General features: G+C 41.6%; 2 protein-coding genes across 13 annotated transcripts; both read right to left on the reverse strand.

Moving 5' to 3' along the window:
• Positions 1–37,347: 37,347 nt before the first annotated feature.
• Positions 37,348–53,080, reverse strand: TESMIN (testis expressed metallothionein like protein). Its single transcript, XM_009473906.2, has 12 exons — positions 52,607–53,080; positions 50,471–50,588; positions 49,672–49,730; positions 48,239–48,397; positions 47,466–47,586; positions 45,641–45,711; positions 44,107–44,198; positions 43,372–43,443; positions 42,110–42,212; positions 40,487–40,624; positions 39,755–39,930; positions 37,348–38,305 (listed from the first exon to the last, which is right to left on the reverse strand). Exons 1-12 carry the CDS (start codon positions 53,078–53,080, stop codon positions 38,143–38,145), a joined length of 1,746 nt encoding a protein of 581 aa, XP_009472181.1. The 3' UTR covers positions 37,348–38,142.
• A 4,103-nt stretch (positions 53,081–57,183) lies between these two features.
• Positions 57,184–103,621, reverse strand: CPT1A (carnitine palmitoyltransferase 1A). Of its 12 annotated transcripts, XM_087745924.1 has the most exons (22): positions 103,485–103,621; positions 99,336–99,522; positions 94,118–94,297; positions 93,689–93,893; positions 89,699–89,853; positions 88,442–88,581; positions 87,870–88,041; positions 84,468–84,569; positions 83,604–83,741; positions 82,639–82,716; positions 81,874–81,981; positions 80,717–80,804; positions 76,608–76,803; positions 75,281–75,469; positions 74,132–74,237; positions 72,172–72,288; positions 71,159–71,323; positions 69,790–69,924; positions 64,982–65,134; positions 63,781–63,885; positions 61,678–61,770; positions 57,184–60,175 (listed from the first exon to the last, which is right to left on the reverse strand). In XM_087745924.1, exons 5-22 carry the CDS (start codon positions 89,837–89,839, stop codon positions 60,089–60,091), a joined length of 2,313 nt encoding a protein of 770 aa, XP_087602050.1. In that variant the 5' UTR covers positions 89,840–89,853; positions 93,689–93,893; positions 94,118–94,297; positions 99,336–99,522; positions 103,485–103,621; the 3' UTR covers positions 57,184–60,088. The 12 variants fall into 12 exon arrangements, with proteins under 12 accessions (XP_087602050.1, XP_087602051.1, XP_087602049.1 ...); XM_087745925.1 differs by lacking the exon at positions 94,118–94,297 and having other exon boundaries at positions 93,742–93,893; XM_087745923.1 differs by lacking the exon at positions 94,118–94,297.
• Positions 103,622–144,179: the final 40,558 nt, after the last annotated feature.

Raw genomic sequence — 144,179 nt, forward strand, 5'->3', positions numbered from 1 at the left:
TTGGTCAACTAGACAGTTGACCTTGTCATAAAAGGAGTTAAACAGGACTTTCCCCTCGTGAACCCATGTTGGCTATGACCGATGTCTACATAGTCTCTCAATTGTTTTTCAATAACTCCCAGAATAACGTTCTCTGTGATTTTACCAGGCACTGAATTGAGACTGACAGGCCTGTAATTACCAGGGCCTTCCTTCTTACCCTTCTTGAAAATTGGGACAACATTTGCCAGCTTCCAGTTGGCTGGGACCTCTCCACATTCCCAAGATCATTGAAAAATAATGGAGAGAGGTCCCACGATAACATCGGCCAGCTCTTTTAGTACCCTGGGATGAATGCCACCAGGCCTCGTAGATTTATGTGCTCCCAGCTGGAGCAGCAAGTCTCAACCAAGTTCAGAGTCGTCTGGGAGTTTATCATCCCCCCAGTCAGTCTTCCAACACAGGGCTCCAGGGGTCCCAGGGTCCACCATTGCTGTTAAAGACAGACGTGAAGAAGGCATTGAATGTCTCTGCTTTGTCTACGTCCCTATTTCTGTGGTGACCAACCTCATCAAGTAACAGATCAATGTTATCATCTCTGATCCTCTTCCTTTTGCTGTTAACATTTTTTAAAAAGCCCTTTTTGTTGTCCTTCACAGTACTGGCCAGCTTGAACTCTAATCAAGCTTTGGCCACACTAATTTTCTCCCTACAACGGCAAACAGCATCTCTGTAGTCCTGCTGTATCGCCTGTCCTTGCTTACAATGTCCATACACTTTCCTTTTCCACCAAAGATCTAGAAGATCCCTGCTCAGACAAGTCAGTCTTCTGCCCCTGCTTGCTTGGTAGCTTACTGCTGCTGATCTAGAATGCCAAAGGCTGGAATGGTACCAACTGAAATAATTTGTTGACTTCTGGGACGCAACATTGATTTGTACCAGTTGAAAAGCCAGTCTTAAGAGTAAGAGCAGATGTTTGAACAAACAACTGTTAAACAAGATGACTTCATGTTGCTACCTGGATTATTTCTCTCTTTGGGGTTTTATTCTCAACAGAGGTAAGCCACTATACCTGAAATTGGAAGCTACACTATGCTGCCAGGATTTTGGGAATCAACAGCAGTAGGTGTCCATGCATGCGGTTTCTGGATATTTTTTTTTCAATGAGAAAGCTACATATAGTCTTTAAACTGCAGCATTTGGAAGTAAGTATATATCAGCAGGGACTTAATTTTGTGCTGGCCTTGGGGCTGAAATTTTTTTTTAAGTGAGCAAAGGAGAAATCTTGAAGACTCAAGATTCAAGACTTTCAGGAGAAATCTTGAAGACTCTCAAGGCTGGTGTTGGAGAGAGATATGCAGTGCAGCTACTAAAGTTGTGTCAAGAGATGATTTCTATGGCTCTAACACAAACAAGAAGATGGCCTCTGGTAACTCTTTCTCATAGTTTTGGTAGCTGTAGCTTTATTAATTTATACAAGAAAAGAAGACAGAAGAAATCTATGGAGAAATTCTAGACAAAACGTTTTTTTTTATTCAGAAGCCACTTCTTACTTTACAAGAAATTATTCTGTCATGGTATCCTTTCCTAACATAAATAAATAAACAATCAAGCCAGCCAGTCTACCAAGGAAATGCCAGGAATTCCTCACAGAGGCACTTTTCCCACTTGCAAGTCCAATAATTCTTCAGCTTGTAAAGTTGTTGGACAGGAAAGAAATGCAAGAGGTCATCTAAATTATTTTCTAGTTCACAGCAAGATCAGCCAGTCATAAACCATATCTGAAGAGTCCTTGTTTTTAAGACCTCCAGTGTTAAAGTCTCCACAATCCCTCCAACAAACTAGTCAGTGAGCGCTTCACTGTCCTTTACTATTAGAAAGCATTTCCTGATATAGAACTGAAATTTTCTTCTGCCTTTTCTATCAAGCACTTATTTTATTCACCCTGGACATGGGAATGATTTTTCTCTTTGCTATTACTAAACCGGTATAGAATCATAGAATCATTAAGGTTGGAAAAGACCTCTGAGATCATTAAGTCCAACCATTAACCTAACTGCCAGGTCCACCTCTAAACCATGTCCCTGAGCACCACAACCACACGTTTTTTGAACACTTCCAGGGACTGTGATTGCACCACTTCCCTGGGCAGTCTGTTCCAATGCCTAACCACTCTCTCCATGAAGAAATTTTTCCTAATATCTAATCTAAATCTCCCCTGACTCAACTTGAGGCCATTTCCTCTTGTCCTGATGCTTACTACCTGGGAGAAGAGACCAACCCCCACCTCACTACAACCTCCTTTCAGGTAGTTGTAGAGAATGATAAGGTCTCCCCTCAGCCTCCTCTTCTCCAGGCTAAACAACCCCAGTTCCCTCAGCTGCTCCTCGTATGACTTGTTCTCTGGACCCTTAACCAGTGTCGTTGCCCTTCTTTGGACACACTCTAGCATGTCAATGTCCTTCTTGTAGCAAGGGGCCCAAAACTGAACACAGTATTCAAGGTGCGGCCTCACCACTGCCAAGTACAGGGGCACTATCACCTCCCTAGTCCTGCTGGCCACACTATTTCTGATACAAGCCAGGATGCCTTTGGCCCTCTTGGCCACCCAGACACACTGTTGGCTCATGTTCCGCTGGCTCTCAACCAGCATCCCCAGGTCCTTTTCCGCCAAGCAGCTCCTCAGCCACTCTTCCCCAAGCCTGTAGTGTTGCATGGGGTTGTTGTGATCCAAGTGCAGGATCTGGCGCTTAGCCTTGCTGAACCTCAGTTGGCCTTGGCCCAACGATCCAGCCTGTCCAAGTCCCTCTGCAGGGCCTTTCTACCCTCAAGCAGATCAACGCTTGCACCCAACTTGGTGTTGTCTGCAGTCTTACTGAGGGTGCACTCGATCCTTTTGTCCTGATCATAGATAAAGTTATTGAACAGGACCGGACCCAATACTGAGCCCTAGGGAACACCACTCGTGACCGGTCCGCCAACTGGATTTGACTCGATTCACCACCACTCTCTGGGCTTGGCCATTCAGCCAGTTCTTTGCCCAGCAAGAGTGCACTTACTTATACAAGCCATAAGCAGCCATTTTCTCCAGGAGAATGCTGTGGGAAACCATGTCAAAGGCTTTACTAAAGTCCAGGTAGACAACATCCACAGCCTTTACATCATCCACCAAGCGCGTCATCTTGTCATAGAAGGAGATCAGGTTGGTCAAGCAGGACCTGCCTTTCATGAACCCATGCTGACTGGGCCTGATCCCCGATTGTCCTGCACATGCTGCGTGATGGCACTGAAGATGATCTGCTCCATGACCTTCCCTGGCACCGAGGTCAAGCTGACAGGCCTGTAGTTCCCTGGATCCTCCTTCTGACCCTTCTTGTAGATGGGTGTCAGATTAGCTAACTTCCAGTCAGCTGGGACCTCCTTGGTTAACCAGCACTGCTGATAGATGATGGAAAGTGGCTTGGCGAGCTCCTCTGCCAGCTCCCTCAGTATCCTCAGATGGATCCCATCTGGCCCCATAGACCTGTGGGCATCTAGGTGGAGTAGCAGGTCATTAACTGTTATCTCTTGGATTATTGGGGCCTGCTTGGATTATTCTGCTTCCCATCTCCGTCTCCCAGCTCAGGGGGCTGGATACCCTGAGGATAATTAGTCTGACTATTAAAGACTGAGGCAAAGAAGGCACTAAGTACCTCAGCCTTCTCCTCATTCTTTGTGGCGATGTTTCCCTCTGCATCCAATAAAGGATGGGGATTCTCCTTGGCCTTCCTTTTGTTGCCGATATATTTGTAAAAACTTTTTTTGTTATCTTTAACTGCAGTGGCCGGTTTAAGTTCTAGCTGGGCTTTTGCCTTTCTAATTTTCTCTCTGCATAACCTAACAATATCCTTGTAGTCTTCCTGAGTTGCCTGCCCCTTCTTCCAAAGATAGTAAACTTTTTTTTTTTTTTCCTGAGTCCCAGCAAAAGCTCCCTGTTCAGCCAGGCCAGTCTTCTTCTTCGTCAGCTCGTCTTTCAGCACATGGGGACAGCCTGCTCCTGCGCTTTTGAGACTTCTTTCTTGAAAAATGTCCAGCCTTCCTGGACTCCTTTGCCTTTCAGGACTGCCTCCCAAGGACGCTCTCAACCAGACTCCTAAACAGGACAAAGTCTGCCTTTCTGAAGTCCAGGATAGTGGTTTTGCTGACCCCCCTTGTTACTTCTCCAAGAATCGAAAACTCTATCATTTCGGGGTCGCTGTGCCCAAGATGGTCTCCGACCACCACATCACCCACCAGTCCTTCTCTGTTCGTAAACAGCAGGTCCAGTGGGGCACCTCCCCTGGTTGGCTCGCTTACCAGCTGCATCAGGAAGTTGTATCTCCCACACACTCCAGGAACCTCCTAGACTGTTTCCTCTCTGCTTTGTTGTACTTCCAGCAGGTATCTGGTAAGTTGAAGTCTCCCACAAGAACAAGGGCTAGCGATCGTGAGACTTCAGCCAGCTGCTTGTAGAATGCTTCATCTGTTTCTTCATCTTGGTTGCGTGGTCTATAACAGACTCCCACCAGGATATCTGCCTTGTTGGCCTTCCCCCTGATCTTAACCTGATCTTATCATTACTGTCGTTGAGCTCTAGACAGTCAAAACACTCCCTAACATACAGGGCTACCCCACTTCTCCTTCCTTGCCTATCCCTTCTGAAGAGCTTATAGCCATCCATTGTGGCATTCCAGTCATGAGAGTTATCCCACCGTGTTTCCATGATGGCGACCACATCATAGTTTTCCCGCCATGCAATGGCTTCCAGCTCCTCCCATTTATTGCCCACACTGTGGTCATTGGTGTAAATGCACTTCAGTTGGGCTATTGATCTTATCTCCAACACAGGGATGCCACCCCTAGGCTCATCCCTAGCAAGCCTGGTTTTATCCCCTTCCCCGTTCGCATCTAGTTTAAAGCTCTCTCGATGAGGTCTGCTAACTCCTGAGCTAGAATCCTTTTCACCCTTTAAGACAGGTGAACCCCATCTGTCTCCAGCAGGCCTGGTGCCATGTAAACTGCCCCATGATTAAAAAACCCAAAATTCCACCGCTGGCATCAGCCTCTGAGCCATGTGTTAATGTCGTGGGTCTTCCTGTTCCTTTCCGTATTCCTCTCTGCTACTGAAGGGATGGAGGAAAACACTACCTGCGCTCCCAATACTTCAGGAAATCGCCCCAGTTCTCTGAAATCCCTTTTGATCATCTTTGGACTTCTCTCAGCTACGTCATCACTGCCAACCTGAACAACCAAGAATGGGTAATAATCAGTTGTACCAGTCTAGGGAGCTTCCTAGTAATGTCTCTGACCCGGGCCCCAGGGAGGCAGCAGATTTCCCTATGGGATGGGTTCAGTTGGCATACCGGGCCCTCTGTTCCCCTCAGAAGGGAGTCACCTATGACAATTACCCTTCTTTTTTTCTTACCAGCAGCAGTTGTAATGTGTGGGGTCGACTGGCTCACCCTAGTCAACCCCCTGGATGCATCTTCGTCCGCATCATCATCGTCCTGGCCCTCAAGTTCCAGAGGCTCATACCTATTGTGTAAGAGCACCTGGGAAGGTGAGGTAGGCCAGGAGAGGATTTGCCTGCTGTGCTGAGCAGGGATCTGTTTGCATCCCCCTTCGTCTCTTAGGTTCCCTCCTTCTGCCTGGTGGCAAGAGGGTAGGAGAGCCTCTGCTTCTCTTGATGTTTCCATCTGAAATAAGTATGTTTCAAGACAGTTACTACGACCTGTCTCACAACCCTTTTGGATTCTTTTCCTAAAGGTAAACAACCCCAACTTGCTAAACTTTGAGGGAAACATGGTAAGGGTTTCCAGAAGAAAAGGTTAAAATATTTGCAGGATCAAGGTTTATAGCTTTTTTTTTTTCTTTTAAAGAAATGTTTTTGATTTTAAAATAATAAGCAGAACATGTTAGGGTTGTTTGTTCTTAATGCTTTAGTTCTCTATTTTTTGTACATCCAGGTGAAAGCAAAGGACAACTATAAAGCAGAGAAGGCTGCCGATTTAGAAGGCTGCAGTATACACAAGTCCTATTCTTCTGAGTGTAGTAACAGATGGCCTAAATGGCCACAAGGTGGTAATAGTGCTCTACATGAAAAAGCTCAAGCATGTTTAACAGAACAGGTTTGAATCTATACAAATGTCTGCTTTACCTAGAATTGTAATTACAAAGAACAGTAGTGCCTTTAGAAACGAGGAAGTGAAAACAACTAATAAAACACCGCATGCTGACTAACAGAGAGAAATGCAGTGGCTTAGTGATACATACCTACTGTAAATTGTTATTTAAAAAAAGTCCTTGCATTAGCATGACAAAAATTAAGAAGATCATTGGAGTAAAGTCAGGTAAGAAAACCCATAGGTCTTGTGCAGTGGTTATCTGGATGCTTTACCAATGTTTTAGTGAGAAATAATGAGGAAAAAACACTCATAAGTTTTACACTATGAATAGGGAAGATTACAGTATAGTCCCCTCTTTGGAAAACAATCACCTGCCAAGTGAAAGGGCAAAGGAAAGCAAAGCCTGAACAGTCATTTCATTCTGAAAAAATAGTCATTCTTTGGAATTGTATTGCTGTATCTTGAGGGGGACAACAGTTTTTCCAAATCTTTGGGATGCTACCATTAATTTTGCTGTCTCTGGAGTTCTGTTTAAAGTTCTAGGTCCTGAAGCCATATGACAATGTGAGAATTTCATCCTCTAGTAATACAAAATGCTAAACTTGTGTAATCTTAGTGGTCACAAAGAAAAACAAAGCATACTTTCAGTGTTCAGAAGCGCCAGAAAAAATTCCAATATATATATATTCTTTATTTTAAGGCAAATGTATTAATTTAGAGAATCATAAATTTGGATACTTGGGTTTGGAGACAGTGTGTCAGTCCCAGAAATAAGTCAATTGTCTGATCATTCAGATCAATCAGCAGAAATGTGTTTTTAAAACATTATGTATGTCTGTGGTCTGTGGACTCCAAAGAACACATTGGCTGTTCCCTGTGAAACAAAAGGAAAATTAAGAATTTAAATTTTACCAGAGTGAATAATTCATCGCTTCTGAGTCCAGGCTTGGAAATCATCCCCCGTAAAGTCAAGGCACCATTTGCACAATTAGAGAGTATCAGAATCAGGCCTTTTATCCTTGACCAAATGAAGCAGAATGATTGCATCAATTGTCTGTGATAATTAGATGACTGAATTATGTGAGTAATAGTTCACTCATCTTCTAGCTGTCTAATTCATGGTTAATGAGTGCTCTTCACACATTCTTCACCATAAGGAGTCAACTGATAAATCACTCCCTATTCATGTGAGAGTTCACTTCAGTCTGAAGAAACAGACTATGTAATGATGTGATTTTGATGCTTGTCATCTCTTCAGAAGGTAGCAGGTCAGTGGGGAAAAAAAAATCACACTACCTTGCCCCACAGCAATTTCCTTTTGTCTTGGTACAAAGAGATTCTCACTTAAGCATGTAACAAGAGAGCAGCTAGTCTACTTTTTCACAAGGCTTTCTTTTTTTTTTCCTCTTGTCCTTAAAAAGAGCTCACATACGCTGTTTCTCCTCAGTCATATTTTTCTCTCTTAAGATTTAATTATCATTCTGTAACTTTGTTGCTTCCCTTCTCCTGACCTCATTGACCCATTTAAAGATCTTGGTTTTAACCACTCTAAGGTTTACAGTACCTCTTCCTGTAAAAGAGGTAACAATGTGGTGGCCTTTAAGCCCATGAACAGGGAGAAACTAGATTACTTATAGGTTGCCTAACACTTGGATTTGAATTCCATGACTAATTCTCAGAACAACAGCCTCTAGTTCTCACCAGAGCCAGTTCAGGCAAGCATAAACAGCTTTTAGGTAGGCCAAAGCAGAGTCAGACATTGACTTTGGGCATAGTACTGGGCAATGAGCATGCAGAATTGCACAGCAAGGTTAAAGGATTTACTTTCAGGGATGGCAGAAAACACAAACCTCTTGGCCCACCAATTTCAGTCCTTTGCCACTGTTGGCAACCAGTTTATATAAACCCTTTCGTACATAGCAAAGTATCAGATGCTTGTTAATATCATGGATTTTTTTTCCTAGCATATGGAGACACAGTCAGTCAGGGTAGGTAAAATCTTCAGCCTTGTCATGTTGCAAAATTATTCACTTTCCAACAGCTCTGTGACAGGGAGTAGCAAGAGCAGGCTAAGCCTCAGCGGAAACCAATTGGGATCTGAGGGTGACAAGAAGGCAGGCAGAGGCAGTGTCCACACTGAAAAGGGCCCAGTCCCCTGTACCTGAGCAAGAAGGGCAGAGCAGGTACAGTGATGGTAACCAGGTTCAGCCAACAGTCCACATTTCCAGACAAGCTCAGAGCAATGAAGCAGATCTGAGATCAAGCCAGGGAGTCAAGATCATGTGTCAGACAGGATCTGTATCAGCCAGGCACAGGAATGGCTCAAACACAGATTGGGAAAGACGCATGTATGAGAGCCTCAGCTGAAAAGCTACTCCTGAGCAAAGAGTACCTGCACCGTATTTAAGCTGCCTTCAGCCCAAACAGCCAAATCCACAGGAGGGGTGGGGGGTTTGCACTCTGAGCCCTGACACTCTGAAAGGGTCTTCACCCCAGCCAGCAAGTAAGCACCACACAGCCACTCGCTCACTCCCCCCCACGGTGGGATGGGGAATTGGAAGAGCAAAATTGAAAAAACTCATAGGTTGAGATAAAGACAGTTTAATAGGTAAAGCAAAAGCTGCGTGCACAAGCAAAGCCAAATAAGGAATTCATTCACTACTTCCCATCGGCAGACAGGTATTCAACCATCTCCAGGAAAGCAGGGCTCCATCACACTTAACCGTTACTTCGGAAGATAAATGCCATCACTATGAACATTGCCCCCTTCCATCTTCTTCCCCCAGCTTTACATGCTGAGCATGACATCATATGATACGGAATATCCCTTTGGTCAGCTGGGATCAGCTGTCCCAGCTGTGTCGCCTCCCAACTTCTCGTGTATCTCCAGCCTTCTCAGTCAGTAGAGCACAAGAAGCTGAAAAGTCCTTGACTTAGTGTAAGCACTACTTAGCAACAACTAAAACATCAGTGTGTTGTCAACGTTATTCTCATACTAAATCCAAAACATAGCCTCATACTAGCTTCTATGAAGAAAATTAACTCTATTGCAGCCAAAACCAGCACACCTTATAAAAGCATATGCTTCATAGGCAAATGCCACATCTCTCTTCTGTGCAGTGAATACATTTGGTATTGTGTTACTTTATGCTATTAGAGTTCTTACTGTCCTGAATGGTCATCACAATACAGATGTTCTGAAACAGCTAGTTCACAGAAACCAATCTAAAAAGTTACATCTTCCTTTGTCGTAACTCATTTGATGTTCCTTTTTTATTCATCATAGAAAGATAATCAAAATATGTTCAATCCAGCATTAAGGGTATCAAAAGACGACTAAACTGAACAAGGCAGAAAAGAATTTATGAGTGGCTATCAGGGAAAATCCTGCCAATTCCCTTTAACAAATAGGCTAGAATTAGTGCATGGGGTGGATGTGAATGGGATTAAATTTTTAATAAATTATCAAAGCTATGACTGAAATGACATTACAGGAGCTTGCTTGGGCAAATTGTTACAGATCGATACAGTTTGCTTAGGAAAAGATAGGAAATTAAAAAAAGGGGGAGTTTTAGGACTGTTTGTAACAACAGTATATCTATTCTGTCCTGAAACTCAGGAGGAGGTGAGTGGAAAACTTGTTTAAAACATGCACAGGAAGACAAAAGGAGTGGTGATATAATAGGATACCTATTCAAAAACTCTTGGTCAGGGAGAGGGGGCTTTCTGCAGTACCACAGTGTGGTGGGTTGACCTTGGATGTCTGCCAGCTGCTCACCGAGCTGCTCTATCCTCCCCCGTTCTCATAGGACAGGGGGAGAAAAACAGGACAAAAAGCTTGTGAGTTGAGGTAAGGACAGGGATATCACTTGCCAGTTACCATCACAGGTAAAACAGACTTGACTAAGGGAAATTAATGTCATTTATTGCCAATTAATCAGAGTAGGATAATGAGAAGTAAGAACAAATCTAAAAACACCTTCCCCCCACCCCTTCCTTCTTCTCAGACTCTACTTCACTCTCAACTCTTCTACCTCCTCCCCCCACCAGCAGTGCAGGGGAATGGGGAGTGGGGACTGCAGACAGTTCATAATGCTTTGTCTCTGCTGCTCCTTCCTCCTCACGCCCTTCAGCATGGGGCTTTTCCACAGAGTGCAGTCCTTCAGGAATGGCCTGCTCCAGCAAGGATCCCCTCATGGGGGGACAGTTCCTGCCAGGAGCCTTCTCCAGTGTGGGCTCTCCACAGGCTGCAGCTTTCTTCAGGGCACAGCTGCCTGCTCTGGCACGGGGTCCTCCATGGGCTGCAGGGTGGATATGCGCTCCACCATGGACCTCCATGGGGTGCAGGGGACAACCTGCATGACCATAGTCTTCACCACAGGCTGCAGGGGAATCTCTGCTCCAGCAACTGGAGCACATTTGCCTTCTTCTTCAGTGACTTTGGTGTCTGCAGGGTTGTTTCTCTCACATTTTCTCACTCCTCTCTCCCAGCTGCTGTTGTGCAGCATTTTTTACCCTTTCTTAAATATGTTATCACAGTACATTAAGTAAGTTTGCTGATGATACTAAATTAGGAGGAGCTGTGGACTCCCTTAAGGGTAGAGAGGCCTTACAGAGAGATCTAGATAGACTAGAGAGCTGGGCAATCACCAACCATATGAAATTTAACAAGAGCAAGTGCCAGATTCTGCACCTGGGATGGGGTAATCCTGGTTATATGTACAAACTGGTGGATGAGAGGCTGGAGAGCAGCCCCACAGAAAGAGATCTGGGGGTTTGGGTCAATGGCAAGTTGAATATGAGTCAACAGTGTGCCCTGGCAGCCAAAAGGGCCAACTGTGTCCTGGGGTGCATCCTAGCACCTAGCAGCACACCTAGCCGGTCGAGGGAGCTGATTGTCCCACTCTACACTGCACTGGTGTGGCCCCACCTCGAGTACTGTGTGTGGTTTTGGGTGCCTCAATATAAGAACATCACACTATTAGAGTGTGTCCGGAGGAGGGCAACCAAGATGGTGAAAGGTCTCAAGGGCAAGACTTATAAGGAGCATCTGAGGTCACTTGGTTTGTTCAGCTTAGAGAAGAGAAGGCTGAGGGGTGACCTCATTGCAGTCTACAACTTCCTCAAGAGGGGCAGTGGAGGGGGAGGTGCTGATCTCCTCTCTCTTGTGACCAGCAACAGGACATGAGGAAACGGAATGAAGCTGCATTATGGGAGGTTCAGACTGGACATTAGGAAAAGGTTCTTCACTGAGAGGGTGGTTGGTCACTGGAACAGGTCCCCAGGGAAGTGGTCAGGGCACCAAGCCTGTCAGAGTTCAAGGAGCATCTGGATGATGCTCCTAGTCATACGGTTTAGGTTTAGGTAGTCCTGCAAGGAGCAGGGAGTTGGACTTGATGATCCTTATGGATCCCTTCCAACCTGAGATATTCTATGGTTCTATGATTCTAGAAGTGCTACCAATGTTGCTGATTGGCTTAGCTTTGGCCAGCAACGAGTCCCTCTTGGAGCCAGCTGGAACTGGCTCTGTCTGACTTGGGGGCATCTTCTGGTGTCTTGTCACAGAAGCCACCTCTGCAGCTGCCCCTGCCCACAAAAAAATTTGCCATGGAAATGCAATGCACACACTGAAGCATTTAAAGAATTGAACACTATAGTAGCAAGGCCTTTACCCGTCCATACATAGGAAAACAGGATGACAATCCATCAAATGGCTAGAGTGCACTGAAGACATCTTTAATTTCAAAAGGGGAGAAAAATTATTTGGGGAACAGATGGTTTAGATTTGTACAGCTAGAGAGGAACTGTTAGAATGTAATAAGGCTAAAAACAACCACAGAGTCCACTCTTCCAATGAAAGGAAGCTGAAGACCAAGGAAAATAACGATACTGGGCTTCAGCAATCCCTGGGATCTGGCAAGTGGAGTTAATCATGAATGTTATCTAAGGCAAAAAGGGCATAAGGTAACAAGCAAGCAGTAATAGACACTGCATTAAATACTCAAGGGCAAATTAGCCCAAGACAAGAGAAAGTTATTCATACAGCAAAAGACCATTCTTGCTATTTCAGTAGTTCCTTAAATGCTGAAAATTTTAAAGAGAATTGTTCAAGAAACAAGGAAAATGCCATGTAATTGAAGTGAAGTACAGATAAATTACACCAGCATGCAGAGATAATTATTACAGCAGCTGCAGTGAAAAAGAGTTCACAACTAGCAAGAACCACAAGGGACAAAAAGAGAAGGTACTTCTGTGTTTACAGATAAGGACAAAGAAAAGTATAGTCCATGGCTAACTGGAAGAGACAGCTAAAGCAGAGTGAGCCATGAGCTATCCTACCTTCCAGGATTTGGCAGCCTAGAAATAAAAAAAAAAACAAAAAACCGAAAAAAAACCCAAAAAAACCAAACTACAAAACAGATTTGTTGCCAATCCTAATCAAAAGTTATTGTTGAGAGAACACACTGAGTTACATTTTTTGTCATCTTCTCCGCAACCATGAAAGTTAAAAGCTTACTTTAAAAACATATATCAAAAGATTTTCCCCAATCAGATGCTTCCAGTAGACAGGACTTCAAGGGAAATTATGAAAGCTGGCAAAACCATACTGTTTGCAGATCAGATCAAAACCGAGGCCAGTGAAAAACTTACCAAATTCAGTGGGGTCTGAGTCTAGCCAGGATGAAGAGCAAAGCTGATTTTGCCTAGCTTTGGTTCAACTTTTAGCAAAGGAGAACAAAGAAGAACATGGACAGTTGAAGTATTTCATTGATTTGAGAAAGCTACTTGAGTTGATAGAGAGTTAAAAATCTCCATAGCTGTAAATTGACTGTAGTTTTAACAATCTAAATCACAGTGGATTTATGCAAAATACCTTCCTGTGTTTCTGCCTATCACATCACCTTATAACACAAGTAACAGCTGATTCCAAACTGGCATTATTTCTCCCAGCTGAGTGCTTGACAAGCCACCTGCAAATCTTATTTTTATCACCCATACTACACAAAAGACTTGTCAGAGGCAAGACTTCATCTATTCAAGGAGTGGTTCATGAAATATCATTCTAAGTTTGTTCAGTAAAGAACGAACTACTCAGCAGCCACAATTATCTTCTGCACAATAGAACTGGGCCAGTCCGTTTATGTTTATTGTCCATACTCCAGCTCCTGGAACTCTGTAAATCATTCTAGTTACTTAAAATGAACAAAAGTTTCCCTCAGGGATATAATTTTTCTCTTAAAAATTTTCTAAATTCATATTGCCACTAGGCACAGGCAAACAAGCTTTGGCAAAAATAAGTTCTTTTCTTCATTTTCAGAACTTCAGCTAGACAACACTTTTATGGCATTTTTGGGAGGAAGATATTCCTGTATTCCCCTCATCTTATCTTTGTTACCTTTTCTCTGTTAGTAGGTCTGCTGGCAGAGAAATAAAAATGTAAGCTATACTGGATTTCACATGCAGCAGTTAAGACACAGGAAGTGGTCCAGTTTTCATTCTTTACAAGTTTTGTATCACTGCACACAGTGACACTTTGTACATCAGAGTACATCGTCCCTGAAACACATGGGAGAACAAGTAATTACACTGCATTGTCAGTATGATTCACATTAGTGCAGCACAGGTTTCTGTAAATAAAACAAATGGATACTTTAAGCTAACCGCTTCAGGGAGAGGTACCCCTCTTAATCTCCATAACAAGTGCAATATTTAGTAGTCTATGAGCAGCATGCTTACATGTGGTTTCCCATATCTCTTGCAATGAGTTACCTCAGCTATGCCCTAAACCAAAACTTTTAACTTACCCCCTCAAACAAAGAGTAAACATTTGAATAAAATATTAAACATAGTGTGCATGATCTGACCCTCAGTGAACAATACTGTCCTAGTTTCAACTGGAATAGAGTTAATTTTCTTCACAGTAGCTGGTATAGTGCTGTGTTTTGGGTTTAGGATGAGAATGATGTTGGTAACACACTGACATTTTGGTTGTTGCTGAGTAGTGTTTACACTAGTCAAGGACTTTTCAGCTGCCCATGGTCTGCCGGGTGCACAAGAAGCTGGGTGAGAGCATAGCCAGGACAGCTGACCCAGACTGGCCAAAGGGCTATTCCATACCATATGACATCATGCTCAGTATATAAACCAGGAAAGTTGGCTGGGAGGCATTGATCGCTGCTTGGGGCAGGCTGGGCATTGGTCAGTGGGTGGTGAACAATTGCATTGTGCATCACTTGTTTTGTATATTCTTTTATCATTATTATTATTTTCTCTTCCTCTGCTGTCCTATTAAACTGTCTTTATCTCAACCCATGGGTTTTACTTTTTTTTCCTATTCTCTCCTCCGTCCCACTGGGGGAGGGGACTGGGGGGAGGGTGAGTGAGCAGCTGTGTGGTGCTTAGTTGCTGGCTGGGGTTCAACCACAACAAATACAAATTTGTGCAAAGAACTAATGAACATTAAAACCACTGTGTGTTTTTTTTGTCTTACAACATATGTCACATAAATCAACAGAGTGAAACAGACAAGTCATTAAAAGGATTGCCTCTCAAAGTCTGTTATAACTGAAGAAAACATAGCTAATGCAGACAGTCCAGACAAGGAACAGGAGAGATCTCATAGCTTGAGCAGATTGGCTGATAAGGAAAGAAAAAAAAAAAAAAAAAAAAAAAAAAAAAAAAAAAAAAGCTTGATTTTCAAAGGGCTTACTTACTTCTAGTTAGAAGCTGTGGACAAAACAAAGGTGGTTAAATGTGAAAAATCAGACCTCAAATTTTCTTCAGTGATGATCTTCAGATTCCAATACTTTTCTCTGTCTAAAAGCTGAAAATAAAGCAAAATGAAACAATTCCCTTGTCTGCTTTTTTTTAAAAGCTGAGAGAATCCCTTGCTTTGCTAATATACACATAACAAACATCCACCAATAAACTTAACTTTCAAAAAGAAGTTTGTGAAGCCCTAAAGGAGTGAATTTCTCAATTTGATGAGCATTTGTCCTCTGAAAGCAAGATCCTTTAATCTGTATTTACCTACTCAAATCAATAGTGTTCCTTGAAATGTGAGCTTTGCCTTTCCCTGGCAATTGATGCTCTAAGAACATATTAATATGTGGATTTAAGCTGTTTTGTTTTAAGACCTTTGGGAGTTATTATCTGGAAAAGAGTGGAGGGGGAAGAGACAAAAAAATATCTCTGTGGCATTGTGGTCATCTCTGATGTGCTTATCATTGTTTAACACTATGCAGGTCTGGTCACCTCATCTAACAATGAAAACAGTGGAGGTAGAACAGGTACTGAGAAGGCCAAGTATGGAATAGATTCCATTAGAAGGAGAAATGAAATGGAATATATGTCTTCCATTTAGAAGAAAAAAAGATTATTAGAATTTGGCATAGGTCCACAAAATCACAAATGGGGATGGAAACAGTTGAATAGGAAATAGTACTTATACGTTTCTCATAATGCAAAACTTAGGAAGGGCATGTTAGAATCAAGCTAATGCAAAAAAAAATTATCATGCAGCACATCACAGAACTCATTACTGCAAAAGACTGCAACAAATGTATAAGCAGATTAAAATGTAATTAGACAGACTCGATCAAGGATTAGTAAATGTGCTTACCTAGATGCATTGTTCAACTCTGATGATCTCCTGAGGCTTAGAGGATAGAGGGAAGTCTCGTTCCATAAATGTTTTTTCCTTGCACAGTTTTCCATAAATATCTGCAACTAGCCATTGTAAAACAGAGGATAGTGTGCAAGATGACTCAGAATTGCTGCCCTGAGAAGATAAGAGTCAAAGTTTTGCATGAAATAAGAGCAGCTTAGAGTTCAGCAATTTGCATATATGTAAAGTAGTACTCATAATTGCAAAAAAAAAAAAACCCCAAAAACACCTTAATCTACATATCTTTAAAATTTTAAGACAAGAGGTGAAGTCATAAAGCATTTATATCTTTCCAAATGAAATCATTGCTTTGAAGTGGTAAATAGTTGTAAAACTCTACACATTTGTCTTGGAACAGTTTCAGTAAGTTATTTATCACACAGGGGACACTGTAATTGAACACATGTAATACAGAAAATAATTTGGTTAAAGCCTAAAAAGCACTGTAATCACTTGTACACAAAAATAACATCAGCTACAATTTGTTAAAATATTACCAGTTTGACAACGAAAGAACACATATATTGATACATTTAGTCTTTTAACAGATACAGATTTGAAAATAACACTCCCCTGCCTCACCATGAGAAACTATGTTTAAACCAGATTTCTGCTGCATAAGGATGCATCTGCCTGTGTTTTCTGGACTTGGAGAATAGATGAGGAAGCCAGGAAAAGAAGAGGAACAGACAGCTAGCTCAACTCCACATTACAAGAGAGTCTATGCAGGGGTTCAAGAATGCTGTTGGTTGCTGAACACAAACTCTGGGGTAGTTTTCTGAATTCTACCCAGGTCATGTGAACACAAAAGCCACTGACCCAGCTGCAGACTAGGGGCACAGGTGCTACTGGAGCTTTTGGGTTGTCACATCTCTGCATGCAACTGCAGTGGAATTCTACTTCCTGAACATGCTCATCTCATCTCTCTCTCCCTCATTGTCTTGAATAATGGGATCCAATACAAGCAAAAGGCAGGTCCGAGCAGAGCAATGCCTAAATACTATGCACATTGAGACTTCATGTAATTTCTCTCTGTATCTAGTCACAAACACAGTGTATCTCTGAGTTTACTGGTTGATGAGCCACTGCTTGGTAACATAGCTTCTGAGATCCTAGGGCTTTATTTCAGTTTTGTGTTCCACAAGGTATAAAACTGGTTACTTCAGTACTGTGCAAGTTAAAATTTAGACCAAAAATTAGCCTGTCTTCCCTTTACTCTTTCAGACCTTTCCTAAATTCTATTTAACTACAACAGGAACTTTCAACTGAGAAAAGAAACACAAAATCAGATTCTATCATCTTCTTCATCTTATAATAAAAACAGGTCTTCAAACCATTGTGGCACCACAAAAAGTTAAAAAGAGGGAACAGAAACATCCATTGGGAAGCCCTTTGTAAGGTCAGAAAAGTAAAAAGTGGCCTTCCTGCAAATGAGGCATAGGCAATGGTGTTTAACAACTGGAGAACTGGAGAGAAAGACATGTTCATGCAGTCATTCTTTCATGCTGTGCTTCTAAGTATACCAAACAGCAAAGCAGGAATCTTGGGGATACAACTTCCTTGTCTCTTAGTTTTGTTTTATTCTGGACAAAATATTTTGCTATAACCCTTAGCTTCATTTTCATATATGGGTGTATAAAGAAGCAACCTTTCTGTTGTGGTTGAAACACATTGTAATTTTGGAGAGTTCTGTAAGGGTAAGATGTTAATAACTTTTTGCTTTTTTTCATCTCATCATTATTAAATCTAGAAACCATAATAACAGTACAGTTACCATTATTGATCCTATGTGACCAATGGGGCCACTCTTAACAGGAACAAGCTACTTTCTTAATGAATCCTACCATTATAATCGTCACTAAAATGCATACAGTCATTGCTTTTGCAATCAAATTATCAAAGGCCTGAAATACACTTATCAAATAAGTGAATAAGGATGTATTTTTATATAACAAGCCAGGGAGCAATATAAACATAAATAATGGCTGCAATGAATGCATTAAAAAATACTAGAAAGTAAAATAAAATCTTTACAGGTACATGAATGCTATGACACTGCATAGCTGTCGTGGTTTAACCCCAGCCAGCAACTAAGCACCACGCAGCCGCTCACTCACTCCCCCACCGGTGGGACGGGGGAGAGGATCAGAAGGGTAAAAGGGAGAAAACTCGTGGGTTGAGATAAGAACAGTTTAATAATTGAAGTAAAATAAATTAGAACAGTTAAATAGGCAAAGCAAAAACCGTGCACGCAAACAAAGCAAAACAAGGAATTCATTCACTACTTCCCATCGGCAGGCAGGTGTTCAGCCATCTCCAGGAAAGCAGGGCTCCATCACTCATAATGGTTACTTGGGAAGACAAACGCCACCATGCTGAACGTCCCCCTTCCTTCTTCTTCCCCCAGCTTATGTACTGAGCATGATGTCCTATGGTATGGAATAGCCCTTTGGCCGGTCTGGGTCAGCTGTCCTGGCTATGCTCTCACCCAGCTTCTTGTGCACCCGGCAGACCATGGGAAGCTGAAAAGTCCTTGACCAGTGTGAGCGCCACTTAGCACCTATTTAGCAACAGCTTAGCACTACTTAGCAAGAACCAAAGCATCAGTGTATCATCATCGACATTGTTCTCATCCTAAACCCAAAACACAGCCCCATACCGGCTACCAAGACGAAAATTAACTCTATCCCAGCTGAAACCAGGACAATAACTTATAAAAACAAGAATGTGGCAGAAGAATGCACACATAATAAAAGGTGCCAGTTAAGAAAGGGGACTTTTAAAAAAAATCTTTTTATAGTCAGTTTTTTGTTGTAGTAGAAGACAGGACTGAAGATGAAGGTTACATGTATGCACCACCTACGGAGAATGCTTGACATTTAGTCAACTTCAGTGTTGTGTTTTTTTTCTTTCAGGTACAGGTTGTTTCCAGATCTCCTGGGGCCAGCTATCACTGATTACCCGATATAAAAGAGCCTAACATAATTTTCTAGCTTTAATCACAAAAGAAAGTAAATACCTAATATATACATTGTGTATATATATATTATATACACACACCTATACCTAATTCTCACAAACTAATCTGCATGCATTGTTGCCTGTAAGACAGATAGCTCGAAAGGACCATAACCAACTGAACTGAGATTTGTATATTTTATGATCTTCAGCTACTTTAGCTCTTTACAGGTGAAAGAGTTGCAAAGCAAATCTTTGAGAGTATTTGGATGATAGAAGGGAGTGACAGCAGACACGACAGAATGGTAAGATTACAATGTATTCATGCGGCTGTTTGTCATACTTACTGCTCCTTTTTGCTAACTGCATCAGGAAAAAAAATAGAATTATTATTATTTTCTTTCAGAAAACTAAAGCTGCTGTGCTTTGTGTCTGTGCAATCTTCATGGTTTTTCTTATAGTTGAAACCGGTAAGGTAAACATTATGTTAAAAATGTCTGTCTTTATCATATGAGAGGGTTCATTTCTGGCGAAATAAGACCTACCTTCTTTCTGTAACTTGCAGAGTAAAGCCATACTGAGAAGCTGAGGCCCATAATCAATGCCATACCTCAAAGGACGCTCTAAGGTATATTTAAAAAATTGTCCTGTAAACAATGAAGGTATATGCTTATTTGGACTAAGATGTGAAAAACATTAACAGACATTTAAACTACCACAGAAAATCAAAGCATGTTAATCAAATTGTTTATGATATGACAGCTGTGCTAAATGAAATTATGCAAATCAATATATTCTATTAGGAAATGGCTATAAGAAAGTTCTTGTAAGCATATTTGTATTATGTATAAATTGTTTTTAGCAGAATTTTTTTTATATTTATGCCGTAATACTTTATTCAGATACATATTTATTTTACATGTGCCTCTCATGGAGAAACTGTCCAGCAGTATTTGCAGAATTACAAGATCCTTAATTCATGTGGTATTTTGTGGTATTAGCACATGGCTAAAACATACCTTTTATATTTCTGCTTGCATTCAGGCTTTCAAAAATAAACAAACCTGTCCTCCCTGCAAACTGAACTATGCATTTATTGCAGGGTTTTAAACTCCAGTTCTGATGATTTTTAAGGCTAGCTAGTGTCACAGAGGTACACTAATCCAAACGAAGTACAAGCTCAAACAACTTTTATTTCCCAGAAGAACCAAAACCACACAACAGAAACCAACGAGAAACAGGGGTGAACTGAAATCCATCAACACTCCGATAACATTTAACACATAACGGGTTCGAGGCGTCAGTCTGGGTATTGTTACTAAACGTCAATACACGCAAGCATGATGATCCAAAGCGCGTGCACACACTCACGAGGGGGGAAACTCTCCCTCTCGTGGGCACCCAGAAGATGTAATCGCTCACACAGGGGAGGCGAGGGCTCACTCAAGGATATCCAGAAGAAATCACTCACCAGAAGGGGGTGAGGACACTCCATTTCGGGAGGTTTCATCAGGCGCCGTCCCAACCCAAAGGGAGAGGTTTCCAACACAAACCCACTGCTCTGAGGAGACGGCTCCAAGGGGGTCTCCGGCGGCGCCCCATTTGTACTCTGGGTCGGATCTGAGCTGTGGTCATCACTGGTCGTAATCCAGAAGCTCCTCGCTCCTTCTGCTCCCCCTGCCGAGGGATGCACGGGCCTGGGGGCACGGCAGAGCACAAAAGGCGTGAAATGAGGCGCGAAAAGCCGGTGATCGCCATGTTGAAAGCCCCGATCTTCGGGGGGTGGGGGGAGGAAAGGGCGGAGTGTACCTGTCACAGCTAGTAAATAGGAATCTACCTGGTATGCAATCATCTTAATATACTAAATAACTGGAAAAAGACAAGCGCTTGTGAGTAATGATTGAGTGGAATGTGAAGTTTGCTTGTGTTTGACAACAGAATGTCACAGAATAGGCAGCCCCTTTACAAATATCTTTGAAAACAAGACATTTGAATTAATAAGGTACTTAAAGAACAGAGAATAGTACACCTACTCAGTAGCTTCAGATATTATTCAGGTGGCATTTGCTCTAGGGATTGTGGACTACATCTGACCTACTCTTGACTTTAAGGATTTATGTACAGTATTTCAGGAACAATTTAAAAGAGTGATTGATGACCCAGGAGTCATTGCTATAATACTATATGTCCTCTGGTATCTAATTTCTGAAGTCAGCCTTGCCTAAGAAGTTTTATTCTAGGTTGAGACATAACTAGAATGATCTTGGAGGGGTTCAACTTGAAATCAAAATATTTTGGAGGTGCAGACACAATAGGCACAAGGTGAATTTAACCAGTCACAGGATTATTCTTCAAAGTTTTATATGAAATATCCTCCTTTGACCTGTGCTATGCACTTTTCACCCTCCAAGCAATCCACATACATGGCTTAAGTAATTCCATCACAAAGCCTAGTACAGGTGTTATTTAACTGTATTTCTGAGATGGCAGAGTTGACGCAGGGCTGGAATTCATCTTGCCTAAGTTTAGCTAAATAGAAGTCAGTTATCTAGTCCAAGCCACTTGTCCAATTTTCCTCTCCAGGCAGAGGAAAAGAAGCATCTCCAGAGGATCATGTATCCCATCCTAAGATGAGACCAAATCATCAATGAAGAGAGAGATACATGTCCAGAAATCAGTTAATTGTCTTTGGAGGCCTCTCTCTCTTGCTTTTGCTCTCCTTCTTCATTGATGGTGGAAAGAGACTGTACAACTACCTTAATGTAAATGTCCAACTGTAGACATGTCTAAAGTCAGCCAGGCTGAATCTCAATCTACAAGCACAAAAAGCTGTACAGGACTACAGTATCTTCTGCCCCATAGTGATAAGCAGAACCCAGCGGCCATATAATTTCTTTGTTAAAAACACTACATGAGGAATTTGAACTATTTAATCTAAGTAATTGCCCGGAAAATGCGAATCTCAACTCAGGGTTACTGCAATAACCTGCAGGTTAGCTGAGCCAGGGCCAGAGCCTTGCCTTTTAAAGTCAGCGTTGACATTCTGTTGGAAGCAGCTGCACAATTATTCCTCTGCCCAGATCCAGTCTCCCTCTTATACACACAGTACACTAATACCTGTTGCCTTGAACTGGATGCTGTGCTGATGGAATTCCTGAATTGTTTGTTTCTCTTTCTCATTTTTACTAGATGGCAGGAGATATACCTCTGCCAATGACAGACAGTATTACAAGCTTAATCTGGAGGACTTCAGTGCGTTTTTTAAAAGTAATTTTTAAAGAAAAAATATACATAATTTACCAGTATACTAGCTACAGATAAATATCTATTGCTTTTTATCATATTAAAAGCAAAATCCTTTTTTGGTGGTGTAAGTAGTTCTAACTCCATAGGATTATTTACACCACAGAGGATCCATTCCTTGGTTTGGTACACCAACTGAAATCTAAATTCAAATCCAGATAATCTGTTTTGATGGGTGGCCGGATTTTTCAAAGTGGTCAAAATTATTCTGTCTCTGCTGCCTATGACAATTTGTATTCTCTAAGAGCAAAATTAACCAAGGACACAGCACTGCCCCCCCTCCAAAACCAGTGGTATTCTAAGAATTCAATTATTTCTTGGAAAAAAAACCACATCAGAAGTTTGGTCATCTTTCTGTATACCCAGAGTTGAGAAAAGGCCAGCAGCAGTTTAGTGCATTTCCCACACCCAAAAGAACTGTGACTGCATCCTGGTTTCAGCTGGAATAGAGTTAGTTTTCTTCATAGTAGCTGGTATAGTGCTGTGTTCTGGATTTAGGATGAGAATAATGTTGATAACACAATGATGTTTTGGTTGTGGCTGAGTAGTGTTTACACTAGTCAAGGACTTTTCAGCTTCCCATGGTCTGCCGGGTGCACAAGAAGCTGGGTGAGAGCATAGCCAGGACAGCTGACCCAGACTGGCCAAAGGGCTATTCCATACCATAGGACGTCATGCTCAGTACATAAGCTGGGGGAAGAAGAAGGAAGGGGGACATTCAGCATGGTGGTGTTTGTCTTCCCAAGTAACCATTATGAGTGATGGAGCCCTGCTTTCCTGGAGATGGCTGAACACCTGCCTGCTGATGGGAAGTAGTGAATGAATTCCTTGCTTTGCTTTGCTTGCGTGCGCACGGCTTTTGCTTTACCTATTAAACTGTCTTTATCTCAACCCATGAGTTTTCTCACTTTTACTCTTCCGATTCTCTCCCCCATCCCACGGGGAGGGGGGAGTGAGTGAGCGGCTGGGTGGGGCTTAGTTGCTGACTGGGGTTAAACCACGGCAGACTGCAACAAGATCACAGCAGGGAACGGGAGCAGCTCTGACAAGGGAAGGATGCAGTGAAGTAGTGCAAGTACCACATACAGACAGCATGAGATGATGCCAGGCTGCAGAAAGAAAGAGCAATTTCAGTGTTACGGCAAGCAGAATTTCTTCAGTGCTTATGACACTACAGTCCCTCTCCGTGAGTACAAAACAAAGTTATACTGTTCAGAAGTGATTGTTTGGAGATACAGCACCACTGTCTCGAAATACAACAGCACAATCTGGAGATACCACTTTTTCTGGAGTGGGGCCACACAGATTACATTCCCACTATTTTAATGGGTGCAAAAATGAATTTGGGGTAGTCCTAAGAAAGAGACCTGGGAGTCTTCAGCATGGTTCTTCAGTTGCTTCTGAGAAACTTCAGAAATTGACAGCATTACGAGATCAGTTTGCAGACTGGGTCAACAGTTATGGGAAAACATTCTTGTGCAAGAAAGGTGATTAAGCACATATGTAGCAGAGATGGACTTTAAATACATGTTCCAGAATCTTCCTAGAATAGTGCCTGTAGAAGTAATAATTACCAGAAGATTAACGGCAGAAACTAACTTTAAATGTAAAGGATGTTCACAATGCCAGTTCAGCCAGCCCTAGAAAATGAACACTTAGTTTTGGTTTCATTGACAAAGCCCATAGGGATGCTGCTGGAAGGTTAAAGGAATATAGACCAAAGTAATGTAAAAGCAATTCTCTTGCATGGGCAACCTCTCCCTAACACTTGGGTTGCTGTTGTGGAAAGAAAATGCCACAGTTCAGTTGGGCCTATGCAGAACATTCAAGGTTAAGCTTTCAACTTGTAGTATGGGACTACCTAAGTACGTGCTTTCAAGGCTGGATCAGCAAGAACAATATTTGAGCCTTGTAAGACAGACAGACATATATATGCAGCAGCTGCTGTACAGATATAAGACCCAAATCCAACACCTGCTTATGTCAGAGAAAAGATCTTGTCCTCACTGCAGCTAGAATAGGTTATGAAAATTAATCATAGATATGATTATCATGCACTGTTTTCTACAGAATGTCCAGAGAATACACACATTTTTGTTTTTTTCTTTAACTTTAGTCCGAGTTCAACATCAATGAACTTTCTGAACATCAAAAGAAGATTTACAGCCCAAAACACAGACATCAGCTGCTTTAAATAAAACAAAGATTTCCTGCTGCTTGCTGCAAACATCTCCTCACACTGAAAAACAATAATAAAAAAAATGTTAACTGAATGTAACTACTGTAAATCATAGAATCATAGAATGGCTTGGGCTGGAAGGGACCTTAAAGATCATCTAACTCCAATCCCCCTGCCATAGGCAGGGACACCACCCACTAGATCAGCTTCCTCAGGGCCCTCTCCAACCTGGCCTTGAACACTGCCAGGGATGGGGCAACCACAACCTCTCTGGGCAACCTGTTCCAGTGCCTCACCACCCTCTGAGTAAAGAATTTTTTCCTAACATCTAATCTAAATCTCCCCTCTTTCAGTCTGAAACCGTCCCCCTTGTCCTATCGCTATCTGCCCTTGTAAAGAGTCTCTCCCCCTGTTTTATATAAGCCCCCTCTAAGTACTGGAAGGCCACTATAAGGTCTCCCTGGAGCCTTCTCTTCTCCAGGCTGAACCACCTCAACTCTCTCAACCTGTCTTCACAGCAGAGGTGCTCCAGCTCCCTGATCATCTTTGTGGCCCTCCTCTGGATCTGTTCTAAAAGGTCCACATCTTTCTTGTGCTGAGGGCTCCAGAGCTGGATGCAGTACTCCAGGTGGGGTCTCACAAGGGCAGAGTAGAGGGGGAGAATCACCTTCCTCGACCTGCTGGCCATGCCTCTTCCGATGCAGCCCAGGATATGGTCGGCTTTCTGGGCTGCTAGTGCACATTGCTGGCTCATATCCAGCTTTTCATCCACCAGGACCCCCAAGTCCTTCTCTGCGTGGCTGCTCTCTATGCGTTCTTCTCCCAGTCTGTACTCATGTCTGGGATGGCCTTGACTCAGGTGCAGGACCTTACACTTGGACTTGTTGAACCTCATTTGGTTCATATAGGCCCACTTCTCAAGCTTGTCCAGGTCCCCCTGGATGGCATCCCGTCCTTCAGGTGTGTCAACTGCACCACTCAGCTTTGTGTCATCTGCAAACTTGCTGAGGGTACACTCTATCCCACTGTCTATGTCATTGATAAAGATATTGAAAAGCACCAGTCCCAAGACAGAGCCCTGAGGGACACCACTTGTCACGGGTCTCCACCTGGACATAGAGCCATTGACTGCAACTCTCTGGATGTGTCCATCCAGCCAATTTCTTATCCATCGAATAGTCCACCCTTCCAATCCATATCTCTCTATTTTAGAAATAAGGATGTCGTGTGGGACTGTGTCAAAGGCTTTACGGAAGTCTAGGTAGATGACATTGATCGGTCTTCCCTTATCGACTGTTGCAGTCACTCCATCATAGAAGGCCACTAGATTGGCCAGGCATGATTTGCCCTTAGTGAATCTGTACTGGTTTAGTCAGATCACCTCCTTGTCTTGCATGTGCCTTAACACTGCTTCCATGAGGATCCATTCCATGATCTTCCCAGGCACAGAGGTGAGGCTCACCGGTCTGTAATTCCCCGGGTCCTCCTTCCTACCATTTTTAGATGCTACCCTTTTTCCAGTCACTGGGGACCTCACCTGACTACCATGACTTTTCAAATATGATGGAGAGTGGTCTTGCAACTACATCAGCCAGTTCCCTTAGGACCCTGGGATGTATGTCATCAGGTCCCATAGACTTCTGTTTGTTTAGTTTTAGCAGGTAGTCTCGAACTTGCTCTTCGCTTACAGTGGGAGGGCCTTCACTTCCCCAGCCCTCTCCTAGAGGTTCCAGTACTTGGTAGGTGCAGTAAGCCTGGCTGCCAGTGAAGACTGAACGTCACAGTGTAAATGTCACAGTGTAAGTCTTTCTAAAGACCAGAAAGTGTTAAATCAGCTTGTTCCATAATGAATCTTCATTTTATCTCACTAAAGTTACATCTGAAAGCTATGAAAGCTAAAGGCTTACTAATATGGCTCATGGGTTTTTTTTCCCCTTACATTCTGCACAAGAGACAATGTAAGTAAATGAAAAGCTTATAAATTCCCTTATAATTTTCATAATTGTCTGTGGGAAGCAATAGTATTCAAAACATCAGATAAACATTTCTTCGCTGTCTTCAAAGAGCTTCTTTCTAAACCCTGTCTTATGTGATGCTACAATATTCATTCAACTCCACAAATTATATTCAGCTTCTCTCTGTGCCTGGGCCTATCACTCTCACAAGCTATGTTGCTAAACAGAACGAGGTGTCTCCACGTAGACACAGTCTTTGTGATTTTCACAACACAGAAGGTGACAAATATCTTCTACAATATCACATTATCTTTAAAAAGATGTTAAACAACATAGTGTGCCTATCCCTCATTCAGGTAATTGCCAGAAACATTAATAAGCAGATATGTCTCTTCTGTTACTATTTCATATCTTTTAATTCAATGAAACTTATACTGTTTGCTTTCTTCTTCAACTTCAGATTTCTGAGCTCTGTTGTAGTTAACAGATATTTAATGGATATTATTGCTGCCAATTTCACGAATCTTCCTAAAAAATATGCTAGATTCTTGCATAAGATCTAGAAAAAATAACAGCGTCTTACAAGCAAGCTGTTTCTGATCTTTTCTGTGCAAATGTTAAACTTTGTTAATTACCCACTGAAAAGCTGCCTCAGCTGCTCACCCATCATACTGACACAGGACAGCTGCTACATTCACTTCCAGAAAACAGATCAAATTATTTATATTGCTATGAACTGACAAACAGTTGTGGTCTGTGTTTGCTTATGAAGATGATATAAGTTTCGAACACTGACCTGAGTTCTGCTCTCTCTCTGTGACATCTTACCATTTCTCTACTGCAGTGCTGACACCAGTTTACAATGTTCTTTAATCATCTCTGTTTGGTTTAGTTTTTAATTTACCATGGTGGGATTTTGATGGAATTTCTGCCATTGAAGAGGGTCCTAGGTCCTACTCCACTACAAGGGTCCTAGGCACAATGGTTAATATACATGAATAGAAGTGAAATCCAGGTGCCCTAGTCTAAGTTTAATATATTATAATTGTAACAAATTGTGATAATTTTCACCATCTCTGCATAGTTTATAGTTGAAAGAATCATCTAGGATTGCATAGCCTGCTGTTGCTTCCTGGTTAATACCAAAAAGTGCCTCGGCTCTCAGTTCTGCATTTAGTGAAGTTTGTTGCCACTCTTACCATACACCTGTTCTATCTTCTATGCTCTAGCAAAGCAGGAAAAATTACTGGACTTGATTTTTCACTATTTCTTTTAGCAGAGCTAAAGGAAACAGCAAATGACACTGCACAAATACAAGATTTTCATCTCCAAAAGACACAGAGCTATGTGTGGGTGAGATGTAAATCAGGGTATAGGCAAGTCCACGTATAAGACCACTGCCGTTCATAACTGACTGAAGTCAAGGGAAAGACTACTTCTGATTTCACTGACTGGTCAATCCTGCCCCTGCATCAGAAAGGAAAATCTTTCCTTATTGCCTGTCCCAGTACTATAATGCAGAAAATAACATATACAAGATGGCCCATTTGGCTATGAAAATCCCACTAGCAACTTCAATTGCAAGGACAGTTCCCAAGGAATAAATTTTTTCAATGCTCCATCTCTTGTTCCAATAAGGAACACAGCTGTTACATGTGCTTATATCCACTTGGAGCAAAGAAGAGGGATTTGTATGTTGTAAAACCAAAGAAAGCGATTCTACAAGACAGATTCTTAGTAAAACAGTGTGAAGCTCCAAAAAAATCCTATCTTAAATGAAGCAAAAATGTTAAAACATAGAAGTGACCAAAAAAAAAGATGAATGCCTACTCATTTCTACTGAAGAAAAAAAAAAAAAGTGATGTGTGTATACACACATATTCACTTCCAGTGAAGAAGTATTCTGTATTCACCTGCCTATCTCCAATTTTCTCAGTACTTAGTAAGTGCATAATCAGAAAACTGCAAAACTGGGTTTCTCAGGGTCAGTCTGTGAAGCAGCACACAGTCTGATATTTACAGCTCTAAACTGAAAAGTTGCTTGAAACTTCAAAACTTCCCAGACTGAAAAAATAGATCTCATAACATTTGTTTTCACTTACTTCCCATATACTTCCCATTTACACCAGTGAGCTAGACCGTGCTCTTTACAGGGAGATTTTCTCTTGTTGCATTAGTGCAATGGTCCCAATTTTGATGTGTGCTGTTACTTAAACACTACTGTGACGGGACCAAACAACAGAAATGATCAATAACACAAACTTACTCCCAGAGACAGAGGAGCAGTACTGCATTCCACTTGATTAAAAACAAATAACCAACTAACAAAACAGATAAACTTAAATACCAATGTTTTTATTGCTAGTTTTCTAAGTTTTTAAACTTTTTTACTGCCTAACCAATCTCTATTAACAATTCAGATATGATTATTAGACTCTGACAATGTATCACTTATACCTTTTCCATAATTATATCTGCACTAGTATTGACAGCTTCCAAATCATGGCAGACCTGCAGTAATCTCTGACGATTATTATTACTGTTATCATACTCACTGCAGCCAGAATCTCTCTTGAGGATTGCCTGTTACTGCTTTTGACGGTATGTACATCTTCATAGGCTTCTTAAGAAGACAGAAGAGAAAAAATATGCAATGAAATGAGGTTGGATTAATTATATAAAAATGTGAAAAAACTGTCAATTTGGACAGCTTCCCACTGAAGTTGCTTTCCATTGTTCCTGGTCCTGTTGGTATGAAATGGAAAAAGACAACATTTTCTTCCATAATTTCTCTTCTTGCAAAAAAGATGTTTTTAAAGTTGTTACTCTGATGCCATAAGATTTCTCATTTCTAGACATTTTAAAGGAGACACTTCATTCACCATGAATATTATTAATAAATAGCAACTATATACAATATTTGCTAAGATCCTTACATCAAAGGAATTTAGTTTAACCTGACACTTGATTTTCTCATATTCTGCTACATTAATCGAACAATCCATACTCAGTTGCTGGGCTTTACCTTCATAATCAAAGCAATTTGGAGCACCATGTTATTCTTATCAGTTTTATATATCATATATTGCAGAAATATTTCACAAATGAACATTTCTTTTCTACTCCAGGGCCATCAGCTTGCACTCAGCAATTCAAACATGGCACATTAATTCAATACAAAGTACAACCTGCAAGGAGGTTATATCATGCAATACACTTTCATCAGCCCACACCCAAACACAAACTGCCACTCTCAAATGACCTAGTAGCACTATCTATCTATGAATTTTGACACTGCATAATACCTGTGAAGAGATTGGCTTTTCAGTATCAGTTCTAGACTATTTAGGATTTAATTACTTAGCTAAGTTTACAGGGAATGGCCTGTCTGTTCTTCCTCAGCTGTTACATTAAACATCTAATATTGAATTAAAGAAAATGTGAAATGTCAGGTTTCCTTCAAAGACACAAAGAAAGGTGAAAGTTAAAACACAAACTAAATTCTATAGCATGTAGACTAATTAGAAGCTGACACTAGTATTCAGGAGGTTTGCCATATGAACAAATTAATACCTATTCACTTCAGTATAAAAACATACCAGCTTCTCTGGACAATCCAGTTCAAAGAAAAATGTAGCTTTTATGTAATGAATCTACTTCAAAGACAGACATCTACTACTTTCAAAGTACAGAACACAAACTCATTCACTTATTTCAAATACATTTCCTCTATACTTGTTACGGAACCTAAATGCAAAAGATCTTTTTTTCCCCTTTATGAACTAGGAATTTGTATCTTCAAACTATGATTTTGTTTCCATGCTCCTTTCAGACAGGAAAACTTCTCCTACGCCACATCAATAATATAATTATACCTTAATGTTTCTCTTGTTACAAAGAATTGCAGCATTACATTGCCTTTTACCAGCTTCCTTGCTAGGACAGAATACAGAGGGATATGTTTCTAGCTACAGTAATTACCTTAATTTTGTAGGAACATAAGATTGCTGTGTAATCGGCTATTACTAATGCAATTACTCTGAAGAAATGGCTCACAAAGAGATGTGTCAGGGGTGCTTCTACATCAGCACAGATTGAAGTAATTTAATAATGAGTCACATTTGGTCTCTGAAGTGGGTAATACTGAATGGCAAATATCCACACTGTAATGAAGATTTATGAAAGCATTATTTTGGGGTACGCTTATAGGATAGCTACTGGGTTTTGCAAACTCACTATACACCTCTTCTTTTCCCAAACATATTAGCAGTATTTCTATAATTTATGTTATAGTAGAGGCCCCAGCTGGGATCAGGGCCCTGTTCCATTAGGTACCTGCTCAGGGTCTGATATTCCTTATTCTTTCTAAAGGTCTGACTTGCTGAAGTAAATGGAGAGACTTTGGATGGGTTATGGACTGAGCCCTAAATAACTGGCAGACTAAAGGAAAACAAGGGGGAGGGAGGGGCCTGTCATCCCGCTTCTGACAGTCCTGATTCAAGAAGGTCCTTGACAACATGCTTGACTTTATTATTCAGTATTCATGCAAACATTTTCCTGAATCAAGGCCATGGAAATTCAGTGAATCTCTCAAGACCAGCCAGGAAGCATGTAGCAGAGCTGAGAAATGAACTCAGGTCTCTGAAGTCCCTCTTTAGCTCCTTAGCCACAAACCACATCATTTCTATAAACAGAGCTCTGTGGTGTGCAATTAATTAGTAAATTTGTTAACTATTAGCACCTCTCAGAAGGCCTGTCTGACATAGCTTAGTTAGTTATTGACTATGATTGTAAAAAAGAACTATAATGAATAAGCAACATAAAGTATGCCACAGCAGGTTGCCACACTGCAACAGTTGGAATGAAGAGCATTTGTGTATGCCATGCTCTCTATTGATTACAAGTAGCTCTACAGAATGAGCTGACATACCACTCCTTTACCTCAGAAGCAGAAATACAGACATGCCTGAAGTATCAAACATACATAGAACAGTCACAACATCAGGTATAGTCATTCTTTTTTCTCTTTTTTTTTATTCCTGCAACTGAAAAATGTAAACAAAAATCACCTAAACACAGGGATTAAGTTATGACACTAGAGTTTTATCATCCAATAAGAAATGACTGCTACCACTATCAATGCAGTAAAATAGAATGCAATGAATATAATAATTTTATATCAGTACAAAGTTCATCACTTTCAGTAATACTTATTAATTGTTAAGGTATGCATACAGAAGGCCAGACCTGGCCAGGGTTAACCCAACAGGGTGAGAGAAATTGCCAGATACTGCAGACAATGGAAGGGGAAAAAAATCAGCTGGCCAAACTTAACCTGGGGCTAAATTAATAGGACAGTAACAGGAGAAATTTTTCTAGATATAAAATACTGAAAAGGGAGTATCCGGAACTCCCTCTGGGTGAAGACTGAAAAGATAGTGAAAAGGCATGTGTTGACTTACTGGGGTCACTGACAAAAGCTGAAAGTACCGAGCAAGGATGTACCCCCCTGCTCCCCAAACAAAAAGAAAAACTCAAAACAAAACCCAAACCCTAATACAACTGAGAACAATGGTAAAAGTGTAAAACGGGGACGAGCTGTTCATTTGAGAGGGAGAAAAAGGGGTACCTGCTTCATAGGTCTCTGCCTACTCAACAGAACCTGGAGCAACACAATAAACCTGTTGTCCTGACCATACCTCAGGACCCCAATACACAACTGCAACCTCTTCCCCTGCTTCTAGGGGTTTGGCTGCCTGTGCTGGAGGCCAGCTCTGATATGGCACAGCTGTAGCCTTGGATCAGACTTATGTGAGAAAGAGCTGTGAGAAGCCTTGTTGGGGACCTCCCCACTTCACTCAGGAGCTGCATTTAAGCTCAGGCCTTGCTCCTCCCTGAGCTATTTCATGGATATATCTGTGCCTGGTTATATAACCTGCTGATCCTCACTCACTGATTTGAATTCCTGGTTTAACATCGTATTTACCTCATCACTATGGACTTGTCTGGCAACAAGTAGACTGTAGGCTGATCTTATTACAATCATCAGAGCTCTTCTGCTCTTCTTGCTCAGGTACCATGCACTTCGTTGGTGTGGAATTTAGGCACACAGGGTTGGATCTTCAAACCCAGTCCCTCGTTGACAATAAGCAACATCTGTGTACAGTTTAGAAGGGACCACAGAACATCTACTTCACATTCCCCAAACACTTCCCAGCACTTTCTTGTGCTTCATTTTACACATGAATCCAGAGATTCAAAACAATACCATGCTACAGAAAGAATCAGAAACTGAGAGCATCAACATCAAGTAAATCTTTGAATTGGCAGAACATTAAAAAACATAAATGATCCTCATAGAGGATCCTAAAAAAATTCCCTATCTCATGTGGTTGAAAATTCTTTCATGATCCTAAAGTAAGTTTGATCAATTCAAGCCTGAGTATTTAAAAGGGGAATTTAATATCTCTAGGAAGGTGAACACACACTGCCTGCATTTTGCCTCAGCATTTGTTAGTGCTCAGTACTTAGGGGTTCCAAGAATGACATATCAAGAAGAAGAAATATTTTTCTGGGTGCCATAGGTGACTAGCAAAAGCCCTGAAGTATGAGATTCATGCAAGGGAAATATGGCATAATCTACTGTCTCTCCTTTCAAAATGCCTTGAATATGCCAATATATAGACACCAAAAGCCTTGTATCGCAGACATAATTTATTGTCTTCCAGGAACTCCGTTTTAATTTTGCAATTTTGAAGTTCCATTTTTAAATAGTTCAGGTTCCTGGCTCACACTATCCTATCATAGAATCATAGAATTGTTAAGGTTGGAAAAGACCCTTAAGATCATCGACTCCAACCGTTAACCTAGCACTGCCAAGTCCACCACTAAACCATGTCCTCAAGCACCACGTCTACCAGTCTTTTAAATATCTCCAGGGATGGAGACTCAACCACTTCCCTGGGCAGCCTGTTCCAATGCCTGACTACCCTTTCGCTGAAGAAGTTTTTCCTAATTTCCAACCTAAACTTCCCCTGGTGCAGCTTGAGGCTATTTCCTCTTGTCCTATTGGTTGTTACTGGGAGAAGAGACTGACCCCCACCTCGCTACAACCTCCTTTCAGGTAGTTGTAGAGAGCAATAAGGTCTCCCCTCAGCCTTCTCGTCTCCAGACCAAACAACCCCAGCTCCCTCAGCCTCTCCTCGTAAGCCTTGTTCTCTAGACCCTTCACCAACTTTGTTGCCCTTCTTTGGACACACTCCAGCACCTCGATGTCCTTCTTGTAGTGAGGGGCCCTATCTGGAAGACCATTTCAGAACGTTACTCTTTGAATGATTAGGAAAACTTACTTTCCATTCCAAATTTAAGTGATAAGTATCCTTTATCTTTAACAGTTTCTATCCCTCTTTGATAGTTATCCCCTGAATTTATTTATAACAAGGAATCATATCTCTGCTCAGCCTTTATTTGCCTAGACTAAATCAAACTCCTTTGTTCTCTCCACCTAAAGACAGATATTCCATTCTCATTCATCCCAGGAGCCTGAGAACTGCATCTGTTCCAAATTAAGTTTACTAAATGAAGATTTAACAGCATTTTATAAAACAATACAAACATTTTCCTCTCTCTACTAAAAATATCTTTTCTAATATTCCCTAGAACAGTATTAAGTTTTTTCATAGCTGTAAGAAATGAATAAATGATTCACCATATAATTCACATCTTTCTTTTTTTCTCCCCTTGCCTCAAACTGATGCAAAACAAATATAGAAGCTATTTCTTACACCTTGCTACTTTGCTCCAGCTGACATTCTTTTCCAGGCGTGTCTCTCATACCTCCATCTGCTTTCATGTTCCTCTGCATCCTGCTCTCTATTAAAATTGGAGCTCTTTTGACATTCACCCTTTTCTTCTTCTGTACATATATGTCAGCTTCTCAAATGAACCAAGTAGTCTAAAAAGAGAAGGGGTCTCCTGTCAGAACATGTTACAAGTTTTTTAATCTGTAGATTGAAAGGAAAACATTTAAGCCCTAGGATTTTTAAGAACAGTTGACTAAATTTGATGACACCTGCCCTAATCACACAAGGACAAACTCCAAACCTAACTAATAGGGAAGGCATCAGATAGCAACTTTCAATTTTTATGTAAAGATCTCATTGAGAGGATTGTACTGCGTTTCGCTTCTTTCCTCCAATATGAGACATTCAGTTCCCCACGTAATTTTTATTCTGTACCAATCCATATCTCTAAATAAGATCTCACATACCACATTACAACATTCTTCAGCTGAACTGCATGTTATGAGCCAAGAGAGACCCCTTAGAAGTGTCTGAGACCTCTCTGAAATAATTTTAATGTGTTGACCCCTGCTCTCTCCACTGAAGATCTTAACAACAGCTTACCAAGCCTTTAGAGTACTGTCTGATACACCCGTAGGTAAAAAATGAAATAGAAAAATGACATTTGATGAGAAAATTTGCTTTAAGTAGCTTTGCGATTGTATCCATCACAATAATATCTATCCTTACCTATTTTTAAAAGATGAATATTTCTTATTTTCAGATGGGACTGACACAGCCAGTTTCAAAAAGGTCTTTGTGTTTTATCTGCAAGGTTAAAATATGAGTAGTTCATGGAGTTAGGAATCCATGGGCTTGCTTGTTTTTTAATTCCTGCGTGTCTCCTTAGAAACATGAATATGGTATATTTCTGATATATCATAATGTCACATTCAGAAATTGAATAAATTATAAAATACTTTAAAAAGGAAGAAAGATCCATTACCAAGAACAGCACAATAGCTGCTATAAAGATAGCTATCCATGCTTCATCTCTTAGCTATCCTTTTCCTTTTTATTTATTTATTTGCTGGGGCCAAGGTTTCTTTTGCTAGCTGAAGTAGCAGTGACTGAAGGCAATTCTGGTTAGCTCTTTTTGTTCATGTAAAGCCATTTTGAAGAAGTTCCATTAATTAGGCAAATTAGCAAGTTATTTGAAAAGCTATTTTCCTCCTAATATAGTACCCACATGTTCGGATTCTATTCAGTTGAAGTTTCTCTTCTCAATCTTTTCTGTACAGCTGCCAACCCCTTGACTTACTCAGGACTGGATTTCTGGTGCACTTTTCCCCAAGACAGTTTTCACATTTCTTATGAAACCAAACCTTTCTTTAGTACAAAATGGCTACACTTAGTTAAGAAAACTGATACATATTTCCTACCTGATTCCTGTTTCAGGAAGAAATCTCTGGCTGTGTCAATGTTGTTCTCAAATAATTTCACCACTGACCACAAAAAGTATTACTTCTAAGAGCACAAAGCTAGGTCTAGCTTTCTTTATTGAAAATATAAGCCTCTTTGACAGAGTTTTTCAGTTTGTTAATTATAGAAATTGCTTCTGCTAGGCTTGTCTATTACATTATATATTACCAACAACTGCTTTGTATTTATTTTTTGTTTTCAGAATATAATTACAACCCTAGTCACCACAGAGCCTGGTAGTGTTTTTACAGACTGAGTTTATACCATCTGTAATACAAAAAATATTAAATCAAGCTGGTTTTACCTCTCTATAATGAAAAAGATAATTAATTTCAGCTTTTTACATCTAGTAGTTGGGTTTTTGTTGCTTCAGTGTAAACTATTACACATACTAGTGCCTTGTATTTTTTATTATCAAATTGATATTAATTTCATTTATGTCCATCTCATTTATACAGTGACTTCAAAATTTATGCAGAAAATGCAGAAGCCTTCCCTCAAGGCTTCTTAGCTGGCACCCTGGGTGAAAGTCTCAGCATTATATATATCATGTTTATTAGAGATGAAATCCTAGGGATGTTGCTTAAAGCTGTAGCTCATGTCTTCTTCATTCATTTCCCTTACTATGCTCTTTGTGTCTCTGCCCTACATTCCTACCCTTTACTTCTGGTGGTAGAATTTTCTTAACTTTCCCACTCTAATTCCATTTTAATTCTCTATATTATTTCTTTTAAATTTTCCCTGTGATTTTTTCCTCTTTCTTTATTATTTTCCAACCTCTTGACTTGTCAAAATCTCATGATTTTTCTTCCTAATTGTTTTTTCCTCGTCATTTGAGCTCATCTCTCTTTTGGGTTTAATAACTTGCCATTTTATATTATGGCATTTTCTCCTGCTGTGTGTATTCAAATTAAGATGCATCTGAAGATAAGACTGTATTACACTAAAATCAGTTTTTCAAGGATTCTAACAGTTCCTCTTAAAATGTATTTATCTTTTTCTACTCCTCCCAATAATTTTTAACTTTATTTTGCATTTCTATTCCTAATTGCTATTTTTAATCCATACTTACGTCACTAGTCCTAAACCTAGTTTCTTGTTTACTAGTGTTAATCCTACTGAACCTCACCTCCACTGGGAATTTTGGTGAGTTGATTTCTGAGATTTGATTTCAAGACATGATTTAGCAATACAGGCTGGTTTCTTCTTCATGGTTTGCTTCCTTATGGAGTGTCTATTGAACCTTCAGCCCTTGTGTGCTCTTCTGATTTATGATCTTATAGTAACTCTCTCTGGGGACAAATACTTTTTAAGATGATGCCTTTAGGCAGGTATTAATTCCAAAACCAAGAGAAATCATCTTAGGAATTGAAGGGCCCAGGAAGGGGTGAAGCGTCCAGATGATGCCATATCACTTATGGAGCACTTTGAGAATCCATTTTCTCCTGTGACCTTCAGCAATCTCCAGCAGCAGTTGTTAAAAACAAATATATAAAATGCAATCCATTCACTTATCAACTACCACTAATAAAAAAAAACCTTACCTCTTGTTAAACAAAATTTTAAAATAGCATGCAGTCTCACCTGCTGTCCTGGCAAGAACTTTCCATGAATCAACATGACATGGAGAATATCTTTATTCTTTTAAGCATAAATGTAAAAAATATCTAAGCATATATCAATAACTTAGCATAAAATGTCTAAACCCAAAGAACACTAATTTTTATACAATCTGTCAATTCATTTAGATGACAATTTTTAATTTTTTTTTCTTTTCCAGAAACAAGGTAGCAAATAGCTTACTCCTGTTAGATAAAATAAAATCTACTATTATCCCAACAGTAAGAATGGGAAGAAGAAGAAATGTAGCACAGAAAAATGTCCACGTAAGAAAAATTAATAATTAAACAAAAGCTATTCCAAACTTTAAGGGAAACTGGATTGCAAATGTAGGATTCAGCAAATTTCAATTCTAAATGCTAGGTACATAAAAGATTTTCCTACCACAAACTCTTGTACTTTACAGTAGGAGTAAAAAGGAGGTCATCTTCCTCCTATTCTTTATGAAGCTCCTCTGTCTAACCAATCGAATGTTGAACAAAGTCTGGTGTGGGGTTTTTTCCCAACAGTAAATACTAAACCTACTGACAACATTGCTCCGTTTTCCAAAAATAGTACATCTGCAGACAGCAGAAATAAGTTGCCAAAATAGAGAAGATCCAAAGCTAAACTTAGGAGATTTGCCTACTACCACTGGAAATGGAATTGTTTCACAATTCATAAAATAACCAAACTAAGACAGCAAATGCTTACTCAGTTTTTACTGCATCTCCACTCATATAAACATCCAATAAAGTCATTTTAAGTTAAACTTACTTTTAATAAGAGTTGAGGTAAAGACCGAAGAATCAGCTCAGAAAGTCCTAACTACAGAGAAAATCTGTTTTAGTAGAAAATATCATAAGCTTTCTACATTATTAAGTTACTCAGAAAAATGCTGGATGTGGTGCTGTTTCACTTTCACCAGCATAATTCAGAAAGAATTCAGCTGAAGTCAATGAAATTATTCCTATGAAAGATCAAAGTAAGATCATTAAGTAGCAAAATTGTGGAGACTATGGCAACGTATCAACAGCAACTTATTGGCTTTATAATACATTGAACGTTATTCAACTTTCAGTGCTTTAGAGTTTAATTATGCACGTAGGATCTGGGATAAACATGTCCCAAATTCCTCCATAATCATCCGCTCAGCTAGACAGACAGAGTAACCTCTTTTTTCTGCCTCTTCAGCTTGCACCAGGAGACAAGCACATACTGCTTTCACTTCTTCCCAAGATACACATACAGCTGGTTGCCTGACAGGGGAAAAGAAACTAGTATGAAATATCTCCATTTTAAATACACAAAATAATTTAAAATACAAACTGCGAAACTCTGTTAAGAGTTGGAATGCACAGAGCTGAATCAGAGTAGCTGCACTGTTACTGTAAGATACATCCTTGTAGGAATTTCACTCTTCTACACTGAATAGCTTCTGCTTCTAACAGATTGCTTCTGAGTTTTTTCTAATTTATCACATGGAAGACTGTGTTCACACTACATAATTAATCTATGCAAATGCTGCCCAACAGGTGCAGACAGACAAATGTTATACAACAAGCCTCTTCCTCCATCTACATGCAGTAGTCAGATCCTGCCTCACGTACAAGAAGATGTGTTAAAAAGGCTTAGTCAGGGTCTAGGAGGTACTCAATGTAAATTCAGTCTATTGCTGTTAAAGGAAACAGCAACAAGCTCCTCAGGGATTCCCTGAATGGCACCTTAGCAGCCTTGCTTTGAATAAACTCTTGAAATGTTACTCGAGTTGTTACTTATTCTACTATATTAATAACATAACTCATCCTACTGTGCGATTCAAGCAAAGGCATAACTTGGCACCATCTACCCCATCAATACACTACCAACAGCAGAAATTATTAAAAATATTTTAAAAATAGATCATCAGAAAGTATTTTAAAAATGGAATTAAGATAAGAATTTCAAGGTAATTGTTGATGCAAAGAAGCAAAGAAAATGATGTATGCAAACAGAAAATTTTGGAGCTGGGAGTAAAGCTCCCTAAAATCAATTAAGAGGTGGTTTAATTAATTTTAATTGTTATTCATAGGTGTTTCTATTTACTAGGCAAATGACTATAAACCAACCAAAAATAGAGATTAGGCTACAACTATGTTAGAAAGCATAACAACATCAGGATAGTACGGCCTTCTTAGAATATTTTACAATCCAAATTGCCAACAAAAATAAAATTGACCGGAGGTGGACAAAAGGAAGCAGAGATGGGAAAGAAGCAGTGATATAAATATGCTTATTAATTTAACATTGTGAACATATTAATAACATAATTTTCTTAGTACTTCTTTGGTCAAGGTTTTGTTAGAAATGAATGCTTGAACACAGAAAAATTTAAAAACAGAGAAACTGAAGGAAAAACATCAGGCTAAGGGGGGAAAAATTGATAGAAGGAAATATGTGATCAATACATAAATAACTGCTGTTTTGTAAGCAGAACCAATACATATATCCCTGAACTCTGTATACTATACTCTTAAAGGATAGTTATAGCCTCTCCTTTAGGTATTTTTTTATTTGTAGAAGCAAAATGGCAAATGCTATGTGAAGCAATTGTTTGTATATAAGCCATCTGTCATTTTAGTAACTCTTAGATAATTATGATAATGATTACATGAAAAATTAATGAAGTCAGACCAATGGATTATCCATTGCTATTTCCAAATATTCACCTGTCTGTCTTCAATTTTGGTAACGTTTCGAATGTTGATGTTAAAACTGGGCTATTTCCTTCATTATTTCCAATGTCCGTGTAGTTTAGCACATTCAACTGTTTTTTTTCATCTGGACTTTCTTCATAATTTTTGCAACCAATGCATTTGCAAATAGAGGAACACATAATTTTAGCCTGGCAAATATAGAATACTTACAATAAAAATTGTATAAATCTTAAATTAAACATACATTTGAGCAACCATTGGACCTATACCACCAGGGACTTATTCTAGACATGCTGATCTTGGATACTCCCAGAGCAAGGCCATCAGTATCAATACAGTAAGGAAGCAAGACAGGTTTTTTTCCCATGGATTCTCTGTGGAGACCGATGTTCTGTACATGGACAAATCACCTCCCCTCAATTTGTGGATAACTTTGCAAGATAACAAAATACCATGGATGCAAAGAAACTACCAGGATTAGCAGAAAACCATTCCTTGTTTCTTCTGGAGCAAGGCATTGGCTGAGAGCTCCTGATACTGAAAATTTTAGCTGATCAACTTCAGCCAGATTCAGTTCTTTAAAGACATGACAAGAAAGAGACTCTGCCTCCTATGTTCAAAAAGTTTTATGATGAAAAATCCAAAGAAAGAAGAGAATTGATTATTTTTAGCAACTACTAGTTACAGAATATAGTCAATATAGTCAAGGTAGTAACTGATGAGAGGAAAGTTCACCTGACTCACCTCAAAGCACTCACAATAATTCTTGAGGCATCCTGAGCGCTTGCAATTACATCCTTTGTTATGGTGAGGTTTAATTTCTCCTAGTTTCCTTTTCCCAATCTTTGGTAAAAAAGCTTCTGGGTTTCTATCAAGACAGGCCTAAAACAAAAATTTCTAGATTATGAGAAATTTGAAGAAATGTTTTTTAAACACTGGAATGACTGTGATCCAATGTTTAACAAAGAAGTTCTTACTTTCCACTCTGGTGGTATGAAGCCCATGGATAAAGGAGTCTTCCATGGAATTCAAAGATTCCAGAACACTAAGCCGACTTGGCTCTTCCACGGGAAGCAACTTACATTGTTGTTATGGAATAACCTGAATGACCCATCTACTATTCTCTTGGGGCTGGTTTTCTTTCACTGCTGATGCTACTTTCACCAGAAATAAAAAGTTCTCAGTGAAGAAAGAACCCTTGCATACATAGTAACATACATCTCAGAAGTTTTAAACATATCTTCTTTTATTAATGGCCCAATACAAAGACCATTCACTGAAATCAGCATTGGATTGGAACAGCAGGTTTTAATTAGGTCCCAAGACCTTGCAATGCCATGGATTACTAAAAGGTAGGTTAAAGAGGTTATATGCCCTTTATGTACAATATTTATGGATGGCACAGGCATGCTTTCATCAGTGACAAACAACATATCTTATGCTTTACAAGATGCCATCTATAGCAGTGAAAGGAGTACTCAGACACCAACGACCCCATCAGCTGAACTACAGACGAGCATCTGATTTGAAAACTAGTTGCATATTGACAGCAAAAATTGCTGAGGCTTTGACTGGTTGGATGTGACAAAGCTTTAACTCTAATTAGATCAATGTCTTGTACAATCCCGAAATGATGTGAATGATATAAAAAGAGTTCTGGAAAGCTGCATATAAGGACAAAGCCATTAATATATCCTTAAAGCATCAGCAGTAGAATAAGACTTTTCATTATCACTTTAAAACTTACAAAGCACAACATACATATTAGATTAAATTATTGCCCAGATTATGCAGTTTGATATATACACAAAAATTAGCCCACATATTATTCTTTATTCCACTAATAAAATCAGTCTCCACATGTAGAAGCAACCTGCTTCTCACTAATGCAGGGTTCAGTGTCACTGCCAGGAGAGACAACTTTGCATTGCTGCATGGGTCAAACAGAAAGACTAACACAGCCAACTGCAGAAGATGTGTCAATGAGAATAATAATTTTGATAGTAATAATTTGTTTTCCTTTAACTACTCTCCAACTTTGGGATACAATACATTTTCCTTCAAGTGAAAAAATTTTCTGAAATTAAATTTGGGTTTGAATACTTCCTTCCAAGAATAAAAATTATCATTCAGTTAACACATCACTAGTTTTAATCCAAAGTATCAGAAGTTCTATAAAAGGAAGGAAAGAAATCCCTGAATTTCTTTATGTAAGAATAATACAGAGGCAACACTTTGCTTTATTTAGGTTAAAAATAACATATTTCAAATACCATAACTAATAGAAAAACCAATACTGCTATATTTTTCATACATGAAGTTGACACCAACGTGTATTGTACTTTTTTTTCTTTCTTTTTTTTTTACCTTAATGGCTTTAAATCGCTCCGTTTCATGAAGCTGATTGTTGTAACAATTATTGCAGTTGCAGTTGTTGCAAAAGTCACCATTGGCAAAGCAATCACAATATCTATGATTAACATGTAAAATAACATAAGAAATGAAAAGATTAACTGGTTTAAGTGTAAATTTGTAAATTTAAATTCTACTTCTAGGCAAATTATTCAGTTTCTACTCATAAAAAATGTCCCTTCCTCTGTAATTTAATCATATCCAGACCTAGACAAAGAGCTTCTCTCTCTCTTTCAATTTTACATTTTGTAAAATACACCCAGTGCACCAACGAATCAAACTTTAATTATCATGTATACATCTCATATTTACGTATGAGAGCAGCAACAAGACAGAGAAATTGTATTTTAGTATACTGCATTTACATTTGTCGTGGTTTAACCCCAGGCGGCAACTAAGCACCACACAGCTGCTTGCTCACTCCCCCCTGGTGGGATGGGGGACAAAACTGGAAAAATAAAAGTGAGAAAACTCATAGGCTGGGATAAAGACAGTTTAACAGGTAAAGCAAAAGCCGTATGCACTCAAGCAAAGCAAAGCAAGGAATTCATTCACTACTTCCCATCAGCAGGCAGGTGTTCAGCCATCCCCAGGAAAGCAGGGCTCCATCACGCGTAGCAGTTACTCGGGAAGACAAACGCCATCACTATTAATGTCCCCCCCTTCCTTCTTCTTCCCCCCAACTTTATATACTGGTATGGAATAGCCCTTTGGCCAGTCTGGGTCAGCTGTCCTGGCTATGCTCCCTCCCAACTTCTTGTGCACCTGGCAGAGCATAGGAAGCTGAAAAGTCCTTAACTTAGTATAAGCACTGCTTAGCAACAACTAAAACATCAGTGTTTTACCAACATTATTCTCATACTAAATCCAAAACACAGCACTATACCAGCTATTAAGAAGAAAATTAACTCTATCCCAGCTGAAACTAGGACAACATTCTACATAGGATTTTCCAGGTATGCTGTGAACAATTCTTCTAGCTTTTTTTTTTATTTTTCATACTTTGGATTATATGCAGTCATCTACACCTCTGCACCAAATTCTGAGTTTGTGTGACACCAGTTTACATCAACTGTGGATCTTTGTAACTCAGTATCAGATGAGTAATTATGACACATACGTACTATTCATTTTAAAGCACACGTTTCTGGTATGTTTGTCCTTTCATCTATACACTGTTATTAGCATTTATTAAATGTTGATATACTATTACTTACAATTTGAGACACTGAGATTTTGTGCAGTTACACGGTTTCTTAGACTTTTTAACCTCTGAACCAAAAGGTAAGCTACACAGGTTGAAAAAGGAAAAAAAAAAAGAAAAAATATACAAGTACAATGAAATCTAATTATTCTATAGTTTTCAAACAATAAACACTGATTTTATGTTTTTATATCAATATAGTTGCTACTTAACAACTGTGGCCTCACAGAGTGCATGAGAAAAAGAGAATAAGCAACCTGTAATCTCCCTCTATCCACCAGCTGTCACTACTTGGGACAGGTCTGCCCTTAGTCGTACAATGTGTTAATGGTTGTGCAACTGCAAAGTTCTCTCACCTTTCCCACTGGGGTTGCATCTGCCTCTTATTTAAAAATGATTAGCAATTAAATATTATTAAAAGAATTCCATTAGTGTTAGATATACAGGCTAAACACATGCTAAATAGATTTGGAAACATATCTATTAATTAACTTAGAAAATTCAATGTTTTTCAGGCAAATGGACAGCACAATTGCACTGATCATAAGAAAACCTGAAACCATGCTACATTGTCTTGACCGCCAGCAACTGGCATCATGACTACCAAGATATATACACAAAGCATTCTTACAGAACTGCATTTTTGTTACAAGAGAGAAGCAGCTATGCAACGTGAAAATGTCTAGAAGTCATTGCCAGTTTAAAATTCAAAAGTCATCATGGATGTAAGATGTTTCACGCATCTTACCCGTCTGAGGTCATTTTCACTGGCCCATGCAGATTTGATTCTAGATGGAATGTGGCAGTGCTAGCTACTGGTTGTAAGGGTCCATTTTCAAACTGTTCAAGACAAAATGTATATATCCTGTTTATCTTAACTTTTAAAAAAATACTCTTGTAAGTTAACAGAGAAAAAGTAACACAAAGAAAATGCTTCAGGGATAATTTGATTGCCAAGGTTACTGATAAAGACTCATGGAAGTCAAGAGTCATGAAAACGGCATGCATCTCCTCTTGGAAACAATTCAGTATGTCAGGAAACCCATTTCTTCCAATGCAAAGAGCCAAAAGCAGCTTTCAGTGCTGCAGTGTTGGTACACTATTTTCAATTTACTGATAATTTTAGGTTCAGTTGCTTTTAATTCCAGTATTCAATTGAAACTGGCTAGTGACTTGATGATTTACATTATGTTCAGCTGCAATATGACATCTAATTGGTTGAAGACTTATCAAAATTAAAAAAAAAATCAGCTCACAGGCCAAGAAAACACACTGCAGATCTGTTGTCTCTTCAGACATATGATTAATAAAGGCCTGGTTATGGAGAGAGACAAGGGAAGAACAATAGGATTACGCTGATATTACCAGTAATGGAGGGACAGTGAATGATTGTGATTCACTGTTATTTTAATACGTGATTAGTCTAGCTGACCATAAAGAAGAGGAAAATTAATATATTTAAAGCAAGAGAAGAAATCTAGGAAATTACTAATTTGCGAAAAAGTTAGAGAAGAATTACAAGCCTGTCTACATCACTGCTCCAGAATGTTTAGGCACAAATTTTCAGATATACCGCCTTTATAGATGAAAGACTCCCTAGGGCATTGTTTGATCTGACCCTTGGGTTTTTTCTTCCTTCTTTTATGATAGTGGCTGCTATCCACAAACCATTTGCTGTGTTTGTACTGACATTGCATATTCACTTCACACAAATAAAAAGTTAACAATTAAAAATTTGCAGTGATTTTTGCTACTAGCTCTGTTGGAAGTAACACATGAGAAACCAAACATCTGCAAAGATTTTTAGTCTTCTGTTCAGTTTTCATCAACAAAAAAAAAAAAATCAACAAAAATGATAAAGACTTAATGACTGTTAAATCCTAGTCAAGGGAGTGTAAAAAATCCTACTGGAAGGAAATATTCCCCTTCTTCTGGTAAAAGTCAATGTGCTTTCCTTCACCCCCACAAAGTCTTAAAATGGTTCTCAGAAATAACATAATCTATATAATACCAAATTCAAGGTTTCAAAACTGGAACAAACTTATTTTTCTTATGGAAAACTGTATTTTTAATTCTGGTATTACTTCTAGAAAGTGTTGAAATCAGAAACCTTTATATGCAGAAAGTATACTGAGTGCAGAACTAATCTGTCCAAACTCGCTAAACTCTTTAGAAAATGCATACAATTATTACTTCCCAACAAAGACTTAACAACACATTTTAAGAAAAGGAAAAAGAGTGCATATTGTACTTAACAAGTTTAAAAGATAAAGCTTCTTTACCTCTTGTTCATTCAGACCACCCAGAACAGGCAAAAACTGCCCCAGTACAGCTGTTACAGGGCTGTCCACATCTGAAAAGAAGACATTTACCTGAAGACAGCAGAACTGCTCACAGTGTATAAAGTTTCATTTATGCATAAATATTTTTTGAATTAAGTATACAGGCAAATTGGTATCTTCAACTTCTTTTGTTAATAAAAAAAAAATTACCTGAGGCTGTCTGTCCTTTGTTAGCACATTCTCCTACAATTTAGTTTTGAAGCCAAACTTACTCTACAATAAATAGTGTCAATGTTTTTCTCATTGCAAAAAAAACAAAAATAAAAACCTGACCACGCAAAAATAACCCTGACAGAAGAACCCACCACTAATTTGTCAGCTAGGAATTTGAGCATAGGATGTTTTTACTCTATGACATCAAGTACATTTAAATTCAAATGCCGTAGACTTAAAATATTTTGATAAAATAAGAAAAATGTCATAAACAATAGAATATATTAATCTTGAGTTCTTATTTTACAAATTTCCAGAGTTCTGAGGCAGCATCTGGAACAGAGGTCTTTAGCTTTTGAAGTAAATTACTAAAGACTCATGGTGAAGCTCATAGCTTTAAGATTAAGTCTTTGTGCAAGTCCTGGTGAAGAAAAGCATGTAAGTACATGAGCATCCCAGCCTATGCAGAAAAAAGCAAACATCAATCATAGTAAGATTACAAGATGGATCTTATACCTGTACTTACTTCCCTTCCCATCTGAAGAAAGAAAAAAAAAAAAAAAAAAAAAGGAAGCCAAAGGACAGCTTAATCCAAAAGTTGAACAGATTAGTCCCTAGAAACGTTTAGATATAATTTCTGGACCTAATTCTTTTACTTGCTGTGAAGATGAGTAAAACAGAAGAAAGCTCAAGCAAATAAAATCTAAAAAACCTATGCCAGTGCACTCCTCAGCTTTTTCTTCCCTAACATTACAGCAAATGAAAGACAGTTTGAATTTTATAAAGGAATGACCTTTAACTTGAATGTGCCTGGTTTACTTTTATGATGGCTTCTGACAAATATAAGTAAACAGGCTCCATACCTGGAGCATCTGCTAAGAGGCGCTCACACTCAGCAACTATCGATATTGAGAGCAATATCTGTGCTTGTATGGTGCCTAATATTAAAAGGCTTTGTTTTCACATTGCCATCAAAATGCAGCACTGTAATAAAATTATAATAGTAAATAATGAAATAAAACATGTTCATAATGTTTTTGAGGACGATATGTTTAGGTAAAGAAATATTTATTTGAATTAAAACTAAACTACACTCAAATACTTTGTTGCTGCTGAGATGAAAATGTGTTACTCCATCTAAATAGCATTAACTTTAGAACCTCAGAAATCACATTCTTTAAAAACTGATGGCATTTCAAGTTCACATAATTATGTAAATATTAGTGAGACATTCTGAATTCCAAGACTAAAGTATACCCATAGCCCTCAACGCTGCTCTTCATTTATAGAGAAACAGTGACACTTGGTGGTAGACTAGGGTAAATGCAAATGTATGCAGGTGCTTATGCTAAATGTGTTTTATATGGAAAGTCATATGTATATTAAAAACTTTCAATAAATTCAACATCTCATTACATCATTCTTATTACACTGAAGCACCTAGCGATTTTTCAGTTATAAAATAAAGTAAAATAATAACTGGTGATAGCTACATTAGCTTTGGCTCATCTCCCACTGTTGCTGCTTAAGAACGAAAACACATGCAGTTGCATATTAACAATCTATGATATGCTATCTGACAGGCTAGAAATAATTTTCATTTTTATTGTACCTGATTGAAGATAATTATGTTGGTCATGATACTCAGGAATTAGATGAACTGGTTTTAGTTCTTGTGTGCCACAACTGTTTATACAGAGTATTTGAGTACCTCCTTCCAACTGGCAGATAACCTGGAATGAATAACTAATGATTAGCTTTCATCTAAGAAACTGTAATTCTAAACATATAGATATAAAGGTTTTCATAAAAGTACCACTTGTCTTATAAAACTTCATAATCACAGACTGGAATCTCTCAAACAAATGGATCATTATGCATTAAGATATTTGCTTTTTGACCCTTAATTTTAATATATTTTTGGAAGCAGCTATTGAGATCTAACACTATAGCTCCTCAACCGCGGTGATATGGATTCCTGGTTCTCTAAAGTGCTCCATGGGGCTTTGTAGAGCATATTCTAGCTATTTACTAGTGTGCTGGCTTCAGATTCAGTTCCCTAACCAGAACATGCCATTATAATTTTTCATGTTTCATTTATTTAGCTGTGATTTTAAATCAAGACTTTTCTGTCAGATGAAGTAATCGTCACATTGGTTTTTTTCCTTTTGTTTCCAGCTGTTAAATAGAAAATAATGGTTTTTAAATATATATATATAAAGTAGCACTATAACTAGATAAAACAGACTGTGAGTCCAAGGAAGGAACTACCTTATTATTCTTGATCCAGGACTTACTAAGTGGGACTTCTTGATGATAGTGTGGTACAAAGAAGTTAATTTTCTCTAGTATATAATTTTATTATCAATTACAGGATATAATTACCACAGGGTTGGAATCATTTCTGTGTGAACATCTGGATTCCTCTGCTACACTGTGCAATGCTAATAACTTGCAGCCAGACTCGTCAACATTTGAGTTCTGAAAAATTGCTCTGTCTCGGTGATTCTCAATAACATTACTACCTGCCTCTCTTACCTCAGCCTGAAATACAAAATTTTAAATCTTAACAGGCATGCTTTAAAATCTACTTTAAATTCCAAGCAAATACAATAAATTTTAAAATTTATCTGCATAAATCATATATTTTAAAGCAAAGATTGTGTTCAAATGTAATACTGAGAATAGTTAATTTACTTGACAATGGCAGAATGATTTTTGCTTATATTTCAAGTAAAAATATTCCTGAAGAATAACAATGAACAGTAACGTACTTCACAGTAACAATGGAGTTCAATGCCTCCAAAATCATGAAGCAGCAACTAATTTCTTCTGCCTTGGAGAAGTTAGGCAATAGTCACAGCAAATTATGCAAAACAAGAATTAATCTTTAATTATATAACTTAACTGGGGATCATTGGGATTTAGTCTAAGTAAGTAGTCAACAGAGACTGGACTGCAAATTCAGATTCACCTATAAATCAGATAATTGTTCCAAAATGAACTTTCGTTATGATGATCAGCTACTGTGTGTCATGGCATTCCATCATAGATGTGGTGCTACTTTCATTTGTTGAAAACCAATTTATCACCTCTCTTGCTGATCCATTAACTTATTACAATGTCATCTTCACAAAAGTCACACTTCCAGATGAAGCCTTGCCCCTCTCAGTGCACACTTTAAAACACCAAATGGACAACCTTGGAAAACCTGGCTACAAAATTCTAGTAATTTTCAGAAATCTCCCTTTCAAGAAATGCCTGGATTTCTATAGTTTGTCTTGCATGTATCTAGGAAATTATATTTGGAAAATTCAAGCATTTTAAGAGAAGTTGCAAAGAACATCTCTCCATAGGCAGGGAATGCTAATGTTAAAGCCAGATTTTCATCCGCAACTCTGTTCCTTTATACACACTGCACATGTGATAAAGGCTCAAATACTAATCAGCTGCCCAAGGGTATATGGTGGAGTCCCACTAGGCAGTTTGTGTTCAGGTGGCCTTAGGAGAAGCCCCCTCCCTAACTGGTCTGAACTGGAACCAGAATGTGCAAGTGGCAGACAGGAGCAAACTAGACTTGAGTCAATAAGAATGGAAACAGGCGAAAAATCCAAATGCTATTCTTCCTTCCTCCACAATGTAGCAGTGTAGGAAATCTACGGAACAACATTTTTCTTTCCCTCTCTTTTATGATCAGATCAGATAGGACAGTGTTTGAAAGAACCTTTTACCCTCTGGCACTTAGAATAAATCCCATTTTAGACATTCAACATGGACAGATTCTTCCAATAATAAAAAAATCTTGCATGCATACTTACTATTTCATCATAGACAGAAGCACTAGTCTCGAGTAAGCCACAGATATCACTGGAAGATTCTAGTACATAAAATACAGCATGTTTCGTTTACAAAAAGATCAGTATTTTTTACGAAGAACTCCTTTACAGCATCAATAAAAGAGATTTTGATGTCACTACAGCATTACATTCTTGTGAAAGAAATATTTATCATTCTTTTGTAACAGACTTTCTGGAAAAAACAGACTTCAGTTTGGGTCTTTTTGATGTCTTTTAAAGGTTTATTGTGCCCATTTGGTAAAATTCATTTAGCTTCAGGATAAACTACCTTGTAAGATCAAATCTTGTGGTCAGTTTAACCCTGAGCAGGATTGTGAACAGGTTATGGGCAGAACACATCAAACAACTGCTCACGAGCTTACTGTCAGCAGCAGCATCGGTGCAAACCACCTAACTTTCATAACTGGTGGTCAAACTTCAAAGTGAAATAAAAACATTGTTCAACTAAATAAAAAAAAAAATTATGCTGCAAGAAGGAATATCTTTTTCACAGTCCCCTGAAGGAATGGGGAGCTGGTATGAGAGGAAGGGAAAGTCAAAATTAAGACTGAACTACATGGTGGAAGCAACATGAACATACATGAACAAAGTGGTCCATTCTCCTTTCAAACATTCTTAGTTTATATTAATGTTATCAGAAAATGCTCATATTGCAATTTAACAAATCCAGAAATTAATTTATTTAGCTATTTAAATCCTTTCCTAAGCTTCTAAGAGGAGAAGAAAAAAAAAATCCACCTCAGTCACTTGGTGCACTTACCATTTAAGCAATTGGTCAAGTTTTGTAATTGCGTAGTACTGTTTTGGATTCCTTTAAATTCATCATAACAAATACATTTATTCTCACCTGCAACTGGAGGTATGAATGATCTGAACACCTGAAGAAAAGAATGTTTTATTTATAACTACTTTATGCATTACACGATTCACTTCCAGAAAGCCAAATGAATAAACAAAAAAACTGACTTAGTGACCTTGAAAATTGGAAGTTATTTACATTTTCATTACATAATTAAGCACATAAATGCTGCAGCCTATTCAGCATTACCAGATACCGTTATATACCTTGAATATTATTTCTTTTTCTGCTCAACATATAGTTATGGTTCAGATCTAATGCATTTACAACTATAATAGCATCATACTTAATACCTACATTTGTATTTTCAAAAACAAACAAAATGAACCAAAAAATGGAACAAAGACAGAAACCAACTATTTTCCAGTTTCAAATTAGAATTAAGATTGTTCAAACTAGACAGTTTGCGCTCTGTGTGTGCTGTGCTTCCTCTTAATATAGACAGCAGTTTAGAAGGGTAAGCAAGCAGCGTAGAAACAACCCATCAGCTTTCTTTATTTCAATAAAATGATCTATAACCTGGTTAGAATTTTGTTCTAATACCTTCAAGAAACAGGGCAGATTAAAGAAACATGCAGATCTAGTGTGATAAACTGAAAGGATACTAGGAAGAGGGCTGGTCAGAAAGATTTTTTCTATATCATTTTTAGCTCCTCAAACAGAAGCTAACAAATTTTCATTATCTTCAGCTTGACTTTGAAAAAAGCAACTGTTATGCCTTAATCACATCTTTATTTTCTAGAGGCTTCCATCAGTCTTTTGAATCTTATTAACAGTTCAAAAGATTGACGGTCTCAGTTATTAAAGAACTACTGATAATATTGAGCATGTGTGTAAAAAAACCTTCCAAGCCAGAGATATTTTTAAATTATAACTGTAACCTGAAATCAGAAAGAAAATCAAAACGTGTAAGGTAACTGTCACAGTAGACCTCAAGCATCTCAGGATGAAATGCCACTGGGAAACATGCTGGGCTGGGTAGTGTCAGCAATGATTTCTATTATAGGAGGTTTCCTGCACGGACAGCCCTGCAGCTGCCACCTGGCTTCAGCCTGGCACCTCGGTGGGATACTGCAAGGGAAAATCAGACCTCATTTTCGACCAAGTGATTTTTGTGAGTTTGGGGGGGGAGCAGTTAATGCTTTTGATTTTTGAATCTGAGAACAGCACTGTTTGTCAAAATATTTACATGGAAAAAAATGTGAACTTGGTATGCTTACTTATTTCAAGATACCTTCTCAGAAACCTCAGTGCCCCTCTAGAAGCAGCCACAGTGCAAACTTAAAATTTCGAGATTTCTTCAGATGATATTCTACAGCAAAAAACAAAGATGCAAGGACACATATGTGTTCTACATATGAATAGCCTGCATTAAGCAGATGGATTTGGTCCTGTGAGCATCACAAGAAGTTTTATGCTGTGTACCTTTCTAGATAGTAATTGATGCAACATAGAAAATGTAACTTCAAATTATACGGAAAAAAATGCCAAACGTGGTAGGCAATGGGAAACCCGTCTCTCTTGCTAAACTACTTTCCCCGTGGAGATTTAACAATACAGATATGGTTTACTGCTGCAAATAAATTACTTTTTAACTCATTTGGACTATAAATTTTAAGATGACAAGTGTGTCACCTGTGGAACTAAAGAACAAAAGTTAATATCCTATTTGTACTTTGTACAATGATCTAATAGTTGCTAATACAGGCAGTAACATATAAAACCAAAGTGGGTATATTGTGACATGGTAAGATTTTTTTAATGAGCAAAGTAACTACCCAGCCATTTAAAAAGATGGCTCATTACATGGACAAAAAAGAACAGCAGTCAGAACCATATGTTCACACTGCATGATATTTCTGGCAATATAAAACAATTTTCTTTCTGTATTTATTACTAAGTTTGTTCTAGTATAAAATTTATGCCATAACTTTAAACATTATGTGGATCCCATATAAGTTTTAATGTGGCAATTCCCCACATTTCAGTCACAAATAATCATGAATATATAAAAATTCCTATTTCACTTAATCTTACTGGTATCATTCTGACATTTTGATTGACTGTTTCTTCTGGAGAGAAAATGCTTGAAGTTGAAACACTGCAATTTTTATGCTGCATTGCTACAGAAGAAAGAAAGTGGACACCATTTGAAGGCAGATAAGGTGAATGCATATGTTCAGCTTCTTCTGGAAGGTTCAATTCTGTGTATTTTTCAAGATCTTCATCATCACAGCTGTTGTTTCCATGTGGATGTACTTCGACTTTTACTATTGTATTTTGATTTTCAATGGTAAGTGGATACTTGAAGTGATCTAACAAAGTCTCTCCCACATTTACAGTGCATAAATTATTGTCTTGACTAGACAGGAAACTTTCTTCAATGGGATTATTTACTGCAGTTTCCAGATTACAGTTTTCAGAACTAACAGGACTACTTTGACTAAATATTTCCGTTACAAGTCCACTGTCTATTACTGATCTTATATCAAGCAATATCTGATTCTCCATAGTCATGGACAGAGTGTCAACTGGTTCATATTTATTTTTTTCATTGAAGATAATTAAATTTTCTATTTCAGTATTCTTCTGAATAGTTTTCTATCTAGAAGAGAATGAAATATTCTTAACCAAACAACACTATAGATAACACTGAAGATTAACCCAATTAACATGTAACTGTGAAACTTAAAAACGTAACGCTAGAAGAGGTTGTAGGGGTTCTGAATCTAGCTTTCAGAAAATACAGGCCACCATGCCAACACAAACAAGCTGCTTTTAACATAAGAACACATTCTTTCAAACTTTTAAACGCATTAACAGCATTCAGACTTAAATCAGAATTTTGCTACTTGGCTTTAGTGTTGTGAAGGAGGCACTCGACCTCTTAACCAAACTAGCAGTAGTTTGGTAAAGGCTCCAAAGGAGGTAAAGGCCTGAGCCATGGCTGGGCCAAGAACTCTGGTTCTGATCTGTTCTCTGAGAACCCACAAAGGAGCCAACTGGCACGGAGAGCATCAGTGCATGTGAGCTTGGAACACTGATCATGACATGAATAGCGGGTGGCTTTTCCAAGACTCATTTATCAAGGAACAAAGAAAGCTGTGGGTACAAGGAGCCTCATGCACAGGAAAGGTTTCCTATCACATGTAATTTGACTACAAGTCAACCACTTTATCCTATAAATGTGACAGCCTAAGTGAGCCTTCTTTGAGCTCTCCCTGCTAGGCAGTGTGGCTGCATGGTGGTGATCTCCCCTTGAGCTGGGACACCTTTGAAGGTTGCTCCTCAAGGCAGAGAGACCTTTTACCAATGACAGATCTTTGGTAAGTGACCGATATTGCACATAACCTTGTAGTATGGTAACTTTGATTTTGTCTTGGTAACTTTGATTGCATGCTGAATTGATAAATTTTGCATATATAATCCCTTAGACATAAACCGTTGTCCAAGTCTGAGACTAAGATTGGACGTAGCCACACCTAAGCTCCATCAGGAGTTTAGAAAGCAAGAGGGTCTACTCTGAACCTCATGACTCAACAGGAAGGTCCTCCTTACCCTTTTGCATCGCCGGTCTCTCTATGAATCATTCTAACTCTAGTGTAATTCAATTTTCCTTTGTATGTTTCTTCCATGCACTAATTAATAGAATGAACCTTGCCATCGAACTTTGTTAAGTTGCACTTTTACAACATCATATTAAACCCACTTTTGCTAATACTTTTGATGGTGATTCCTTAAGTGAAATCACTCATTTCACAACAAATGGGGATAGCTGGCAGGATCCTAAATCAGGATTCAAAACAGTAGTAAAAAAAAAAAAAAATCAAATTTGACATAGTACACTTAGACAGCTATAATTACACTGTTTTAAGTTTGTATCAGTAAGTAGCACATTAAGACAAAACCTTATCTGTACTCTCCGTGTCACTATTGCCAGTTATAGACAACACAAGCCAAAGCACCTCTACACAGAGTATCACAAGGCCATCATTAAAAAGACATAGGCCAAGATCCACCTGCACTGTCATCACTACTATTTCTGGATTTAGACTAAGGCAAGATAGGTAAATAGTCCCCTTGACTGGACTGGGATATGGCAGCCCTCTGAAGGCTCAAGTCTTTCTGACCCATATGCATCAACCACTACCAGCTCTGGGACGTCTGTGGGGCAGGGCAGGGTAGGGAGACCAGACCTGCCCAGAAGCTCCGGCTGCCTTCCCCACTCACCCCACATCACCGCGCCGGTTTACAGGGCAGAATGGAAAGGGACAGGCCCCACCTCCACCCCGGGCCCTCAGCGGAGGGCATGTCTCTGCCCCTTCCCCCAGGCAATTCACCTTCCCCCATAGCCGGCGCCCGCCCTTCTGTGAGTAGGGAGTGACGATCGCGCGCCAGACGGTTAAGGGAGGCTGGGCATGCGCCTGAGCGTCGCTGCCAGCCTGCTCCCCCGCGCAGTGCGAGGAAGTCTCGCGCTCCGCAGCGGCAAGGGGGAGCGCGCGCACAGCCTGCAACTTGGATAGGGTGTTTCAGAGGATTTTTTGTTTCGTTTGTATTTAAAGTATAATTCCCCCTGGAAATTCTCTCGCATTACAAGGAGTCAAAGATAAACCAGGACTCTGGTACTGAGCAAGAGGTTATTTGTTATAATCCGTGTAGAAGAGTGCTACTCAGCACTGGAGTACTGTGTCCAGTTCTGTGCTCCCCAGTACAAGAGACACATCGACATACAGGTGAGGGTCCAACAAAGGGCCATGAAAATGATTAAGGGACTGGAGCATCTCCTATGAGGAAAGGCTGAGAGAACAAGGACACTTTAGCCTAGAGGTAAAGTGGAAGGGAGGGTGCAAAGAAGATGGAGCCAGGCACTTTTCTGTTCTGCCCAGTAACAGGACCAGAGGCAACAGGCACAAACTGAAACACAGGGGTTTCCCCTATGAACATCAGAAAACACTTTTTCACTGTGTGGGTAACCAAGCACCGGCACAGGTTGCCCACAGAGGTTATAGAGTCTCCATCCTTGGAGATACTCAAAAAGCCCTCTGGATGTGGTCCTGGGCAATCATCCGGTTGGACCAGATTACCTCCAGAGGTCCTTTACCAACCTCAACCATTCTGTGGATCTGTGAAATAGCTGGCTGCCCTTTCTACAACCCCCTATGTAAATCTTGGAATTTTCACCCTGGTGCCATAAAGATTTCAAGGTTTAGAAAACACTCCAAACCTACCAGGCCACTACCTATGGCCATTTAAGATAAAAGATGGTTTCCTTGAAAGAAGAAATTGAACCTAGGCTTTTCATTTTATATGTGAATGTCTTCATTTTTAGGAAATTTTGTGTATTAAAAAAAAAACAAAAAACAAAAAACAACCCAAACAAACACAGCAACTAAGAACACCCAAAACAATTTCAAGCTACCTTTCATCATAAGGCGCCATACAATTAATCCAAAAAGAAACTGGAATCAATTTTTTCTTATGCTTTTTGTTACAGACTTCCACCCCGCTAGCCCCAGGTCTGCAGCCATGAGAGTCAGAGAAAAACAGAACAAAACAAAACAAAGAAACCCCATGCTTTCTCCTCCCCTCTCAAAGGTTTCATCTAACAGCTAAGTTTTTCATTCTAGTACTTTCGAACAGGAGTTCATTAATCTCAACCAGAGCTGATTAATCCCATGCATCATGTACAACTACAGCAACATTTTCTGAGTATAAGATGAATCTTATACTTGCCACCCTTAAAAACAGGCAAAGGGAAGAGGGAAAAAAAAACCAAAATAAATCAGTATTTTCTGTGGCTAGAAAGTTTCCATACAGCATTTCTCTTCAGATTGAATATATTAATTTACAACTTCAGTATCCAGCCTTGGTGGGAGAGGTTTGAAATACAACCAGGAACTAACAGCATCTAAGAGATTAAGTGTGAAATTGAAATCACTGTGTTCTTTCATGTAGCAAAGGCTGCTAAAAGCATCCAGAAAAGCAGCAAGCTAAATGACTGTGAAAATGGTGTATCACACAAAACTATTTGGTGCATTTTGTGTGGGTTTTTTGTTGTTGTTTGGTGGCTGTTTTTGTTATTAAACAACAATTCAAAAAACATGACCTTTAAAGGGTAAAAAAAATCCTCTTCAACTGTCTCAAAGTAGCCCCCAGTTTTAATGCAATTTCAAAGGATTTTTCAGGTACTGGGAATCTTCAGATAAAGCAAGTAACATTTTAATAATGTTAACTTTCTGTGCCTGAACTAATTCACCACTGCCATACCGTTCATATTCTATGGATTATTCACTGTAAAGATCAAACCAGTGCTATCCACTAGCTTGCAGACAGTTTCACAGAAACATTCCAGCAGTTATTTGAGTCTCAGAAAAAAGCTCATCTAAAGTAAGACCTATGTTGTTTCTTCTTTCTACTGAACCTGAAAAAGAAAAATTGTTCATTAACACATTCCCTATTAACTAGCAAGACATGTACAAATCACTGCTAAAATAAACCGAATAGTCTGCTACTACCATTCCTAACTGGATTTAATAGCAATGATTTCAGAAGTCCAGAAACAGCAGCAAGGGAGCTGGGAAGAAGATACAAAAGATATTAAACATTGTACTAAGTAGTGATAATTGTGAAATTTTATTTTATTTTTTGAAGTCACAGAAGAGGGTAGAAAATAGAGACAAAGCGTTGGATGTAAATAACCAACCATAGATGCAGAGTAATTGAACAAGATAAAAAAATCCTAACTTAAATTAATATATTTTACATGAGAAAACAATTGGTACAAAGGCTGAATTAGAACCGTGATTCTCAAGGTCAGGCAAACGCTTCCTTAGTCCCTCAAAAGACGCAACCCTTAAAAGAATATTTAGTTTGGAATGGTGTTAATCCTTGACAACAGTAGCCTCTAAATGCACTTAATGCTCTCCTAATTTCTGGCATGAAATAGCTGAAATAAATTTGGAAAAAGCACATTCGAGGTATTCCACCAGTTCCACACTGCTATTTAATAAACAGGTCAATTTAATTGTCATCCAACCTGACTTTTAGCACCTACTCAACCCTAACTTTAGCTCTTAAATCACTACTTGAGAATAAGTGATTCAAGGTTTTAATAACAAATTGATAGTTTATCTGGAATATGAACATTTTTATTATAAAGTACACTGTACTAGAAGGTTCATTCAAATTTAGGTAATTTCAGTTACATTCCTATGGCTTTTGAGCAAAAAAGCAAGCAGTTTTACTGTATGTACACAATATTGAACATCAAGATTTAAATTAATTATTTATTAATAACCTACATTCACTGTGGATTTTTAAGATTTACATCCAAAAAGCATATTTTATTTACATGCTGTTGACATTTTAAAGAAAATGAAATAAAAATCTTATCTTTTTAGGAATTATGATCTATCCCAAATTAAAAAAAAAAAAAAACCAAAAAACAAACAAAAAAACCCCCAAAACATTTAACAGCACAAAATGTTTAAAACATTTACAATAAAAAAGTTTTCTGTGCCAATTATACTTACTCTCTAAGAATGTAAAATTGCATTGATAACTGCACTAACTACAATTAGACTTGAAATATTTAAAACCTGAGAGTCAAATCTAAATTTTTTTTTTTAAAGAAAATCATACAAGCTAATATGTCTAACTGTTAATTTAAGCATAGATTGGTCAATAAAAAAAATAAACAAGCAGTGCATTATTTCTGCAGGTCCAAAAGAACAGATCATTATACAATTGTTGCAGTAGTTTGATAAATTCCAGGCCTGCCAGTGTCCTTTCCCACACACTGTACCTAATCAAATCATGAGTGTCTTTGGCCAATTCCTGTGAGGGTTCCTACATTTATGTAAGCATGCATCTGGGATCTTTGAGATTTCCCACCTCAAACATACATATACAGGTGTTTTTATAGCTAGATCAGAGTGAAAATGAAGAGGCATAGAAAGTTAGAAATACTGGTCAGAAAACATTCAAAGTCTAATGAGAAGTTACATATCAACCCCAAAGGCCTTTTAAAATCAGCATAGCTCTGGAGCAGCATTCACTGTATTAGTAAACTCCGTGTACCTTACATTAAAAAAAAAAAAATGTTGCACTAACAGGTACACTTTACTGCACTGCAGGATGTAAAAAGTAACCACACCTATAAAGCCTGGGGAAGAGAAGCATCACACACACAGTTACTCCATTTTGTAGAGGCCATTTTATTTCTGCACTTGGAAATATTATGCTCCTTTTTGAGTGAAATAGCTTTCCCCTCCCTCCTTGTATCCTTCAGAAACTGTGCTTGACCAAGAGCATCTCCCAGGAGGGGTTTGAGAAGGCCAGGATTTTCCAATTCTGGAGCTATTTTCCACAGCTTTAGTAGTTTGCCCTTCTCATACAGATGGTTGGCAATGTAGTAGTGGTCCTTCCAACAGGTTGGATTTGACTAAACTGGCATTCCCAGAAACTCTTATCTCAAATGACCACCAATACCATTCACCAAAATAAACACATGAGTATCTCTAGCTCTGAAACAAAGTTTGCCATTTAAGATGGGAGCATTTCATTAGAGCTTTAAACCCAACTGCACCATATGGCAACATATTCAAGTCTACTTACGCCACATCAACCTAACTTGTAATTCGAAGACTAGATCTGCATTACTACTACTTCACCTCCTTCACCACTAAGACAATGTAAAACCAACTTCCAGCATAAGCTTTTCTTCCTCAGTTTTGGATCTTTTTTTTTCTAAGGCACTTGCATGAACAAGCACACAGGTCCATTTATTTATACAGAAATAAAATGAACAATGTGCCAAACATGCTTTAAGTAATAAGAAAAATGTGATATCTGCTAATTAAGTGACACATTTTACTACCCAATGTAACACTACTCAATGTTTTGCCTTTTCTTTCCCCCCCCCAAAAATAAAAAAAAAAATTTCTCCAACTTGGTATGTCACAGTGGGTTATATCAGGGAATTTTTTTTATGCTTTACAGAAATTACCTTTAAGAAAAGCCCAAGAAAACAATGAAGGTAAACAGCCACAAGTTTCATCATTCACTGACATAAAGCAGCAGATACATTGAAGAACATTCTGCTATTAATACATAGCAAATGGAACTTTTACTAGTATTTGAGTTTAAGATGGTGTGTTTTATCCTTTTGATTCTGGAATACAAGTAGACTAATTTTAAGTAAAAAAAGAGCAAGTGTATACAAATTAAGAGAAAACTGCAGGAGTTAGAATATACATGACTTCATGCAATGATACTATACTTCATCCCTAGAAACATACAAGATTTCAAAAGTCATCCTTTGTGGAAATAAACTCTTCCAAACTACTGAAAAAAAAAAAAAAGAAACATTCGATACAGTGCTAAGGTTTTCATAGGTGATCAAGATGACGTTGACTCAGTTTCTTCACCAGCTACTGTTTGACAAACCTTGCTCTCATTCACTGTTCAGAAGAGTTCTTATCCCAACAACAGGAGCTTGCTTGGCACCAATAAGGCAAATCACTTGGTACAGTTTTTACTATGGGTAAATAAACCCATGATGTCAACCATTGCTTTTTGGATGTTTTTTCCAAAACGATGAGAATCCTTTAAAAACAAACAAAAAACAAAACCAAAGACTTGTACTGTCAGTCAACCGTTATCTTTTAGGCAAAAGAAGGCATCTTTTAAGATGTCATAATTTTGGAGCTTACAGAATTAGGGCTTGTATTTTACCATAAAATGGGGAATTTAGACCACAAAAATGTTAATGGTATACAAATTAATCCAGGTTTATGGTATTACTGAGTTCTTCATTTTGCATTTACTTTCCTATGGACAGAACTGACATCATCTCCTTTTGAAATCAGATGCAGCTAGAGCTTTCTGGTACTTTAAAATAGTTGTGTTTTGTTTTTTATACAAGATTTTGCAAAAGCTAATTTTTAGAAAACAAAAGAATGTTCAGAAAGTGTATGACTAATGACCTAGAAGTACTGAAGGAGCAGTAAAACATTTTGTATTTGAGTTCCTATCAGAATCCTGAATCATTTGCCAGTGAAAAATTACTTAAGTACTCAAAATGAAAATAATTATCTAAGTGTAAACAAACTATGAACTTGTTCTGTTTATTCTAAGTGTCAGATGAATGGTACAAGGAAGAAATTAAGATTACAAATATAAATTATTAGCTACATTACGGGACCTACTGCAAAGACCCTACTAATATCAAGGCCACGCACATGAAACGCTGCCTTTTCTGTATGGACCTTTGACTTGACTAATAAGTAAAAAATACAGGGAAATTTAAAGTACAAGCTATCAGGCATCTGAAGAACTATTTGAAGTATGAAAAAACAAAGTTGTATTTCCTAATCTTTAATGTTTAACCAGAGGCACCAATATGTCTCAGACAAGTTAAGGTCAAAAGAGGAAAACTAGTTCAGCTATGTAATCCTGAACAAACTCAGCATGTTTATTAAAGTCAAAAATCTAAAGGGGAAGGATGAATTGAAGCTCACTCAAAAGCAGGCCTCTGCAACAGCAGGGTATGGAATAGATGACATCTACTACATTCAAATAACGGGTGTTACTCTAATAAATTTTTTATTAATTGTGTTTCTCAAGCACAGATTACAACTTATGGGCCAGCTTCTTTCAGTATTATGTAAACCAAGAAGATTTAAAGAATAGGGAGCACACATTTTATCTGCCTTTACAACTGCAGCCAGAGACCAATCAAAGCAAAACTGTAATAACAAAAAACAGGAGACACTAATCTTACTATTTATGGGACATATATGAGTCATTTTACATGAGTTCCAGGGAACTACACATGTGTAAAGATGACCTTGGGCCACATGCTTTCTTTATGCTTGAAAGCATAAGTGAAATAGAATATTGTTTCCCTGGTTCATAAAGCTATTAAATTGGAGAAATGGAGACAAAAAAAACCCACCTCAATAAAACAGCATATGTTGAGAAAGAAAAAACACGTTATAACTGTATGTTGGAAGTCCTACTAAATTTTTTTAGACAACGAGTAGAACAGCTTTATACGCAGACATCAGAACAGATTTATTAAACCATAAGAAAAGACTGACCCTTACCGTCTCAGAACAAGATATTTTGCTGGAGACATGGAAATGGATGGAATTTTCACCCAAGATAATGTAAGAAACACCATAACCATCATCAGCCACCTAGGAGAAGAAAGAAGAGAAAAACAAGTCAACCTTTTTCTTTTTCCTTCCATTCCTAAATTATCTTATACATAATTACACAATTCTTACTGTGCAGTTTTTAAAATCAGTTGCAGTTTCTCCAGAAGCAAAAATTAAGCTTCCACATTTTAATGCATCATTTCTGAAGAGTGATTCCACTTAAGGAATCAGTTCTAGTCTCATCTGAAGTGCATGGAATTAACATTTTATGAATATATGTCTGCAATATTTCCCAGCTTTAGTATTTTGATATAGAATACTTGTCTGGTCCTAAGCAGCTACATAGCTTCAGTCCTTAAGTAGAAAGGAATAAAATAGTTCAGTTGTATACCTAAACATCCTGTTTTATGGGATCATTCTGCAGATGTAAACAAATACAGTATATAAATATGGAGTATACAAGCCTTGTATTATGAAAACTTGCCCAAAGGCAAAGTCATGCAACTCTACAGGAATGATATGATTCTGAACACCCGTATCATGAGCAGAGTTCTGGTCCGATTTCAACATTAGCAGCATTAACTGTCCTAAGTTTCAGTCTGATGTTATATTTAAAGTATACCTAGTAAACACAGACTATTCTGCTGCCACCCTCCTTCCTCTCTTTCCTAACTCAAAGGATCACAACCTTCAAGCTCTTCAAGCTGCCCACTGCTGCTAAGCAGCCTGATAGTCTCCTCTCCATTCTCTACAGGGCTATATTCTACAGAACACTTAAAAAAAAAAAAAAAAAACAACAAAAAAACCACCCCAAAACCAACAAACACCACACACACACAAAGCCTGATGTACTGAATCTCTGGGCAACTTCAGCAAATCAAAGCACAGTTTTTTTAAGGATACAAGAAATGACGAAGGGAAATATAAGCAGGGTTATTTGGAAAGGCAGGCAACTGAAGGAAGGAAATTGAAGGAATGAAGAAGTAGTAAGAAGGGAGCAGTTAATGTAGCATTAGCAAAAATAAAAGGAAAAAAAGTGTTACAAATTCCTGCAGCCAAAAACCTACTTTATTGTCAGACTACACCTTTTTGGGGATTCTAAATACTGACTTTATAATCTGCTGGAGCAAGCCAGTTTCTCATGAACGAGCAGCATTGCAATAGCTAGTCTTACTTGATACAACTTTCAGTAGTTCTTGAAGTTGGAATGAGTTTAAATTGCAGTATCAGACGCATGAATAAATAAAGAAAAAAAAACAACAACAAAAAAAACCAACTTCCAGCATGACAAACCAGCCAAAATACACCATACTTGTCATCCTAATTTCTGTGTGGCAAAGAGCAGTCCTATGATCCCTCTCATTGTTCTTTCAATAGAAATGCTTTTTGAAAACAGATTAATCTAGTCTACAGCCCCACACAGTCTGCTTAACAGATCTTGTTAACAACATCATCATCATCAATGGCCATATTCAAAACCCGATAAAATACTACAGCAAGTCAGAAGCTCGTAAAATCTCTAACAATACACTTGTATCTTGAAAGTCTAGAGAAGCTGTAGAATGTGGTTTTATTTTGTCTTAGCCACCATTCACACTTAGGAGGGCAAGCAGAACAATGTGAGTTGCATGAACATATTTTTTAATTAATCAGGAAATATAAAGAACAAGTCAAGTATAATTACTTTTACAAATCCCAACCTTAAAATCTAGTTTAAATAATAAGGCATTTGTCACTCTAATAATAGCCTGATGTACAGAAGCTCTGGGCGTAGGTAACATGATAAAAATCTCTCTGCCATGGAGCCCTGTGCCGCATTTGATAACTGGTATTTCCTTAAGAATAATCCATTCTTGTAGTGGGATACAAGAAAAAGGTGCAGATTTTTCTGAGCACATCCATATCATGGGAAAGCATTAAACAGTGTATTTAAAAGCACGTGTTGCACCTTTGATGTGCAACATTAAGGTATTACAGATCTGAAATTTTTAGACTGGCATATTCAAAATACACTATTTCAAAAGGGGTACTCGTATTTAGCAAACATACCGGTCCAAATCCTCCACCACAGGATAACATCTCAGGGTTCTTCTTTAGATCAATGTGTTGCTGTGGTGTCTGACTCGTTGACAGCCTCCAAGGCTCTGACAAAACCTTTATTAGATATGACAGAGATGCAAACAAGTATAACACAGTGTTTAAGAACATGCAACTTTCTTAAAAGCTAATCAAGATAATATTACTTTATTGAGTGCCTTCTAACTTAAGGATAACTCCAGTTCCCATTTCAATGGAATGAACAACTAAGAAGGCTGAAAGAAACAGCTAAACTTGTCCTGATATGCAAACCACTAACATATGAGGCTGTGATGTCAATTCCTCAAAGAGAATAAAACTTCTTTCAACAGAAATGCTATTTCAAAACAGATTAAATCTGGTCTATAGCCTGGTGAATTCTGAATAACAGGTCTTGTTAACAACCAGATCATTATGGTTGTTAATCATATTCAAATCCCTGTAAGATACTACAGCAAGTCAGCAGCTTGTAAAATCTCTAACAATACACTTGTATTTTGAGAGTCTGCAGAAGCTGTAGAAAGTTGTTTTATTCTTGACTTAGCCACTACTCACATTTAGGAAGGCAAGCAGACAAATGTGAGTAGCTTAATTTGGAGGCAAGCTAGAACACATTTTTTACTAATCAGAAAACATGAACAAGTGCAATATAATTACTTTTATAAAACCCAACCATAAAATCTAGTTTAAGTAATAAAGCATTTGTCACGGTAACAAACAGTGACATTAATGCTGCACATTAAAAAAAAAAAAAAAATAAAAAATCACAATATACAGCTCCTTTAACTCACAGTAACTAAAATAAAGTGATTTTGTCACAGTTCCAAAAGAACATTCTTGAGAGAAAACACACAGCCTGTTATGCTGCCTTGAACATATGTAAAAACCACAAGCAACCAATACTTTTTTTGTAATATTGACTACATCTTTCTTGCAATCTTTAATAACATGTATCACAGAAAGTATTACTATAAGACTATTAATAAATGTATACATAAAGCAAAATTAAACTAACTTGTAATCTACCAGCAGATGTTAACCAATGCTAGCTAAACTCTTACCATTTTTCTAAGGAAAACCAGAGTTCTACAAGTATGTAAGCAGATATCACAAAACACTAAGTAAACAAAGGATTATTTACTGTCGTTACTAGTTATCGATAAAAGTCACTTACTTCCTTAAGGAAAGGAGAATCTACAGCAAGGTACTTGGACACGACATAAAGGCAGAACAGATGGCGGTCAACACCAGCACCAGTCATGGCGAGACGATATAAGTGCTGATGTTTGGCAGCAGCAAGCCGAAAGGACTTAAGCTTGTTTTCATTCTAACAATGAAAAAAAGACAAAGAAAAATCAGTTAAGTGAACTGGTTTGTGGATGGAGGTGCAGAAACTAAGTTACAGCAATGGCTTTCAAGGCTAGAGCACTTAAGGGTCAAGTACAAGACAATGCATGCAACTAATACCAAATAATAGCATCCTCTGGCTTTTCAACCTCAGGTATTCAATTTCAGGTATTAGCAACTGTCAACTATTACCTGCTGTAAATGGCATATAATGAAAACAAATTTGTATTTTAAGTGTGATCTAACCCCAGAATCAAACATGATTACAACTCAAGTTCACTACATCTTTGTATATTTAGTTACTGGAGACACTGGTCTTAAAAAGTTACAGAAGAGCAAATCTCAGCATGATTTAAGAAAAGCTGGAACTGCAACAGCCATTTTAGAAGGCAAACTGACAACACTGAAGTTATTGGGGTCCATGAATGCTGGTCATTTTTAAAAAGCCTTCTCTTAAGAGCTCAAGAGCATGCAATTCCGAAGTGTCAGAAGTCAAGTAAGCAGGGTAGAAGGCTGACTTGGCTGAGCAGTTCTTCTAGAACTTAGGTGGAAAAGAAAAGGGTATGGACATTGGAAGCAAGGACAGGCAACATGGGAGGACTACAGAGATGCTGTTTGCTGCTGTAGGAAGAAAATTTGTGTGGCCAAAGCTTGATTAGAGTTCAAGCTGGCCAGTACTGTGAAGGACAGCAAAAAGGGCTCCTCACAAATGGGATGTAGAAAAAACAAAGATGTTTAATGCCTTCTTCGCTTCTGTCTTTAACACTGATGAATGGCCCTGGGACCCCTGGAGTCCTGTGTTGGAAGACTGACTGGGGGGATGATAAACTCCCAGACGACTCTGAACTTGGTTGAGACTTGCTGCTCCAGCCGGGGGCACATAAGTCTATGAGGCCTGGTGGGATTCATCCCAGGGTACTAAAAGAGCTGGCCGATGTTACCATGGGACCTCTCTCCATTATTTTTCAATGATCTTGGGAATGTGGAGAGGTCCCAGCCAACTGGAAGCTGGCAAATGTTGTCCCAATTTTCAAGAAGGGTAAGAAGGAAGGCCCTGGTAATTACAGGCCTGTCAGTCTCAATTCAGTGCCTGGTAAAAATCATGGAGAATGAATATAGTCATTGGTCACAGCCAACATGGGTTCATGAGGGGAAAGTGCTGTTTAACTAACTTAGTTTCCTTTATGACAAGGTCAGCCATCTAGTTGACCAAGGGAAGCCAGTAGATGTGGGGTTTTTGGGATTTTAGCAAAGCTTTTGATAACTGTCTCTCACAGTATCCTTCTGGACAAAGTGTCCAGCATACAGCTAGGCAAGTCCATAATATGTTGGGTGAACAACTGGCTGATGGGCCGGGCTCAAAGGGTTACATCAGGCTGGAAAACCAGTCACCAGTGGGGCTCCCCAGGGCTCAATTTTAGGGCCATTGCTCTTTAATGTTTTTATAAAGGATCTGGATGCAGGAGTTGAATGTACGTTAAATAAGTTTGCTGATGATACTAAATTAGGAGGAGCTGTGGACTCCCTTAAGGGTAGAGAGGCCTTACAGAGAGATCTAGATAGACTAGAGAGCTGGGCAATCACCAACCATATGAAATTTAACAAGAGCAAGTGCCAGATTCTGCACCTGGGATGGGGTAATCCTGGTTATATGTACAAACTGGTGGATGAGAGGCTGGAGAGCAGCCCCACAGAAAGAGATCTGGGGGTTTGGGTCAATGGCAAGTTGAATATGAGTCAACAGTGTGCCCTGGCAGCCAAAAGGGCCAACTGTGTCCTGGGGTGCATCCTAGCACCTAGCAGCACACCTAGCCGGTCGAGGGAGCTGATTGTCCCACTCTACACTGCACTGGTGTGGCCCCACCTCGAGTACTGTGTGTGGTTTTGGGTGCCTCAATATAAGAACATCACACTATTAGAGTGTGTCCGGAGGAGGGCAACCAAGATGGTGAAAGGTCTCAAGGGCAAGACTTATAAGGAGCATCTGAGGTCACTTGGTTTGTTCAGCTTAGAGAAGAGAAGGCTGAGGGGTGACCTCATTGCAGTCTACAGCTTCCTCAAGAGGGGCAGTGGAGGGGGAGGTGCTGATCTCCTCTCTCTTGTGACCAGCAACAGGACATGAGGAAACGGAATGAAGCTGCATTATGGGAGGTTCAGACTGGACATTAGGAAAAGGTTCTTCACTGAGAAGGTGGTTGGTCACTGGAACAGGTCCCCAGGGAAGTGGTCAGGGCACCAAGCCTGTCAGAGTTCAAGGAGCATCTGGATGATGCTCCTAGTCATACGGTTTAGGTTTAGGTAGTCCTGCAAGGAGCAGGGAGTTGGACTTGATGATCCTTATGGATCCCTTCCAACTCAAGATATTCTGTGATTCTGTGAACAATGTTACGGATGTTGCAAGGGCTGAAAGAAAGTGTCTGTTCAAAACAATTAGATAGCCATTCTGTTAAGATTTTATAATGTGGAATGCAACACACTGAGTATATGGCAACCTGTCACTTTTTATGTCTGACATCACTGCATTTTACACCACGTATTTGGGACACAGTGAGCAGCCTATTTGCCTCGAGCATGAGAAACTAATAAATCAGTTGTAGTCATGCTAACCACTGGTATTCAGGAGTAAAGCTTTGTGGATAGTCCCAGGAAAAATTCTAAGGAAAAACCCAGAGAAAAGTAGGAGCAAGAATTAAAGGCAGACAACTCTTTTTAAAATAATATATAAATGCATATAATATAATCTTCATAACACATAAAAACTAAAAATTGCATTATGAAGGCAAGGTTCCTCTGCTCTTCAGCTGATCATTCCAGATGAAGGGCAGTAATGAATCAATAAGTCTGAAAAAGAATCATGTTTGTAGTAACCATAAAAAAAAGGCAAGCAGAAAAGTCTGCTGTATATATGATCTTGTCATGTATGGTGCTACCTTATTCCTTTAACAAAAAAGCAGATGTTAACTGCAATTACATCTCTGCAGTTAAGTCTGACATTAGGACTATGCTAAAATTACTTTCTATACACAGGGTAGTTGTACAGTAGCTGTGCCATACAGTTATGTATGACATGTTGACATGGCTGGATTTCCAGACTTGCACTAGTCTGATCACAGCTCAGCATACTGAGAAATCACGGGGGATTTTACCTACAAAGAACTTCCGGAAAGAGGAGGGAGAAAAAAGTTTCTCTCTTTCTCTGTGCATCTGTTTTCTTGCAGTAACATTTATTCATAGAATCATGGGGCTAGAAAGAACCTCAACTTTTCATCTGCTTAGACTTCTCTGCCCTAAGATTTGATCAACTAAAAATGCTTTCCTGAAGGACCATTGTGTAACTTACTTTCAAAGATCTTCAAAGTGAAAAAACAACCTCCCCAAGTAATCTGTTCCAGGGTTCTCACTATTTCCCTCCTTACTACTTATGAGCAGAAAATGTTTCCCTAATGTGTTTCTTTCTGAAATTTAAGTCCATTACTTCTTGGGACAGAAAACAGATTGTTCCCATCATTTCTGCATCAGCCTTTTTATCCTCTTGAGCACAATGTGGCTCTCTACCTCTTCCACAATGTTCTCTCTTCTTTAGAGTAGGCAAGAATAATTAAGTTCAAACTCTCCTAAGAGATCCTCTTCAGAGGTTTCTAACCATCCTTCTTGCTCTCCTTTAGACTCTCTCCAATCCATCCATACCTCAAATGGGTGTCCAAAACTGGCCACACCACCCCAACTAATGCTGTACTAGAAAACAAGTGCAGAGACAAAAGACTACTAAAAATAAAGGGCAAGAATAACTAAAACGAGGGCTCAATTTTTCCCAATGGCATAGCACTGAATGTGCTACATAAGTGTTCAGTTACTGATTATTATAGTCCTAGACATCTTTTTCATTAGAACTTCTACCCATGCAGCTGTTACTCAGGCCTGAATGCAATACCTTGAGTACATTCCTATTTAACAAAGTCCTCTTTTGCAGGTCAAATTTTTATTGAAGAAATGGAAATCCCCTTCAGATTAGCAAAACCTGCAAATGTAATGATATATTTCATCAACTGTATCTGTGAAAACTGTGACTAGCAGTGGATTAAAGAACAGACAGCCCTCAAGACAACCATCCTCCACCCTTCCATTTTGACAGCAAACATTTTAACCAGTTTTGTCCAAGTTTTCCAAACCAAGAAGTTTTCCCCTAGACCATGCTTCCTTTGTCTGCTAGCCAGAACATCACAAGAAAGATTAAAAAACCCAGTGAAATCAACATATGAGAGCAACTACTTATTTCCTGTGAATAATATTTGCTTCTCTATCAGAAAGGAAAGCCTAACTTGTATGAGATTACTTGTTTTACAAATCTATGTTTCAGTTTTACAAGTCACAGAAATTTCACAAGTCATCTCAGTTTTCTGGAGTTCAGGAACTGTAAGAAATAGCCAAACATGCTAAATTACTCCCATTCTCTTTTGGTATAGCCTTGATTTTCTGCCATGTTAACAGCAAATGTGCACAATTACCTTATGCTGCTCTTCCTTCCTAAAAAAACCAAACGCATCACCCTAAAAACTATTTGGGAACTTACACAGATATCTAGTGATAACTCATGTGCTTTATGGATTGTATAAGGCAACAACACCATGAACTTACACTTTCAGTTGGGTCTTCCATGGTTTGAACAAAATTACATGATTCAACAGTACACGAACGAACAGTTTCAGTCCTGCCTTCTCTGAACAAGCGTGTCATAGAGGCTTCGTATGTTAAAGAAAATTTTCCCATGTCCTTGAAAAGGGAAAAATAAGAATTGAAAGGTTTAGTCAGACTCAGCCACTCTTTCTTAATCAACAGTTCAAGGTAAGCACACAGGATATGAATCACTGCACAAATTAAACTCGATGTTAAGTTTTTAGTAGCCCACCATTAGCAGTCTTACCTAAAGAAAACCAAGGCAAAAATAAGATTAGTAGCAGGATTTGATAAATGCTAATAGAACAACCAAACTAGCAAGGACTACCCTCTGCATTTTACAGTAAATCTTCTTCAGTTTATAACAGAAGCTGATTTAAAGGCTATCAAAAACCTATTTGAAAATTCAGTGGCTTCCTAATTCACGCAACTGTGGTAACTAATCGAGAAAACTGTAACATCCTTAAAAATATTTCCAGTTAAAAGTTTAATATCATGGAGACACATGCCAGTGTTGGGATTTTCAAGAATGTGAGAACTGAAAATGGTCTGCAAAATCCAGGAAGTCTGGCTTCCGTATTTCCTGTAGATGTGCACAATCTACAGATTAAAATTTGCCAAATGACAGAAGTTTATCTAACACGTTAGCAACTCTACGTGTCCAAAATATACATCAGAAGAGATTGTGAAAGTCTGTTCAGTTTTAGATTAAGAGGATGGGTGTTCAAAATAAAAGAGGTGGGTGGGTAATCGAACTATTTGCCATGTAGCTACCCTAACCAATGGTAAGAAAGACTGTAAGTGGTGATAGCAGCCAGGTAGAACAGTATCTCAACAGTGACAACTAGAAAGCAAAATGAAAAACATGCATGTTGCTACACTGGTATTTTCTGAAAGCATGTTATAGAAAAGGTGAACTAGCAGAAGAAAAAACATAGGCACGCATTTCTGTTAATCCTGCTAGGGAGTGTCTGTGACTACTGAATTAAGGGTGACTACAAACTAAAAGTATAACATTGTTTAGAGTATAACCACAGCTACTAGAAGTTTTATATCTACTTCTTTCAAGTCCAAAATGCCTAGGGATAGACCAAGTAAGCAGAAGAGAAAAATTTGCATGAGTGTCAGTATGCCAACCTTTGGACAATTAATTTCCAGCTAGTAATCTGTTTAGGATTTGCACCAATTTCCATTGAATGTCTTTAATAACCTTGCACAAGCAGTGCAAGATTACTCTAAAGTACTTTACACAGTCACACATTTTAATCACAAACGTGCTATACCCAATTTAATGAGATTCTATAAGGCAGAAACAGTCTGTTGTTCTTACCCGATAGTGAGCAAGCTGCAGGGCAAGTTGCACGAAGGCATCAGGGCTAGTTTTTGCTTTCTTTATTAGTCCCTTCCCAAAAGCATCAAAGAAAAATGAATGGAAGTCCACATCATCTGCCAGAGCTATGGCAGTGCTCAGAGACCTCTCAATCACTTCTTGACACTAGACCAAACAAACAAACAAATAAGTATCTATATGCACATATATGCATATGCGTGCATTTGATGGCATTTGAGAGAACTGTTGAAAAAGTGAAAGTATTTTTAATTGATAAATAAGAAATGCTGCCTTTATGCATGTCAGGAACATCATTAAAACTCAAAAAGCTAATTAAAAAAAGTGTTAAGCCAATACATCTAGAGTCCAAAAATTACACTTTAAAAAAAACCACCAGCATTAAGACTGTTCAGATCACTAGAACATAAAAGAATGACCCACAGAGATAGAACGGCAATAGCTATGTGGCTTCCAATCTGCCATACGTGCTTAATTAAACATATCACCAACCATTACCTTTTTATTCAAAATTAAAATCCAAATAGGTGATGGCAGTTTGTCTTGAACTTAGGCAAAAAAAAAAAAAAAAAAAAAAATCAAACCTTATTAGACACGTATACAGAATTTTGAACACAAAAAAGACAGCTAATCTCAAGGAACTATTACACAGGAGCATTTGTTGTGACAATAGTAATGAAACCTCAGCAACTTAAACTTCATTTTAATACAGTTACTATTTAAAATAGCTGGCCACTTATTTTTGACATGTTACCAAGTAAGAAAGTTTCTAGTAAAAGTTGGCGTTTCTTGGCCAGAATTTTTAAAGAGTGATGTTAAAACCCCCTGATATCTTTTTAAGTAAACTGAGTAATATCCACACATGAAATACACATCTTACAGGACTCAAAGGAATTTAAAGCTGATTTATAGGGTTATCAGTAATTATTTAAATGCTTTGACTCCTCAGGAAAAGAGGAGCTTCTTCCTCAAACCACTAGCTGTTCTGTACTTACTTCTTCTGGAATTTCCCACTGTAGTTTGGTAGGAATAGGAATATTTTGATTGATATCTCCTTTGCAATGCCCATCTTCTGAATAGCCCAGTTCAAGATACTCAGTTGTCATTACATTCTGCAAAGAATGATACTTCTTCAGAATTGCAACACATTACATATTGCTGTGGAATTAGGATTTCATTGTGAAATCAATATAACCCATTTTCAGTACATAGTGAAATACAATATACAATCCATTTCCAAATACTGAAAACAGCTATAAGTGAAGCCCTCTGGTTTACCTCTTATTTTAAGGCATTTTTACTTGTGTTCTGAGTGGGAAGGATACCAGATATGCACAAACACCTATTCAATTACATTGGTGTATTTTGTTAGATGCTACTGAATTAAACAAAATGTTTCAATTAAAACCTGCCTCAAACTTACTACTAGTAAAAAAAAAGTTAGTCTTACGAGTCTTAGATTTCACAACCTTTGTTCAATTTAGATTCTAGAGAATTTCTGCAAGTTTGTTATCTGTCAAAACTTGTTCATCAAGAAACAGTTTATTTCAGAGTAAGTGCATATCCCTGCAAGAATTCAAAGATTTGCATCCCACTCAAAATCACAGTTTATTTTATATGTGCACTAGAGCTCTTGGGTAGGGAAGTAGAATGTTTCCAAGGTGAACAGTACAACTCAAACAACAGACAAAAATCTTACAAGATTTTAAACAACATCCTCAATGTAAAAAAAACCCAAACAACCAAAACCCAAAAAAAACCCCCACACCCCCTCAAAAAACCCAACAGAATTATCAATAGATTTGAATCTGCTCAATACGGAAATAAAAAGCTTGACAAAAATCTATTGCATGTTCTACATATATATTTCTAATCTCTTCTTTTAATTTAATTTTCTCACTTAGTGGTCAGAACATGCCAACTATGAAATAAAGCTTAATGCATTCTATTCTAAAAACAATCTATAAAGAGCTAACAACAAATAACTTTTTAGGAAATTAAATCCTACTTAGTTTATTTTAGTTGTCTTAATTCTTAGCAGAAAATGAACCAACTAATAGTAAATACAGAGATATGAACTCAAGCATATAACATGATTCATTAAAAGAAAACAAAGTAACTCTTCCATTGAGCTAATCTAAACTGCACTGTTAAGTCAATCTCAAATCAGTTTGGCCTTCTTTATTCCCTGGTTAGAGAATGCAATGAGGATTTTTTGTTCTTACACACATGGAAATGCTCATATAATAAAATTAGGGAATTATTTGGGGCACCAGTCAGACCTGAGACCCATTTGCACAAATATATAATGAAATCAGAATTAGCTAATGTTTATGAAATAGTTTTGAGTGACTGAGTCATGTAACTGTTTATGGGTTTAAGCTTCAAAAAGAAAATAAATCAAATAGGATTTCAAGTAATAAACTAAGCTCATGATGAACAAACCTGACAAAAAGTGCTCCAATCATTGCAAATAAATACAAGAGATAATTTAAACAGCCTATCAATCTGCAACTCATCAAACAATAGCTGAGAGAAAAAGTTAAACTCTGTACCATTTCTTTAAATTTTGAAAGTAAGTGTTGGATTTTTATAGCCCAAGAAAGCTTAAGTGCTTCAGGAGCATGTATACACGCAAAATACAATGCCATATCAAAGAGGCAAGAATCTATTGATTTAGAGTATTATAAACAAATTAGATGGGGAGCTATATCACTTTTCTGTGAAGATATCTATGCTCATTAAAATGGAATAAAGACCTTTAATTTAAAGGATAGCAACCTTTTAAGCAAGTTTTTTTTTTTTTTTAAATTCTACAGTCACTGCAGACACAGGCCCATAATCACTCATCAGCAACATGAATGCAAGGGATTGAAAGTAACTGCTGATCTTCAGACTATTGCACAGACCATATCACATTATCTTCTGCATTAACTTTTTGTAGTAAACACCTACCTCCCACAGGTGTCCAACAATAGGAGCATCTGCCCAAGAGTGCTCTGCATTCAGACCCATTCTGCCATTTTTGAATACTATAAGAGTGAATGCTTTATCAAACCACCTACAAAAGAAATTAAGATTTCCTTATGGTTTTGTACATTTCAAAAGCATTTTTATACTGTAACTTCATCTCTGAAAAATTCACATGCAAATGCACTAGTTCTTGGCTTTTCTTTTTTTAATAATAGTTTATTTAAATAAGGAGACATAAATTTGAACCTCATGAAGTTCAACAAGGCCAAAGTGCAAGGTCCTGCACCTAGGTCAGGGCAATCCCCAGCATCAATAGACTGGGGTATGAATGGATTGAGCAGCCCTGCAGAGAAGCACTTCAAGTACTGGTGGATGAAAAATTGGACATGAGCCAGTAACATATGCTTGCAGCCCAGAAATCCAATCATATCCTGGGCTGCATAAGAAGTAGCACGGCCAGCAGGTCGAGGGGAGGCGATTCTCACCCTCTACTCTGCTGTTATGAAACCCCACCTGGAGTACTGCATCCAGCACTGGGGTTCCCAGTACAAGACATGGACCTGTTAGAGCAGGTCCAGGGGAGGGCCATGAAAATGGTCAGAGGCTGGAATGCCTCTCCAATGAAGAAAAGCTAAGAAATGGGTTTGTTCAGTCTGGAGAAGAGAAGGCTGTGGGACATCTTCTTGCAGCCTTTCAATACTTGAAGAGGGCTTGTAAGAAAGACTTTTTACCAGGGCCCATAGTGACAGGACAAGGCACAACAGTTATAAACTGAAAGAGGGTAGATTTAGATTTGTCATAAGTGAGAAGTTTTTTTTACAATGAGGGTGGTGTGACACTGGAACAGGTTCCCCAGAGAAGTTGTGAATGCCCCATCATTGGAAGTGTTCAAAGTCAAAGTTCAAAGTTCAAAGGCTGGACAGGACTTTGAGCAATCTGATGTAGTGAAATATGTCCCTGCCCATGGCACGAGGGGTGGACTAGATGATCTTTGAAGGACCCTTCCAACCCAAACCATTCCGTGACTCTGTGAAATTTATCAGCTTGTAAGTCACTAATTCATATGTATTAGCCACATGAATTAGTGAAATTCTAAAAAAGAGAAGGTGTTTTCCACAGTCAATACTGTACCTGTCATAACATCTGCCATGCATTAAGGATTTTGCATATGCATCGAGTGACATCACTGGATCTTCTTTCCTGTACCCTTGCTCGATGTCATCCAATGTCACAAAAAATGCTGCTTTTTCAACAGCATCTAATGACTGTTTGTTCTTTCCACAGCTAAAATAAGTTTGTCGAGCTTTAGCCCACGGTACTCTGCAAAAAGAATTTGGTTTATAGCCAGATTACGTGAATTTGTCAATGTTTTGTCACCCTTAAGATCACTATGAGACATTCCTCCTACTTTTATCAAATTTGAAGCAACTAATTTCATTGCTTTTAAATGATATCAGCAGTGAAAAGTTCTGAAAATACACGTACAATGTAACCCTAGGAACCAATTCAACATTTCACCACACCTGTGCAAAGCTTAATCCTCAGAAATTCAACATTTCTGTGGCATGCAATATGTATAGCATAGTTCATCTATGTTTATAACTGAACAAAAGAAAATATCTATTATACGGAAGAAGAAAAAAGTAATAATAATGAAAACAATCAACAGATATTAATATCCATTGTTCTAAAACCTAAATCTAAGTCTGGACAATTGTCAATAAAATGTTCCATGGTAAATACCTAAAACAGATCTGAAGTTAAAGAAGTCCTGAACAATGTAATTTCTGTATGGTTGTGCCACGTTTAGTTACACATTTATGTGGTTTTCCCAATGGAAAAATATTTCAGTTTGTTTTAAAGCAGAAAAGGAGAAAAAGGAAGGACTCCTAGTAAGAAAGTATATTAAAATCTACAGCTCTTTCTCTCCCTTGTCCAGAAACAACTAGACAGATTGAACTAAGTTTGTCACAATTTAACTGAATTCAATGATCTTGCACCTAGAACCAACTGAATACACACTGCTTTATTTTCTAGGTACAAGTCATGAATATGGAGTAACAGTTACTGAATTCACATTCTCAATCTTAATTTTTTAAGATATTCTTTAAAATGCCAGTGAACCCCAGAGTAGATATAAAACTCAAGTACTTCAATATGTGTAATGCTGTAAAGCTTCCAATTATCACTCTTACAATAACCACAGTTAAACCAAACTTCTCCAGCTAAGTATAGGTAATCTGTATATAGGGTTGCCACTGCAAAATTACTTTTAACTCCATATAGTTACAAATGACTGAAGAGCTGTTATATGTTAGCAATATACAAAACCAGTGATCAACTGATATAATCAACTGACTGTAGACTATTTTAAAATTCCAAAGCCAATATTCAGTTATTATGTTATGCAACTATTTCTAAATATTAAAATTAATTTAAAAAATAATAACCACCATACCTATCTCCTGCAGTAAGAGCTGCTAGTTTCTCTTCACCAGCCTGAGGCTCTGAATCATCATCAAGAATTCTTTGCATCTGCTGTTCAATTTCTCGGGGTTTCAACAGTCTACCATCATGGTACAACCACACTTTGAAGTAACGGCCCTTATGATACACAACAATGTGTTTGCTGTCTTTCACATGCTGGAGAGTATCTAGAATTGCAATCACTTATGTGAAAACAAAGCTGAAGCCTCGAAACACTAATGCACTAAATAACAATAAATGCCTACTGCATGCACAATGAGTTAGCCACAGCTTATTTAACAAACTAATAAATAGTGTGGAATAAACCGCTCCCCCATGTTATTTCAGCACAAAGATTCCTGCAAGAAACAGTCAAATACCCAGATTTGATAATCATTTGCATATATAGCACCACCAGTTTCCCCACTGGAGGACAATATTAAGCAATTAAATCTGTATTTCTCTAACTGAAAAGTGAGCACTATTAGCGTAGTCTGATTAAGCAGTCAGCAAAAGAACGCACTAGATGAGTCTGAGGAAAGATACTTTTAAACCATCTGCATTCAAGTGCTAGACACAGTACAATCTGCAGGAAGTCTTAAGAGAGCCCAAATTTAGTACCATAAGCTTTTATTCACATTTATCCTGGCAGATGCAGAGTGAATACTCCATCTATGGCCAAAAAAGTGTAGTATTAGGGAAGTCAGCGCAGCAGAAACATAGACCGCAAGTTTTTCCTCACTTTATTGTTTATGTAGCTTAATTGGGATAAGCCTGAACCTAGTCATGAAAGCATTGTATCAAACCACAAATGAAGGTTTCTACAGCAGCCAGAAAAAGCCCTCAATTAATGAAAACTGTTAATTGAATTCCTTCACTGCTCCAAAGAACTGTTAAATTCCTATGAATCTGAAAAGACCCATTACTGAGATGGTGAAGAAAGATGTCAAAAATGAGGGCTGAGCCTAAAAGTCATGATTATGAGAGATCTGAGAAACATTGTACCAGGAAAGAGTTCTATACTTTGGGTACTCTCAGCTATCCATAAAGTTTTGGTAGGTATGCTCCATCCACTGATCAGAAGCAATTTAATGTTAATCATGCCTTTGGCTATCCACTTTGCATTTCTGTCAAAGATATGATGCCTGTGATAAAAATGCTAGGATTGGCAGAAGCATCACTCCAACTGTCAAGCACATCAATACAATTGGTTGTAAGACAACCTCTTGAGTGTAAAAAGCAAAAGTGAGATTATTAGTCATCTACATCAACACCTGACTTCACAACAGTTGTTGAGCCCTGACACCTAACTTATGGGCCTGAATACAGGTTTATGCACCTGGAGTACAGATTTGTTGTAATACAAAAAAAATCCTTTCCTTTTTCTTGCCAGTTCAAGAAGTCATTTACGTACATCTGAAGATGCATGTAACAAGCTGCATGGGTCTCCTTATAAAAAAAAAAAAAACGGGAATGGAAAGACATAAAGACTTTTCCCTGCTTAAAAGAAGTGGTTCACTCCATAGTGTGCTTTGTTAAAAGACATGAAGATTAAACAACTGCTCAGGTGACAGGATACAATGTTCATTAAGATTTTACCACCACTTAACATGAAGACATGCCGCAGATTTTTTTTTTTTTAAATATGCTGCTCCATTAGGAAGTGTAACATAAAATACTTAAAATTGAAATCAGGGGGCAGAAAGGACAAAAGTTGTTTTTCCTTTAGAAAAATAGAAACAATGAAAAATTGAAAAAGTAAAATAGGAAATGTGAAATGCTTAGGAGGAAAATAAGGTAATTTTATGATGCTGACTGTACTTTAATTTGAAAGACTAAGCAGCAGAAATGGAGGAGAACCATTAAGATATACAGGATGTATTTTAATCAGGTGTTAGACTAAGAGAACACCAAATCCAAAGCTAAACAAAAACACTTCATACCTTTTATTTTATTGAGGACAGGGAAGGGGCAAGGGTAGCACTTTCAGTACTTGAAGTATTCTAAATAACAATAGCTTATGCACTGCAGTTGTCTAATAGAGATTTTAAAACTTGCTAGTCTACTTAAGTTACTAGTTCATGATCGGGGAGTAACCATATCAAGGACATGTTTTTCTCCATTTTGCAGATAAAGGAAGCTGAGGCATAGCTGGGAAATAATTCCTCAATAATCTACCAAAGGCCAGCAGCAGAACTGGGAGTAAAATCCTTATCCAACACATACACCTATTGCTTTATCCACTAGGCAATGCCCTTTTCCCCCCTTATCCAACTTCATACAGTACAGCAAATGTCAGACCGCCAGCAGGGAAGAGTGGGCACATCCCTCTGTCTGTTTAGAAACAATGTTTTTTATTCTGTAGTTGAGTGGGACTAACATGCTCAAAGGCAGCCTGAAACGTAAAAGCGAGTTAGAAATCTCAGAGAAAGTTAAAAAAAATATATCCTATATTCAAGTAGGATATGCACATTCCCAATGGAGGTGACTAACCAATAACCCCTTGCATTCCAAATTCCTAGTGATTATCCTCTGACTAATCATGACTGTCAGGCTAACTGCCAAATGTTTTATTTCATTCTGATGCTGCCACAACGATGCAGTGTTGGACAAACACATGAAGACAGTTCTAAGAGGCTCTTCAGCATATAACCAGATCAGAGAAATCTAGATATAGCTTAAGCTTTTGTGGAAAGCACAACAAAAGTCTCCACTCAAATCTGCCGTGAAATTGTTAGTTTGCTTCTCAAAGAACGAGAAAATGGATAGCAATGTTTTCTTCCACCTGTTGACTACAAATGTTAGTATTTCTAGATGCAATCTGCCTCCTTTTACAGTGACAAAACTCAGGGAAAAAGAACAACAAAAAACCCACTTTAAAATTAAGATCATAAAAAACAGCTTGAGCCTGGAAAATTTAGGATAAGCTGATGGAGGTCTTTGGAGGCTACCTTGGGGAGAAACCCATGATGAACCTTTAAGGATACATTACCTCTAGAAAAATAACACCATATGGAGAAGAATCAGCCTCAAGATCTCGGAAGATGTATTGATCATCAAAAAATACGGTATTTTTATGTTGAGATACAATAACAAACAATTTATCAAAGGTTCACCAATTACTAAAGTGAAATGCTTTTATGTCTATAGGCAGTGTTAATGAATGCATGCAATGAGAGCATATGTACACCTACAGTGAGAAAGTGTATATGAACTGTCACTTACAGATACAATTTTTTTTTTTGACTGAGCTAACATGATTGCTTGTGATCATGTAAACATATCCTTAGTCCCTCACAATAAGCAGAAGTTGCAGGAACAGACTCGTGTGAAAATGACTCTGCTGTAAGTCAAGAGGTACGCCCCTCTATTCAACATTAAAATGTGAAAACTTAATTACTTATAGCTTAGGATAGTCAGATCATTGCTGGGGGTTAGGGCAGGAACTAACAAAACCCAGCATATATATTTTCTTAATGTATTACAGAGAAAGTTTCAGACACAGTCCTTATTACAGGTGAGTTCACTTAGCTGATGTCTTACAGTGTATACAAAAGGTCAAGGTAACAGTGGCATTGAAAACCTTGACAGGACTAAGACTGTACCTGCCTCTAAACCAAGAAAAAAACTAGTGTTGAACGTATGTTCATATTGAGAACACATTGGGATGTTGTTGTGAATCATAAGCTGAAAGGAAAAAGGGAAAGTCAAGCAAGCAGAAGGTTTTTAAATGGTTGAGATAAGAGAACACAACTTTTACAAAGATAAAAACATGGATATCAAAGGATCCTGAAAGAATAAAATGGAGAAAAGTAAAGGTTATTTATAAATTAAAAAACACAGGGCCGACAACAGGTTCTTGAAGTTAGCTTTTAAGTAAAGGAAGAGACAAAAAGCACTGAAGAAGTTTCAAAATCACCCTAAAAGGAAAAGCACCTATGCACTCTACAACAATTAATTTCTTCCTGAGTATTGGAACACAGTATTGGTGTGTCCTTCTGTCTGTCAGATCCTTATCTGCAAAACCAGGATTTTAGCAGAAAATACCCCAAAACCCAAATTCCATTAAGATGTTTATTCTCCTTGGCTGGCCCTGCTTACCTGATTCCTCTCCTGGGATACGGGAGGTATTAAACATCCTTTCCCACTGAGCTGAGCAGAGTGGAACAGTAGATCCCATCAGAAGAATCTGTGCCACAAAAGGTACATTAAAATGTAATTTTGCATATACAATTAGCAAATTAAAAAGGAAAGAAAAAACAGGATCTGATTAAAGACAGGCTGTAGAACAGTAAGATTTATAATACATCAGCTCAGGGATTTCCCCCCCCCTTTTCATTGTCTTTCCTTGAACTACATGAGGAAGATTCCACTGACATTCCAGTAGCTGTATTTTTTTCCTTCCTACCAAAAGCTCACCCTTCAGGAAGGGTGACTGAAGCTAGCTAGCATCTGAAATCCAACGAGCTCTCAATGGCTGGTCTGGATGCAAAACTTATACATCCAGCATGCATTACTCCTTAATTTCTTCTTTTAAAGCTATTTCTGGCTGTGTAGGAACAAAAGTTCACATTTCTCAGATTTGTAGTTACATACAACTAATCATATCCCTGCCATGACCTTCAACAAAACTACTGAATTGTTTCCACAATATTTGTTCACTACAACACACAGCCACTGGACAGAACAGAAATTCAGAATGGGATTCACCTTGCCTGTCTTTGTTACCTAGAAATTAGTGCAACCCAGGATTTTATCACGATCTATACTTAGGCTGCCACTGGCCCACTCTTGGCCTTGAGGTCCGGTCCTTTGTCCCAACCATCCCTTGTGCTTGCGCTACATGATACCACAGACTTTTCAGACTTCAGTGGCTCAGAAGTACCATTACATACCAATAACATCTGTTATACAGAATACATAACATATTATAGAGGTACAAACCTCTATTTTGTCTTTTGGGCAAATAGAATCATAGAATCATTTAGGCTGGAAAAGATCTTAGAGATCAAATACATACGTTAATTTCAAATACTGCAATTAGTTGGCATGACAGAATCCTGCATTTTTGATACTTGGTAGTTTCTGCCCATGTGCAGTTCAAGTGTTAACTAAGGTGTTTAGGACCACAAATTCAGTTACATCTTACATGTAGTTCTGACAATAAGACATTCCTCTCCTCTCCCATTCCGAAAACTGGTCAACTTCTTACAGACTGTGCTGGAAAAAGATCAAAAGCCATTTAAACATATACATACTGGCTTGATTTCTTGTCTGTCCAGTTTTTTCCGATAGAGCAGGATGGCATGGATAACATTACCAGCTCTAGCTGCCTGCACAGTTGTGGGAGATAAATAGAGGAAGTCCTGTAAAGCACAGAAGAATCATAAGTTAATGATTACCAGACTACATTTAAAAAAAAATACTGATAGTACTTCTCATTCACATTCTTAAAGTTTATTCTGGTCAATACAGAAAAGGCATTAAAACATATGAAGTGCACTAGTGCAGTGAGTTGATGACTTGAAACTTGAATTTCTTCAACAGTCACAGTCTCCTTAAACAGCATCAGTCCTAAAACATACATGATAGCTGTTAATCATCCGAGTAGAAATGACAATGCTACTTAAAACTTGAATCCAAGACCACCATATTTCCTCTTTTTGCTTTTAATTTTAGGGTCTTTTACAATTTTACTTCCTGTACAGACATTTGTGAGTATGAGTACACACCTTGTTGAACTGTGTTACCCATGAAATTCTACATGGAGCTTTTGAAAGATTGCTTGCTGCAGTAAGCAGATGTACTAAGGAGATGTGTTAATTTTATTATTATTATTAAGACAGCACTGTAGTTGAAGACATTGGCTGCAGGTAGGTAGAAAAGAAAAACTAGAAGAAAAGCAAAGGTCACATACTCAGTGGCAATAGATTTCTAAGCAGAAAGATATCACGAAGTAAGATACCTGGCAGAAATTTTACAGTACTACTCTGACACATAAGGTGTTTATAGTATTTACCTACCATTGCAAAATAGTTACTATTAACCATAATCGGTCCACGTCCTCTAAGGTAGATATATTCTTCCCACCAATCGCTAACCTATTAGCAGGAAGGAAAACAAAAGCAGTAAAATCTTATAATTTCCACAGTTTGTGTCTTCTGTCTTAATGACTCCACATTCCATACAGAAGCAGGAAGGAAACTGCTAGCTTGCCCCCTACTTTGTCTAGTAAAAAAGACAAACAAAGCCTAATTTGTGTTAAACTTTAGGGAAAACAGCAAAAAAGGGGTGAGAGAATTAAATTAAATTCAGCGGTAGCTCTCTGATAAGCTTCTGAAGAAGTTGCCATCTTCAGTTAATATTTAAAATGTATCAGATCTCCTGAATGTTTTGCAACCTTTGTCAGGACACTCTAGCTCAGCTTAGGCTACTGGGTATAGCTAGATGTTAGATAATACATCAGGAAGGAATTATATTACAGTTCTCACTATGATGTTAGTGTCTGGGTTTTCTTTTTGGTAAAAAAAAGCAAATCAAAAATGTCCCCATACCCCCCCAGACCAAAACAACTTATTGTTAAAATTTCTCTTCCATAGGCTTTAGCTGCTCTCTACAAAAAAAGTTGTCCTAAATCACTCTTCTAAACCACCTGGGTAGACAGGCCCATTGCTGAGTTATCAAGCTTAACAAGCAAATAAACAGATCTCAAAAGCAATCATAACAACAAAAGCTAAATCACCTGTTCCAGAATAACAAACACAAAATGAGGATTCATTCTTTGAAGTTCCATTCACCACACTACCAAATCACAGATATTATTTTTGTGGAAATCAGGGGGTCTCTGGTGTACTTTACAAAAATATTAGGCAGTTTCAATTGCCTTCTTTTACATTTAAGAAAGAATGAAAGTTAAGCCAAAAAAGGCAAGAGGGAACAAATTAAGTTATGTCATTTGAATGACTGAGCCTCGTATTTATCTACTCACATAGTTTGTGGCCCACCAGGATTTTAACTTCAAATACCACTGAAGCCTTGGTCCTAAATTAAATGCGAAATCTTTGGCAAGACCCTCCATTCTTCTGAACTCTTCATCATCCATAAGTGGCCGAACTGATTCCAGATACTAGAATACAGGAAAAGAATCAGCATCAGTACAGTAACTAATACATAGCTTCTCACCATTCCTACACAAATCATTTGAATAGTAGACAAAGATTATCCAGACTCAATTCATAAGGCTGCAAATACTACGTTGTTAAAATAAAAGTACATGCTCTTCTAAACATCTGCCTGCAAATGACAAAAATGAGATCTTTTTCCAGACATCTGTCAGCAAATCATAAGTGGAAGAGGTTACTTTTCTAAAGATACATTTTCCACTCAAAAGGGAAAGACATACTGCTTCTTCATTATCAGGCAGAGATATTTTTTAGTATCTAAGAAAAAAATCAAGTCTTCAGTTTCTGTGACATACTGTCCTAGTTACACACTTTGCTATAAGGTTTTGTGTCATAAAACACACATGTATGTGTTCAAGCTGTGGAAGATAACAAAACCAATATGTTTCAAAAGCCCTGGAAACCACACTTCGTTGCATAGTCTTACATCAACAGACATCACATCATCCAATATGAAGTACACTGGCTTCAAATTGTCACCAGTTTCAGTGGTTTGTCATAGCCTTTATTTTAATTTCTATGCAGAAGTTTTAATCCATTACACCACATTAATACCACCATGCAATACTTTTATAAGACATGGCAAAAAAAAAACCAAAACCAAAAACCACAAGGGCATCTAAATATGGATTTGGTGTTACTGAAGAAAATTAATTAATGAATGTACTCACCCTATTGACTGTGTCTTTAACAGCTGGAACTGGCAATCGTGGTAAAGATGTCTGGAAACTGTATAACATGGGTTTACGTCCTGAGAAGAGTTTTACAAGTGCCTGAAGAAAAATAAAAAGAAAATACACACGTCAAATTATTAGGTTCAACAAAAGAAAAATGACAGAGTAATAAAGTGTAATGTACCTCATAGTTCTTTTCACTGGTAAATTATACTGTCCTAAATTTAGCAAACTATCATATTTATCACTCTTTCACAAATAAAAAAGGCAGTGACATAAACTAACTTCCTAAAGGCTAAACAGCATGTCAGTGGAAGAGAAAGACGGTCATAGTCATTCCTGACTTCCCAGACAATCTTCTGGTCATCAGGCAATACTGTTGTTTATGAATGGCACACCTTCATCTCAACAGAAAATAAAGACAGAATTACTTAGCACTTCTTTTCTTCATACATTTCCCTCTCTTAGGATTAAAAAAGCAAGTCTACCAGTTGATCTTTTACTATATAGTAGATACTACAAAAATATCTATATTGTGCTTCAAAACAGGAATCATTATCAAGCCCATCACTCAGCTAAGGATCCTAGATAATTATAGCCACCTTTAAAAAAATTAATAATTATGATTTGAAATCATGATTTAATATTTTCCAAAGTTATAGCTTAGCATCAATAATAGTACTGATGTTACAGGGAGTTTCTTCAAGCATGAGTCTACCTCAGGTAGTCTACTGCATGATTTGAACATATCAAATTGTGCAAGCATGCCAGTGTTATACTCAGTGCTTGTGTTACAAAAAAACAGCAACAAAACAAAAAAGCCAGAGACAACAATTCCCATCTTAGCTTCAGATATTACAGCATCTCCTGTTTTCCATGGGAGACTGAAGACAGAAGCAGCATTTCTATCTATGACTAATTCTCAACTGTGACACGCACTAGGCTGAAAGTCTAGACCACACAACTTCTAGGCTACACATGAAAGAATTTTGACATTATCACCCTCTTTCAGCATGAAAGTAAGGTCAAGTATTATACCAACAATCCAGTGGAACCTTTATTGTCAAAATCCAATCATGCTCCAATATACTATACCATATATTGTATAGAGGCCAATAGACTAAAGACAGAAGAAAACAGAGGATGTCATTTCACTACTAAATTCCTAGAACTTCTCCCTTCTATCCCCCCACAACTGGCAAAACTACTTAGTAAAAAAAATCTCTACTATGTGGAGTTCCTCATCCCCCCTTCAATTTCTTTGGTTAGCACAGCTAGAGGAGGTTGTTTCAGGCAGCACAAAACTATTAAGAATTGCAGAGTATTACCACAAAGACAGACCTCCCTGCAAATGGATCTGTATCAAGAGTCATCAGATGTACATGGATGCACCACAGTGATCAGCCCAATTAAATCTAGTTGTGCTTCATGACAAGATAAATTTGAAGCCAGGTGAGAAAAAAAAGCTCAGCTTTTCATAAGAAAAATCTAATTCCATACTTGGAGACAACTTTATTGCAGAACTCTTAAGCCAGGAAAGGCTGAAATTATCTTCAGACAGAGAATACCTGCTCAACTGACAAAACCAAACATGTTTCACAGTATTTATCTCTTAAGTAAACTTGTAGCAGAGAATTTATAAGTTTGAGACCATTAAAGTGATCTGACAGACACACATACTTAATTATATCTCTGATTTCATATGCAGACACAGCAAATAATCTCATTCTATCATGTGTTGCATCTGTTCACAGATTATTATTAAACTTATTTTTTAAAACAGCAACTATACTTGGATTTTTCCCCTAATCCTGGTACAGGAAATTTGACTTTAGAAGATGAAATATGTTCATTGAAAGTGCCACCAGACTTCCAACCAGCCTGAAAATCACTTTGTACTGTGACTGAAATCAGAGCTAAAGGTTTTTGATCTGCATGACTATTTGAACAGAAGACAGTACATTCACGACAGCATTTTTCATGCTGTTAATCAGCATGAAAAACAGCTAAGAAAAAAAAACCAAAAAAACAACAAAAAAACCCACAACAGGAAAACCCCTCCAGAAAATTACACAATATTAAAGGATAATAAAAATCTAGAAAGCTAAGGTAGTTGGTACTGTTTTACTAGGGAAACCAGTCTTCTCTTTTGCTAGGACTAGCTAAAGGAAGAATAAGGTATTAAAATAGAGATTCATATTAAGTATAGACAAGACACTGTTGGGCATACACCTTTATAGTGTTCTCTATTTTAAAACATATATAACACAACAGAATATATATGCAACATATATAATAGACAAATTTATGAATACAATATGCAACAAAGCATGGTAAGTAGCATTACAGTTCATACTGTTTAAGGTTGATAAGGCAATATTAACAGCTTTAAAATATCTATGTGGTAGGACATGCTGAAAACTCAGACAGCTACAGCTTCAAGCAATTGACAGAAAGCCTTACCATTCAGAGCCTGTACTGTACAAATTCGAGTCATGAGGCTCCTGATACCGCTTCCAGGAGAAACTATCAATTAGAAATTTCATTTGTAACAGATGAACATTAAATTCTATTTTAGTGTACCATTCTGGATACCTGCTCTTGAACATATTTCATAATAAATTATGACATATTGTTAGTCTAACACACACCAGATAATTTTTGAGGCCACAGAGACTAATTTTATCATAGTAGGGCACGTAAGTTATTTCTATAACAATACTGGCAAAAGTGAGTTGAAACTGAATCCAAGTAACAAAAACCCACTTCATCTCTTGGAGCACCTATATGTACGTTTCCTCACTTTGTGCCTATCGCATCCTTTAAGGATCCTTTTCCAAAGCACCACAATAATCAACAGGAGCCAGATCACTCTCATCCTTATGTGAAAATTGCATAACAAGCTACCTACCTTACACTTTTTCTCCAACTCATTTTGGAGGCATACCACTAAATCAATTGAAAGGGCATTCAATATTATTTTCTTCAAGCATAAGAATAATTTTAGAATGGATGACTAGAAATCCTAACATTTCAACAAAGAATTAGGGCAGCACTTTTTGGGGAGGACAAGATTCTTCAGTGCTGCAGCCCAAGTTCTTTAAGCTGTACTTGCACATAGAGAAAAAGTAGGTATTTGAGCCACACAGTCCAAAGGTGTTGGCAAATTTAGAAATTATTCTTGCAGTTTTTACTCTTCCTTCTACAAGGCCATCCTGAATAGTTTAATTATAGCATCAGAAGGATGACAGTAATTAGTAGAAATATCTACCCAACAGCATCCTGTCCCATGACACAGAAAACACGAGAAAGGAACAACCTACAAAGTTTTCTCTTTTAGGACTTTGAATACAGACCAGATAGAAGTTAAGATGAAACAGGAAGACAATATATCCTTACCATCCAAAACTTGGTGCCTGCAGAAAGTTTTCCATGTTCAGCAAACATCCAACCATGATAGGAAAGCAGCATTTTTAGAGAGTAGCGCATTGTGACAATAAGGGCAACCCAAAGTCCTGTGCCAAAAAGTATTCCACTCACAATGTTCTGTGTTTGGTTTGACATATAGCCACTATTTAAAACAAAAGCCAGCATGTACCAGTTAATGTCAGTTTAAGTTCTAAAGAGAATGTAATATTGCAAACCTAAGTCTAATGGTATTACAGGCAGGCATTACACAAGCTTCATGCCTGTTCAGCCCTTTTTCATAAACTCCTTTCCAAACACTCTCTCATGCAGCAAGCTCAAAGGCCACACAATTTGCCAAATGTGCTTCCCAAATACTCAGAAAACAATGTAGTAATACTGGTATAACAACCTACCTAACAACCGTCATACATCTGCTTACTGGGCTTCCTCCGTCACAAACATACTGTTCAAAATCTGATACATTTTAACAGGATTAGCTTTAAGAGTAGCTACAAATAAAACTGATTTCCTTTAGAGGAACAGTAACTTTTCAGTCTACTTACGTTGTATCAAGTGTTCGGTTGATTTTAGCTATTATTCCTAAAGAAGGATCAATTTTGGCATACATTGTTGACATCACACCCACAACTACAATGAGCCAGCTAGATGGGCTAGCAGGATAAACGCCAGTGATAATTCCATTCTGGAAAGAAAAGCCTTCACATAATTTTTTCATACCAAAGTGGTTGACTTCATATTACCATGGAAAGAAACAAAACCCACCACATTTAAGTCATTTAGTTTTAAACAAAAGGTTAAGATTATCCAACATATTCTTACGCATGCTTAACTCAGAAGTAGAGAATGGATTTAGTTAAGTTTGACTGCTACAGAAAATTGTCACAAATCAAGAATTAAAGGAACTTTTAAGTTCTTTTGTAGACAACACTGATTCTGCTGCAAGTCTTACTAAAAATACTGAAATTAACAAACAACTTTGGAACAAATGACACTTCAATAATTCCCACTTACACTGAGTTAGGCCTCTCTAAATGAATACATGGCAAAAATATTCTACTGAACAAGACACTGAAAACCAGAATCAAGGGGTTTTTTTAATATCATTTAAACAGTCCTTCTCATAGCTTTATAAGATTTTATTAAGACTACTGTTAAAAATATGTTTTTGAAAGAGATGTTGAAGATAGCCTGTAGCTTATCTAGTCTGCTACTAATAAAATAGATACTTACCATTTATGATCCCATGAACAAAGCAATAAAATCACAACAATCTATATCAAATACCTCATCAGAAACATTACTACTTAGCATACCTTGTACAAGATAAATGTTCAGGTATTTTTTTTTGAAAACAGCAAACACTCGTTAATTTGAAAATTTAATTTTGGCAAAGAATACATAAAATCAAGAGTGTAGTCTTGTACTTCTAAGTGATATCACACTAAAAATCACAACTAATTATATTTCTGACTTATGCTAAAAGATTACATAATTACGCAATGTATTATGAAGAGAATGAAGTAAATTAAAGCTATTGTTAACTTCTATGTCTGTTTCATCTTGCTTCCATAGAATAAATAAAAAAGATGTACCCTTTCAGTCTTTACAGCATCACCCAGTGCTACCTTCCTCAGTATCCCTTGTCTTAACTAAAACCCACATGAGTCTTTCCCAATAAGGAACTTTATTTGCCAAAAAAAATAAGTTTTGCCTAAACAAAACTTCAATAAATCTATAAAACATTAAATAACCCTCAAGTTTGGTTGGTCTTTAGTTTGGACTTGGCTAATTTAAAATACCTTGAATCTGATGAACTTTTTCTTCCATGAATGGACACCAGATAGGTAAATTTGTTTGAGTGCCTCATGGCTCATTCGCAGGTCAATCCCATCTGGAGTTACTGTAAACTGAAAAGCTACTGCTTGATGAGCTTCTGCCATTTTCAGGGAGAGTTCTGTCAAAAAGCAAAGTTAAAAAATTATTTCCTCTTTGTTCAAAGGAACTAGAAACTAGTCCATTCCTAGCAAAGTATCTTCTATACAGTAATTTTGGGAAATGTTTCAAAACGTGCCAAATTTACATACAGTACTTGTCTCTTCCTTACAGACTATGCTTGCACTTCAGTCTGAACATCCAGTATGTTAATTAAGGTACCTCTTCTAACCACAACAGCTGAAAATGGAAGCGAAACACTCTCATGTAACTTAGGCCTTTTGGCAGTATTGCAGCAAGCTGAATATCATGCATACACGCAATATATAGAAATTCAGAGCAGAGCAGAAAATTAAAGCCATAATATTTAGAAAAAGTGTATTGCAGGTACATAGCATCTCACTCTGGAATGATAAAGGAGATTCAGAAAATGTTTTTTTCATCATTTTGAAACAAAAGGTATTTAAAGTCTTCACCTTGGCTAGCAAAACAAAGCTGCTTCTGGCCATATCTTTCTCTGAAATTTTTTTTATATCCTAATTTCAAGCTGATCAGTCACAGCAATAAGACAGTATAGCCCTGTGGCTCTGAGTTCTGTCCGGCAAATAAATGCAAAATCAAAACTATGCAGAGTGGAAGAAACCAAATCACAACTGTCAGAAAAATGACCTTCATGTAAACAAACATGAAATTAAGAGGAAATTTAAGAACTGCAGCTCAGTTTAACTACCCAAACAAATATCAACAATGGTGCCAATATAGGCAAAAGACCATCATAATGGGCAGGCATAACAGGCTCAAATAAAAACCACTGGAAGTTAAAACAGAAATGTAACTGTGATTCTGTTTACATATTTATGTCTCAACTCTGTCTGAGGATGCAGCCAATTCAAATTGAACTGTATGCTCTTATTTATCAGCTCATCTTCATAGCTTCTTTCTTTCTGTATCCACCATTTCTACATAAATATCCTGGAAGTTACCCCTACTCATCATTAATTCAGAGTATGTTGTTTGAGCACTTACAATCAGAACACAGATTTTTGCAGACAGGCTCTATGTATAACATTGAAATGGTCCAAACTACATATTCCTGAGACCATTGTGATTCCAAAGTCTTTTGTCCCCATTCATTTATTAGTTTACCAAAACTTCTGTGCATAATCCTAAAAACAATATCCTCTTAAAAGTACGGCAACAAGGTAGAGAAATCCATAATCCCATCCGTAGGTCAGGATTCAAGCACAAGTTTTAATTTCACATTTTTACTGGTACAAAACACGATGTTATCAATACCAAGTGTTTTAAGGTGGCACTGGCATTTCTGTTTAAGCAAAATCAAAATAAAGTACAACTACTTCATGCCTTTTGAATCCTAAAGGCTGAAATTTACATTTCTTTTGTAAACCTTAGACTTTGTAACTAAACTTAAATTCTGGTAGACGTTCATCCACTGTTGAACAGCATGTGAGGGCTAACCAGTGCAGTTTAGCTGTGCAGTTCAAAAGCAGTTTATTATGACTGTAGTGCTGCTCCTCTAGTCTGTAAATATTCTACTATGTCAAAGTCATCTGGAGCACAAAGAAGGGGTGCAAAGGTGTATGAGTAGACAACTAGGGAATGTAAGCATTGGGAATGCTGCAGTAATAGTAGGCTTAGGAAATAAATACACAGTATAGGAAGAGAAGGAGCATTAGGCAGAGATGACCAAGATAAGTGCTGTTGTGCAGCATCTAGTAAGGTTGTTGACCAATAGGTAGTGACTGTTTGCAATATTGAAAGTGCCTATCCCTAGACCAGCCTGCAGTGATAAACTTCTGCAATACAACTACTGCTACAGTGGCTGATTGTAATTCCCAAATCCATCAGGACTGCTCAAGTTTTAGAGGCTGAGTCCTGGATGAATCAGGCTTCTGGGTTTCCAGAAGGGTAGCTAAAGCTCACAGTGTCATACAGATAGTATACAATTTAATCTATGCATGTACAGTGTCTGATTAGGACAATAAAGAAACCAAATCGGCTTTGAACACTAGTTTCAAAACCTTTAAGACAAGCCCTGTATGCCCTAGTAACAACTGCAATTTGTAGTACTTAATGACTTCATCACTAACAACTGCTTATTCATAGGGTCCTTGCTGTAGACAAGTATCAGGAAGTCAAAGTCAGCTGACATTAAAATTGTGCCTCACAAGTTTGACGTTGAGACCAAAACTGCAAGAGAGCAATAAAACAGAGACAGGCAGTAGTAATACATGGTATAACCTGGACTCAACAAGGTTTGCAAAAGGGGAAAGCGCTCAAAGTTAAGAATTCATCATATGTTTAGCAGTACTATTAAGACTGGTATAAAAAAAAAAAAAAAACAAACTGCAACAAAACCAACCATATCCCCATATGGAGAATCAGGCACCTGGATTTGTCTCAAGAAGGGCCAACAGGTTCTCCAGTTCACGCATGGAATTTTACATTCTGGAATGCCAGTGTCTTAAGTACCAGATCAACTAGTTTCTATTACCCTTCAATTCCCCTGTGACTTCTCAGCCTGGGAATTTGTAACTATCCTCCTCTCTGTTTCTGAAGAGAGATAATTTCAGGAACCCTTCCCTTTTTAGGCACATGCATTTCTACTGTCCAAGGTAGAAAAAATTATAAATAGCATTAATCATAAACAGTCAACTTGATATTTTAATGAATTAAAACTTAGCATGATCATAAAATTAAATAAGCTTCAATAAGGAAAATATTCCTTATTCCCAAATGAAGAAATATTAATCCAGCAAGAATTAATCCTGAATCAACTAAACAAGCCCTGAAAACAAAGACAAGTCTAGTTGTAGGACTGTATTACTTGACCTCAATATGTGAAACAATCAAATGGCTTGTTTCTTTTCATATCCTTTTCCTTTACTTAAGAAAACTGTAAGCCTTTAAGACTGTTTAGAATTATGATGGCTGCACACCAAAGACTTCCTTAAGTCCCTTTCTTTGAAGACTTATTTTCCTCCTTAAAGGCCAATTTAATCATAAGCTGCTGTACACTTCCCCTCCTTTGCATTCCTCTGCTGTCACGTGCTTGCTAGCAAAGTAGGTAAAAGGGCACAGGACAAAGGAGCATGCGTTAGACTTATAAACTTGACTTGCCAACGTTAGTAAGGCAGCACCCACATCAATCAGCTAACTAACACTGAAACAATAACTTCTTCTAACTTCAGGCATTTTGGTCAGCAAAATATTTCTGTACAGCATATACTAATTAACCTCATTGCAAACAGAGAGCCATAAACAAGAGCTTTTGACTTTCCTAGCAGTTTGGCAAAGTCTTACTTAAAGGGGAAAAAAAAGAGTGCAATAATTTCTAAAAGTAATCTGCAATGGCTTGTTTTCATTCCTTTCAGTGTTCTCTCATCATATTAATGTATCTTAAAAAACACACTTGCCTCTTAAAACTTGGTGTGGTTGGTTTTTTTTTTGTTTGGTTGGTTTTTTCTGTTTTGCTTTTAATTAAAGGAGAAAGTTGCCTGTTCCTTGCTCTTTTCTGATTTTACTTCAATTCAAACATGCTGTTAACAGCTGCAGATGTTTCTCCTCTTCCCTTTTCATACCCCTGCTTGAGCGAATCAAAAAACTTACCATAATTTTTTTCCATTTTTATAAACAAGTACTGCTAGGTTGGATGTCACTTTTAAGTGAAGAAAATACACAGCACCTTAGAAGGCCTAAGGCCTGATAGACCTGATGGTCTGAAAAACTATGCTGTTACGCCTACTATGCATAAAGCCTCCTCAGCTACTATTTTTGCAGTCTCAGGATATTTACACTACAAAGATTGAGGTTTAACTCACAGACTGCTCACAGACCTCATGATTTCAGGTTGCAGACACTGAACAGTCAACTCCGTATTAGGGCTTACATGTTCCTACAGCCACAGGAGGAGATCAGGGCCTCAGCTCTGGAAAATCTGAAGCTAAGAGAGATGTCACGTGCAGGATGCTTCCATTTAGTCAGGTACACAAGAAATCATGTGTGGTTGGTAATGTCTCTCTGAAGCACATAACACAATGTCTGAAAGACAGTGAAAGAACTACCACGTGCATCATAAAAAGCACCAAGCCATGATACAAAAGTTAAATGTACTACAGTACATTGCACAAAACAAGGTATTAATTCCTGAAGCAGTTACTTTTGGAAATGCTATTGAGTATGAAACTTTCTATGTTTCTGTAAATGTTATAAACTTTATATGGATAAAAGTATAGTGTTAAAAAAAGTAAAGTCACCACCTCTACCTCACAAAAAGCAACTCCTCTGCTTTAAGGGGATACCCATGTCACTTCTTCTCTCAGAACTCAGTCACTTGCTTCCCATACATTGCTTGGCTCATACAATCCATTTTTTCCCTGATATCCTATTCTTCTTGGAATAGAGAAAACCCTGCGATTTCTCCTTGACAGGAGTCCAAACATCCACTGGAAAGAGACATATTATTTAAATGTAGTTTTCACATCTATAGCTCCTTTTCCTGCAAAGGAAGCCAGTTAACAAATTCAGAGGAAAACTGGAAAGAAGTCTTACTCACATAACCCAGAATAGCTAAAACCTTGGTGAAAGACTTAATTCTATGACTCTCACTTCCAAGCTACTTCAACAATTTAGTTTGAGGCTCTCCTCACAGATTTTTTACACCTATTTATGGATTAGCTGTCAGTAACCAAACTAAGCCCACAAAACAGTTCTCTCCAATTATTCTACTTTGACAATCAAAGGTTGACAGTTTTCTTTGAAAAGCAGTGACTGCTGCCTACAGTTTGTCCAAGAACACTGCTACGTACCACCCTACACAGGTTTCATACTGTCAGAGCCCTCAAATAGACACTTTTGGTACCCAAACCACAGGCTGTTCATAGATAGTGAGCAGACTTGCAGCATTCCATGTCCCTGTGCTAAGAGCTAGAACATGCTGCATCTTGAAGTATGATGGCAGTTCTGAATTCAGATGCATCTGGAAAACCTCATAACTTCATGCCGATGCAAGGTACCACCAATGAAGCAATGAGAAGCATCTTATGTAGGTAATGTCTTCTGACTCCTGCCAAGTTCCTACTAGCAAGCTTAAAAGTAAAAAAAAAAAAAAAACCAAACACACCCAAAACCAAACAAACAACAAACCACCAACAAAAAACCAAACAAACAAAAACTAAAAAAAAAAAACCAAACAGAAACCTGATCTTGAAGGATTCTTCGCTTCTTTGTTAAAATAAACTTACAACTTCAAAACTTCAAATAGGAATAGAGACTGGTGAGGAGAAAAGAGTGATACTAAATCATTTACAATTACATTGTTTAAGGAAGCTTTCAAGATGGGATGTGGAGAGAGTTACTACTTGAAAGTACATTAAACCCAATTTTAGTTAGGAAACATACTTAGAACTATATTAAGATTTCCATTTAAAGCTGGACACCTTGAACTCAGAAGGTCTTAGGAAAACAAGCAAGTGCCACACTGTCTTTGTCCCCAAAACAGTTTATTTCAAAGCGAAAAGGGCGGCAGGAGGGGGAAATTCCATTTCTATCAAAATGCAAAGCAATAAGAGTTACTGTTTGAACCTTACAAGCAGCCATACAGAACAGGAAAAAAATTCTGGAGCTCTCAACTTCTCTTAAAAGACTTCAACTCTGAAACTTGTTTAAATATTGAAAACATTGAAGAAGTTTTATCCAGTATTTTATTGTCCACACATCAGATCTCCCTTCAGGGGATGAGCTTGCTACAGATTTTGGAAGAAAAGAGACATTAAAAAAATTTCATTTGTATGTTCATTTGTTAACAAATTTTGGCACTTTAGGATAGATCACTGAATTCCAAGAGTCTGAGGACAGACTTAATGAAATCAGAGCCAGTATTAAAACACGAACATCTGCGCTCTGTTTGTGCTGAGACAGTGATCAAGTATTTTCTCTCACCTGTTTAAGCTATTATCATAGAAATTTGCATTTTCTGCTCTCATAGAAAGCCAAAACTATGAATGCATTTTGTTTTATACAAATCAATGAATAATTGCTTATGCTCAAATCTGTTGATTTCATACCAGATACTAAATTAAAAGCAAGAGAATTCCAAACATTGAGATGTTCAGCCAAGTCTCCTCATTCCAAATTTCTCTTCAGATTTCTGTTATTGGTGTCAGTACTACACAAAGTAATTCAGACTACTCTATGGCAGCTGACTTTGCCTAGATAGTGTGCTTGCAATTAAATGATATGTAGTGAAGCACAACAAAGCCAGTGCCAACATCTTAAAATAACTTGTTAGCATGTTAGTTTACTTCCACACTTTGCCGCCAGCTACAGTTTAATGGTAACCTTGATCTATACAGTCATCCCAGAAGTGGATACAATCTATGGATAATCAACATTGCTTGAGTTTTTTGTTGAAAAATACTCGTGTAAACAAGGTTCTCCAAACCAAAAAGTGTATCAAATACTTACACCAAGTAGCAGGATCTCTTCTTACACAGATGTAAAGGGTTAAAGACTTCAAAAAAAATTTTTATAAGTGTAGTTGTCTTTGTAACATTCATCAAATATGTCTTCACCTGTCTGAATTCTGCAGAGGTTCTCAAGTCTATCAGTTTAACACCCTTCCAGATGTTTCATGCAAAAGTAGTAGCTGTCAAACCTATTTAAAAGGTTGAAGACAGCAAAAAACAAAGGAAAAAAAAAAAAAAAGAAGAACCAAAATGCAGATGGATTTACAAGTACAGGGACTGAAACTGGGAGTAGTGGCTGACAGACCAGAGGATTTCACTGCCATCCAGATGGACCTTGACCGGCTGGAACCTTATGAAGCTCAACAAAGAGAAGTGCAAAGTCTTGCCCCTAGGGAGTGCATACCATACACTAGTACATGCTGGAGACTGGCTGGAAAGCAACTTTGCAGCAAGTTGCATACAAGCCAGCAAGGTGCCCTTGCAACAGAGACAGCTAACAGAATCCTGGGGTGCATTAGGAGCAGTGTTGCCATCAGGTTAAGGGAGCTGACTCTTCCCTTCTACTCAGCACTGGTGAGGTCCCATCTCAAATACTGTGTCCAGTTCTGAGCTCCCCAGTAAAAGAGAGAAATGAAACTACTGGAGAGAGTCCACTGAAGAGCCGCTAAGAGGATTAAGGGCTGGAAACATCAATCCTATTTTTTATACAGTTTTAACTGTATACCTAGCAGAGATGCTTTATGAAATTTAATGTAGGAGTTTTTATAATAGATCTGCTTCAAAAAATAAACTTTAGAACACTAAGGCCTGAACAAGAAATCCTGTGCTTCAGTTGCTTTAAATGAACAGCATACCTTGGAAGTCAAATTGGTAGTAGCAGTCAAACATTCAAAAAGAGCAAGTTTTCTGCAACTGACAAAACGTACTATTAGTCTGGAGGATAAAAGAAGCTGGATTTTGCAGTAGAATTTTTACAGAGATTTTGCATGAGATTTTCAGATTTTCATCATTATGCCAGTAACTTTGCCCTCACTAAAAAGCACCAGTGTGTCATTATACAAGGTTTTAAAATTTATGTTGGTATTTTAAACGCCACTACATTGTCCAATGAGAGTCTGCTAGTCTTAAGGCAGCAGGTAGATTTCTAGAGCTGACCTTAAGTGCCATGTATACTACAGTGATATGGTGGGAAACAGTACAAACTCCTAATAAAAAATAAGCCCTTGGAATTTAATGTTACATGTATATACCTATCTAGAGGAAACACTGACTGTTCCTATCAAACTAAAAGTCTGTATTATCAATAATAAAACCAATGTGACTTCAGTAAAGTGTTTTCATGGAGTATGCTATAAATGCAATAGTTTTAGACACTAAAGTATATGCTGTACAGCAGCATCCAGCACTGACTCAGTAACTCAAGGTCTCATCCACTCTTATGTGAGTGACTGCCTCCCCACCACTATCTGACATAAATACCAAAATTCTCCCCTAATGCTAGAGGGTCAATTAAGTAAGCCAGCTAACCAGAGAATGCCCAAAATGCTTTTACTCATGTGGATCTGGTGCTCCTTTGATGCACAGTTGAACAAAGTTAAAACTAAAGCTAAAGAAAAAGCATTCAGTTTAACAGAAATCCAAACAAAGACCAAAGTTGGCTAGAGTTTTATGCCTTTCAAAGGAAACTCAAGTTTTAATCTATAAAATGTTCAGTAAACAGTATAAAATATACAGCTCAAACATTTAAACATATGACCAAAAAGACTGCCTGGTCTCTCATATCTGTTTCTTGGATATTCTACTAGCTAATGCCACTTTCTGGCAGTGTATACTACACTTCTGCAAAAAGGTAACAAGATATCAAAGCCTCAGAAAGAGGCTTATTCATAGTTCATGTGATATTCTGCAAGGTGCTGACTTCTGAACATACTATAAAGATTAACCAGACACTGTTATTCTCTAGACAATTTCTATTTCTAAATAGCTTCCTTGCATACTAACCTTCAATAGCATCTAATCATGCTTCAGCCTATAAAAAGACACTGATACTTGCTGCTTTCAAGTCTTACCAATAACTCACCTAAGTTACAATGATTAATCATATTCTAGACACAAAATCATTAAGAGAAATCTGAAAGGACTGAAGCCAAATAATTTCTGTGCAATAAATAGTCACGTGGATTAAATTCACTCAACAGGGCTTCTCAGGTGAACCTAGTTATTATGGCACAGAAATAAAACAGAAACCAAAGAATTGCTCTCCTTTAAAACTTGAATTAACATAGCATTCAATCAATTATCATTTGTTCTGATGAAAACAAAGTTAAACTGACAGGTTCTCTCATGCCACTTTAGTTGCAACTGACACATGCTAAAACCAGTTTAAGCCTCCTAAAAACTGAATCTGTTATTTATGCAGCAGTTCTCTCTCATAGGGTCCCCAAAGTAAAATTAAGCTGCTTCAGTCACGGCATAGTAAGTCACTTGGAAACACACAGAAGCCTCTCCTCCAACAGCCATCATTTGACCTGTAAATTTCAAGTTCTCATCTTTGGTTATTGCTAATCATTGTCTCCAATTCTTCCCACCCTCACCTAGAGCTGACAGCTGTGGTCCCTTGGAATTGCAAATGTCTTAAAGGATTTCTCATATCTAAAAAATGACCAAATGCTGTTGTTCAAGCCAAGGTGGAGAACTGGATACATGTATTTGCCCAGGTACAGCAACACTGGGACCTACTGCAAACCTCACCCACAGCAGACAGTTTGAAGTCAGAACAGCTAAGAAGTTTACAGTAACTTGCTGTCCAACCGACAAACCTATCAGCTTGTGTCCTGTCCACAGCAGTTTTCCAAGATCACCTGTGGGTGAATATTAACTACCCTCTGCAGGCATCTCCTTTGGAATCTTGGGCCAATTTCTTTATCCCCTTCCCAAGTGGTAAACTGGAGCAACAGGCATATGTGGAAGGGAAGAGATAATAACAGACAGACCAATGAATGAAAGATAAGCATACCTGAACAGCTGTCTTCCTTAAAAGCGGACTTGAGATCTATTTGTCACACAGAAATCTTTTGTCCCACAAGCTCACTGCAGCTGGAATCTTGAATAGGTTAGGGCACACTGAGAAGCAGATTCGTTCCAATGCTGTTAGGTCCTAATAAACATTACACTACAGCAAAGGCAAACAGTCAGTTGTAGCCCTGAAACAAAGTCAAGAAAAACAGTTTGAGCTTTGATTCACACAGAGCTTTCAACTGCTCAGAGGGACTGGATCAGACTGGAACCATTTTAGAAAAATTGATGGCAGTGGAGAGAATACTCACAAACAGCAGTTCTGAAACACTGTTTTCCATTACACTGGATGAGTGTATTATCTGGATGGATCTGTCTTCATTTAACAGCTCTGAGATGGTGAGGAACTGTGGAGTGAAAGAAAGTCCATCTGCTGCCCACTCAGTCATTTTTGAGGGCTCAAACTAGTGATCACTAGCTACTGCAACGAGCAAGGTGATCTCAGGGACTAGACTCCAACCATAGTTTCATCTTTCAGTTTAAGACATCCAAGTGTTTGCCTACAGGCTTTAAACTCCCATTACAGTCAACACAGATGCCATCAAAATTTCTTGGAGAGATGTTCACAGAACAGACTGTTTTCACTGGCACTTCCAAGAGAAAAGCCACAGATATTAAGTTGTATTCTCACCTGATCAAATTGGAGACAGTCTGACAAAGAAGTAGAGGAGACTGGCTATAGCAGACAATGTGTTAATTACCAGGTTAACACTAAGGAATATCAATCCCTACAGTTTCTGGAACATATGGCCTCTCTCCTCTTCCCAAATAGCATGCTCTTGTAAAAGATGGTTCCAAAATGTACACTTAAACAACAACAACAAAAACCAGAACAAAACACTGACATACTCCACAACTGTAATCAAAACAGAAACTTTTACAACTGTCATATTATTTATGTTTTTTTTTCCCCTGATACAGAATAGGGCATACTATACTGTTCCCAGACCTTTTAGATTATTCTAGTCTCTACTGCAATAGATGTTATATTGTACATATCCCAAGCAAGCTTTCTTTAACCTCCTCTGACCTTCTAGAAATTCAGAATGATCTTGCTGCGCAAGAGATAAACATGCAAAACTAAAACACTGAACAGTTACCACACCATGCAGAAACCTCCCCCATCTCCCAAAACCTAGGCACCAGGATCTGGGTATTTCTTTTTAATACTGTCTAATATAAAAGACATACCTAGACATTTCGGTTATATGAGTTTTATCTCTTCCTTCTCTCTCCATTTGCACTAATGAGCTTCTATGCTTGTGCAGTAGAGAAGAATTATTATTTTCTCTACAACAACAAATATTTCTGAAATGGCAGGACTTTTACAAGACACGCAAAATGTCACATTTTAGGACTTTGGAGATCCTGGAAGATGGACAACAATGTGTGTTGACCAAAGGCAAAGTGAATGGATTGCTCTCACAGTAGTTCAATGATCATCTACTGTACAAGGCTGAAAGAGTGAAGAACCAGTTCCAAACATTTCACAAATATTTAAATTGACCATTCAAATTAAAGTTAATTCAGACTTGGAAAAAGAGGGTTGCTTTTCAGTGATTTAGATCTTGTTTTTCTGAACGTGTGGAGTTCAAAACTATGAGACAGCATGCTGCAGGACAAAGACAATGGTTTTGGAATATTAAAAAAATACACAGTTTTTAGGTGGTTTTTTTTGTTTTCTTTAAATACAAGCATTCATTTCAGTCACCTTTTACCCAAGATTTTCCAAAACCAGTCATGCTGAGGATTTAACACTCTGACTATCCCTGCATGCAGCAAACAGGAACATCCCCCCTGCCAAGCGCACATCTAACCGCCGATCGCTCCAGATCTTGTGTTTGTTTTTATTTGCTCTGGAGCGTGCGCTGCTCCGCCTCCTCTCTCCCCGATATCCACCCCAGAACACGGGGAGCTGGCGGGCCACCTCCGGCTCCGCAGGAAGGCCTCTGCGGGGCGCGCCCCCTCCCCCAGGCGCTCCTCCCCTCTCTGGGACTGCTCACGTGACCACTCCCAAGAAGTGGGTGAAAGGTCGCGCCGCCGCAGGACCGCGCAGGCAAACAACAGCCGGGCCTGCGGTGGGGACAGCCCCGCCCCGGCCTACCGGCACCCCTAGCCTCTCCAGGCTTTTCTACACGGGCCGTGAAGGCACAGCCAACGCCAAACAAAAGTTTCCAACGAGAAGGACGGCAAGCAATGAAGGAAGCAAAGTATATCTCAAAGCTAGGAGAAAAAAGGGGTGCACTTAGCTTGTGCAACTTCACAGTTTCTATTCTGCTAAAAAGCCTCAGTTCTTTGATGTTCAAGTTTTCTTTAACCAAGAGTAATGTTTTCTTCCTGGAATCAAGGCTTGAATCAAGGCTGTAGCAGCCCAAAATTTTCAAGAGCCCTCAGATCAACTACTCTTTCAAACCAAGTCACGGCTATGACAGAGCCTGTGTAATCATGTAAAGTTACATTTCCTAAACTGATAGAGATCCACATCATACTTACCTACAATATCACCTCTGCTACTATAAACTGGTAATTGTTAGTTTATATCAGTATATCGATAGGCTCACAACACGAAAAGAACCTGCTAATTACCGCTGAAGACTACAATACTTTTTTGTATAACATCTGTTCACATTGGTCAGAAAACTCATAAAAGAACTTGTAGATCTGGAAATTGAAGAGGTCAGACATTCGGGAAAACATAATTGTTTAAGGAAAGAATGAAGGCATTAGATCTTCCCCATTCTCAGCGCTACACTCCTACAAACATCTGATAAGGAAGCGAGTAGTTTTCTGTACAGTAATCTCTAGACTGCAGAGTTTCAATACGATTGCCCTCTAAGTGCTGACAAATCGCCAGATAAGAGGAAGAATGAGATATTTGTCTTGATCCCACTTTGCACTTTTGTCTTTCCAAAAAAGGTGCTTCCTGTTATAGTTCCATCAACACTAGTATAGATCTTTTATAACTGGATTATAACTGAAGTCACATTCTAGGTTGATTTTTCTATTTAAAGCAGAAAACATAGCGCAAAATAAAAAAAAAGTTGTACGAAAAGGAGGCAAGAAAATGGAGTTCCGAGATGCTACAAAAATCTTAATCTACCTTTTGCACCAAGTCGAATTAGCATTCTCATCCAGTAAACCTGCCACACCACGAACAAAATATAACATTTTCTCTCTCGGTGTATCTCAAAAGCAGTTTGCAGTGACTGCGGTTTTTATAAGTTTCACAGCCTGGAATCACATGAGTATATGGACTAGTCTCTCTCTCTCTCACACACACATACGCTTAAGTATTTAAGTTTACGCACACTTGAAAACCCTCCACTGATACCAAGCCGCGTGCACACTTCTACAGAGCTGAAACTCGTCCTGATAATGGGTCAAAGCAGCGTCACTAATCCGCGAAGCTGCGGGTCACCAATGTCGTCTTCGTTCACGCGGCGTAGGTTTAGTGAATCTCCCCGTGTAACTCTGTAACACCGCTGCCCCTGTCCCCGTCCCCTCCCCTCCTCCGCTCCCTTATCTGCGGCAGGATCGCACTAACCCTCAAGCCAGGCGAAAAAGCGAGCAAGAAGCCAGGGACACCTTGCCTTTCCAGGGCGCTTCCGCACCCGCCCGGGTGGACCCTCCCGCGCCCGCCGGCTCCGCTCCCACCACCCTCCCTGTGTTTTCACCCTTTCCTTGAGCAAGGATAAGCTCCGCTTAGGAAACAGCACCCAGCGCTCTCGCACATTTACCCCAGAACTTCGTGCTCGCCCTAATGATTAGGCTAAAAACAGACCAACCGAGCCCGTCCGCCAGACCCCCGTCTTGTCCTCCCTCAGCCCCAACGCGGACAGCGGTGCGCTACAAAGGCGCGTCGCGGCTGGGGGGGAGGGGGGAAGGGGTGGAGCGGCAGCCCGCAATGAATCAGCCAGACACAGAGGAACACACCCGGTCTCTGCCCCCTACCCCATTCCCCTGGGACCGCCGCAGCCCACCGCCTGCAGGCGGCGGAGCTAAGCCGAGCCAGGAAAGCCGGCGATCAAGGCCCTGCTCCCCACATATGCCGGGGGCCCACTGTCGGCAAGCGGGCCCCTCTCCCACTCACCTGCCGAGAGAATGGCGGTTACCGGTGCTCAGGCGGGGCAAGCCGAGCAGGGGTGAAACGACCGGTAGCACGAGCAAGAAGCGAGTGAGACAGGGACTGCTCCCTCACACGCCCTGCGAGAGCCGGGCTTGCCGCCCGCTCCCCCATTGGCTGCCGAAGGCAGGGGGGCGGGTCCGGGGCGGGGCAGGGGAGGAGGCGGAGGGCGCGGCCCCTGTGGGCGGAGCGGAGGCGGGAAGGGAGGTGGGCAGCGATAGGCGGGGGAGGGGCGGATTGGGCTGTGTGATTGGCGGGGAGCCCGGGGCAGGGCCAAAGGGAGGCCCTGCCGGACCTTGAGGGGGAAGTTGGAGCGGGGAGGGGGCCTGGGCTTGTGGCAGGCTGCCTCTCGGGGGCACCGCGAAACGCAGTCTCCGTGGTCTCACAGCCGTCCGGGGGAAGGAAGCTCCAGGGATTGCGAGGAGAGGCCCTAGGAATGTAAATGTGTGGGAGAAAAGGTGCACCTTGGAGCAGCACTGCGCGTGGGGTACCTGTTTGGAGTGCAGCCATGGAAGGACCAGCCAGCCCACTCTGCTCCAACAAATACAATACATCTCAGCAAAAGTAATTGCATTCTTTAAAAAATGCAAAATGGTGAAAGTAATTCAAACGAAAGCATATATGTCAGTCTCAGGGCAGAATGGCACTCAATTTGAAATGAATACTTTTTAAATTTGTAATGGGCTGATCACTTTCAAAAGCTCAGAGCTTGAATATCTGATGCTCTGTTTGATTTCAGTATGATAACAGCACGAAGACTGCTCTGTCCCAAAAGGAGGTCATGGCCTGTCAGACTGCAGTGGTGTCAGTATGAAGTCTCTTCTTTGAACTGGTATGAGTTCAGATTCATACATTTTTCCCTTAGAGGCAGACCCATCCAGCTACGCACTCCGACCTGCTGCAATTTGCAGGATGTGGCTGAAGGCTCCAAAGCATACAAACATATGACCAAATCCAGAAGTATGGACACTACAGACCAAGTCTCTCCCTTACCCTTAAGATCATGCCATGTCAATGAAAAAAACCAAACCAAACACTTCTGAATTTTCCCTTCTAGTGTTCTGTACCTAATGATGCAATTTTAAGAAGATGTTGTTCTTTCAGAAGGAAACATAAAGCCTAGAAGAAAGCAAGGGGAGGAGGAGACCAGGTAAACACAAGCACTAATCAATATCCATTGAGAAGTGGATAGGTATAGGTCTAATATGCTGCTGACCAAAATGTCCATAAACTTAGAAAGTACCTAAGTTTTTCAGGAAAGGTTAAATTTATAATCAAGTAACCATGGGTTGACCCCACTGAGATTTTTCTAAAAGTGCCTGAGCATCTTTGGCAGAAGAGTCCAAAAGAAATTAAGTGACACCTGCATACTCAAAAAACCACGTTCCAAGCAATTCACTGTCTCTCCAAGTTATTTTTACTAAATATTGATCAGTAAGAGCAAAATGAATAGTACTGCCATGGAATACAGATGAGATAGCCCTTCTGGGCAAGCTCTTAGGGAATCCTCCACTCAGAAAAATGCGTCAAGAAGCTATTTGGTACAAACACCCACAGCAAGTGTCAGATCTGCCCCCCCGATTTTTAGATCTCCTGGTTTTCATTTCTCTCCTTCTGATGTTTCAGTTCTTTTCTCTTACTTTGCATATTTATGACTCCTGGCTTTGTCCTTCACAGTCACACTGGGTGAGGAATATGGATCTCCTGATACCTCCCGGATGTGAGAAGATGGATGACATCCCAGGTATGAAGGACATAACTTATAAGCCTCACAGCATGTGCCTAAGGTTATGTTAACAGTAGCAAAATGGAGCCTGGCCACGTTTTGAAAGGAAAGCATGGAGTTGGAAGTTTTCTAAGGTAACGGAGCAAGTAAAAAATACAATACTACAGGTCACTATATATTAGAAAAAGCCACGGTGAATGTAGCAACCTAAAAGTGGTTGTGACACTCCCTAAACTGTGCAAAGCTTTGAGAAAGAAAACTCCCTGGCCTGAAAATACACATCATCATTATTAGCAAGGAGTAGAGATTTGTTTAGAGATTATTTGGAAGGTTATTTAGAGGTTGGTTTGTTCAGATTGAAGGACCTGGCAGGTACTTTTGGGAAGACACTGTTATGTCCACTTGTAAAATATTGAAAATAATCCACTGTCAATAGAAAATCTGTCACTCAGACTAACAGTTGCTCACAAATTGATATCATAGTTTTCCTTAACAGTATCAAATTTAAGGCATAACTAAAGGGTACTGCAGATTTTTTTGCTGATTGGACAACAGATACTGTATGTACTACTTCCTGCTGCAATCCCCTGGATGGAAGCAGAACTGTTTGCTACCCACATAGGTCTGCAAGGACAATGGTGTTAACTATTTGTGACTCTTTGTTTGATTTCTAGTATAGCAATTATGTGCCTTACAGTAATTCTCGTACTGTGTCCAGAGATTGAAGGAGATTGAACTGCTGTTTAGAGACCAAGCCTAAAGTGAAGGAAGTGAGTTCAATTCCTTGCTACTCTACTTTAGGGACAAAGCTGAGTTTCTCAACGGTATTTATAGTTCAAGCTAAGCAGAGCACGTGGGAAGGCCATGCAAAAACCGATCTGTGCAGGTGGAGAGTAAGGAGGAGAAACTTCCCTTTATTTCACATGATTTTGCCATTGAATGAAAAATGCACAGGATAAGACTACATGCCTCCAGCTGAGTGGATTAAAATATTCTCCTTCCACTTTCTTCATAACTTTTGAACAAATAAAATAAAACCCCAAAGCATCACAATACTCACTAGGACTGCTGTCAGTTACATAACATTGCTGTGTCAGTGTAGTCTTTTCCGTTCAAATGCCAGCAGTTCATCCATAGGTTACTGAAGCACATCCACATTTCATTATGGCATTTTCCTTGTTAATTGTCATGCTCACTCATATATGCCTTCTTTAGTGATGAATACAGCTGTGTGAAGACATATTCTTCCATTCTGCCTAGTGCTTTGTGATTTTCTTGCTCTACATTTCAGAATACCTTCCAGAAAATACAGGAAATTTAGATCAGACCAACCCTGCCCCTATCAAGCTTCTCTTGGCATCTAATATCAGTGCCAGAGCTATTTCCAAACTAAGCCACGTAAAGTATCCAGTACTGAAAACCATAGTCACAGCAATCAAACTAAGATCCACAGTGCTACTCTTTTCAAAGACTGTTCCCCAACCAGTTTTAGAAAAGAAAAGGATATTCTAACTATGCAAAGTCCTGAAAGATGGCTCATTTTCCTTATAATGTTCATGCCAAAGTAAAAACTATCATCTGTGCTGTAGCTGCTCTCTTATCGCACCAGTAGATTTCCATAAACAGGTGGAAATATGAACTCAATTCCATAGACTTTGTTTTAGATGTATAATGCATAACCAAGAGATTATAAGGCCCTGTAGATTTGCAGCATATGCAAGTCTCATCTTCAGTCAAAGCTGAGTGCATACATACAATTAAAATCTACCTTTGTACTTTTTCTATTGAACTTCCTTATCTTTCTGTATCTGCAGCCATAATAAAGCATAATTTATTTGCAATGTGTTTCCTTTAACTTCTATAGTACCACCAACTCAAGCGAAGCAGAGTGCTGAGTAGGTAAGAAGAGGAAAAATCCTCCAGAAATTGGAGCAGGACATGAAAAAGCAAGTGTGAGACACCTTGGGCGTGGATGATATTTGCAGTAGAAGAAAAGCAGTTTAAAAATCTCTCTGCATAGTTATAGTACACATACAGGTTACTGAAGCAGCTCCTCAGCTGCAGCAGTGATGTGTAGGCTGCTGCTGGGGGCAGGTCCAGTGTGTCACGATGCTCTGTGTGTTGTCCTTGCCACAACTGTTGAGCCTCAGCACCTGATCATCTTCCTCATCAGGTAGTCTGGTATGCTTGTGTGGTTGTTGTGGCAGTAAATATCACAGCTCTTTTGTGGATTTATAGAGGTAACCCTTGCATAAAGATATTTTAGTTCCTCACTCTGCCAGTATGAAGTCTGTTGCAGGATTCTGGCATCCACTTTCCTCCTTTTCAGCTCCTGTTGTGCCCTGTTGCCTTTGCTGGCCCTGATGGCACTTTGACTCTTCTTGCATCCTTACTGGAAAGAGAGGAAACATGCATTTAAAAGGCAAGCAAACGTTGCCATAACATCTCAAGTGGTCTCTAGGAACGTTGTGGGGGTGCAGGACAGCACAGCTGTCAAAGCAGTGCCAGATACTCACAGATGGTACCCAAAATGGGTGGTACCCACAGTTATGCTGAGATTTCATAACTGCCAAAGACAGCTATGAAGCAGTGGGAACATGCTGATACCAGCTCTGGTTCTCCAAGACAGTGTTACAAAAGATGGATCCCAGCTATAATGCTCAAAGCTGTAGCTGCAAAACCAACATCTTGGTTAATGCTCATAAATGTTTAAATTAGAAGCCCAAATCTTCCTTTCATTTGCCATGGAATCTCTGACATCAAGCAAGATTTGGGTTTTTTTCCCTTTTTTTCCTATCAGAAACTGACACCAACAAAGTCAATGGCTAGTTTTTACCACTAAGGCCTTACTGGTGAGAAAAATTGTTTAAAAGCTGGAGAATTACCAGGTTCAAAAGTTAGTTTGGGTGTTGTTTTATTCTATAGTCTTCTGTTCTGCTCTTTGTATTTATTCTCCTCCCTGCATGACGAAGCCTCTTCCAGAACAATTTGTCATGTTGGTCTGTCTTCCTCACTTAATTGGAAAAAATGTATTGCCTTTATATTTTTATAATTTAATATTTCCTGAGCATATAGAGGTATCTACAAGCAAAGCGAGTATGGAAAAAGTGCTTTACATTTGGCGCAGGAGGCAATAAAGTTTGTGGCACTCTTCACCTAAATAGAAGCAGGTGAAATATTGGCTCTGTGGGTAAATAGCTAAGAATCATAATATTTTTCAGTTTCTGGAGAAATTGAAGTATTTAGTCAGGTTTAAGGACCTCATGTTTGTCAAACCATCCTAATGAGTAATAAAAATTGTTACAGAAAGCAAAATGTTTGACTAACCTATTTACCAACATTAACTTCAGCTCTTATCAAGATGACCAGCAGAAAGTAAACTAAGCAGCACACAAGTACTTTTGTGGTGTTTGGCTGACTCTTTGAAATGACGTAAGCATCCAGTGGACTTTGTCCATATTTGTGACTGAGTAGTTCAATTCAGTGTAATTGTGCTCAGTTTTGTGGTCATAAACAAAGCACAAATTCTACCCATATGTATGTAAAACATATGTTGAAAGCACATAAAGAGCTGAGAACAGGTAAGGAAAGGTGACTGGAAGCACAGATCATCAACATGTTTCACCAACAAGTTTTCCAGGACATAAAGAAATATAATATACATGACTGTGGGCTATTTACTAACTTGTAGGCAGGTCAGCTTCCTAGGTAAGCCATATCTGCCAGGATGCTTTTCAAAAATACTGTCAGCCAGTGAATGACTATTGCAAAGCCCCATGTTCTGCCTGCTGGCACTTTACACTGTCATCATCTGTGAGAATAAGCATTGTTGCATTTGTGCCTGGGAAGGTAATGAATTTAAGACTCAAAGAGATGACCTGCTGGATGACTGGAATACCACCACACATAAACATGTTCTTCTGGTTTAATGAAGGAACAGAAGGATCAATGGAAAAATGGCTAAGAAAAGAAATCCATCAGTATGTGGAATTATCAAAAGCATATAGGGCTGAGAAGTCTCAGTGTTCTTCTATATGACAATATATAAGAAATTTAATTGGTCAGAGAAGGGACTGAAATTGCACATCTCCTTCAAAGACTATAATTTTCTGGATGATTTAAAATGAAGAATAGTGGAAAAAAGCAGTATTGTGAAACATCACAGAATGCAAAGAAAGACTGCTTTCTACCAAAGCCCATGAAAAGAGTAGAACAGTATTTCTCAGCATATCTTAATGCCGGCCTAATGTTTGTAGCAAGGTGTTTATGACTCTGCCAGTGACTGATTTTATGTGGCTTTTCTACAAAGATAATATGATTTCAATCAAGAACTTGATGCAGGCAAATTTTGGTTTTAGAAACAAATACATGAAAATGACATTGTAGAAAGAATACATGTGGGAAAATTATATGCTCTAGAATAATGCTGTTTTAAAAAGGCCATATGATACGTCCCTATTAAATGTTATTTTCATGAATCCTGAATTTGATTCAGGATGTCAAAGTGATCATCACTTTGAAAACTTGGTGAGATACTGTAATATTTCACATTAGGTCCATACAGTGCAAATATGAGCTGCATATGTTATTGAACAAGCACTTTGTGCAACGTTCAGAAACTGAGAAAAAAAACCAAACTTCCTTTAGTAGAAAATAGCGCTTACTGCCCTCGTGTGGCTATTGCAAAAAAAAAAAAAAAAAATCAATCAAATCATGCTTTGGGATTTAATCCAACATAACTACTAGCAACAGGCACTCACAAAGCATAGAATGCACATTTTTCTCATTGTGAAACTTTCTTTTCTTGCCTTTGAAGCAGCTGTGACTTGTCATAGCCCAGCACTTGACTACATGACCCAGCTATCTTACATTGTCCGACTATTTCTGGACTCTTCTAAATCTGATGAGGTAATTTGGCTCTTCTGTTTGGACACATGAAGGAAATTATGGATTCATTTTTTCATCTTATAATTTTTGTGACTGATCTTTTGTTATTTCAAAATTTCCTCAGGAGCATAAGATTACTTGCATGGAGGTCAATGTTCTTAAAAAACACAGCATGGAAGGTGTTTAAATAGTTTTTGATTACTGCATTTGAGAAATTCGCTAAATTCAGAGTTACTCTGCTCTCATACTTTTTTTCCAAAGAGTGCTTCTATTAAGTCCCTTTGAAAGTTTAAGACTTTTTTGTTTGTTTGTTTTTATCATCATAAAAGCTCCCACGTATTACAGGCTCCTCACAGATATCTGTAGTTCTCACCCCTCTCATGGGATCTGAGCTGAACATGACTTTCAAAGAGAAAAGTGCATAGTTTTGCTGGGCTTCCTGTGAATGTGTGCAAAACGCATGAACATCGATGCAAATATGTCGGACTGTTTGGAGATTAGCTAACATTACTCACTCCTTTTCATTGCTAGCTTTTGTAGAGGGGCTCTTGGCTGTATCCATCACTACTTTTCACCGGCTGTAATAATAACGCAACATAGACGACCTTGCACAGTCTCTGGTTTTTTCACATGCCTTCATAATCCTCCTCTAATCCTGTTGATTACACTGGTAACATTATTAGCTCTGTGAGCTCATGGGTGACTCTCCCACATTGTACTTGCCGCCTGCAAGTGGAATTGTCACCCTCTAATGTAATGAGATGCCAGCATTGCATGGAGAACCATTACCAACCAAAGATGTCCTTTGCCTGGAGTTTTGTGTGTAGGATGCTGTCAGTTGTCCACACTCCTTACCTGAACTAGGCATGTTAAGCAATGAATATGGCATGTGCAGGTGCACGAGGTAGGCATACAGTACATGCGTAGAGTAAGTATCAGGTATATGACCTGACTTTACTGGGAAGATTTAGGTGTGTTCTCCAGTCCTGCCCCTCCCTCCCTGATGTTCTTGCTGCAGTCAAGAGACAGTAGAGACCTTTGAGTCTGCCTTTAAAAACAAATGGTGGGGACAAATAGAGGGAAGGAGACTTTCTCAAACAGCCTGTCCTTTCAAAAGAAGGCCACAGGCACAAGAACTCTTGGCACCCTTGCCCAAAATGGACTCTTGAACTGGACAAGCTATATGGTTTGAGGTTTAGCAACTTATTTATTTCTCTCTCTCTGTAAATATTGGTGCTAGGACACTATCACCTACTCTGGTGTTTACACGCCAGCCTGCTAACAGACAAGGTGGACAAGTGTAGCTCAATCACATCTTGCTCAGCAAATCCCACCAAATACCAACCAGACATGGTGGAAGCAGTTTACCAACTGCTCAAGTTATTCACACAAGTCGAAAGAAAAAGAAAACCAAGCAACAAGCTTGGTTGGTAAAATTACTAGAGAGATGGATGTCTCCACAAATAAGTTGGTCCAGTAATGTTTATTTATGGCCAAATACTGCCTGCCTGCTCCCACTAATGACCACAGTACTGTACAGTTAGCCCCCAATTCTTCCAATGTGAGTGAAGTGTTAAGCTGTGGGAGTTAGAGCTACAAATCTGGTCCTCTGACTGTACTCTGCGTTGTATCTATATAGTGACTGGAACAATGAACCATTTAATTTGAAAAGGAACTGACTCAAAACATTAAAGTAAAATATTTTAATAAAATTTTTAATATTTATGAAGCAAGAAAGTTGCAGAGACTCATTTTACCTTCGTTAAAATGACAGGGCTTCCCAAGAAATATCTGCACTTTGATGGAGTCTCCTGTGAAATCCAACCCAGTTCACTTATGTCTCTTGGCTACAGCCACAGTGTGGCAATGTCTTGGAACCCAGGGTGAACTTTTCACATAACACACTCTATGAAAGGCATTGGCTTGCTGGGTGAAGAAGTTGCAGAAAGATTTACATCCACACTGCAAGACTGCTAATTTAGGCTGCTGACATACTGGCTCTGACAGCTGAGTGCCTTGACTATTCCAAGAAGCTCATTCAAGCCCATCCATGCTCTTCTAGGCTACAACTTGTAGTGCACACACAGCCTAAAGAATCTGAGCATTTCAGTAAAATTACTAGTTGTACTTACCACACCTGCATCCTGGTTACATTTAAGTAAAGAGTCCTGGCTGACTTTTGGGGCAGGCCCTTACCATTTGTAATGACTGATTCTTATCAAGAACAGAACCAAAGTCAGTTGTAAATCCTCTGTCTTCCCAAGAAGTCACTACTGTGAGATGTTGAGTCCCTGGCTCCAATCCAGCAAATCATTAAATCATTTACATGTGCATTCCATGACAGCGTAATGATCGTTCAGCTTCCAAGACCACCAACCCCACTAACACGAGTAAAAAATAAGACAGAAAGAGTTGAAGGATGTGTATTTTTGGAGCATGTCTGGTATTTGCAATACCCTTCTCTGCTAGGTGACACCACCAGTTCATTTTCAGAAATCATTTTCACAAAAATATATATATTTAACGTAAGGGGATAAGAAGAAACACAGTATGAGGTATAGGACAAGTTGCTGTGAGACATGCAGACTCAGCACCAAAGGCAAAAATTGTGCAAGTTATCTCCTATAACTGATGACTTATTAAACTAAGGTGTGCTTATGGACTACAGGGGTTAGTTACCTACTTCCTGGAGGCACTTAACTGTTCCCAGAAGTATTTAGTTCACTTTAACTGAACAAAGTTGACTATAACAGAAAAATTCCACAGGTTAAAAACAAAACCTGGCATGCTTTAAAAAAAGGGAGAGCAAGATTGGCATGTGAAGCAAACCACTCTTGTGGCAGTCTCAAGGTGTTGGAATTTATTTGTTGTATGCCTGGCATGTCTTCACAAGCAGCCGAAGCTCTTGGTGCTTTCTGTTCAGCAACCTTGTCCTAGGAAATGCTGAGTGAGGATCCTGGGTCATGCAGAAAGGCACTCAGAGGCCCTGTGGTGCAAAGAAAGGCACTTGGAGGAGCACAGAAGGACATGCAGTAGTCCATGGAAGTGCAAAGAAGGGCATTCAGAGGCCCCAGGGCTGCACAAGAATGGCACACAGAGGCTGCTGGGAAGCAAAGAATGGCACTGGGAAGTCCCTGACATGCATCAGAAGGCACTTAGAAGCCCAGAGGTCTCACTGAGCTGCACATGCAACATACAGAAAGGCCGAAGGAGGCTCATGGGTCTAACCGAAAGGCATTCGGAGGCCCTTGACCCACAAAGTGACATTGAGGGCTGATACATGAACAGGAAGGTCCTTGAAGACCCCTGGACCACAAAGAAAGGCATTTGGAAGCCTCAGGGATGCACCAAAACACACTCAAAGGTCCCTGGGCTGCACAGAAAAGCATACCATGGCCCCTGGACAGCAGGAGGCCCCTAGGGCTGCACAGAAGGTGCCACTGAGGGGAAGAGGTGCCCAGAAAGGCTCTTGAAGAGCCATGGGACACACAGAAAGCTCTGAAGGCCCCCAAAGACACAGAAAGGCATTTGAAGGCCATTGGGGTGCACAGAAAAATACACCATTCCTACTAGGCAGCAAAGAAAGGCACATGGAGGCCCTTGGTCCACACTGAAAGGCACCTATAGAACCCAGGGCCACACAAGAAGGCACCTGGTGGCCATTAGACTGAATGGAAAGGTATTTAGAGGCCAATGGGCTGCAGAGAAAGGCAGGCTGTGTCCCCTTGGACACACAGAAAGGAACTCAGAGGCCACTGGGGCACACAGAAAGGCAGTAGGAGATCCCTGACATGAACAAAAATGTGCTTGGAGGCATCAAGGTTGCACAGAAAGGCACTCAGATGCTCCAGGTCAATACACAAAAGCATTCAGAGAGTCCAGGACCTCACAGAAATGCTCTGGGAGAGCCCTGTGTCAAACAGAAAGGCAATCGGCGGCCTTAGAGCTGCACACATAGGCAGAAGGAATCCCCAGGGCCACCCCAGAGAAGCACATGGAGACCCTTACGTGCACAGAACAGCCCAAGGAAGCCCATGGGTCTCACCAAGAGGCACTTGGAGGCTCTGGGGCTGCACAGAAAGTGATACTGAGGGGTGAAAAGTGAACAGAACTGTACATGGAGGTCCCTGGGCTGTGAAGATGGGCACTCGGAGGACCCTGAGGTGCACAGGATCATAGTTTGCTGCCTGAAGCCACACAGAAAGCGACACCAAGGGGTGAGAGATGAACACAAAGGCCCAGTCTGCACAGAAAGGCACTCAAATGAAACAAAGTAAGTCACTCAGAGATCTCTGGGATGCACGAAAAGGCACTTGAAGGCTCTTATGTGGAAAAGGAAAGGTACTCAGAGACCCTGGGATGGTGCAGGAAGGCACCTAGAGGCCCCTTGATCAAGCAGAAAAGCACATGGCATCTCCTGGGCCTTAAGGAAAGGCACTTGGAAGCCTCTGGAGTCCAGAGAGAGGCACCCAGAGACAATTTGGTCAAACACAAAAGCACTCAGAGGCCCCTGTCTCAAACAGGAAACCATTCAGAACTCCATGGGCAACAGAGAAAGGGACTGGGAAGACACTGGGCTGAACTTTCTGTTCAGCTCAGGGGCCTCAAATTGCCTTTTTTTGTGGTTCTGGGGCATCCGAGTGCCTTCCTGTTTGAACCAAGGGACTCTGTGAGCTTTTCTATTACATTCACGGTCCTCTGAGTTCCTTTTTGTAGGGTGAAGAGACCTCCAAGTGTGTTTTTGTGCAATCCAAGGGCCTCCATGTGATTTTCTGTCTCCCAGGAGCCTCTTTGTCACATGCTGTTAGGGACAAGGGCTTCTCAGTGCCTTTCTGTTTGACCAAGAGGCCTCTGAATGCATTTCTGTGTGACGTTTTAGTGCCTTTCTTTGTCCTGAGGGGGTCCTTCCATTTCCTTTCTGTGTGCCCCAGACACTTCGGACTGCCTTTCTGTTGAACCCAAGGAGCTCGTGGAAGTTTTTCTGCTTAGCCCATGTGTTTCTGTGTGCATTTCTGTGCTGCCTATGGACCTCCAAGTGCCCTTCTGTACAGATCCTTGATTCAGATTGCTTCTGTCTGTAGACATAGTCAGTCTGTTCTCAGGGCCTCTGGGTGCCCTTCATGCTGTCTTGAGGCCTTTGACTCACTTTATGTCTGCAACAGGGGCTTCTGAGAGCTTTTTTGTTCAGCATGGTTCTCTGTGCATGCTGTGCACTTCCAATTTTGTGTGAATCACACAACTGGAACGCTGCAATCAATGGCTATAAACTGTTTAGAAGGTAGAGGCAGGGAGGAGGGACAGGGGGTTATCCTCTCTGTAAAAGAATGGATTGACTGCACAGAGCTGTCTCTGAAAACCAGAGATGAATACATTGGGAGCTTAGAGGTAAAACTTAGGGGCCAAGCCAACAAAGGAAACTTCATGGTTGGTGTTGACTACAGGCTGCCTGATTGCAGGGAGCCTGTTGACGAAGTGTTCTGACATCAGTCACAGAAAGCATCACGCTCACAGCCTTTAATCCTGCTGAGGGACTTCACTTACCCTGGCATCTGCTGGAAAAACAGCACAGCAAGCTGTAAGCTGTCCGGAAGACTCTTGGAGTGCATTGAGGATAATTCCTCGTCCAGGTGATACACAGCAAAACTAGAGAAGTGTTACTAGAACTGTTTCTAACCAACAAGGATGAAATACAGACATCAAAATTGGTGGCAGCCTGGGCTGCAGTGATCATGCCCGGCAGAATTCACAATCTTGAGGGATACTGGCCAGGTGGACAGTAGTGTCTGGACTCTGCATTTTAGGACAGCAAACTTCCAGCTGTTCAAAGAGTTAGTCAATAGGACCCCCGGGAAACTGTCCTCAAGGACAAAGGAGCAGAACAGAGCGCACAGAGCTCTTCCCTAGCCTCCTAAAGGTTCCAATATTCTTCCTCATTAATCTATCAAACTAGAGCCCAACTCTGGAGTTGAAGTAGTCCAGTGATTTCTCCCACACCAAAGGTGTCAGGACTGAAAGTTGTGGGTGGCTGGCCCTCACCTTCCCATGGCAGCCCTTCCACAGCCCAGCAAACACTTGGACTAAGAACTTAACTAGACTCCTAATGATTCCAACACTTTCTCACAGTCTAGCCACAGCCCAGCTCCAAAATTGAATACTTCCAGCAATTTCTGCCACACCAAATGTGCAAAGATTGAAACCTCTTGCTGGTCCTCACCTTCCCTTGGCAGCCCTTTCACGGCCTGGCAAAAACTGGGACTCTGCGCTTGCCCTGCCTCCTAGTGGTCCCAACACTCTCTTAGTCCAACCACATCCTGGCTCCAAAAGCGAAAATGTCCAGTGATTTCTTCCACACAAATGATGCAAGGACTGAAAACTGGTCCTCACCTTCCCTTGGCAGCCCTTTCTCAGCCCTACAAACACTGGGACTCTGCCGCAGGTCTATTCTTAACTCTTTGTCCAAATGTAATGCCCCTTTCAAGAAGTTGAACTGACAGAGTTTTATTTCTGTCTCATCTTTGGAGGCTGTTAGTTAAGTGGTGCTGCCACTTGGTTACTTCCCTTCGTGCCACATTCATGCAAGGTTTTTGTGCCTTTCTATGTGTACTGAAATACATTGCTTTTGATTCCACTGGACTTTTTGCAGAGGAAAATAGAGAAAACGCAGGGAACCTTTTTCTGTTGACCCTCAGATGCAAATCAGGTCTCACAGCTCTAATCCTCTCATTCTTGCTGTGCACAGCTCTGTGATAAATGCAGTATGTGGAAATGTTACATTCCATACTGTAATTACTGTTCAGAGGTCCTTTTGACTCTTCCAGGAAAACTAAGCAAGCCCAGCATGACTAGCTAACTGAGCAAAAAGGCAAAGAGAGCAGCCCCAGTAGCACTGGTACCTGAAGACAACAACCTGTAGCAAGAGGTTGTTTCCCAAAGTAGAGCTTTCAGGCAGAGAGATGTTCAGTCATATTATTGGGGGTGGGAGCGGGGGTGATGCAGAGTGTTTGTGTTCCTGCCTGCTGTTTTCTACATTACGAGAATGCTGCATGATTCAGCACATTCTCTCGGCTGGTTTAAGCAGTTTTGTAGCACCTGAGTACACATTGAGAAACAGTAAAGATGTTCTGCTCCAGAAAAGGCTGCCTATAAGTGAACGGAAGACTCCTGAAGATGAGTCTGCAAAATGTTCCAAGGTCCTCCTAGTTGAGAGGCACTGCAAATAAATAATTTTCCCAGAGCGATATTCCCTTTCTCTGTCCTTCCCTATGGAAGTACCCAGAGAAATGTTGCACAAAGAAGGTGTGCCAGAAAGTCTGTGGGGTTTTTTTTGTATGTCTAGTCCCAAAGCAGAAGAAAATGATGAGGAGAAAAAGCAGGTCACATTGAAAGAGAGTGTCTCATTTGGCAGTCATAGTTGCTTTTATCCAGAAGACATTATTGCAAACCTTAGTTTAAACCCAGTTTGTGTCTGCGCCCATCCTATCCCCCAGGAGACAATGCCCTGGAGCTGCCCATTGCCAACAACTGGACCACCGGAATCCCCCATGCACATAAAAATATAGGTAGTCACCAACTGGTGTCAGAATCATTGATGAGACAGAAGTCCCAGAAATCACTGACATTCGAGGGACCTCCAGTGGGCTTTTTCTATAATGAAGTTCTTCAGACATTTTTAGGTCATTTCTGGTTACTACTCTACACAAAATGCTACTGTGCCTTACTTTACCTCTAAGGGCACTACAGCTAAGGATGAGTAAGGTGCCTATTTTTGACCAAAGCAGTCCTTGGCAGATGCTTAGAATACGTGTGTCTGTTATGGTTTAACCCCAGCTGGCAACTAAGCACCACACAGCCACTCGCTCACTCGCCCCCCCACCCCCCCCCACCCCCCCGGTGGCATGGAGGACAGCATCAGAAGAGTAAAAGTGAGAAAACTCATGGTTTGACATAAAGAGAGTTTAATAGGTAAAGCACTCCGTTGTGGAGAATACAGGAGCCTTAGGGCTTTGCAGGGTATCTGGATATGGATCTACAAGAAAATATGGAGAGATTTTTTTATGAGATCTCTGACTTCATTTCCGAGCCCAGAGAAGTTCGTTCTAAGCAGAAAAGTAATCACTGAACATCCTGTTTCAGCAGTCATGATTTTTCCTCTGAACAGTAATTACAGCATAGATTCCTTTTGTTTAGATGGAACAGATTCTACCCATGGGTCCACGGTTCTACACTGCAGCCCCGTAATTTTTTCTGATAGCTAGAAAAATCATCATTTGGCAACCATGGTGCTAAGAGCAGGAGAGAAACCTGGGCCTCAGGGAAACTATCCTCTCCTCTGGTGCAGTTTTAGTTGTCAACAGCAACTTAGACTCCAGTCACCATTTACACCTCTGACCATTTGTGTAAGAGAATGGAGATGTCTTGCAGTGATTTTACTTCCATAGGCAGAGATTTTGATCTTGTTCTCAGAGAACAGACAACTTTAATGATATTATTTAAATTGCTAGTGTTTGCACCGCACTGCTGATGGCAAAAGGCCACAAAATTTATGGCAGGATGAATGGCACATGGATGATTTAATTGATTCCATATTCATAACACAGAGCAAGAGGAAGGACCTTATAAAGGCTTGCCTTTACAGCAATTAAATGGTTACTTTCCTACAGAGATTGATCATTCAAAAAAGGCTTGTCCCACAGCACTTCTCTTCTTTACCCAGTACTGTTTGGAGTTAATTCTGAGGTCTCATATTGTCTCCCGGGCCCTCATGATGCTGTACATTCTCACAGAGTACTCACTGGTATTGTGAGTGTGTTGCTCCAGGCAGAGATTAGGCATGTGTTTTCTGTGGCCACACAGCTGGCAGGCAGAGGAACTGTTTGGTCAGCTCTGTTGAGATGGGCTGGTTCGGCAAGATTGGTGAGCATAAAGTCATTGACCAGTGTTTTGGAGCTGTAGCCAGAGTGACTGTTGACTTTAGCTGAATTAATCAACTGCTGTGTCGATTCTGTGAGTGCCAGGTTGGTTTTGCCAAGCTGTACTTGGATGTGACTGGAAAAGAGAAGGAATGGCATATACTTTACTGCTACTGACAGATTATGAGGAACCTGCTTGCCACCATATGCAGTAGCTTCAACATTAGTAACATAGCAGCTGTTTTCATGGAGGTTATCTTTCTTGTCCTGCAATAAGTCCCGGGGATCCAATCTGAGATCTTACCCACTGCCAGTACGGGTGATGAATTTCTGCAAGTTTATTTTGTTGAGCTGAGACAAGTTGAATATATAACAGTGCTTTATAGAAATATTCTGGGAAAAAGCAAACTGCTATCACCCTGACCTCATTAGTCCTCCTGTTCTCCAGTGACTAAGTTTTAGCAAGATTAATGCAGCTTCTATTAAAAAAAATCACAGCCGGTTATTCATTGCTAGTTTATCATATTGTCATTTCAAAAAAAAGTGCTGTGCATGCACAAAAACATTTGCAGAAGTTAAGAACCCCTTATGAAATGTCAGCCCAGCTTCTTGAAGAATCACCCTGTCCTTAGCTGTGTCGTGTTGGAAAGAAGTCACATATATATTTGGAGCTCATGGCTCAGGAGTGCTGCTAGAAGTGAACTGGAAGAAAGAGGTAGGTAATGACAGAGTTGTGTTTTGTGTTTTGTTTTTTTTTTAAATAACACTCATGACTGTCAGTGGTGAGCAGCTGACAGGACTCGCTGGCTATTGATGAGGGAACCTCAACAGAAGTGATACTCAGAAAGGCACGGAGCAACCAGGCCATGGGAGCAACAGCTGTGACACATGATCAACCACTTTCCCTTTGAAGTAAAGGGAAACCTGAGGCAGGTGGCTAGAAGGAGCTAAATGGCCCTTATGCAGACCTACAAAGTGCTGGCCCTGGCAGTCTTTGTCTTTTGTCTACCACTTTTATCATAATCCACTGACTTTTATGGAAAACCTATAGACCAAACCTCCAGGCTGGAACATATAAACTATCAGCTAACCCAAAAAGATTTTGAAGCAGAGCCAGAAGCAGCTGGACTGCTGAGACATTCGTGCTTCCTGGTATAATACAAGGGGCATCTCTACTGTGACAGACGAGGAAGGATGAACACTCTCTGTGTTGGCTAGGTAACAAATTCCTTTCTTTTTCTTTTTTTGGCTCATGGGTAAAAAAATCAAGAGATAAGTGTTATAAATTACAAAATTTTATGACTTTGAATGGTGAATAAGTGACTTCATGTGACAGGCTAGTCTGGAGAAAAGGGGCTTGATCCCAGTTTATTTTGTCTGTTTCTTGTATTTCTTAATGAGCTCACAAAATCACAGCCATTGTCATCTGGTGGTTCAGGAGCAGCAGCACTGGTACTGTTGCATGTACCAGAATTTGCAGATGTAAAGGCAGGGCTGCTCTGCTTGCCCATGAGGCAGCATTAGATGGGTTGTTACAGACACAGCACTACCACGACTTCCCTCAAACCCCTCCCCCCAGAAGTGGAGGAACAGACATGTTGTCCCCTTCAGTAAGTGCTGTCATGATCACAGCTGTGCTTCTGTCACACCATCCCTGCTGCTGCTTTAAAGCCCTTCGGCATGCCACCCTACCCTCTCTGCTGTGGAGTCCAAGTTCATTTCTCCTGACAGTTTGAGGCCATGCTCCTTTCTCCGCTTCTCTGCTGAATGTCATACACCTTTTGCTGTCTCTCCACTGGAGGCACCACAAGAGACAGGCCAACACCTGCCTGTCCCCATCACTGTCCCCAGTGTCACCTCGGCACATGCCCTGTCGCCAACACTGTCCCTGCATGTGCCCTATACCCATCCTTGTCCCCACTGGAGGCCTGTCCTCACCCCTATCTGCCTCCCTACCCACTCTCACTATCCTTACCTGCTCCACGCTCACTTTATCTGGTTTGGACACAACAACTCACTGGTACTGAAGCACGAGAGTGACGTATGGATGACTGTTAATTTGTCTGACCCATCATTTGATGGGAAATCCCAGGCAGCCAATCAGAGGAAACATCATCCCAGGGAAGGGTGGACACTAGAGGTGGGGTTGCCCCCTCTGGATTCTAATCAGAGAGAGAAATCACCTCGGGGAAGGGTAGAGCATCACATCTGGGCAGAGTGACAGCCCAGACGGCCAATCAGAGAGACAATTACCTCAGGGAAGCATCCTGATCAGAGAGAGCATCACCTCAGCCCTTCTTCCCTCCTTCTGCCCCTCCCTCTCTCTCCCCTCCTCCCTGGCCACCACATGTTCTGGAACCCCTGTTTCCATGGGAGCCACCAGCTCACAGAAAGTTGGTTACCTGTGGCCGTGCCACTAGATGGCAGCCGTGGGCCACAGGGCTGCTCACTGTGAAGGTGAGGCTGCTGGAATAGCAGGACAAGTACGGGTGGGGAGGGTGATGCCTGCCGTGAGGCCAGGTGCCATCACCTCACCCACTTCCCCTCATCACAGTCCAAGCAGCCCCGCAGCAGCCTGAAGGATGGTGATGAGGTGAGGACGTGGCTGTCATCCAGCATCTCCACCTGAGATGGTGAGTTGAAGTGGGCAGGATGATGGGCCTGGGGTCTCCCCCCAGAGCAGGGGGGTGGTCACAGGCTTGATGTTCTCCCCTCCTCCCCACAGCTACTGCACAGCATCTCCTTCCTGACACTGCCCAAACTGCTGAGCCTGGGCCAGACCTGCTGCCACCTCCAGGAGTTATGTGACAGTCTGGTGCCATCTGTGTCCCTTGCCGCTGTAAGTGCCCAACACTGCAAGAGGGCTACTATCCTCAGAAGTGAGTCTCTCATTGGCAGGGAGGTTGTGGGGTGGTGGCACTTTGTCCCCCCAGCCAGTGACAATGTCCCTGCTTGCCCACTGTCAGACACCAAGGCACAGTACCTCCAGAGCCTGGGCTGCCACTGGCAGTGAGTGCTGATGGCCACATCTACACACTGACAGGGCAGGAGCAGTGCAGCACCCTGGACGTGTATAGCCCTGCCAATGCCTAGTGCATCTTCCATGTCACCTTCCACTCCTCCATCCACTCCCGACAGCTGGTTGTCACTGGCATGGAGGTGATGTGGACCCTTCTGCTACTCACAGGTTTGAGGGGGACACTGAGGGATGGAGGGAGCACTGTACCTGTCTCTGTCCCCATCCCTTTCCCATCAGGACAAGAGCCTGTGAGGGCGAAGCTTCCTGTACCTGAAGAAAAAAGTCTTCATCAGCAAGCTCCCCTTGATCAGGCAGCCTTAATTCTTACCCATAAACTTTCAATATGCTCATGGCTAATCTTCAGGAACACGTCTTCACAATCTGTCAAGAAATGGATAGCAAATTTCCAGGTCTTCAATGAGTTAATCAACAGGACTCACTGGGAAATGGCCCTCAGGGCCAAGGGAGCAGAACAGAGCTGGCAGGCCTTCAAGGATGCTTTCCATAGGGCACAAGAGCTCTCGATGCCTAGGTGCAGGAAATCAGGCAAGGAAGGGAGGAGGCCGGCATGGCTGAGCCATGACCTGTGGTGTCAAACTAAAGGTCGAGATTGCACAGGCAGTGGAAAAAGGGCCTGGTATGTTAGGAGGAGCACAGGGATGCTGCCCGTTTGTGTAAGGATGGGATCAGGAAGGCCAAGGCTTGGCTGGAGCTAAAGCTGGCAAGGGCTCCGAAGAATAATAATAAGGCCCTCTAGAGGTACATTAACCAAAAAAGGAAGGTTAAGGAAAGTGTACCCTGTCTGATGACCAGAAGTGGCGAGCTGATAACGAGAGACGAGGAGAAGGCTGAGGTAGTCAACAATTTTTTTGCCTCAGCCTTCACTGGCAAACTCTTTCCTCAACACCTTGTGAGTCAAAGGGCCATTTGATGGGGATCGGGAGGGCAGAGGGCCTCTCATTGTAAGAGAAGATCAGGCTCGTGACCACCTGAGGAAACTGAATGTATATAAGTCTACGGGTACCAATGAGATGCATCCCAGAGTCCTGAGGGAATTGGTTGATGTAGTTGCTAAGCCAGTCTCCATGATATTTGAAAAGTCATGGCAGTCAGGTGAAGTCCCCAGTGACTGGAAAAAGGGAAATATTGCACCCATTTTTAAAAAGGGTAGAAGAGAGGACCCTGGGAACTACTGACCTGTCAGCCTCACTTCTGTGCCTGGGAAGATCATGGAACAGATCCTCCTAGAAGCTGTGTTAAGGCACATGGAGGACAGCCACGTGATTCGGGACAGCAAGAATGGCTTCACCAAGGGCAAGTCTTGCCTCACCAATGCACTGGCCTTCTATGATGGAGTGACTGCATCAGTGGAAGAGGGAAGGGTTATCTGGACTTCTGTAAGGCCTTTGAAATGGTGCCCCACAATATCCTTCTCTCTAAATGCAGGGTCCTGCACTTGGCTCATGGTAATCCCCGGTATCAGTACGGGCTGGGGGGAAGAAGGGATTGAGTGCAGCCCTGCCGAGAATGACTTGGGGGTACTGATAGATGGACATAAGCCAGCAATGTGCTCTGGCTGCATCAAAAGAAGCGTGCCCAGCACGTCGAGGGAGGTGGTTCTACCCCTCTACTCTGCTCTGGTGAGACCCCCACCTGCAGTACTGCGTCCAGCTCTGGGGTCCTCAGTAAAAGAAGGACATACACCTGTTACAGAGGGTCCAGAGGAGGGCCACAAAAATGATCACAGGGATTGAACACCTCTCTTATGAGAAAAGGCTGAAAGAGCTGGATTTCTCAGCCTGGAGAAGAGAAGGCTGGGGGGAGACCTTATTGCAGCCTTTCAGTACTTGAAGGGGGCTTATAAGAAAGGTGGGACAGACTTTTTTCAGTAGTGATAGGACAAGGGGTAATGGTTTTAAACTAAAAGAGGGTAGAATCAGACTAGAATAAAAGCAACAAATTTTTTACAATGAGGGTAGTGAAACACTGCAATGCGTTGCCCAGAGAGGTGGTAGATTCACCATGCTTTGAAACATTCAAGGACAGGCTGGATGGGGCTCTGATCAACCTGATATACTTGTGTGTGTCATAGAATCATAGAATCATCAAGGTTGGAAAAGACCCTTAAGATCATAGAGTCCAATCGTCAACATATCACTGTCAAGTTCAGCTATACCATGTCTTCAAGCACCGTATCTATCCTTTCTTTAAATATCTCCAGGGATGGGGACGCAAACACTTCCCTGGGCAGCCTGTTCCAGTGCTAGATAACACTTTCAGTGAAGAAGTTTTTCCAAGTATCCAACCTAAAGCTCCCCTGGCGCAGCTTGAGGCCGTTTCCTCTCGTCCTATCACTTGTTACTTGGGAGAAGAGACCGACCCCCACCTCACTACAGCCTCCTATCAATTAGTTGTAGAGAGTGATAAGGTCTCCCCTCAGCCTCCTCTTCTCCAGACTAAACAACCCCAGTTCCCTCAGCCTCTCCTCATAAGACTTGTGCTCTAGACCCTTCACCAGCTTCGTTGCCCTTCTTTGGACATGCTCCAGCACTTCAATGTCCTTCTTGTAGTGAGGGGCCCAAAACTGAACAAAGTACTCGAGGTGCGGCCACACAAATGCCGAGTACACGGGCACTATCACCTCCCTGGTCCTGCTGGCCACACTAGTCCTGATACAAGCTAGGATGCCATTGGCCCTCTTGGCCACCTGAGCACACTGCTGGCTCACGTTCAGGCGGCTCTCAACCAACACCCCCAGGTCCTTTTCTGCCAGGCAGCTCTTCAGCCACTCCTCCCCAAGCCTGTAGTGTTGCATGGGGATATTGTGACGGAATGTGGGAGAGCAGCACTTGTGTGACTGCTATGTCCTCTTTATCTTCTTCCATCTCCACATTTCTGCCTCTTCTGCCCCTTCCACTGTCTCCTCCTGCTGCGTCTTCTGCCACTGCCTTGTGTAGTCTTCTTGTGCTTTCTCCCCTGCCACCTCTTCCTCCGCCTCTTCCACTGCCACCTTCTGTCGCTTCTTCCGTCACCTTCTTCTGCTGCCATATTCCAACGTGTGTTCTGTCAAATTGTTCCGCCTTCTTCTGCCACCTCTTATACTGCAGTCTTCCACTGATTCTTCCACTGAACTCTTATGGCACCACTTTGTCTGTCTCCTTCATTTTTTCATTGCTGTCTTCCTCTTCTCCCCCCTTCCTCCGAATCCTTTTCCATTGCTTTTTCCACTGTTGTCTTCCGCCACTGACACTTCCACCAAATTCTTCTGATGCCTCATGTTCTGCCACCGCCTTCCAACACCGCCTTAATAAAACACAATTATTTGTCGCCCCCCCTTCTCTTGCACTGCAGCCTCCTCCACTGCCTTCTTATGCAACCTACCTTCATTGCATTCTTTTGCTGCCTTCTTCTGTTTTGTTATTCTGCGACCATATTCCATCGCCGCCATCTTCTGCTTCCTTTTTGGCTGCCTCCTTAGCCACTGTCTTCTGCTGCCTTTTTCACTGCCACCTTCTGCTGCTTTTTTGCCACTACCTCTTCAGCCAGATTCTTCTGTTGCCTCTTTTTGCACCTCTTTGTCTATCTCTTCTGTCTGATTCTCCACCGACTTCCTCTGCCACCTTCTTTTACCACCAATTCAGCTGCCTATTCTTCTGCCTTACTTCTGCTGCCTCTTCTACAAGCTCTTCCACTTCCTTCTTCCATTCCTTCTTACCCATTGCTTCTTACCAGGCCTCTTCCTCCACCGCCTCTTCCACTGTACTCTTCTGCCACTGCCTTCTTCCTTCACTTCTTCCGTTGCCTTCTTTTGCTGCCGTCATCTCTCACCATCAACCATTCCCTTAAAAGATGCCTCCCGGAAATACAATAGAGCAAAAAAAACAGTCTAGGAGGTTCGTGTAGAGTGTAGAAGACTTTGGGAGGCTGTAGAAAGAGACAGCGCCAGCATTTGTGGTGCTGTGAGAGGGGTTGCCTGGCTACTTGAAGAGCAGCAAGAGCTTTTAGTCCTGGCACATTTGGTGTGGGAGGAATCTCTGGACGTTCGCAATTACTGAGCGGGGCTCAACTCTACTCAGAAGTTCAGGCAGAGAGATTGTATTTGACTCTTGCTGCGCTTCAAGGAGACAGGCAACCCCATTCACAGCCCCACAAACGCTGGTGATATCACTTTCTACAGCCTCCCCAAGTCTAATACTATCTGACTGGGTGAGTGCGTAGAGTGGGAACCCAGCTCAGCAATTGCGAACGTGCAGAAATTCCTCCGACCCCAAAGGTACCAGGAAAAAAATCACTTGCTGCTGTTCAAGTAGCCAGGCAACCCCATTCACAGCCCCACAAACGCTGGCGCTGTCTCTTTCTACAGCCTCCCAATGTCCAATACTCTCTGCCTCGTCCGAATACCTGAGCCAGGCTCAGCAATTGCGAACGTGCAGGGATTCCTCCCACCCCAAAGGTGCCAGGACCAAAAGCTCTTGCTGCTCTTCAAGTAGCCAGGCAACCCCATTCACAGCCCCACAAACGCTGGCGCTGTCTCTTTCTACAGCCTCCCACAGTCCAATAATATCTGCCAGTTCCCATGAGTCTGAGCCAGCTCAGCAATTGCGAACGTGCAGGGATTCCTCCCACCCCAAAGGTGCCAGGACCAACAGCTCTTGCTGCTCTTCAAGCAGCCAGGCAACCCCATTCACAGCCCCACAAACGCTGGTGTTGTCTCTTTCTACAGCCTCCCAAACTCCAATAATATCTTCCTGGGACGCTGAGTACAGCCGGAGCCCAGCTCAGCAATTGCGAACGTGCAGGGATTCCTCCCACCCCAAAGGTGCCAGGACCAAAAGCTCTTGCTGCTCTTCAAGTAGCCAGCCAACCCCATTCACAGCCCCACAAACGCTGGCGCTCTCTCTTTCTACAGCCTCCCAAAGCCCAATACTATCTGCCTGGGCCGATGAGTAGAGCTAGAGTGCAGCTCAGCAATTGCGAACGTGCAGGGATTCCTCCCACCCCAAAGGTGCCAGGACCAAAAGCTCTTGCTGCTCTTCAAGTAGCCAGGCAACCCCATTCACAGCCCCACAAACGCTGGCGCTGTCTCTTTCTACAGCCTCCCAAAGCCCAATACTATCTGCCTGTTCCCATGAGTCTGAGCCAGGCTCAGCAATTGCGAACGTGCAGGGATTCCTCCCACCCCAAAGGTGCCAGGACCAAAAGCTCTTGCTGCTCTTCAAGTAGCCAGGCAACCCCATTCACAGCCCCACAAACGCTGGCGCTGTCTCTTTCTACAGCCTCCCAAACTCCAATACTATCTGCCTGTTCCCATGAGTCTGAGCCAGGCTCAGCAATTGCGAACGTGCAGGGATTCCTCCCACCCCAAAGGTGCCAGGACCAAAAGCTCTTGCTGCTCTTCAAGTAGCCAGGCAACCCCATTCACAGCCCCACAAACGCTGGCGCTGTCTCTTTCTACAGCCTCCCAAAGCCCAATACTCTCTGCCTGGGCCGCTGAGTAGAGCCGGAGCCTAGCTCAGCAATTGCGAACGTGCAGGGATTCCTCCCACCCCAAAGGTGCCAGGACCAAAAGCTCTTGCTGCTCTTCAAGTAGCCAGGCAACCCCATTCACAGCCCCACAAACGCTGGCGCTGTCTCTTTCTACAGCCTCCCAAACTCCAATATTAGATGCCTGTTCCCATGAGTCTGAGCCAGGCTCAGCAATTGCGAACGTGCAGGGATTCCTCCCACCCCAAAGGTGCCAGGACCAAAAGCTCTTGCTGCTCTTCAAGTAGCCACGCAACCCCATTCACAGCCCCACAAACGCTGGCGCTGTCTCTTTCTACAGCCTCCCAAAGCCCAATAATATCTGCCTGGGACGCTGAGTAGAGCCGGAGGCCAGCTCAGCAATTGCGAACGTGCAGGGATTCCTCCCACCCCAAAGGTGCCAGGACCAAAAGCTCTTGCTGCTCTTCAAGTAGCCAGGCAACCCCATTCACAGCCCCACAAACGCTGGCGCTGTCTCTTTCTACAGCCTCCCAAAGTCCAATACTATCTGCCTGTTCCCATGAGTCTGAGCCAGGCTCAGCAATTGCGAACGTGCAGGGATTCCTCCCACCCCAAAGGTGCCAGGACCAAAAGCTCTTGCTGCTCTTCAAGTAGCCAGGCAACCCCATTCACAGCCCCACAAACGCTGCCGCTGTCTCTTTCTACAGCCTCCCAAAGCCCAATACTATCTGCCTGGGCCGCTGAGTAGAGCCGGAGCCAGGCTCAGCAATTGCGAACGTGCAGGGATTCCTCCCACCCCAAAGGTGCCAGGACCAAAAGCTCTTGCTGCTCTTCAAGTAGCCAGGCAACCCCATTCACAGCCCCACAAACGCTGCCGCTGTCTCTTTCTACAGCCTCCCAAAGCCCAATAATATCTGCCTGTTTCCATGAGTCTGAGTCAGGCTCAGCAATTGCGAACATGCAGGGATTCCTCCCACCCCAAAGGTGCCAGGACCAAAAGCTCTTGCTGCTCTTCAAGTAGCCACGCAACCCCATTCACAGCCCCACAAACGCCTGCGCTGTCTCTTTCTACAGGCTCCCGAAGGCCAATAATATCTGCCTGTTCCGATGAGTCTGAGCCAGGCTCAGCAATTACGAACGTGCAGGAAAACCTCCCACCCCAAAGGTGCCAGGACCAAAAGCTCTTGCTGCTCTTCAAGTAGCCAGGCAACCCCATTCACAGCCCCACAAACGCTGGCGCTGTCTCTTTCTACAGCCTCCCAAAGCCCAATACTCTCTGCCTGGGCCGCTGAGTAGAGCCGGAGCCAGGCTCAGCAATTGCGAACGTGCAGGGATTCCTCCCACCCCAAAGGTGCCAGGACCAAAAGCTCTTGCTGCTCTTCAAGTAGCCAGGCAACCCCATTCACAGCCCCACAAACGCTGGCGCTGTCTCTTTCTACAGCCTCCCAAACTCCAATACTAGCTGCCTGTTCCCATGAGTCTGAGCCAGGCTCAGCAATTGCGAACGTGCAGGAAAACCTCCCACCCCAAAGGTGCCAGGACCAAAAGCTCTTGCTGCTCTTCAAGTAGCCACGCAACACCACTCACAGCCCTACAAACGCTGGCGCTATTACTTTTTACAGCCTCCCAAAGCCCAATAATATCTGCCTGGGCCGCTGAGTAGAGGCGGAGACTAGCTCAGCAATTGCGAACGTGCAGGGATTCCTCCCACCCCAAAGGTGCCAGGACCAAAAGCTCTTGCTGCTCTTCAAGTAGCCAGGCAACCCCATTCACAGCCCCACAAACGCTGGCGCTGTCTCTTTCTACAGCCTCCCAAAGCCCAATACTAGCTGCCTGTTTCCATGAGTCTGAGCCAGGCTCAGCAATTGCGAACGTGCAGGGATTCCTCCCACCCCAAAGGTGCCAGGACCAAAAGCTCTTGCTGCTCTTCAAGTAGCCAGGCAACCCCATTCACAGCCCCACAAACGCTGGCGCTGTCTCTTTCTACAGCCTCCCAAAGCCCAATACTATCTGCCTGGGACGCTGAGTAGAGCCGTAGACCAGCTCAGCAATTGCGAACGTCCAGAGATTCCTCTAACCACAAAGGTGCCAGGACCAAAAGCTCTTGCTGCTCTTCAAGCAGCCAGGCAACCCCATTCACAGCCCCACAAACGCTGGCGCTCTCTCTTTCTACAGCCTCCCAAAGCCCAATACTAGCTGCCTATTCCGAAGAATCTTAGCCAGGCTCAGTAATTGCGAACGTCCAGGGATTCCTCCCACCCCAAAGGTGCCAGGACCAAAAGCTCTTGCTGCTCTTCAAGTAGCCAGGCAACCCCATTCACAGCCCCACAAACGCTGGCGCTGTCTCTTTCTACAGCCTCCCAAACTCCAATACAAGCTGCCTGTTCCGATGAGTCTGAGCCAGGCTCAGCAATTGCGAACGTGCAGGGATTCCTCCCACCCCAAAGGTGCCAGGACCAAAAGCTCTTGCTGCTCTTCAAGTAGCCAGGCAACCCCATTCACAGCCCCACAAACGCTGGCGCTGTCTCTTTCTACAGCCTCCCAAAGCCCAATAATGTCTGCCTGGGCCGCTGAGTAGAGCCGGAGCCAGGCTCAGCAATTGCGAACGTGCAGGGATTCCTCCCACCCCAAAGGTGCCAGGACCAAAAGCTCTTGCTGCTCTTCAAGTAGCCAGGCAACCCCATTCACAGCCCCACAAACGCTGGCGCTGTCTCTTTCTACAGCCTCCCAAAGCCCAATACTAGCTGCCTGACCCATGAGTCTGAGCCAGGCTCAGCAATTGCGAACGTGCAGGGATTCCTCCCACCCCAAAGGTGCCAGGACCAAAAGCTCTTGCTGCTCTTCAAGTAGCCAGGCAACCCCATTCACAGCCCCACAAACGCTGGCGCTGTCTCTTTCTACAGCCTCCCAAAGTCCAATACTAGCTGCCTGTTCCGATGAGTGTGAGCCAGGCTCAGCAATTGCGAACGTGCAGGGATTCCTCCCACCCCAAAGGTGCCAGGACCAAAAGCTCTTGCTGCTCTTCAAGTAGCCAGGCAACCCCATTCACAGCCCCACAAACGCTGCCACTGTCTCTTTCTACAGCCTCCCAAACTCCAATACAAGCTGACTGAGATGCTGAGCCAGAGCCCAACTCAGCAATTGTGAACGTGCAGGGATTCCTCCCACCCCAAAGGTGCCAGGACCAAAAGCTCTTGCTGCTCTTCAGGTAGGTTGGCAACCCCATTCACAGCCCCACAAACGCTGCCGCTGTCTCTTTCTACAGCCTCCCAAAGCCCAATACTCTCTGCCTGGGCCGCTGAGTAGAGCCGGAGCCAGCTCAGCAATTGCGAACGTGCAGGGATTCCTCCCACCCCAAAGGTGCCAGGACCAAAAGCTCTTGCTGCTCTTCAAGTAGCCAGGCAACCCCATTCACAGCCCCACAAACGCTGCCGCTGTCTCTTTCTACAGCCTCCCAAACTCCAATACAATCTCACTGGGCAGCTGAGTCTGAGCCAGGCTCAGCAATTACGAACGTGCAGGAAAACCTCCCACCCCAAAGGTGCCAGGACCAAAAGCTCTTGCTGCTCTTCAAGTAGCCACGCAACCCCATTCACAGCCCCACAAACGCTGGCGCTGTCTCTTTCTACAGCCTCCCAAACTCCAATACTATCTGCCTGTTCCCATGAGTCTGAGCCAGGCTCAGCAATTGCGAACGTGCAGGGATTCCTCCCACCCCAAAGGTGCCAGGACCAAAAGCTCTTGCTGCTCTTCAAGTAGCCAGGCAACCCCATTCACAGCCCCACAAACGCTGGCGCTGTCTCTTTCTACAGCCTCCCAAAGCCCAATACTAGCTGCCTGGGCCGCTGAGTAGAGCCGGAGCCAGGCTCAGCAATTGCGAACGTGCAGGGATTCCTCCCACCCCAAAGGTGCCAGGACCAAAAGCTCTTGCTGCTCTTCAAGTAGCCAGGCAACCCCATTCACAGCCCCACAAACGCTGGCGCTGTCTCTTTCTACAGCCTCCCAAAGCCCAATACTAGCTGCCTGACCCATGAGTCTGAGCCAGGCTCAGCAATTGTGAACGTGCAGGGATTCCTCCCACCCCAAAGGTGCCAGGACCAAAAGCTCTTGCTGCTCTTCAAGTAGCCACGCAACCCCATTCACAGCCCCACAAACGCTGGCGCTGTCTCTTTCTACAGCCTCCCAAACTCCAATACTCTCTGCCTGTTCCCATGAGCCTGAGCCAGGCTCAGCAATTGCGAACGTGCAGGGATTCCTCCCACCCCAAAGGTGCCAGGACCAAAAGCTCTTGCTGCTCTTCAAGTAGCCAGGCAACCCCATTCACAGCCCCACAAACGCTGGCGCTGTCTCTTTCTACAGCCTCCCAAAGCCCAATACTATCTGCCTGGGCTGCTGAGTAGAGCAGGAGCCCACCTCAGCAATTGCGAACGTGCAGGGATTCCTCCCACCCCAAAGGTGCCAGGACCAAAAGCTCTTGCTGCTCTTCAAGTAGCCAGGCAACCCCATTCACAGCCCCACAAACGCTGGCGCTGTCTCTTTCTACAGCCTCCCAAAGTCCAATAATATCTGCCTGTTCCCATGAGTCTGAGCCAGCTCAGCAATTGCGAACGTGCAGGGATTCCTCCCACCCCAAAGGTGCCAGGACCAAAAGCTCTTGCTGCTCTTCAAGTAGCCAGGCAACCCCATTCACAGCCCCACAAACGCTGGCGCTGTCTCTTTCTACAGCCTCCCAAAGCCCAATACTCTCTGCCTGGGCCACTGAGTAGAGCCGGAGCTCAGCTCAGCAATTGCGAACGTGCAGGGATTCCTCCCACCCCAAAGGTGCCAGGACCAAAAGCTCTTGCTGCTCTTCAAGTAGCCAGGCAACCCCATTCACAGCCCCACAAACGCTGGCGCTGTCTCTTTCTACAGCCTCCCAAAGCCCAATACTCTCTGCCTGGGACGCTGAGTCTGAGCCAGGCTCAGCAATTGCGAACGTGCAGGGATTCCTCCCACCCCAAAGGTGCCAGGACCAAAAGCTCTTGCTGCTCTTCAAGTAGCCACGCAACCCCATTCACAGCCCCACAAACGCCTGCGCTGTCTCTTTCTACAGCCTCCCAAACTCCAATACTCTCTGCCTTTTCCCATTAGTCTGAGCCAGCTCAGCAGTTGCGAACGTGCAGGGATTCCTCCCACCCCAAAGGTGCCAGGACCAAAAGCTCTTGCTGCTCTTCAAGTAGCCAGGCAACCCCATTCACAGCCCCACAAACGCTGGCGCTGTCTCTTTCTACAGCCTCCCAAAGCCCAATAATGTCTGCCTGGGCCGCTGAGTAGAGCCGGAGCCAGGCTCAGCAATTGCGAATGTGCAGGGATTCCTCCCATCCCAAAGGTGCCAGGACCAAAAGCTCTTGCTGCTCTTCAAGTAGCCAGGCAACCCCATTCACAGCCCCACAAACGCTGGCGCTGTCTCTTTCTACAGCCTCCCAAAGCCCAATACTATCTGCCTGCTCTCATGAGTCTGAGCCAGGCTCAGCAATTGCGAACGTGCAGGGATTCCTCCCACCCCAAAGGTGCCAGGACCAAAAGCTCTTGCTGCTCTTCAAGTAGCCAGGCAACCCCATTCACAGCCCCACAAACGCTGGCGCTGTCTCTTTCTACAGCCTCCCAAAGTCCAATACTAGCTGCCTGTTCCGATGAGTCTGAGCCAGGCTCAGCAATTACGAACGTGCAGGGATTCCTCCCACCCCAAAGGTGCCAGGACCAAAAGCTCTTGCTGCTCTTCAAGTAGCCAGGCAACCCCATTCACAGCCCCACAAACGCTGGCGCTGTCTCTTTCTACAGCCTCCCAAAGCCCAATAATATCTGCCTGGGCCGCTGAGTAGAGCCGGAGCCAGCTCAGCAATTGCGAACGTGCAGGGATTCCTCCCACCCCAAAGGTGCCAGGACCAAAAGCTCTTGCTGCTCTTCAAGTAGCCAGGCAACCCCATTCACAGCCCCACAAACGCTGGCGCTCTCTCTTTCTACAGCCTCCCAAAGCCCAATACTAGCTGCCTGTTCCGAACAATCTGAGCCAGGCTCAGTAATTGCGAACGTCCAGGGATTCCTCCCACCCCAAAGGTGCCAGGACCAAAAGCTCTTGCTGCTCTTCAAGTAGCCAGGCAACCCCATTCACAGCCCCACAAACGCTGGCGCTATCTCTTTCTACAGCCTCCCAAAGTCCAATACTAGCTGCCTGTTCCCATGAGTCTGAGCCAGGCTCAGCAATTGCGAACGTGCAGGGATTCCTCCCACCCCAAAGGTGCCAGGACCAAAAGCTCTTGCTGCTCTTCAAGTAGCCAGGCAACCCCATTCACAGCCCCACAAACGCTGGCGCTGTCTCTTTCTACAGCCTCCCAAAGCCCAATACTAGCTGCCTGGGCCGCTGAGTAGAGCCGGAGCCAGGCTCAGCAATTGCGAACGTGCAGGGATTCCTCCCACCCCAAAGGTGCCAGGACCAAAAGCTCTTGCTGCTCTTCAAGTAGCCAGGCAACCCCATTCACAGCCCCACAAACGCTGGCGCTGTCTCTTTCTACAGCCTCCCAAACTCCAATACTATCTGCCATGGCCACTGAGCAGAGCTCACCTCAGCAATTGCGAACGTGCAGGGATTCCTCCCACCCCAAAGGTGCCAGGACCAAAAGCTCTTGCTGCTCTTCAAGTAGCCAGGCAACCCCATTCACAGCCCCACAAACGCTGGCGCTGTCTCTTTCTACAGCCTCCCAAAGCCCAATAATATCTGCCTGGGCCGCTGAGTAGAGCCGGAGCCAGCTCAGCAATTGCGAACGTGCAGGGATTCCTCCCACCCCAAAGGTGCCAGGACCAAAAGCTCTTGCTGCTCTTCAAGTAGCCAGGCAACCCCATTCACAGCCCCACAAACGCTGGCGCTGTCTCTTTCTACAGCCTCCCAATGTCCAATATTCTCTGCCTCGTCCGCAGACCTGAGCCAGGCTCAGGAACTGAGAACGTGCAGGGATTCCTCCCACCCCAAAGGTGCCAGGACCAAAAGCTCTTGCTGCTCTTCAAGTAGCCAGGCAACCCCATTCACAGCCCCACAAACGCTGGCGCTGTCTCTTTCTACAGCCTCCCAAAGCCCAATAATATCTGCCTGGGACGCTGAGTAGAGCCGGAGCCCAGCTCAGCAATTGCGAACGTGCAGGGATTCCTCCCACCCCAAAGGTGCCAGGACCAAAAGCTCTTGCTGCTCTTCAAGTAGCCAGGCAACCCCATTCACAGCCCCACAAACGCTGGCGCTGTCTCTTTCTACAGCCTCCCAAAGTCCAATAATATCTGCCTGTTCCGATGAGTCTGAGCCAGGCTCAGCAATTGCGAACGTGCAGGGATTCCTCCCACCCCAAAGGTGCCAGGACCAAAAGCTCTTGCTGCTCTTCAAGTAGCCAGGCAACCCCATTCACAGCCCCACAAACGCTGGCGCTGTCTCTTTCTACAGCCTCCCAAACTCCAATACTAGCTGCCTATTCCCATGAGTCTGAGCCAGGCTCAGCAATTGCGAACGTGCAGGGATTCCTCCCACCCCAAAGGTGCCAGGACCAAAAGCTCTTGCTGCTCTTCAAGTAGCCAGGCAACCCCATTCACAGCCCCACAAACGCTGGCGCTGTCTCTTTCTACAGCCTCCCAAAGCCCAATAATATCTGCCTGGGCCGCTGAGTAGAGCCGGAGCCCACCTCAGCAATTGCGAACGTGCAGGGATTCCTCCCACCCCAAAGGTGCCAGGACCAAAAGCTCTTGCTGCTCTTCAAGTAGCCAGGCAACCCCATTCACAGCCCCACAAACGCTGGCGCTGTCTCTTTCTACAGCCTCCCAAAGTCCAATACTATCTGCCTGTTCCCATGAGTCTGAGCCAGGCTCAGCAATTGCGAACGTGCAGGGATTCCTCCCACCCCAAAGGTGCCAGGACCAAAAGCTCTTGCTGCTCTTCAAGTAGCCAGGCAACCCCATTCACAGCCCCACAAACGCTGGCGCTGTCTCTTTCTACAGCCTCCCAAACTCCAATACTAGCTGCCTATTCCCATGAGTCTGAGCCAGGCTCAGCAATTGCGAACGTGCAGGGATTCCTCCCACCCCAAAGGTGCCAGGACCAAAAGCTCTTGCTGCTCTTCAAGTAGCCAGGCAACCCCATTCACAGCCCCACAAACGCTGGCGCTGTCTCTTTCTACAGCCTCCCAAAGCCCAATACTCTCTGCCTGGGCCGCTGAGTAGAGCCGGAGCCTAGCTCAGCAATTGCGAACGTGCAGGGATTCCTCCCACCCCAAAGGTGCCAGGACCAAAAGCTCTTGCTGCTCTTCAAGTAGCCAGGCAACCCCATTCACAGCCCCACAAACGCTGGCGCTGTCTCTTTCTACAGCCTCCCAAAGTCCAATACTATCTGCCTGTTCCCATGAGTCTGAGCCAGGCTCAGCAATTGCGAACGTGCAGGGATTCCTCCCACCCCAAAGGTGCCAGGACCAAAAGCTCTTGCTGCTCTTCAAGTAGCCAGGCAACCCCATTCACAGCCCCACAAACGCTGGCGCTGTCTCTTTCTACAGCCTCCCAAAGCCCAATACTCTCTGCCTGGGCCGCTGAGTAGAGCCGGAGCCAGCTCAGCAATTGCGAACGTGCAGGGATTCCTCCCACCCCAAAGGTGCCAGGACCAAAAGCTCTTGCTGCTCTTCAAGTAGCCAGGCAACCCCATTCACAGCCCCACAAACGCTGGCGCTGTCTCTTTCTACAGCCTCCCAAAGCCCAATAATATCTGCCTGGGCCGCTGAGTAGAGCCGGAGACTAGCTCAGCAATTGCGAACGTGCAGGGATTCCTCCCACCCCAAAGGTGCCAGGACCAAAAGCTCTTGCTGCTCTTCAAGTAGCCAGGCAACCCCATTCACAGCCCCACAAACGCTGGCGCTGTCTCTTTCTACACCATCCCAAACTCAAATACTAGCTGCCTGTTCCCTTGAGTCTGCGCCAGCTCAGCAATTGCGAACGTGCAGGGATTCCTCCCACCCCAAAGGTGCCAGGACCAAAAGCTCTTGCTGCTCTTCAAGTAGCCAGGCAACCCCATTCACAGCCCCACAAACGCTGGCGCTGTCTCTTTCTACAGCCTCCCAAAGTCCAATACTATCTGCCTGTTCCGATGAGTCTGAGCCAGGCTCAGCAATTGCGAACGTGCAGGGATTCCTCCCACCCCAAAGGTGCCAGGACCAAAAGCTCTTGCTGCTCTTCAAGTAGCCAGGCAACCCCATTCACAGCCCCACAAACGCTGGCGCTGTCTCTTTCTACAGCCTCCCAAAGCCCAATACTATCTGCCTGGGCCGCTGAGTAGAGCCGGAGCCAGGCTCAGCAATTGCGAACGTGCAGGGATTCCTCCCACCCCAAAGGTGCCAGGACCAAAAGCTCTTGCTGCTCTTCAAGTAGCCAGGCAACCCCATTCACAGCCCCACAAACGCTGGCGCTGTCTCTTTCTACAGCCTCCCAAAGCCCAATAATCTCTGCCTGGGCCGCTGAGTAGAGCCGGAGCTCAGCTCAGCAATTGCGAACGTGCAGGGATTCCTCCCACCCCAAAGGTGCCAGGACCAAAAGCTCTTGCTGCTCTTCAAGTAGCCAGGCAACCCCATTCACAGCCCCACAAACGCTGGCGCTGTCTCTTTCTACAGCCTCCCAAACTCCAATACTAGCTGCCTGTTCCCATGAGTCTGAGCCAGGCTCAGCAATTGCGAACGTGCAGGGATTCCTCCCACCCCAAAGGTGCCAGGACCAAAAGCTCTTGCTGCTCTTCAAGTAGCCAGGCAACCCCATTCACAGCCCCACAAACGCTGCCGCTGTCTCTTTCTACAGCCTCCCAAAGCCCAATACTATCTGCCATGGCTGCTGAACGGAGCCCACCTCAACAATTGCGAACGTGCAGGGATTCCTCCCACCCCAAAGGTGCCAGGACCAAAAGCTCTTGCTGCTCTTCAAGTAGCCAGGCAACCCCATTCACAGCCCCACAAACGCTGCCGCTGTCTCTTTCTACAGCCTCCCAAAGCCCAATAATATCTGCCTGTTTCCATGAGTCTGAGTCAGGCTCAGCAATTGCGAACATGCAGGGATTCCTCCCACCCCAAAGGTGCCAGGACCAAAAGCTCTTGCTGCTCTTCAAGTAGCCAGGCAACCCCATTCACAGCCCCACAAACGCTGCCGCTGTCTCTTTCTACAGCCTCCCAAAGCCCAATAATATCTGCCTGTTTCCATGAGTCTGAGCCAGGCTCAGCAATTGCGAACGTGCAGGGATTCCTCCCACCCCAAAGGTGCCAGGACCAAAAGCTCTTGCTGCTCTTCAAGTAGCCACGCAACCCCATTCACAGCCCCACAAACGCTGGCGCTGTCTCTTTCTACAGCCTCCCAAAGCCCAATACTAGCTGCCTGGGACGCTGAGTAGAGCCGGAGACTAGCTCAGCAATTGCGAACGTGCAGGGATTCCTCCCACCCCAAAGGTGCCAGGACCAAAAGCTCTTGCTGCTCTTCAAGTAGCCAGGCAACCCCATTCACAGCCCCACAAACGCTGGCGCTGTCTCTTTCTACAGCCTCCCAAAGTCCAATACTATCTGCCTGTTCCCATGAGTCTGAGCCAGGCTCAGCAATTGCGAACGTGCAGGGATTCCTCCCACCCCAAAGGTGCCAGGACCAAAAGCTCTTGCTGCTCTTCAAGTAGCCAGGCAACCCCATTCACAGCCCCACAAACGCTGGCGCTGTCTCTTTCTACAGCCTCCCAAAGCCCAATACTCTCTGCCTGGGCCGCTGAGTAGAGCCGGAGCCAGCTCAGCAATTGCGAACGTGCAGGGATTCCTCCCACCCCAAAGGTGCCAGGACCAAAAGCTCTTGCTGCTCTTCAAGTAGCCAGGCAACCCCATTCACAGCCCCACAAACGCTGGCGCTGTCTCTTTCTACAGCCTCCCAAAGCCCAATAATATCTGCCTGTTTCCATGAGTCTGAGTCAGGCTCAGCAATTGCGAACATGCAGGGATTCCTCCCACCCCAAAGGTGCCAGGACCAAAAGCTCTTGCTGCTCTTCAAGTAGCCACGCAACCCCATTCACAGCCCCACAAACGCTGGCGCTGTCTCTTTCTACAGCCTCCCAAACTCCAATACTATCTGACTGGGCAGCTGAGTCTGAGCCAGGCTCAGCAATTACGAACGTGCAGGAAAACCTCCCACCCCAAAGGTGCCAGGACCAAAAGCTCTTGCTGCTCTTCAAGTAGCCACGCAACCCCATTCACAGCCCCACAAACGCTGGCGCTGTCTCTTTCTACAGCCTCCCAAACTCCAATACTATCTGCCTGGGCGGCTAACTAGAGCCGGAGCCAGGCTCAGCAATTGCGAACGTGCAGGGATTCCTCCCACCCCAAAGGTGCCAGGACCAAAAGCTCTTGCTGCTCTTCAAGTAGCCAGGCAACCCCATTCACAGCCCCACAAACGCTGGCGCTCTCTCTTTCTACAGCCTCCCAAACTCCAAGATTATCTGCCTGGGCCACTGACTAGAGCCGGAGCCAGGCTCAGCAATTGCGAACGTGCAGGGATTCCTCCCACCCCAAAGGTGCCAGGACCAAAAGCTCTTGCTGCTCTTCAAGTAGCCAGGCAACCCCATTCACAGCCCCACAAACGCTGGCGCTGTCTCTTTCTACAGCCTCCCAAAGCCCAATACTATCTGCCTGTTCCGATGAGTCTGAGCCAGGCTCAGCAATTACGAACGTGCAGGAAAACCTCCCACCCCAAAGGTGCCAGGACCAAAAGCTCTTGCTGCTCTTCAAGTAGCCACGCAACCCCATTCACAGCCCCACAAACGCTGGCGCTGTCTCTTTCTACAGCCTCCCAATGTCCAATACTCTCTGCCTCGTCCGAAGACCTGAGCCAGGCTCAGCAATTGCGAACGTGCAGGGATTCCTCCCACCCCAAAGGTGCCAGGACCAAAAGCTCTTGCTGCTCTTCAAGTACCCACGCAACCCCATTCACAGCCCCACAAACGCTGGCGCTATCTCTTTCTACAGCCTCCCAAAGCCCAATAATGTCTGCCTTGGCCGTTGAGTAGAGCCGGAGACTAGCTCAGCAATTGCGAACGTGCAGGGATTCCTCCCACCCCAAAGGTGCCAGGACCAAAAGCTCTTGCTGCTCTTCAAGTAGCCAGGCAACCCCATTCACAGCCCCACAAACGCTGGCGCTGTCTCTTTCTACAGCCTCCCAAAGTCCAATACTAGCTGCGTGAGATGCTGAGCTAGAGCCCACCTCAGTAACTGTGAACGTGCAGGGATTCCTCCCACCCCAAAGGTGCCAGGACCAAAAGCTCTTGCTGCTCTTCAAGTAGCCAGGCAACCCCATTCACAGCCCCACAAACGCTGGCGCTGTCTCTTTCTACAGCCTCCCAAAGTCCAATAATATCTGCCTGTTTCCATGAGTCTGAGCCCACCTCAGCAATTGCGAACGTGCAGGGATTCCTCCCACCCCAAAGGTGCCAGGACCAAAAGCTCTTGCTGCTCTTCAAGTAGCCAGGCAACCCCATTCACAGCCCCACAAACGCTGGCGCTGTCTCTTTCTACAGCCTCCCAAAGCCCAATACTCTCTGCCTGGGACGCTGAGTAGAGCCGGAGCCCAGCTCAGCAATTGCGAACGTGCAGGGATTCCTCCCACCCCAAAGGTGCCAGGACCAAAAGCTCTTGCTGCTCTTCAAGTAGCCAGGCAACCCCATTCACAGCCCCACAAACGCTGGCGCTGTCTCTTTCTACAGCCTCCCAAAGCCCAATACTATCTGCCATGGCTGCTGAACGGAGCCCACCTCAGCAATTGCGAACGTGCAGGGATTCCTCCCACCCCAAAGGTGCCAGGACCAAAAGCTCTTGCTGCTCTTCAAGTAGCCAGGCAACCCCATTCACAGCCCCACAAACGCTGGCGCTGTCTCTTTCTACAGCCTCCCAAAGCCCAATACTATCTGCCTGTTCCCATGAGTCTGAGCCAGGCTCAGCAATTGCGAACGTGCAGGGATTCCTCCCACCCCAAAGGTGCCAGGACCAAAAGCTCTTGCTGCTCTTCAAGTAGCCAGGCAACCCCATTCACAGCCCCACAAACGCTGGCGCTGTCTCTTTCTACAGCCTCCCAAAGCCCAATCTTATCTGCCTGGGCCACTGAGTAGAGTGTGACCTAGCTCAGCAATTGCGAACGTCTAGGGATTCCTCCCACAGCAAAGTGCCAGGACCAAAAGCTCTTGCTGCTCTTCCAGTAGCCAGGCTTTTGGTACCGGCACATTTGGTGTGGGAGGAATCCCTGGACGTTCGGAATTGCTGAGCTGGCTCCGACTCAGCAGCCCAGGCAGATAGTATTGGACTTTGGGAGAGTACAGAAAGAGACAGCCCCAGCGTTTGTGGGGCAGTGAATGCGGTTGCCTGGATACTGGAAGAGCAGCAAGAGCTTTTGGTTTGGGCACCTTTGGTGTGGGAGGAATCCCTGGACGTTCGCTATTGCTAGTCGGCTCCGGCTCAGCGGCCCAGGCAGAACGTATTGGACTTTGGGAGAGTACAGAAAGAGCCAGCCCCAGCGTTTGTGGGGCAGTGAATGCAGTTGCCTGGATACTGGAAGAGCAGCAAGAGCTTTTGGTTTGGGCACCTTTGGTGTGGGAGGAATCCCTGGACGTTCAGAATTGCTGAGCTGGCTCGGGACCAGCAGCCCAGGCAGCTAGTATTGGACTTTGGGAGAGTACAGAAAGAGACAGCCCCAGCGTTTGTGGGGCAGTGAATGCGGTTGCCTGGATACTGGAAGAGCAGCAAGAGCTTTTGGTTTGGGCACCTTTGGTGTGGGAGGAATCCCTGGACGTTCGGAATTGGTGAGCTGGCTCCGACTCAGCAGCCCAGGCAGATAGTATTGGACTTTGGGAGAGTACAGGAAGAGCCAGCCCCAGCGTTTGTGGGGCAGTGAATGCAGTTGCCTGGATACTGGAAGAGCAGCAAGAGCTTTTGGTTTGGGCACCTTTGGTGTGGGAGGAATCCCTGGACGTTCGCTATTGCTAGTCGGCTCCGACTCAGCAGCCCAGGCAGATAGTATTGGACTTTGGGAGAGTACAGAAAGAGACAGCCGCAGCGTTTGTGGGGCAGTGAATGCGGTTGCCTGGATACTGGAAGAGCAGCAAGAGCTTTTGGTTTGGGCACCTTTGGTGTGGGAGGAATCCCTGGACGTTCGGAATTGCTGAGCTGGCTCCGGCTCAGCAGCCCAGGCAGCTAGTATTGGAGTTTGGGAGAGTACAGAAAGAGACAGCCGCAGCGTTTGTGGGGCAGTGAATGCAGTTGCCTGGATACTGGAAGAGCAGCAAGAGCTTTTGGTGTCGGCACCTTTGGTGTGGGAGGAATCCCTGGACGTTCGTTATTGCTAGTCGACTCTGGACCAGCGCACAGCAGCTAGTATTGGACTTTGGGAGAGTACAGGAAGAGACAGCCCCAGCGTTTGTGGGGCAGTGAATGCGGTTGCCTGGATACTGGAAGAGCAGCAAGAGCTTTTGGTTTGGGCACCTTTGGTGTGGGAGGAATTCTTGGACGTTCGCTATTGCTAGTCGGCTGTGGACCAGCGCACAGCAGATAGTATTGGACTTTGGGAGAGTACAGAAAGAGACAGCCCCAGCGTTTGTGGGGCAGTGAATGCAGTTGCCTGGATACTGGAAGAGCAGCAAGAGCTTTTGGTTTTGCCACCTTTGGTGTGGGAGGAATACCTGGACGTTCGGAATTGCTGAGCTGGCTCCGGCTCAGCAGCCCAGGCAGATGGTATTGGACTTTGGGAGAGTACAGAAAGAGACAGCCGCAGCGTTTGTGGGGCAGTGAATGCGGTTGCCTGGATACTGGAAGAGCAGCAAGAGCTTTTGGTTTGGGCACCTTTGGTGTGGGAGGAATCCCTGGACGTTCGGAATTGCTGAGCTGGCTCCGGCTCAGCAGCCCAGGCAGCTAGTATTGGAGTTTGGGAGAGTACAGGAAGAGACAGCCCCAGCGTTTGTGGGGCAGTGAATGCAGTTGCCTGGATACTGGAAGAGCAGCAAGAGCTTTTGGTCCCGGCACCTTTGGTGTGGGAGGAATCCCTGGACGTTCGGAATTGCTGAGCTGGCTCCGGCTCAGCAGCCCAGGCAGCTAGTATTGGACTTTGGAGGAGTACAGAAAGAGACAGCCGCAGCGTTTGTGGGGCAGTGAATGCGGTTGCCTGGATACTGGAAGAGCAGCAAGAGCTTCTGGTCCCGGCACCTTTGGTGTGGGAGGAATCCCTGGACGTTCGGAATTGCTGAGCTGGCTCCGACTCAGCAGCCCAGGCAGATAGTATTGGACTTTGGGAGAGTACAGAAAGAGACAGCCGCAGCGTTTGTGGGGCAGTGAATGCGGTTGCCTGGATACTGGAAGAGCAGCAAGAGCTTTTGGTTTGGGCACCTTTGGTGTGGGAGGAATTCTTGGACGTTCGCTATTGCTAGTCGGCTCCGACTCAGCAGCCCTGGCAGATAGTATTGGACTTTGGGAGAGTAGAGAAAGAGACAGCCCCAGCGTTTGTGGGGCAGTGAATGTGGTTGCCTGGATACTGGAGGAGTAGCAAGAGCTTTTGGTTTGGGCACCTTTGGTGTGGGAGGAATCCCTGGACGTTCGGAATTGGTGAGCTGGCTCTGGCTCAGCAGCCCAGGCAGCTAGTATTGGACTTTGGGAGAGTAGAGAAAGAGACAGCCGTAGCGTTTGTGGGACAGTGAATGCGGTTGCCTGGATACTGGAAGAGCAGCAAGAGCTTTTGGTTTGGGCACCTTTGGTGTGGGAGGAATCCCTGGATGTTCGGAATTGCTGAGCTGGCTCCGACTCAGCAGCCCAGGCAGCTAGTATTGGACTTTGGGAGAGTACAGAAAGAGACAGCCCCAGCGTCTGTGGGGCAGTGAATGCGGTTGCCTGGATACTGGAAGAGCAGCAAGAGCTTTTGGTTTGGGCACCTTTGGTGTGGGAGGAATCCCTGGACCTTCGGAATTGCTGAGCTGGCTCTGGCTCAGCAGCCCAGGCAGCTAGTATTGGAGTTTGGGAGAGTACAGAAAGAGACAGCCCCAGCGTTTGTGGGGCAGTGAATGCGGTTGCCTGGATACTGGAAGAGCAGCAAGAGCTTTTGGTTTGGGCACCTTTGGTGTGGGAGGAATCCCTGGATGTTCGGAATTGCTGAGCTGGCTCCGGCTCAGCAGCCCAGGCAGCTAGTATTGGACTTTGGGAGAGTACAGGAAGAGACAGGCCCAGCGTTTGTGGGGCAGTGAATGCGGTTGCCTGGATACTGGAAGAGCAGCAAGAGCTTTTGGTTTGGGCACCTTTGGTGTGGGAGGAATCCCTGGATGTTCGGAATTGCTGAGCTGGCTCCGACTCAGCAGCCCAGGCAGCTAGTATTGGACTTTGGGAGAGTAGAGAAAGAGACAGCCCCAGCGTTTGTGGGGCAGTGAATGCGGTTGCCTGGATACTGGAAGAGCAGCAAGAGCTTCTGGTCCCGACACCTTTGGTGTGGGAGGAATCCCTGGACGTTCAGAATTGCTGAGCTGGCTCCGGCTCAGCAGCCCAGGCAGCTAGTATTGGAGTTTGGGAGAGTACAGAAAGAGACAGCCCCAGCGTTTGTGGGGC

Source organism: Nipponia nippon, unplaced genomic scaffold (assembly GCF_047370975.1).
Source record: "Nipponia nippon isolate SJK-2023a ecotype South Korea unplaced genomic scaffold, ASM4737097v1 scaffold_10, whole genome shotgun sequence".
Lineage (NCBI taxonomy): Eukaryota > Metazoa > Chordata > Aves > Pelecaniformes > Threskiornithidae > Nipponia > Nipponia nippon.

Excerpts from the sequence above, each read along its gene's own strand:
- TESMIN (XM_009473906.2), bottom strand. The coding sequence starts at position 53,080 with ATGGAGAATCAGATATTGCTTGATATAAGATCAGTAATAGACAGTGGA. Across the intron at positions 45,712-47,465 it reads ACATAATTATCTTCAATCAG|ATGTGGACAGCCCTGTAACA; the intron begins GTACAATAAAAA and ends TCTTCTTTTCAG. Across the intron at positions 39,931-40,486 it reads ATTATTGTGAGTGCTTTGAG|GCTAAAATTATGTGTTCCTC; the intron begins GTGAGTCAGGTG and ends TATATTTGCCAG.
- CPT1A (XM_087745930.1), bottom strand. The coding sequence starts at position 89,839 with ATGGCAGAAGCTCATCAAGCAGTAGCTTTTCAGTTTACAGTAACTCCA. Across the intron at positions 81,982-82,638 it reads ATAGTAACTATTTTGCAATG|GACTTCCTCTATTTATCTCC; the intron begins GTAGGTAAATAC and ends TGTGCTTTACAG. Across the intron at positions 76,804-80,716 it reads TATCCCAGGAGAGGAATCAG|ATACTCTCCAGCATGTGAAA; the intron begins GTAAGCAGGGCC and ends TTGCAATTCTAG.